Source organism: Cryptomeria japonica, chromosome 3 (assembly GCF_030272615.1).
Source record: "Cryptomeria japonica chromosome 3, Sugi_1.0, whole genome shotgun sequence".
In the NCBI taxonomy this organism is placed as follows: Eukaryota; Viridiplantae; Streptophyta; class Pinopsida; order Cupressales; family Cupressaceae; genus Cryptomeria; species Cryptomeria japonica.
In genome coordinates, this window is record NC_081407.1 from 150,766,745 (window position 1) to 150,910,923 (window position 144,179).

Below are 144,179 nucleotides of genomic sequence, written 5' to 3' on the forward strand. Positions count from 1 at the left end.
GATCCAAGCGCCAACAACTCCTTGATTTGTCTCAATCGCTTATTCTTCCTCGAGCCGCACTCTTCTGATCCGATCCATAAATCATGGGATCCATATTAAATGCACAACAGTAGAGACACTTATCTCTACACAACACTCCACCGACCTCTGCATGCTTGCCACTTCATCTCTTCGTAGCATCCACATCAACCAACTGCCATCTTGGATCTTCCTGTCGTTCCAGATAGGATCACCGATCAAACACTCTACCGTTACTTCTTTTCTGTCGGCTTACTAAACCTGTCGGTATCTCACATTCTACTGGTTAGCTTCTCATGTCTGCCCTTTGCTAAACTATCGGTGGAACACCTAAACCGGTCATCAAACATGTCTATCTAAGGCATGCACATTCCCACAAAGTGGAAAGTCTTTTGCATATGCACCTTGACCATATTACCAGTGGACTTACATATCGGTAAACACTCATGATGACACCATGTCATCAACCTTCAACGAACTCCATCTTCAATCCAACCTTTCTCCTCTGATTGCAACTGCTCAACCTTGCCTTCTTCTTGATCAACTCGGACCATCTCATAACTGGTTTGTCAAAGTGACAAACCCATCACTCTTCTTCTGCATCGGCATCCCAATCATGCCTTCTCTGTCGGTCAAGTGCATAACTCTGATTTCATGCACTTGAGGCATTCCTTTGTTTCATCGGTAGATCCGATGTGAGCCTTCAAACACCTGCCTTTACCTCTTCTTCCTTATCTCATAGAACTATAATGCACATTATGCATAATAGGAGATAAGTTCCACTTACCGGTGGGAGTGAGTCCTTATCATCTACATCCTGCAGTGCACTCATGTGGCTTCCCTATTTGTGCAACACATCTTCAAACAGGCACATGTAATCTGGTGCTGGCACTTTCACTGTCAGTCATCTCTTCCCATGGTGACTACATTTTCATCCTATGGAAGTCCTGCTATTCTACAACCTTACATCATACCTGGCGACCTGTTCATTCTTCTCCTCCAGTGTTGATGCAATTTAGGTAACATTTTGCCTCTTCATCACAAACAACATCTCAAGCACCTTGCACATGCTTCTTGTTCACTGGTCATAATCTTGTCGGTTGATAACCACTCACTTTATTGATCTATCTTCTCCATGTCAACACATCACTTAATAGTTGACATGCACTCCTTACTGGTGATACATTGTACTGGTAACCTTACCATTCCATCCACACAAGTCAGGCACTAGCTTGCGTACCGGTGACACCAGTGGTCATTCCTCTAAATGACATTCTCTTCTTTACCTTACCAGTGCTTTGCAACACAAGGTGATATCAAAGATATCTCATTCTGTACTCCTTCATGACAGTGTTGCACATACATCTCTCATATCGGTAGTCATCCCATACCGGTTGACATCAATGACAACACAATGCCAACAAGAAGAAGAAAAATGGACTTCATGTTACTGCCCCTAAGTATGTTAAATTGAAACAATACCACCACTAATGATAAAGAGCTCCCGTAAAATGGGCTAATTATGCCATAGGGTGAAGAGCACATGAAGGGAAAAGAAGTGCTAAGGCACGATGTTTTTACCAAGAAAGGCAACTAGATCTTCTGTGAGACAAATGTGTGCAAGATCATGTTGTAGTTGAACAAATTTCTTAAATGCATAACATTTTCCAATAGAATGTGAATATAATTCATGAAAATACAATATTCAATACCTTTCACTTGCTTAAGATTTTTGTTTTTATTTTGAGTAGGAAAGGAAATGTTCTTGTCATATTTCAATCTCCAATACATTCTTGCAGCTAATCTGTCAGGATTGTAAATATCATTTTCCCATGAAGAAGAATGTTTGTTAGAAGAAGGGGTTTCATTATCCACAATTCTAATTTTGCCACTTTCTATACCATCTTGAATAGATTTTTGAAAATCAGGGCAATCATCAGCATTATGGTCATGGTTTTGATGAAATGAACAAAAAGGATGCTTTGAAGAAGAAGCATTCTTGTGGGCTCTCTCGATTTGTTGTTTTTGAAGGTAATCTTTAAATTTTTGAGGCCTAAGGAATTCGTCCATAGAAAGAGGGGTACCACTTCCTAGGCCCCTTGTAGTAGTTTGTGTAGGAGTATTTATAGGGGCACGAATTCCATGCTCAAATTTCCCAATTCCTTGTCCTTTAAAACCTTGTTTTGTAATTATATGAAAGCCACGACTATAAGAATGTTGCAATTGACTAGATGGAGGAACAAGATCATGAATTTCTTTGAAATCTGATGTGTAAGGTGGTAGAAAAGGACTTGTAGATGAAGGAGGAGTATCATGTGGAATGAGAATCATTTTGCCTTTATCAAGCTTATCCTTTTTGGAAGATTGGGGAAGAACATCTTCATCATCTAAAAGCTTATTTTTAGTGATTTCTATGTGAGGAGAAGGTCATGAATAAAATGCATGACATCATCCTCTCTACATAGACTTTGATGTTGAAGATAGGTCTTAGGAGAATGAGGGGGATCTAAAGATGTAAGAATGTTGATGTTGTCATATGGCCCTCTTTGCTCAAGGGTGTGTGTAGAAGAAGAAGATGGATCCATATTACTTTCGAATATTTGCTCTCTTGTAGAAAGATCATTGGGTAAAGCTTTAGATCTCATTTGTTTCACACAAGATACCCTAGGAGAGGTACAAGGATTATGATCTCTAGGTTTAGGATCTACAAAAGCTTTAAGGTGATTAACATAGGAAATGCATTTTGTTAACAATATCACATTTATGGAACATAAATAATACATGAAAGCTTTGAGATCTAATAATTTGGAAATCCTAACAACACAATACGACCAAGTGCTATGAAGAAAGAGAAGCAATAGGAAATGGAAGAAACTCTTATCCGACACGTGATAAATATATGCAAAAACTAATGTAATCACATGTGAAAGAGCAAGTAAATCCAATTTATTAATCGTCATTAAAAGTCTCTTAATTGAAATCTGAATTTGTTGGAAAAATAGATCTAAAATTAGGACCTTTTTATGAAAATTAATTTTAAGATGTGAAATTGATGAATTTTGAACTTGTGTTTGACTTTAGAGAGTGTTAAAATTGATAAAGTACGCTGATTTTATGGATCTGAACAGAAAAATACAGTCAATTCCGTCTCCCAAAATTTCGGGAAAAAAGCCAAGGCCCATGGCAGGAACGCACACGGTCCGACCAATTTTTTTTTTAAATTTTCAGGGATGATAGAGATTATGATTTTAATGCGAAATCCAAAAAAAATAGCTGATTTGGAGATGTCTAGATTGGTCAAAATTGCAGTCAAAGGTCGAAAATGAAAAGATCTTTAAAAAATAGGGTTTTATGATTTAACCACTGAATTTTCAGAATAAAGAGACATATTTGAATTGCAATTTTGAAATAGAAATCAGATCTGAAACAAGCAATTAAAATTTTGCACCTCACAAGCTTAATTTTCACAAAATGAAAAATTAGGGTTTTCATGCAATTAATTAACCTCTAAAATTTGCAAATAGATCAAACATGAAAATGAAAATTTGAAATTCAAATTGCAATTAAGCAGATCTAAGAATATGAAATCAGAATTAATGTGTAAGACGTTGGGTTCACCAAAATGTAAAGTGGAAAATTGGATCCTAGTGACTCCCCACCTAGGAGAGAGAAAGGAAGCCACTAGGATGTGTTGACGACTGTTTTGACACACTTGCCAATAGTCAGGTAGTCAATGTGAACACTCACCACCTCTCGTGAAAAGCAATAAGTTCTGGGGAACTGATCACTCCAAGGTCTCTATAGTTGGTCTCGACGGTGATGGGCAACTCAATAGTTGATGCGGTTGTACCTATTAAGGAGCCCGCTGGTTGAAACTAAATCCCAATAATCTTTAATAACTTAACTTCCCTTTTTTTTGTATTTTATGATTTAAGATTCTTCTGGAAATAAATTGCAAGAAATAGGGAAACAAAATAAAATAATGAAACCAATTCAATAACAACTTAATGAATTACTTAATTAATACCCTGCGATCCAAAAATCATCAAATATTATCCAAATCATCATTCAATTATAGACCTCTAGTAAACCTGTAAAGTCGGCAACCTCACAAACTCATGGAAAGAATATCACCACAATATTGTCCATCCCAGTAATTCTCATACACCACTTACGTGTGCAATATGATTCATAAAGCAATAAACAGAAGATCAAAACAAGTTGTTGATTTCAAACAATAGACATTACCAGATTACAAAGAACAAACTTGTAGAACATATGCATAGATCAAACAATCTATAAGGTGCTTCTTGTATTGATTTTAAAGAATGTATCACAAAAAAAAATAACTCAAGTTCATAACAATCTGCAAAAATAATCTAAAATTTCTAAGTCGGCCTCAAATCATCAATTTATGGACCCTTACAAATGAATCAAACCCCTCAATTTATAGAGTTTTATGCCCTACTTTCTAGGAAATAAACCTAATCTAAATTAAGAACTCAAAAGCCAGGAGTCGCAGTTGACTTGCAAGCCTCTGCCTCTAAACTCTAATTAACTACTACGAAACAGAGGCTAGGTGAGCACTACGAAGACCGTGCTGCATGAGCCAGGCTTTCGTAGTCATGCAAAATTTTTCTCAAAAATGAAACATGAGTTGGAGGCATAGTTGAAGTCCCAGTGGGATGATCATGCAAAAACTCCTTTTAAAAGTCATGCTATCATTAGCAACTACACGTTTATCTTTCACTTCTTTTTATAGGATTTATAATTGTTGATGATACATGCAACCACATTGGCAGGATGATCAACAACATGCTTGATTCTGAATTTATACTTTTTTAAAACTTCCTCTGCATTCTTTCTTTCCCTTTCTAACTCCTCTATTGTCTCTGCAACTTGTTGACACTGGGTTATCAAATATGTATATTTGTCCATCAATGTAACACTAAACTGAGTCAGAGATGCAAAATGCTGGGCCTCATATGCATCCCACTAGCGGAGTACCCGATCTTTCTCCATAGCTCCCGCATTGGTTATTCCAAACCCCAAAACTCCCACTAAGTGTCCTACAAAATTCTCACACTTTTCCACTATCTTGAGGAGGGGAGATTGAATATTCGTTATATCCTTCACATCCTGTTGAAGCATTTCCATCTTCAACTCCAAAATGTATATGTAAGATTGCAAATGTTTACAATTGTCTCCACCCAAGAGGTCCTCCTTTATTATCTCTTCTTCTCCCAAACACAAAACTTTATTCAAGACTCAGAACTGCTTGCTAAAAGTGTTGAGCTTCCGCTCCCACTGTTGAGAGCAAGAAGCTAACACTCCTCCAACTTGCATAGCCTTCTTATATTCCCTCATGGTATTCTACAAAAATAGTCTAATTTTAGATGCATTTATTTGTGCCCATGACTTTGTCGTGGCAGCCACCTGTCTTACCTCAACCAATGCTTTTATCTCTCCCTCTAGGAGTGATGAGGTTGAAGGTAAATTATCACTTATACAAGTATCCAAAGGCTTGCCCATCTCTACCAACAACTGCTTGTATTGTTCTAGCTGTTCCTTGACCTCTGAATGAGAGGTGTATTCCTTTTCCATTCGCCCTTGATGACGCTAGTAGACAATTCCAAGGTATCTAATTCCCCCCACTTAGTCTGCTTACCTAGTTTCACCTGTGACACTTGGTACTTTGGAGAGCTTTGACCTTCTTCCTGCACAGGAACTGCTATATCTTCAATCACCTCACTAGAACCTATTCTTGACAAATGATGTACAGTCTTGGCCTTCTTAGTTCTCCTTGGTTCTTTAGCGTTTGCCTATTGTAATGTAACTTTTGGTAGCACTACTTTTCTTTTGTTTTTCTCGAAGGTGAAATTCAACCATCGCGTCACATCCTTATCTTTATCACCTTCATGAGGCATGATGTCAGCAGTCACTATGTGCACGTCTGACTGCTCTTCTGCTTCATCTTTCTATTCTTCTTCTGTATGCTTAGGTTCTTGAGGTGAAGCAATTTGATGGGCCAGGCTAGCTTGGAGAGCAATACCAACATTCAATTGTTGTTTCTTATGTAACTCTCCTAACTTATCATCGAGCTCTTCTTCAGATGTCCTGTCATCTTTATCCATTTCATCCATACCTTGCTCAGTGGCTATCTCTTTCAACAAATCTTCTTGGTCCTATGGAGTTAAGACAAACCTTCTGTCCTGTGAATCTTCAGCCTCATTTCGTTCCTTCTCTCCTCCGAGTGGTTGTTGTTCCATAGGTTGTTCATCCTCTTGGTCAGAGTCTATTTCGATGTTATGGACACTTACTATTTCTATGGTAGGTCTTAACACCTGTGTCATGGGAGGCAATGTTGTTGTATCAGTTGGTGGTGGCATAGGGGCAGTAGCAACTGATGTCAAAATTGGAGCTTGTGTTGTGGTGGTAGACGAAGGCTGAGTGGATGCACTTGTCGTATTAGGAGGAGGAGGTTGTGCACTTTCATCTGCTTTCCCTTTCTCATCTTCCTCCTGAGTGCCCTCTCTTGGTGTTTGTCCAATTGCCATCATCACAAGAAGTACTTATGCCAATGGCACGGCTCCCAACCCTTCTCTTACTCCAAAATCTGTAGCCTTTTTCAAAAGTTTAGATCTCCTCATTTGTTTTTTGACTTTCTTCAACAATTCCTTAGTACTCTCTTTGGGTTCAACAACTTCATATGGGTCAGTTGTTGTGTTCTTTCGAGAGCTAAACCTCGTCTTACGGGCGTATTCCTTATAACCCCTTGACTGGGGAACACCTGAAGAAGATTCCTTTTGCTTCCCTTTTGAAGCGCTTGGCCTACCCCTCAAGGTTAGCCATTGTCTAGTTCTATCTACAACAGTTTGAGTTATTCTGTCAATATCTGTATCGTCATGTGCTAACCACCTTATGGGAGAGAGAGGCTTCTTGTCAATTTCTTGCTCTTTGTATACAAAATCTAATAATTCACCATCATCCCTTAGTTCTTTGGGGAGATTGTTCTCTATTTCAAAACTTCTAATCTAAGGTACTGATAGCCTACAATAATTATTTTCTCTAACTTCAAAACTGTCTTGGAGGTTTGCCCAAAAATCCTCCAATCTAGACTTATGCCCCTCATATGCTTTTGGCATGATTTGCTTTAGCTTGCCATAGGGATCATAATACTCCCTTGCATAATTAAATTCCTTAAGATTTGGATCCTGAAGCTCCTGCTTTGTTGTCTTTGCTACCTGAATCTTTGAACAAGAGAAATAACCAATAGAAACTAAGAAATTTATACCCGCCTTGTGTTTTGAAGAAAAAAGGGATTGAAGGTCGAGCATCTATCTGACATATTCTAACAATATAATGTGATCATTACAACATCGCGACAACAACATAGGGTTCCCTGTGAACCCACTAACCCTGATATATGTAGAGTGTTGGTTCTGAATAAACCAACATGCCCATTCTTTGATGATTGCCATTTCTTCTAAGCTTATCCTATAAGTTGTATCAGCTGTGAGTTTAATGATAACAGGGAAAAGGAACGCATTGTTTATTCTTTTAAAATGTGCCTTTGTGTTGTTTAGAGGGAGTTGTGAGTAATACTCCCACACCTTTTTCTACCCTTCCTCATCACCTAGTTGGCCCTCTATCTACAATATCAGGAATTTAGCTTGTGCAGCCACCTAGATAACATAGGAGGTAAAGAAGAATTTCTACGTTTGATGCACCTCCTTCATCTGCTTATGTATGTTGTCAGAAAGAATTTGGGCCCAGTCAAAATATTGTTTCCCTATTAGTATAGTTGTCATGAAATGGGACATCCAGGGATGGAAGTACTGACAATCTGGCTTGCCGAAGGATTTTATCAACATGATGATTAAATCTTGTTGCAGCTCCTTGAAGTCTTCCCTCAAAATATATATGGCCTTTAGCCTTGTCTTCCTCTCCTCTTCCAACCAGTTCTCATTCATATGCTTTGTTTGAAGTAATATTGTTAGTCCATACTCCAGCGGCTTCTTCCTCTATTGTTAGTAGTACTTCATCCCTCGTAGGGATGCCAAACACAAATCCCAACATATCTGTTGATAAATCAGTTACAGTTCTACCCTAATCATCTATGCACTTTCTTGTATCTGCATTGTAGAACTATGCAACAGTCATAATGAATTCAGAGGCTTGGACTGATTGTGGGAAAATGGTTGCCTCCACCAGACCTGATCTCTTAATTCTCCTCAGTGGGGCCTCTGGCCTTGGTCGGTCCAATTGTGTTTTGATATCTTCTAACTCTATATACCCCACCTCTGTATCTATCACCCATTTGATTTGGTCCTCCAACTTTGAAACATAGACCTGTCCTTGATATTGATATTTCATGGTTACAGGGAGCTTGTCCAACTCCTTGCCTCTCTTGTTGGAGGTTGGGTCCATCTAAATGCTCTGATCTGCAAGAAAGAATCACAAATTAGTCCATTGCATAGTTAAAAATCAATAATATCATCCACCTCGGAACTCCGAGGTTCCGAGGTAAATAACTTCCTTTTAAGACAACTGACTTCGGAACTCCAGGATTCTGGGGTTCCAATGTTAGCATAGGCTTGAAAAATGAAGTCTGGAACTTTGAGGCTCCAGGGTGAATAGGAAAAGTTGACTTTGGGACTTCGGGGTTCTGGGGTTCCGAGGTTATTTCAATTGAGTTCCAGAAGGATGTTTTGGAACTCCGAGGCTCCAGGGTTCCAAGGTAGATAAAACAAATGGCCAAATAGGAAATAACTTTAGGACTCTAGAGTTCCGGGGTTTCGAGGTTCTAGGTAATTCACTCATAGGTTTTTTGAGATGATCCGGAACTCCGGGGATCCGGGATAAAAGCACAACCAAGCTCGGAACTCTGGGGGTCTGTGGTTCCAAGGTTATCAAGAACTACCAAGCCTGGAACTCCGGGGGTCCGAGGTTGGGAAAAACTAGGACACGCGAAAAGATAAGACACGCAAAACGAGGAAATCAAAAAGGAAAATCTAAGCTAAAAACTAAAAGATCTAAACACAAAAACACAACGAAGGAGAAAAATCTACCAACCTAGTGGGAGAAAACATGCAAAAACCTAGCAACACGGAGGCGCGAAGATGGGAGGTCACAACTGGAAGGTTTGAAAAACTTGAGTGCACAAATGAACTTAGAAAAGTTCATTCTTCCTATTTATACCCCCTAAAACTTCATCTGTACGGTTGCTTTAAACAAGACCTCGGAAGTCCAGGGTTCTGGACTTCCGAGGTGGCAAACAAAAAGGCAGGCAAGACAGTTCGGGACTCTGGGGTTCCGAGGTCAAAAGACAAAAGAAATAAGAACTCACCTCAAGACTCCAGGGTTCTAGGGTTCTGGAATGAAATCCAAAAAGAAAAGAAAGAAAAATAACTTCGGAACTCCAGGGGTCTGGGGTTTTGAAGTTGCTAACAAAGAAACATGAAGAACTTAGGATTTCGGGGTTCTGAAGTCCCGAGGCTTCAACGAAATAAGGACAAGGCACAACTTCGAGACTCCGGGGATCTGGGGTCGTGACAAACATAGCAAACAAAAACCTACCTCAGAACTTCGGGGTTCCAGGGTCAAAACATAACTAAAGCAAACACCTACTTCGGGACTCCGGGGTGTCTAGTCTGAAACTAAAGAAAAACAAAGCTACAGAAAGGAAAAAGAGGGACCCATATTTTCAAGACAAGGAAACTAGTGGGGTTAGGTATGCAGGGCCTAACAGGATGATTGTCACTTAGGAAGAAGGACTTTACATTCAAAAGAGGGGTTGAATCCACTAGATCCAAATCCAAGAGAGACTAGGATCTGAATACTAAGTGGATTGTAAGTGGTTGAAGTGTGATTTACCCTCTTTTGTAAATGAGAAAGTTGACTTGTTGATTATGTGGAAAAGAGAGAGGAAATGAGTGAAATGAGGTGTTACCAGTTCGGGATCATGCTGTAACTTTGGATCTGAGCTAATTAAACTGATGCGGATTTGCCCTACAAATTTGGAGAAAAGTCATCGGGACCATGGCGGGAATGTACATGGTCCGCCACAAAATCCGCAAAACGAAAAGGGTTCTTCTGTCTCTGCAAATGAAGCCCAAACCTGCAACCTGCACACATAAAAGAGAGAAAAGGGGGGTTGTGGATAAGGGTTTGCCTCGGTCAAACCTCGGTTGAGGAATCAACCTAGAAAGAAAGTAATTGCAAATGCTTTAATGTAAATAATGGAGATGTATACCTTGTAGATCTGCAACTTGTTGACGATGATTGCTTTGCTTCTTGAATGTAATCACAAATGTTGTGTGAAATAGCATGTAACATGACAAAACCCTAACACACACACATGGTTGCAAATGAATGTTGTAATGTTGCTCCAATGGATGAATGAAGAAGACTTGAATGCTTGATAATGACCTTGAAATCTTGTATCTTCTCCTTATGCTCTCTATTTGTCTAGCATTCGTGGTCCTCTCTTGAATGAGGCTATTGAATTCCCTTTTATACATGCCTCAAGGATTAAATTTCAACCCATTGAACGCCAACAAAATGGAATAACAAACCCTAAAGACAAGAAGTGCATAGGAGATCAGGCAACCCACAAATAGGACTACCCTATGAGATGGAGACAAGGGTGCCACGCCCTTGTCCTAGGGAGGACAAGGGTGCCACGCCCCTATCCTACCCTATTTTGGAGCCCAAACAGAGTCTGGAGCAAGTACAAGACATGAAGGAGGAAGGGAGAGGGGTTAGAAATATAGAAGTAGGTCTCGATTAAGGAAGTAGATGTTGTCGCCAAGGTGAGGACCCCAAATGTGGTTAAAATTATAGGGGTCGCAGTTTTATGACACTACAATAAGAGCAATTGATATGATCATTTTGGATATTGGTCATTGTGTGGAAAGTGTTTGTGCGTAGTTTCACATGCGTGAGTGAAGGATTTGTGCTCCGAAATATTGCAATATAGTGAAATAGAGCAGTAACAGACAAAGTGTGAAATCAATAGACATTGTGCTTAACCAAAACTATACCCAGGCATTTGTAGATGCTATTCAGTAGTTCAAATTCTCTTGTAATCATTTGTAACTCAATTTTAAGGCAATGATCCTTCCCAAGGTTGCAACCTTTATTGTTTTTGTTTTTTAGTAGTGAGCTCTAGGCAGTGTGCCTGAATGCATGTGCATTCCCTATTGTAGTATTTCACATACTTCTAACAGGGTATCTTCATATTGTGGGTAGGTTCCCGCCGTGGTTTTTCGCTTCACTGAGTTTTCCACATATAAAATCTTGGTTTTGTGGATATTTACTTTATGTGTTTGTATCTCTTTGTTATATTTCATTAAGTTCTTGAAGGATCAACTTAATAAGGTTAAAAATTGCAGAACACTGATTCACCCCCCATCTCAGTGTTTTTTTATTCCAACAAAAAATGTTCAATATTCATAGATTATCTTCAACATCTAGTGTCAATCATTATCAATACTATAGACAATATTTTGAGGCGAGGTTACATGGTTTATCTTCTCATATCAGTTGTGGGAGGAAATATTTCCTCACACGAAGTTCGTTACTTCACATATTTTGGGGGGATCACATACCTTCTCTTTTTTCTTTCCTACTAGGGGGACATTATTGTACTTGTGCTAAGAGTAGTCCTTTGGGGGTCATCACGAGTCCTCCTTCTATCATTTCTCCTCACTTGTACATTTTATTACATTTGTATCATCTCTTTTGGTGAAGAGTTTTTTTCCACTAGGTTTTCTATTTTAATCATCTTATGAGGCTTTCATTGTACATCCATGGTTACCTTATTAGGGTTTGTTCCCAGGCCCCATATTTACTTTGAGTATTATTACTACCTAAGTATATTTTAAGGGAGGGTGCTAGAGTGAAGGGTTTCCCTTGTTGAAATGATAATGAACCCATCATGAGGTTGCAGACTTCAAAGATAAACTGAGAAAGATGTCTTCCACGAGAGTATGTTGAATGAGAGCTTGCATGAACAAGATAAATGATATTGATCAAATGTAAATGAAAATGTGATATGTTACAGTGTACACACACCTTGTACATATAGGCAAGGTGTGATGATGTAGGGACAACTACCCTTGAGATAAACATTAAATGCATAATGGAAAATAATAAATAACTAAAGAAAATATTATATGACCTATGATTTAAAAGTAAATAATGAGACATGGTCCCATTATAAGATAACTTCTATAATGTCACCTAAGATAACTAACATGATCTTATGAACATTGTTAAATGATAAGTTACATAAAGTAACTTTATGACAACTAACCGAAATGCAAGATAGGTCCTAAGAAAACTTAACATGTGAATAGGTTAAAATATTATGCAAATGATGCAAGACTAATATGAAAATGCAATATAGGTCCCAACAACTAGACCATGTTAGGAAACCATGCACAACTAACCATCCAACTAATCTCTCACAAAAGGAGAAAAGGAGAAAATCCTATGGGACAAAACTACTCTCCAAAAAAATAAATAGTGCAAATCATGTACAAGTGATAGATCAAGTGATGTATGTAGTTCTCAACATCAATACCCCCCAAGAACAACATCCGTCACAAGAATACAATCACCCCTCCAATGAAGGGAAATATAAAGACCATAATGCCCATCATCATTTGCAAAAATGGTAAGTGTCTGAAGTCAAAACAAGATCCAACACTTACAAATAACTTGTCTCCGCTTAGGAAGAAATAAAACCATGTATAAATATACTAATGCTTCCCATTTAGGATATGATTGGAAAGATGGAAGCATGAATAATGATGATGATGTCTCTAAAATTTTCTCATGTGTCTCACTCTCCACGACAGATGATGATGCCATAATCTAATTAGGTACACGCTTAATCAAAGAAGAAGGTGATAAGTTGGAACCATGCATAAATTCATGTATAACAAGATCCAAATACAAATACGATGTGACAATAGGAGTGCAATGGTTATCATCGAGGAGGAGATATAACCACTCAAATGTGTCCTCCAACCTACACAAGAAGATGAAAAACCAAGTCTAAAATACCTAAAATGAAGCCATCTTGAAACCACAAATTTGAAAAACAATGATGATCATGTTGATCAAGAATTATGGAAGCTTCAATCAATGACTTTGGACAAGAAGTCAATGGAATTGAAGGAAAAACAACCATCTACGAAGAAGAATTAGGAACCTCTTAAGCAACCTCATCCTCACTTGAAGTCTCAAAATACCCCAAATTATCAAATTCCCCAACAATATCGCAATCATAGGGTATCCTTTTGAAGAGTGAAGAGGCACATTACAATATGAAAGAGGGTCATCTGGGAATGATTGGATGTCAAGATATCTATATAAATCCCAAATTTTAGTCCAAAGAGCATGGGGACACACAAAACTAGCAATAGACTGCAAAATGTCATTATCTACATGCATCCTTTTTGAAATTCCAAGCAAATCTCTTACTAGGAGTGATAGGTAGGTGGAATAAGATTATACAAATGTGGCAATAAATGAAGCCATCTAAGATGGATAATAATGCAATATCTCCATTGTTTATAGCTCCCCCTCTTCAAGATGATCAAATAAGGATGAACTAAAAAACCCAGTTTAGACTATGACAATTTATCAAAACCTCAAATATGAAAATATCACATGAATACATAAACCTCCAAATATGATAAGTAACTGAAAATGAATACCCATCATAAAAAGAACCTCTCCAAGCAATAAGATGTCTAAGTTATCAAACAAATGGCATAGATTCAAAAATTCACTAGATAATACTTGGGGCTAAATCTAGAAAAAGTGTGTAGATTGAAAGATAGAGCTCTTCAATACCTTTCAACATTACAAGAATCACATAAATCAGATATTGTGATATCCCCAATCAAGACCCCAAGGCAACAAGAATCGATATATGAATAAATAAGTTCTAATTAAAGATTTAAACTTATTATTATTAGCCACTAGCAATCATCGAATGAATGTCGGGAACTTGGTATTACATCAACATATCCTAATACATCGACTATGAGGAATGAAGCTCTAAGGAGGTTAACAAAAATAGGTTTGTTTTTAGACACCGTTGACACCTAGTCTCCCATAAATATTGAAGATCAAACAAGATACAAACCAAGGAACACCTTATCGATACATCACTAAGAATGATTGGGGGTAAGTATAGAAGTTAATGAATAATTAAAGTATGATGTGATATGAACCTAAAAAATGATAGAAAGAACTCATATAAGTAGTTGATTGATTAGTATTTAGAAGTAAGATATTCATCACAACATCTATAGACAACAATTGATGCATTCTGGGTGTGGCGATAATCATGTTGAATGATAATTAGTATCACCAAGAACTAATTATACTCAACAATTAACTAATCTATTGATTAGTTATTCAATAAATGGTTAATGATTAGAACATCAATCATACTTAGCAATGCAAAGGTAGTGAATATAAATAAAAGTACGTTTTGTATAAGTAACAATTGTTCATGGAAAGACGTGATTAAGAAACAATGCGTCTCTTAGACATTCAAGAGATGCAACTCTTTGATGTTACAAGATATATCTTAAGGTTCGACCCATCCAAATGGGGGGATGGAAAAAGTTAGTTTACAATCTTATTACATAAGACAACCCTCAAGGGACCTCTTGACATCTGAGTAAGAGGGGGTATCTATCCTCCCATTACAAGGTGTAAGGCGCATGAAATAAGAGTAGACATAGCATAGATGACATTTAGATTGCATAGTCACTAGGAGATACAAAAGGAAGCTCAATCAAAAATCCCAGTTCTCATTCTTAATACAGAAATATAGTCAATTAATCACATGTTATACAAGATCCAATTTAGGCACAACAATCTTATATTTTCAAAAGTTCAAGATATATCATTATATCCATCATTAAGGTAGTGAAGCACTGCAATCATAGTAAATTCTACATACATATAGATATTGTCAAAACATGTATTCATTGGACTTTATAGTTGATTTCTTTCAGAACAATACATTGAAATTTACAAGAGATTCAGGGTTATATATTGCCTAGTAAAGCATCTAAAATTCATATAAGACCCTTTGAGAGAATCTTGTCTAAAGACATTATACATTTCCAATCAAGTCCATAAGAAGCATAAGCATAGTTGTATCATTAAATAGAAAAGATAGGGAAAAGCCCGAATGAGGACATTACAATGGTATCAAAGCATAATCCTGCCAACTTGTGAAAGAATTAACACTCTAAAGATCAGCCAAAGTATCAACATCCGAAGAGAAAGATCATCTACCATCAACCTAGGAGAAGGCATCGTGATCTCAATTCTATACTGAAGAAAAGAAACTACTTGTACATAAGTCATACAAAATTATTAGCAAATCAAGAATGCCTACATCACTTTCATGATTTTACACATGATAACAACAACATCTTCGCACAAGACAACAAAAACATAAGCTTTCTGGCGGAGAGAATTCCTGTCATTTACAATGATCTAGCACACCATAATCTTCCATCAAATGAGAAAAAATTCCTATGAAGACAATATTAATAGTACCATATATTCAATTATAAAAAGAAGAAGATATTAAAAACATTTAAAGAAAAACAAAATTAGCTTGAACATGAATAAATAGTACCCTATACAGGTCAACATTATTCAAGATCATAAGTAGCATCAATGTAAGAATGTATAAATCATTAATTGAATTTGCCTAATAGTTAATGCATATGAGTAAAGGTTAGAATGATGAGGATGAATGACTCAGGAAAAGGTCCATCCTAGAACATTTAGAACCTTAAGGGCCCTACCTTAAGGAGTTAAGAAATTTGGTTACAACAACCAAGAAAGAGGGAAGTGAGAATGGTGGTCAAGTTAGCAAGGGCTGCGAAGTAGATACTTGGTGTAGGAATGACTCAATAAAGACCCCATTTCTTCCAAAGAATAAGTAGGGGAGTAAGGATGTGGACAATGATAAGAGCCGCCAAGTGGAGTAAGGAGGTTGTGGAGAACAACCTCTCTTAGACTTGGTGTAGAAATGACTCCAATAGGCTTGAATCCCTCCCTCCCAAGAAGAGAATGAGAATGGCATAAAAGCTGACTTGAACCCCCAAGCAAAGCAAGAAATTCTCTAAGGCTTGGTGTAGAAATGGTTCAAAGGAAGTCCCCATTCCTTTCTGGTATAAACAAAGACTAATATAAAGTCAAGTAGTGTAAGGGAATTATGGCTCAAGGAAGTCAGCCCCTCTCAAGTGGGCAAAATGGCTCAAGGAAGCTAGTCCCTCTCAAGTTTGGGAAAAATGGCTCAAGGAAGCCAGTCCCTCCAAGTTGCAATGTATGCAATAGAAACTAAGTAGTAATCTTTCTAACATTTATCATTACTTTGAATTATATGATTACATGTTTGGTACTACTAATCTATGTGTAGGTTTATCCAAGAAAGAAGACAAGGATGAGGAAAATTGCTTAAGGACAAGCAAATTCAAGAGGGGGAGATTGTGATATCCTCGATCAATACCTCAAGGCAACAAGAATAGATATATAAATAAATAAGTTTTAATTAAAGATTTAAACTTATTCTTATGAGCCACTATCAATCATCCAATAAATATTGAGAGCTTGGTATTACGCCAACATATCCTAATACGACAAATACAAGGAATGACATATCAAGCATTCTAAGGAGGTTAATATAAATAGGTTTGTTTTTAGACACCATCACCACCTAGTCTCCCATGAATATCGAAGATTAAAGAAGATACAAACCAAAGAAGACACATTATCGATACATCGTTAAGAATGATTGGGGACAAGTATAGAAGTTAATGAATAATTAAAGTATGATGCGATATGAACTTGAACATCGATAGAAAGAAGTCATATAAGTAGTTGATTGATTATTATTTAGGAATAAGATATTCATAGCAGCTTCTATAGACAACAATTGATGCATTTTGGGTGTGGCGATAATCATATTGAAGGAGAATTAGCATCACCAAGAACTAATTATACTCAATGATTAACTAATCTATTGATTAGTTATTCAGTGAATGGTTAATGATTAGAACAACGATCATACTGAGCAATGCAAAGGTAGTGAATAGAAATAAAAGTATGTTTTTTATACGTAGCAATTGCTCATGGAAGATGTGATTAAGAAACAACACGTCTCTTAGACATTCAAGAGATGCAACTCTTTGATGTTGCAATATATATATTAAGGTCCGACCCATCCAAATGTGGTGTAATCATGACGGGAGGGTCCTCAAAGAGAACAGTCCAGACTGTGCAACAAGAGTTACACGATAGAAACAACTCAAAGCGGTGGAGGCAACGTAGAAATAAACTATTTTAAATCATGATAATCAATTACAAATTGCCAGTAACATGCGGGCTCCAAGATTCGGCCTCAGATGCCTGAATACAAAACATACGTGTTATGCAACATTCGGGCTCTAGCAGAATACGAGCCAACTCTGAACCTCCTAACCTAGAGATCTTTTTCCTATCTTCTCAAACTTGATTCTAAATGCTTAATTACATTGATTTATATGATCAAGGCTGATCTGTGTTGGCCCAAGGTGGAACAATTGTAAATCAACAAGGTTAGCCTTCGCCAAAGAGATCCATCTAGAAAATCCAAAGGATGAAGTGCAGACCTAAGGGAAGGTCAGCCACACGCTACGGAACGTTGGAAACAATGAATTGAAGCTCCACAAGCTATGGAAATGATCCGTAAGATTTGCTAAGAGCAAAACAGGTCGAAGTGGTTTCTTGGCTCTAAGCCAAACAACTATCTTAGATTCTGGTAGTGATAACTTGTCGGGAAAATATCTAAACATCCCGTAGGCTTAGGATAAGGCAATTGGACATGTCCACAATCAAAATCTGCAAGATCCGGTGAGCAATTGCAAAGAAACACAAAACGAAATGTTGAAATTGTAAAATAGGAACAAACTGAAAAAGAAAAATGTTTTTGGTTGATCCAAGATTACCAAGAACTAGGGATGCTCTTGCATCAAAATGGGAGGGATGGAAAAAGTTAGTTTACAATCTTATTACATAAGACAACCTTCAAGGGACCTCTTGACATTTGAGTAAGAGGGGATATTTATCCACCCATTACGAGGTGTAAGGCACATGAAATAAGAGTAGACATAGAATAGATGCCATTTAGATTGCATAGTCACCAAGAGATACAAAAGGAAGGCCAATCAGAAATCTTCGTTCTGATTCTTATATCATAAATACAATCAGTTTATCACATGTTATAAAATATCCAATTCAAGCATGTAACAATCTTATACTTGAAATTTTAAGATATATCATTGTATCTATCATTAAGGTAGTGAAACACTACAATCACAATAAATTCTACATACATACAAATATAGTCAAACCACATATCCATTGGACTTTATAGTTGATTGCTCTCGGAACGATACATGGAAATTTACAACAAATTCAAAATTATATTATTGCCTGGTAAATCATCTAACATTCATATAAGACCCTTTGAGAGAATCTTGTTTGGAGACATTATACATTTTCAATCAAGTCCATAAAAAGCATAAGCGTAATTGTATCATTAAATAGACAAGATATGGAAAAGCTTGAACGGGGACATTGCAAAGATCATGACAAGACATTATGAGCTCGAGAGTCCAAAAAGAAGAGTGAACTTCAAGATACAAAAAAATTGACAATTAACAAAATTAGGCAGAATAACTTGCACCATGACGAAGTTGGTAGAACCAACTTTCCAACAACATAAGGATTGCGAAAATCTGATACTAGATGCCTAAGATATGCTCTATGGAAAAAAATTGCCTATATATAGCCCAATGAAAAATCAAGGGGGGCTAAAAAAAGGCCTTGGGCAACTAGGCCCTAGGTCACCAATCTGACCACATGCTTAGATAAGGCAATAAAATAAATTAACAGGCAAAAAGCCCTGATTGGGTGAGGTACTGACGGGCCCACAAGGGCACTTGACACAATCAACACTAGCATGTAAGTGGGGCTAGATAGGCCAAAAAAACTTGGGTTATGCAAATATAAAGGGGGCTCAGATAGGCCTTGACCCCAAAATCCATGGCCTTGAAAAAGTGTGCAGGTGTCGATAAAGTGCGTGATCTCCAAAGAAGTGTGTAGGGAGCTACGCAAATAGTGGGCCCCAAAAAGAACCCGCCACTTAGACTGTTGGCATTTGCAGAAGGCACTAATGGTAGTGTTTGTAAGCCGGTTGGGGAGGTTGAAAGCCTAGAGGAAAAATGAACACGATAGTATATGAAAAAAAACAAAACACAATGGCTTAGTCTATCTTAACCTTAACATTAAAGGTTAAGTTCACTTTTGAGGTCATTTTTTTGTTTCATCATATGTGCACACGTGAGGTTAGAGATTTCATCATCTCACCTCATTAGAGGTTGGAGATATTCTCTCTTCACCTTATGGTGAGTTTGGAGACTTTGTCCATCACCTTTTACGTGGTCTCATACATGGCTTAGTGAGGCACACACACCTTGCATTGTGTCCCAACACTTGTCGCATGTGTTCATTATTTGAAGGGTTAGTGAGTTAGTTCTCACCTTCTCATCTCACATCCATTTGTGTATATATATACATGTGTTGCATTATTTACTTCATCTAGTTTTATGTTAATGATGTGTTGATAGTTATTTGATTCATTTTTTTTTTATAATTTGTGAGTGATTATTTAGATGCAATTTAGTGTCATATATGTTTTTTAGGATGTAATTTGTGATGCCAACCTATAAGGTTTCTAGCTTTTTAGCTTCCCCAATAATTTTCACTATAAAATACCTTTATGTAATAGTTTATTTTCATTTAATTTGTAAAAAATAATACACAACTTCTATAAATTATTATCATTATTTATTTTTTAAAATTAATAAAAAACAAAATAAATAATATTTAAAATAAAAAAATAATAAATAATATCTCTCTTGTTTATCTATTTAATTATTTATGTATCAATATAAAAAATAAATAAAATGTTTTAATTAATTTAAATTTAACAACAGAATAGTAGACGGCTTGAGCATAAGTTCCAACAAACAAACTATATAATCATGAAACGGATTACGTCTATAGATTTTAAGAATAGCATACTAAGTTATGTAATTGCTACTGGGATAAATTCATTGAAGTTGCAGTCAAGGTAAACTTTTTAAACACCTACCCTGCTAAATTATTACAAATTTTTTCTGTAGTCTCACACAAATAGTTTGGCCTTGTCCATTTGAAAATGAAAAAGGTTTAAACGATGGCAAAGGTGAAGGTGGACAAAGTGGGTTGGAGGGTGGATGTTAATATTTCCACCTCTTCTGCTCACCATCTTCTCACACCGTCTGTACTGATGAACCTGGTTTTTCTCTTTCCCTTACTTTTCTGCTTCTGTTGAATGTTTCATCTGTATTTCCCCCCTTATCTCAAATAATTTATTTGATGTCAGGAATTAAGTGATGGGTCATCTCAGCTGTTAGATTTGGATGTTCGCAGGTAACTCACCTTTTTCGTCCGTTTAAATTTATACAATTTAATGGATGACATCATTTTATTTGTCTCTTGGAAGTTAAGATTTTTTATTTATTTTATTGCCATTTGATCTTATGAGGAATTGGTAGGACTTTGCCTAGAAGAGTGTTTTTTGGAGGACATATTCAACCAGTTAATTATTTTCTTAGTAAAACTTTTAGAAAATAGCTTTCCCATGTTGTGTGTCAGCCACCAGTAACAAATTATTTAAGACCCTCGTTCCAAATATCCTGTTAGATGGTGGTGAAATCAGGTTAAAGTATTGGGTATAATGGACAATGCAGATTGCAGATATACATTATAAAGTGGGCCACTTAGCCAATTGTCAGCCGTACACTTTTTCCACCAGTATTCCCCACCAGGCCGCCTCCCCTCCCTCAATTAACAGCTTGAAATGAAATTTACAACAGATTATTAGATTCTTTTATATTTGCGAGGGAGGGAGAGAATTCTATGTTCTTCAGTTTCTATCTATATTGCAGAGCTTAAGAGGCTTCTTTATAGAATGAAGCTAACACCAAGAACTATTTGCTATCATCCTGTAGTAAAGGGTTGCAATAAATTTTTTAAGATAAACATGGTGCCTTCCAATTGAAAATTGTCCACTTACGTCATAGGGCTTCTATTTGGGAAATTTGCATTCCTACATGACTTTTCCTTATTATTTCTCCACTGCAATTTTATTTGTATTTTTTGAGAAATGGATCTTAAATTACATTTGAGATCAATATATTTATGTCAGCTTGCAACAAGGTAATTGGAGGAATGTCTCCCTATGGAAATTAGAAATGCCAACATTTGGCTTGCCAGGAAGCATGGGTTCACCTGGGCTATTGGAGGAATGTCTCCTTGTAGAATTAGAAATGCTAACATTTTGCCTCTAAAGAATGATAGACTCAACTAGGGTGCTATTTCCCTTGACTAATCTGACCTCAAGTTGCTGATTAAACCCTCAAGGAATATTGTCGAACACTTTGCATACAACCTCTTTACTTGCTGTTTCTATGTTTCAGTCTGATAATGATTGTTTGAAATGATGTCAAATGTGATTTAAATGCTTTCAAATGGTTACTAAGATGTTTAGGCAAAGAACCATAATGCAAATGCAATTTTTTTTGTGTTTTTAAATGCATATAGATGACCCACACAATGTAAATATGCACCGACAACAGATAGACATTAATACAAACAGTTGGCTTGCAAACTAAATATGAGAGAGACAACTCTTGACATTCAAACTCCTTGTGACTACAATGATATTAGAATGCAATGAGATTGCTTACAAACTGAAATGACAAGCAAAAGGCCAAGACTCTTGGCTTACAATGATGTATCCAATGCAAGTACCAAACTGATATAAATGTGCATCTACAGCTGCTTAAGAACAGCGACTAATACAACTGAAAAATGATGCCAACTATGCTAGAAAAAAATGAAAGAACCTGATGTAAAGAAGCTCTTATGATTGATGAAGATGTGGCAGATCCTTGTGCAAAGAACGGAGTCTCTTTGAAGCCAAATCGTGCCTCTCATGCAGCTGCCCCTGTTCTAGCATGAACTTCTGATATTAAGTTGTAGCAGCAATAATGAAGATCTTCAACAATGTCTTCTTCCAATGTATTTAAATCTGCAAAAAGATATTTTTTGAAAACCCCTTGAAGATTCTGAAAGAAATGTAAATCTTGTGCGATGAAGCACCAACTGGACCTCTGTATGAAGCCCACAATCAAGCAATGATTCAGCTGGTCTTTCAGAGCCTCAAGGTTGCATAAACATTGAAGAGATTTCGTTCTCCAATGCTGAAGTTGCCTGAAACCCTAGGTCTCAATGCACAACACCCGAAAGCAAAGACAAATGATTATCAATAATGAGTTTGATTTGCTTTTTGAAACCTTTTATATCCTCTCAACTCTTAAATGCCTTTAATTCCGTTTTGAAATCCACTTTAGGTTTTAATAAAACTTTATAATAGCTTTTCAAAAGGGTTGATCCCTTCATTTGGTGCAAAAAATAATAATATAAAGTATATATATTAATAATCACTTATATCTCCCTTGAAATTGGTACTTTATATTATTCCTCATATGCACTTTATAATTTGACTTTATAACCATTAAATGTCTTTTTGTAATAAAGTCAAATAAAGTCATTAAATGCTCTCACTTTATAAATTGACTTTATGATATTAAATCCCCTTTAATTATAAAGTCACATGAAGTCAATATAATATTCCCTTAAAATAATTAATTATTATTAAAGTAACACTTTAATAATAATTAAATGTCATAACTCCATTAATAACCATTATTTAATGATTTTGACTTCATCATTGGCTAGCCCACTGCTCCCACTGTCAATCTTGATGCCTTAGTAAAAATAGTAATGGTCCCTCTCTAACATCCACTGACTTACTATAAATAGTAAGTCCCTCAAAACAGAACCAAAAACCTTTGAATATCAATGCCTCAGAACAACCGAAAGATTTGGTGAGATAAACACTTACAACGGCCACCTGGAGAGCTCCAAAACTCCCAAACTGGACCCTCTAACCCACCATACTAGCATATGAGGGTCAAAATAATAGGCTAATCCATTGAACTCTGATGCTCACGAAAATGGGGACATCACATAGGGTTATTGGAGGAATGTCTGGTATAAAAACTGGAAATGCTTAACATTTAACTCCCTAAGAAGCACACAATCAAGTTGGGTTACTGGAAGAACGAATCCTTATTAAAATTAGAAATGCAAACATTTAGCTTCCAAAGAAGCATGGACTCAACGTGGGTTATTTAAGGAATGTCACCCTACTAAACTATAAATGCTAGCATTTAGCTTCCCAAGAAGCTCAGGCTTAACCTTTACTGATAAGAGATGCACTCTTGGCTTTGAGAAGCCAAAGCAGCTCCTGCTTGACGAACATAATGTCAACTAAACTAAGTGGGATACAGACCCACAAAAAGTTCTCTTAGGTGTTGACATCCAGAGAAATAATGGTTGATGCTGAAAATGGAGGGTGTAAAATTTTTCAGCAATCGTGATCATTGAAGTGTTCTCTAGTAGAAGATGGTAAAGAGAAAAACGGATGGCAAAAACATAATTAAATCCAGCCCATGGCCATACCCAAATCTCTTGGCATAGGCACACCATCAAAAGACATGAGCATCAAAGCAACTAATTCCTCTCATCCACAACAATTGTGTAGAGAATCTATGACAAAAAACTTATGAACATGGCTTTGTGTTATTTTGTAGTTATTTTAGTTGTGAAACTGATCTCTCATGTTGCCTTGATTTAATTGCTAAACCTTGGAAAACACTAGCTTTTCCTTGAGCTTGAAAGCCCAACCTTGATTTCCAAATAGTGTAGCATAGTCTTTGTTGTCTCACTTCGGGTTTACTCACTCCCAATGTTTGTTCAGTTGTTAAGCAATTGCAAATTTGTGTCTTTTTGTCACAAAAGTTTTCTGTAACAACATTTTTTGCCCTATACAGCTGTCCACTTTTCATGAAAAGAGAATCCATGGATGTTATAGACTTTCTTACCTATAAGCCAAAAGTGGTGATTTCCAAGTGCCTTGGATGGTATCTATAAATCCAAAGCTTGGATCAAGAAGGCAAACCAATTGTTTGCCCTCTCGGGTGAATAACTTAAAGCACACAGATAAAGCACGTAATGTAGAATAATAATGCCATAGATATCGGATCAAATATAAGAGATGTTATTCCATTCATCCTTGTGTGTCACAAGTTACATTCGAAAGTATATAAAGATACCGAGGGGTGCAAGCGCCAACCGTCACACCGCAACTACCATCCCTCGGTTGCCACTAACCAAGATAGTTACAACTTACAACTTAATTAACTAGTTTTATTTGCTTACAATATTGCCGCTAACATCATCCCCCCCCAAAAAACAAGGTCGTCTCCGGATGACAAAACAACATGGAAGGATTACAACATAAAACTCAGGACTGAGAAGGGGGTGGAGGAAGCATCCCTGGTGGAGAGGGGGCGGCGCTCAGGCGAGCGCGTAACTCGTAGACCTGTTCAGTCCGCAACTTGAGGTCCCGCTCCGCCACCATCTGGCGTTCCATCGCTGTTTTCACCATCAATGCGGCCTCCAAAACTTCCTTATCTTTTTGATCCACCTGCTCCAAAGCGCTACTTAGTCGGTTCTCCAACAAAGTCTTGTCTTCCTGCACTTCCTCCAACCGTGCCTCCAAGGCACCCCTAGCCGTCCTCTCTCCGGTTAACCCTGTTTCCAAGGCTGCTCGTTCTTCATCCCATGCGGTCGTCGCCCGGGCCAACTGCTCTTTGTGGAGTTCCTCCATCTGCTGGAGCCTAGTAACCAACTCATCGCGTGCCAACACGGCCTCCCTGTGCTAGGTCTCTGTATTGTTGGCAATATATTGCGTCCTCCGCAACTCATAGTAAGTTTCTCGGAAGGACTACTCTATTTGCCTCAACAATGCCCCTCTGCTCGTTTCACCAACCTGCTCCCGGAGGCCCCAATTCTCCAACATCTGCAAGGTCTCTGTGGTAGGCCATCCACCAGACTCGAAGCACTGAGTAAAGTGGGTCCTGCACTTGTCCCTCATGAACTCAAGTAGTCGCGCCAACTCCTCGTCCGCTTGGGCCTCACCCTGAGACTGTACCGAGGCTACTACCCATCTGGCTTCCACAGCCATATCCGCCAAAAACTGCTCTAATTCCCTATCGCCATCCCTGCTTAGAGATGCTACTATATCTTGCTCCTCCATAGCCTCGTGGGAAGTCTGAGGGAAACTCGAGGTGAACTCCTGCGTAGGGCTCAACATCAACTCGCGGATGGGTGAGTGATCCCTCGGTACACTCCTCGTAGGCTCTGGCGAACCATCTCTGACGAGGTCCACAACCTCGTGAGGACTCTGCTCACGCCTTGGAGAAAGGACTACTGTTCCAACGGGGCGCTATTGGTGCCAACTTGAACCGGCTCAGCCATGCATTCATGTCCTGCTAAGAAGGGCGATCACTCCCTCCAGAAAGTTCCGGTAGTATCGCCATCTCCCCAGCTGCTGTCCCTCCCTCTACTACTGTCGTGGGATGACTCTTGCCCACCACTAGAGGCTCTACCAGTGTCGCGGCCGTAGGTGGGGGGGGGCCATAATCACGAGTGTCCGGCCTTGCCCAAAACCAGGAATGGGTACTGCCATCACTACCGCACCTGGAGGAAGCAACATGGTACCTGCGGAAGTTGTTTGCTCATCTAGAGGCTGCGTGGCCGCCGCTGATGTTGCCCCCATGTTAGTCTCTCCATGTTGCCCACCCTGACCTACCATTTTGAAACTAATCTCTGTGGCAGAATCACTGGAGTCCTTCGCCTCCTCACTCGGGTCACTACTGCCAGACTCAGACTCTCTTGCCGACACTAAAATCACTACCTTCCTCTTCCGTTTCGTGCCAGAGTGGATATCTCCGCTTGGCGCCATGGTGTCCAGGTGCATCCAATAAAATATGGGGGGCTGTCCAGGGTGTACACGACCTTGTGGTGCCAAGTACTGGTCTTGGTCCGGTGAGCCCCGAAGGCGTACTGCATCCAGAAAGAGCCCGATAGCGTGGTAGGACATGTAGAAAGTCCTGTGTTGGAGAGTCATGAATTCCTCCATTCTGTCTGCTAATGCAGATGCCCAGTCATATACTATACCGTTATGGATGCCATTCACGAGCACCATCTGTGCCATGGCAATATCTGAAGCCCGACTTGCTCCCATCAACCGACTCTTCACTACATCCACCAGGCACCGCCATATTCTTTCTCTTAAAAACAACTTCTTCAGACCGCGACTCTTGCTTGCGTGCTGAAGGCTAGCAAGTTCTACTTGTGTGAGGTCATCGCGACACATCAGTTTCAGAAGTTTGTCTTTGAAGTCAGGGGCTATTTTCTGTGCCTTATCCACTTTCTTTCTGTGCATCCCCGGAATACCGTAAACTCTGGTAAATTCGGTCGAAGCAAACGATACTGTAAGCTGGTGGTGGTCGTAATCAAATACTGATTGCCACCTGTGCGAGTCGTAAGTACCAATCATGGCGCACAACACCACCTCGAAGTCCCTGATGCAAAAAATTGGCATCTGGATGGCCCACTGTACTTGTGCAAGTCGCAGTTGCGTCTTCAGAGGGTCATCATTCGGGGTCTCATTCCACCATCTCCTGCAATCTGTGCCAGTCAAACCCTCAAAAGTAATTGTGTCCATCGTCACGTCACTCTTTGCTGGAGTCTGCTGCACTTTGGAGTGTACCTTCTACCCTTTCTTTTGGTTGTTGTCAGCCATGCCGCCTCTTACCTTTACACTCGAAGGCAGAATCTGAACCACACTCTTGTTCCCTGAGGTTGACGATACTGCACCAGGTAACTGTCATAACTGCTTTTGCCAATTTTTCCCACTGGCGTCCATTAAATAATGCTTCCTTTGTCGTTTGTGCCCTCTTTTTTTGAAAAAAGAATAGGGTTAAAACAATAAGCACGTGCCTCTGTTGTAGCCGTACGGTAATGCTGTGTCCTTTCGTTGCCGTACCGTTAATATTCTGCTCCTGCGTGATGTGGCCCTCGTGCGGTTTGCTGCTATGTTGGTGCGGGTTGCGTGTGTGGGCTGGGCTGGCTGCATGTTTGTTTATGCCGCTATGTTTTGCGGGGCTTTATGTTGTTTGTGCGGGTCTTCACCGGATGGTGGTGTCCACCGTACGGTGGTCCCACCGTACGGTGATTCCACCGTGGCTTCCTCTTTTTATATTATTTTTTATTTTTTATTTTTTTTTGGTTTTTGAAATTTTGACCGTACGGTTAACTGCCGTATGGACCTGTACAACCGTACGGTTTTTTAAAAAAATAAAATTATTTCTTCTATAGGGTCTGAGATCAGTCGCTCGTTCATGGTACTGTTTAAATTTCGACCCATTGACGGCGTCTGGTATCTCCTTCCCGTCGAGCGTCCACAACTCAATCGCCTTGTTGGTATTGACCTCGCGTACCTTAAAGGGCCCTAGCCATCGCACTTTAAATTTTCCTGGTTTGATTTCGTTCCTCCCATTGAATTTCAACACTAACTGCCCAGGAGTAAACTTCATTCGCCGAAGATGCTTGTCATGCTAGACCTTCCGTCTTTGCTGGGCTACCTCTGTGGCCCATTGTGCCATCATTCTTTTTTCGTCCAACTTGCTTAAGGCATACAGTCTTTCCCTCAGGCTCTCCATATCCCCGAGTCTGTTCTCTACTGCAATGCGAAGGCTTGGCACCATGAATTCTGCTGGCACCACAGCTTCTTGCCCGTACATGAGTTGGAACGGAGTCTGACCCGTGGTCACCTTGTAAGTCATTCTGTAGGCCCATAGTACAGAGGGTAACTTCTCTTCCCAATCTTCCTTTTCTACTCTGCAGGATTTGTAAATTACCGATACCAATATTTTGTTCGTGGCCTCGACCTGCCCATTGGCACGTGGGTAGTACGGGCTCGATAATGAGTGAAAAATCTTAAAATCTGAGGTCAACAGCTGTATGACATGGTTCACGAAGTGCCCCCCTCGATCACTGGTCAACTGAATAGGTATACCATATCGCGTAATGATTTGTTCATAGATAAATTTAGCCGTGCTTACTGTGGAGTTATCCGGGAGAGCCCTCGCCTCCACCCACTTAGTCAAGTATTCTGTCGCAACCACAATGTAATGGCACCGTCGTGTGCGGCTAGCCTTAAGAGGCCCTACAAAGTCGAGTCCCCATCGTTCGAAGAGTTCCTGTGCATGCGACGGGTTGAGGGGCATGAAGTCCCGCTTCAGAGGTTTGCCCGCCCTTTGGCAAGTGTCACACCCCACGACCCACTCCCTGGCGTCGTGATGTACGGTTGGCCATCACAGTCCTGCCAGAAGCACCTTGCGGGTTGTAGTGTCTGGGCCCATATGTCCACTTGCGGGTCCTTCGTGTGCCTCCCTTAATACACTTACGACTTCTTCCTCCATGACACAACGCCTTAATACTCGGTCTGGCCCCATTTTGTAGAGTAAACCGTTGATGAGCGAAAAAGTCCTGCTCCTTAATACGAGCTTTCTCCATTCCCCTGGGGGCATACCCTCCGGAAATCGGGACGTCGACAGGTACTCTCTAATCTTCTTGTACCACGAAGGAAGTACGGATATTTGGAACAAGTGCACATCGGGAAAATCATCATTTACTCCCTCTGGAGGTTCCCCTGACTTAATCCGAGACAGCTGATCGATTATGACATGGCTTCGCCCCGGTCTTACCACAATTGTAAATGTGAACTCCTGTAGTAGCAATAGCCAACGACTTATCCTCCCCTAGATAATTGGCTTGTTTACCAAGTACATGAGTGCTTGGTGGTCTACGTAAAATGTGAATGTTGTAGCCAGTAGGTAATGACGGAATTTCTGTACGGCATAGACCATGCCGAGGGCTTCGCGTTCTTTTGTACTGTAGTTCTTTTCAGCCTTCGAGAGCAACTTGCTCGCAAAATAAACGGGGTGGTCCAACCCGTGTCCTCCTACCTGGGCTAATGTAGCCCCGATGGCATAATTTGAGGCATCCATGTGAACGTGGAATTCCTTATCCCAATTCGGGTATGCCAGTATGGGTGCTCCCATCAACCTCGTCTTCAGCTCTTCAAAGGCCTTGCTCTGTGGCTCTGTCCAGATGTATGGTTCCCCTTTCCATGTCAACCTATCCAACGGGTGGGACACCTCAGCGAAGTTCTTGATGAACCTCCTGTAGTACCCCACATGACCTAGGAAGGACTTTATCCCAGTGACGTCCGTAGGAGGTTCCATTTCTACTATTACCCGAATCTTGTCCGGGTCCGTTTTCAATCCTTATTTACACACAATGTGTCCAAGCAATCTTCCATGTGGTACCATGAATCTACATTTCTTCGGATTGAGGGCCAACCGTGCCCTTCGACATCTCTCTAGGCACTCCCCGAGGGTTTTTAGGTGGATGTCCTGTCCGTTGTAAATAGACCAATCGTCCAAGAAGGCTTTGAAGTTCCCCACCGACATCTTGTCGAAGATGTGCAAGATGATGCCCTGAAAGGTGGCGGGTGCATTGCATAGACCGAAGGGCATTCGCTTGTATGCATACACACCGTCCTCCACCACGAAGGTTGTTTTCAACTTATCTTCCTCCGCGATGGATATTTGGTTGTACCTAGAGAACCCATCCATGAAGGAATAGATTTCATGTCCAGCTACTTCCTCCAAGATGCTGTCAGTGAAGGTTATGGGAAACGGGTCTTTAATAGTGACAGCGTTCAGACACCGGAAGTCTACACAAATCTGGATCTGATTGGCCTCTTTCTTGAGGGAAATCACAATGGGAGACGCCCATTCGCTTGTCTGTACTTTGAAGATTATGCCCGCTTCCAACATCCGCTCAATTTCGTCGTTCACCTGTGCAGCATAATTCTTGTTCATACGGTAAGGTCGCTTCCTTACCGGTTGGGCTCCCGGTACCAATGTTATTCGGTGTACACATAACTCTGGGGGCATGCCCTTCAGGTCCTTGTACGTCCATGCAACGACATCCTTGTATTCAAGGAAAACTTTGAAGGCTGCAGCCTTCAGCACTGGATTCCAGTCATCTCCGACAAGGATGATCTTGGGGTCACTCGTCCCCCAAGATTTGTCTCCTTTAAATTGGCTTCCTGATATTTAATGGGCTCCCCCTTCAGGAATTGGTGTGCCGGCGTCTCATTCACCGAGGCCTCCCCTTCCTTGTACTCTCCATACTCTGGGGGAAATATATCTGGTTCTTCCTCAATGCTCAATACATTGCATGAGGGTGTAAATAGTTCATAATCTCCCATTTGCCAATGGAAGAGGCCATTCAAGGAGTCCCCGTCGTCCCCTGAGCATGCCTCCAGTTCTAACACCCCTTCGTCACTAGGCTCCATGCGGCGTCCGTCTCCACCCTCCCCCAACTAGTCTCCCTCAAATTCCGAGTCAGAGGAGGATGCTAACTCCTCACTCAACATCTGCGTACGTAGATCGATCACATACTTCCTCCCCACGTTTTCTAAGGAAAAAGTATTCCGCTTCCAGTTATGGTTCGCTTTTGCTGCAATGAGCCACCCACGCCCGAGAATGGCGTCATACCCTTTTTGCTTCAGGGGAATTACTACAAAATCCAACACGAATGGTTGCGTGCCAATCATCACCTACTGGCCCATGAGGGTACCAAGGGGTTTAATCCCGTGTTGATCTGCCCCTAGTAGGTTGAACGTGGGGGGCCACTACGTAGGCTTTCCCAGTTTTTTCCATGTCGCTTCTGGGAGCACATTTACTCCTGACCCTCCGTCCACAATAGTGTCTGTCAAGGTAGTCCCGAGTATGCCCATTTCTACCACTGCCGGTTGGCATCCGCTGTTGACTACCAACAACATGGGGTCGACCGTGGGGCTTAGGACCTCCCTTAACACGGGGTCGGCTGTGGGGCTCACAACCTCCCTCATTTTCACTTGTGGGGGTACGGAGTTTAAGATAGCCGTTTTTAATTGCGGCATGGTCTCAAGGAGGTCTTGAATCCTCACTGGTACCTCCATCTGCAATATTTGCCGTAAGATTTTCTCTTCTCCCCTCGTCCGTGGCGGACTTGCGGCCTCGTGGCTGTTCTGTTCTTGTGCGGCCATTTCCTTTGTGATCTCGTCTCTTGCTTCCCGCACTCTCTCGGTCTCCGTGTGGGGATTTGGGTATGCAGCCTTTTTGGCCTGTGCCCTTGTGATTGCCAACACTTCAGCCTTCGTGGGTTCTATGTTTAGAAGGTTTACACTAGGCTTCGGGCAATTTGCCTTCTCATGGTCGCCTGGCCCACACCATCGGCAGAGGTGCTGAGGGGTGGCTTCCTTTGTGCAATCGTGGGCGAAGTGTCCCAATTGATTGCAGGCCCTACACTGGATCATTGGCCGGCCCTTGGCGTCATACTGGATCCGATTTCCTGTTATTGTTATTGTTGTTATTTCTTCCGCCACCGCGTCTGTTATCCTGGTATCCTCCAGATGATGCCGTTGTGTTAGTTTGTTGGCCCGTACCCACAAGTGCGGATGTTGTGGCCTGCTCCGTGAACAACACCTGGTTCATTTGCGTACTTTGGGTCTTCATGTTGTATGGGCACTCCTTGGTGGAGTGTCCCATCACTTGGCAAATCTTGCAGAATGCCTTCTTCGGGCAAGTACCCTTTGTATGTCCCTCTTCTTTGCACTCAGTGCACCATATGTCCCCTTCGGTCCGACCAGTGCTTCTCATTGTTTTGAATTCCCTCCTCATTCGCTCCATGTCTTTCTAGAGCGCTTGCACCTTTTTGCCAGCCTCGCCATCGCTGCTTTCCTCGAAAGAGTCATCATCCTCGCACGAGCTATCCTTCTTTTTTTTCTTCGATGTCTTGGTCTCGCTCTCGAGATCCATCACTCTATTGTATGCATCTTCGTACGATGTCGGTGGGACAATTTTCATCTTTCGGAGGGAGTGTTTCAGTCCCTCCACGAACCATCTCTTTTTCAACCCATCCGCTGGTTGACTCTCCATTTTCCTCAACAGTTCCTTCGGCCGTCGACTATAGGCTCGGACAGTCTCGTTCTCGTTCTGTTTTGTGTCATAGATTTCGGTGACTATTTCGTTGTCGTCTCTCATGAGGCGAAACTCTATCCCGAACTCCTTCTTCAAGTCGGGCCATGTGCCGACTTTGGCCTTATCCATATCTGAGTACCAGTCTATGGCCACTCCCCTTAAGGTTGCTGGGAATTGTGTTACCCATTCGTCTTGGTCGGTAACACCGTTCGCTGACCATATGGTTTCGCACATGCGACAATGGCGGATGGGATCTTCCTTCTCGTCGCCATTGAACTTCGCCAGTTTTTGTTTACTCACCATTGATGGGGGTCGTCTCCCCGGAGGTGGTTGTGGGTGTGTCTGAGCCCCTGCGCCACTCCCTCCGGCGCCGGTGGTGTGTCCTGCGTGGGTGATTGGGGGTATGGTGTTTTGCCTGCCGTGTGTCGCACCTATAGCCCTACGGTTGTCCTCCCCTTCGTTCTCACCCACGCCCACTCCTGGCTCCCTTTGGTGATCCTCACTTCGTGGTGTAAGGGATAAGTTTCTAAACTGATCCCGAGTCTCTTCGACTAGATTCCTCCGTAACCTTGTTTCCTCCAGAAACTCTTCGTGGCTTGTCACCCTACGGTGTTCTGGCGACGCGTAGAAATTTCCCTCGGCTTCTACACCCTCCGTGACACCTCCTTGGTTCCCTTCGGGCCACCCTTCGACAGGTCGTCCTTCGGCAAGTTGCCTCAGCCTCCATCTACGTTCTACTTGTTGCTTCAGAATCAAGGCCCTTTGTGCGGCCTCCCACTCGTCCGTTTCTGCTTTCTTATTTCTATCTTTGTTTAATAGGTTGGGCATTAATTGCCGTACATTTCCATAAATAACAACACATAAAACCAGAACACTCCTTTATTAATTCATTTCATCAGATACAACTTGTGTCAATATTATGACACCTTTATTTGAATATAGAATGTTCCTTTATCCCTATGGGATTCAGGGTTCAATTCCTTCCCGGCCTCGTGCCATCCCGCTCCGCTTCCCGACGGCTGCTTTCTTCATACTGTTGGAGGATTTGTTGGCATCGCTCTTCCCGGGCAATCTCCTCCAGGTGAGCTTGTTGTGCCAACGATGCCTGTGCAAGCAACCGGGGGAGGTGGTTCATCAACCGATTTACTGTCGGGCTAACTTCCAGTGCTGTCCACACGGCACTTGGTGGGATTTCAGCCTCCGTGGCCTCTCGTCGGACGTAGGTCTCGATGGCTACCTGGAGCAGGATTGAAAATTCCCTCGTCGCAGTGTCTTCTCCGTTGTAGAGCTCTGTTTGCACGTCGTCGGCCTCTGGGTTTATCTCACCAACGGGTAGGCCCATCGTGTCCGTGCGCCATCCGCTTCTTCCGTTCCCGAGTATGTCTAGGCAATGACGCCAAATGTTTGCCCTCTCGGGTGAATAACTTAAGTACACAGATAAAGCACATAATGCAGAATAATAATGCCATAGATATCAGATCAAATATAAGAGATGTTATTCCATTCATCCTTGTGTGTCACAAGTTACATTCGGAAGTATATAAAAATACCGAGGGGTGCGAGCGCCAACCGTCGCACCGCAACTACCATCCCTCGGTTGCCACTAACCAAGAATTTTACAACTTACAACTTAATTAACTAGTTTTATTTGCTTACAATATTGCCGCTAACACCAATTGCATAGATAAATTAAATTTTTCCTTGTTCTGCAAATCAAAATTTTGAAGCATGCCCGCTAATGTAACAAATGACCAATATCCATTTTCATCCCTGCAAATCACAAGACTTTCAAGCCAAGTCTTTGCCATTTGACTTGAAGGATTTGCACAGGATAGGACTTCAAAGGATGAAACCATTTAAATCAATTGTTTTAAATAAATGTCTACAATGATATCCTAAGGGGGATGTAGAAAGCTTTAAGCACTTAATGTAACAAGTCCTCCTATGCTTATGCTTGTACACATGGATGTTGTTTTCTTGACTATACTTATTTAATATACTTCTGTGACAAACTTGTTGGATTGGTTGAAGAGTCCGGAATACTGAGAGGGGGGGTGAATCAATATTCCCACAGATCAAATAAAAACTTTTACCAAACTTAAACCTTCTGCTGATAAGGATCATGTTCATCAATTATGCATTACACACATGAAATAGTAAATGCAAAGTAATCGTGAAAATCACAGTCACACAAGGAACACTGGATTTTATATGTGGAAAACCCAAATGGGAAAAACCACAGAGAGGGTTAACTCTCAAGAGAATATAACTAGTTATATAGAGTTTTATAGAGGGGTGGCTCACTACCTGAATACAAAAACAGTTCACTACTGGAATGCTCACTGTTACAACAACGGCTTACAACCAGAATGCTCACTGCAAAAGAAAAGATTGAACTGAAAGGGATTGCATCTCCAAATGCATGAGATCAGTTCCAAGATTAAGCTCAAATCACAATTTGCAATCTCTACAACAGATCCGGTTAAAGATCTCTATACAACTGTCCTGCAGCAGGTTTGGTGAAGGACTACTGCAACACTAGCTACACTCTGACTCTGTCTTCGCTGTCTACAACTCACACTTTACACTCTGCTTCTTTGCTATCTTCGCTGCCATGACTCTTTCGCATACATACCTCATATGTTTCCTTGATCTCTCTCACATTTATTACATCATATCACATCACACGCTGCCATATATATACCAGGATAATGTGTTGGCCTAGCTCAACATGTTATCCAATAAAACCTTGATCAAGTCGGCCTTCGCAAGATATCAACATGCTTCCTTCTGCATAATCCATTGACCAATGCATATACCATGATTACCGGAATGGGACATGGTCATCCGGACCCATAGATATTGACACATTATAAGCATAACGTCTCCAATCTCTAAAATACAAATTCCACACATACCAAGAGTACCTCAACAACTGACACGACCAAAATAGCTGATACCGGGACATGTAACTAATACCAGGACCAGAGCAAGCACAATGCAAAATTCCGGAGATGAGGATCTTCTAAATATCACTCTATTGTAACAACTACATCTTATTACAACCAGTAGCTATATCAGAAGGCACATCACCAGCTCATAACAAAAAAGGTTACACATACAACATGCATACAACATCTGTCCATAACAAAGAACTGCACATGGTATTCGAACCAATCGGGATAACACAGAATTGCACATACTGTCCGGTCCACACCGGATAGCTAGTTTGACATCAATGACAACAATGTTCACACAAGTCTAACAAAACTTTGTCCTTTAGGTTTTGTCACAAACTCGCATGCATACTTGGTGGAAAGTTGAATTGCAATTGTTAGTCAATTCCGTTTGACTTAATCAAAATCCTAGCTGTTTAGAAGAAATATTCAATTGCAGCCAGTCGTAGTTTGGATACCAGACTGTCAGAACCTGCAGAGATATTTTTAATATTTACCCTTCAATCATTTTAAAGCTAAAATCCAAGATATCAATACAAAGCTTGATGGGAAAACCTCTCCCGTTGTTATTTTTAGGTTCTAGCTTTAAGGAGTTTCCTTGTACAAGAATATCTTTGGTTAAAGCATTAGGTAGAGAATTGAGCCTAATTTAATCATTCAATTATAGCTTAATACCAATTGTTTGGGCAAGATCCAAGGAATATTGCTAGCCGTGGGATCATGAATCAACATGTCTTCAATTATTAAGTGTCTTTTTCATCATGAATCAACTTAAGAGCCCTTGTGTTGAAAATGTATCATATAATCTCTCGAATTGAAAATTTTACGCTGACAGGTTCTTCTGCAAATGTTGCAACATTCATTTTTCGTAAGAATTATAAGGCGTCATATCCACCAACGTATGCCTTTGGATGTTTGAAATTTGATGTCGAATTCATTTTTTTCCGAGGCTTGCTTCTCCTGTAATCACAGAGACACAAGTTTCATTATTCTGTTAGGACATCCACTAGAATCAGTGCACTATTAGAATCCATGTTGTTTCTAACAACCACTTTTTTTTATTATCTGCTTTCAAACAAGGATTTAGATACATTTACAAAGAAATTCATTCCGTTTTTTCATAAAATTAGATTACAAGGTTGCAGTATGATAGCAGTATATCTAATTGTCTGCATAAAATGGGCTTGTTGATACCACTCTTTTAGACGATTCATAGTCTGGTTTGCCCCAAGAAGAAAGCCCATTTCACAATATGCTTTATAATCTTTTATTTTTCAGTATTTTTTTTACCTGGGAAGTGAACCACCTCATCATAACCCCTGAAGATCAAGGATTCACTGTTGTGATAAATGCCCCAACATGCCACTAGACCTTAGGCTGATGCATGTTTCAATCTAATTCTGATACCATTGTTAGGACCTGCTACGCAGAAAGCAAATGCACAGAACATAACGGAAATATATTAAAGAGCCAATTTCTGTATTGATTCAACAGTCTATGTACATCAAGTGCTTATAACATTAAATCCAGATACGACTATCCTGATGATACTAGAAAGGAAAGGTACACAATATATAATACCCGAAGGGGTGCGACCAATCGTCGCATCCAACTGCCCTTCGGGACGACCAACTAATTGACTGCCGTAACTCATTATTACCGACGACAACATAAACATAATATGACAACATAACATAATGATTATTCCCAGCAACATCATCCCCCCCAAGAAAAGAAGTCCACTTCAAGCGACTTAATACAAAACCAGAGATGATGTGCATACACTAAACATAATCAAGGTATAGAAGAAGAAGGAGGCGGAGGGGGCGTCCCTGAAGTAGCAGGTGGTAGGGCTGATGATGATGCTGGTGTCAATCGTGCGCGCAGATCATACACCTGTTGTGTCCGCACCTGTAGGTCCCGCTTAGCCACCTTCCTGTGCTCAATTGCAGACTTAACCATCCGGGCAGCTTCCAGGAGTTTTCCCTCCTTGGCATCCACCGTCTCTCGTGCCTGTACTAGACTAGTGGTCAGGGTCGCCTGTTCTGCCCTTGCGTCCTCCAACTCTGCAGCTAACCGTGCCTTCTCGACAGCAAACTGAGCCCTCTCGGCTTCCCACGCCGCCTCCTGGCGGTCCAAGTCTCTCTGCACGACGTCAACCTAGGTGGCCAACTCCTCCCAAGCTCTCTCCGCGGCCACCCTCGCAGTCAGATGTCTTGCAGATGTGGACTCCGTCCGACGAAGAGTGTGATACACTTCCCTGAAGGTTTGCTCAATCTGCCTCCTGAGGGACTCCACTCTACTCTCCACTAGTGGCGTGCTCACTGCCCATGCGGCCAACATCTCTGCCGTCTCAGTTTCTGGCCATCCACCTCTCTCAAAACAGGTAGCAAATGCCTGGGGACAACCCTCCCGCATAAACCTGAGCAGCCACTCCAACTCCTGAACGGTGCTATCGAGGCCCTCTGACTGAAGGGAAGCAATCATCTCTCGCCCTCGGCGGACCTCCTCCTGCAGATAACTCTGTACTAGTTCCTGAAAGTAAGTCTGTCCTCTGCCTATCATATCTTGGAGGTACGCCTCCACGTCTACCCGGCCTGCCTGCCTGCTCTCCATGTGGCTCTCTACCCTGCTCGACTGGCTGTCCACGTGGACCTCTGCTGTCTACTCTAGTGCCAACTCCTTGCCATGTACCTCCGTCGAGTGTGTCACATCCTTGGGAGAACCTTAGCTATCTAAGTCCACAACCTCTGCGTCTAAGTCCTCCCGAGGGTCACCGCGCACAGGGGTATCCCGTGAGGGAGAAATGGTAGTAACCGTCCTAGGCGACATGGGTGTCATCTCGAACTCCCTGCTCAACCAACTGTCCTCCTCGAGGGCGTGTAGGATCCCCCCGCCTATTGCTCCTGTCACTGCCTGATCGTGCCCCTGCACTTTCCCTGTGGGCCTCGAATCACCTACTTCTTCTGACGAAACTATCTCTGTCCTCCCTTCCTCTGTCCCTGATGGCAGCCCCATTACTACTGGCGGCCTCCGCTCCCCAAAGGCCGGAATGGACGCAAAGCCACTCACAGATAGACTCAACTGTGTTGAGGCGGTCAACATGGGTGTGGCGAACAAGACTTGGGGTGGGGGTGTGGAGGCTGGTACGGCCTCGATTAAGCTTGCCCCACTATCTCCATCTGAGCCACTCGAGGCTTCTGAGGTGTCTTCCCGCCCGCTGTCAAAGTCGTCGGACTCGGACACATCCTGCGTTCGCCTCTTCTGCCTTGCCGTAGGTGTGAGCCCTACATCCATATGTCGCCAATAGAAGATGGGTGGCTCCCCTGGTGCCAGACTACCTTCCGGTTTGATGTCTACTTCGTCTTCCGGCAGCTGGGAACGCATAGCCTCCAAGAACAACCCAATGGCATAGTGCGGCATGTAGAAGGTGCGGTGGTGTAGAGTCATGAACTCACACATCCTGTCTGCAAGTACTGTAGCCCAATCGTACTGCACCCCATTCATAAGTCCATTCATCCAAATAATTTGAGGTAGGGCGATATCTGATGCTCGGCTGGACCCGGTGAGTCGGCTCTTCACTACATCCATGATACAGCGCCATGGCCCTTCGGCTACAAATGACTTCTTCATTCCCCTATTTTTTGTGGCGCTGGTCACAGAGGCCAGTTCAGCTGGTGTAAGGTTGCGGGAGACCATCTTCACCCAGTGTTCCTTCGTGTCCTTATTCATTTTCTTAGCCTTCAACTCTACTTCCCATTGCGGCCTGGTATGCCAAATACCCTCATAAAATCTGCTGCTGTGAAGGAAACCCTTAGCCTATGGTTGTCGTAGTCGAACGTGCTCGTTCTGGAGGTGGCGTCAAATACGTCGACCATCATTCGCAGCGGTACCTCAAATTTCTTTATGGGAAAAACTAGCATCTGGATAGCCCAATGAACTCCTGCTCGCTGTAAATGCTTTTTCACTTCGTGATCGATAGCATTCTCTTGCCACCACTTGCGGCACTCGGCTCCATTCACACCCTCGAACACAATCGTGTTGGTTGTAACCTTTCTCGTGGCTGTGGCTATCCTTGGCCTGTGTTTCTGTTTGCTGGCGCTGGTGCTTGTATTGGTGCCTCCTGCAACTTGAACGCCCGATGGTAAAACCCTCGTGGTCTTGTCCATGTCTGTCTGCAACTTTGCTCGCCAATGTCGTTTGCCCGCTGAATGCATTCCCTATAGGTTGCCTCCTTAATCTGCCAGCTGAGATATGGCTACCCGTAAAACTGTTACACCACTTCCCCTTCTCTACGGCAATGGTTGTGGGTAGTTTGTCTCCTTTCTCTTTGCTGAGGGCCTACAGCTATGTGTGGCTTTGTGTGCTGCTAGTGGGCGGCGTGTTTTGTGTTGCGTGCTGGTGGGCGTTGGTGTTTGTGCTGCATGCTAGTGGGTGTGTTTGTGCGGGCTTTGCTGGGTGGCGTCTCTTTATACTTTGCCACCGTTTTTTTTTTTCTTTTCTTTTTTTTCTTTAATATATATATATATATATATATTTTCTTTTTTCAATTATGTTTGTCCCTGAGGCCGCTGGTGCAGCTGTTATTCGCGGTACGGTTTCAATTTGGAGCCGTTCACAGCCTCGGGCACTTGTTTTCTGTCCAACGTTGTCAGCAAGATGGCCCCGACTTCGCGAATTCGGAAGGGTCCTAGCCATCTCACCTTAAACTTCCCTGGTTTGATCTCGTTTTTCCCGTTGTATTTCAAAACCAGCTGTCCCAAGGTGAATTTTACCCATTTTAAATGCTTGTCGTGCCATACTTTTCTTCTGGTTTGTGTGTCCTCCGTGGCCCATTGCGCCACCATTCGACGCTCGTCCAGTTTGTTCAAGTGGTAAAGCCTCTCTCGCAGGCTTTCTATGTCTTCGAGTCTATTTTCAATTGCTATTCGGAGACTCGGTACCATAAATTCGATGGGCACCATAGCTTCCTGACCGTACATCAGTTGAAATGGAGTTTGACCGGTGGTCACCTTGTAAGTCGTTCTATAGGCCCATAATACGGAGGGTAACTTCTCTTCCCAGTCTTCCTTTTCTACTCCGCAGGACTTGTAGATTACCGACACCAATATTTTATTCGTGGCCTCGGCCTGCCCATTCGCACGTGGGTAGTACGGGCTCGATAATGAGTGAAAAATCTTAAACTCTGTGGTCAACAGCCGTATGACATGGTTCACAAAGTGGTCCCCTCGGTCACTGGTCAACTGAATAGGTATGCCATATTGCGTAATTATTTGTTCATAGATAAATTTAGCCATGCTTACTGCGGAGTTATCCGGAAGAGCCCTCACCTCCACCCACTTCGTCAAGTATTCTGTCGCGACCACAATGTAACGACACCGTCGTGTGTGGCTAGCCTTAAGAGGCCCTACAAAGTCGAGTCCCCATCGTTCGAAGAGTTCCTGTGCGTGCAAAGGGTTGAGGGGCATGAAGTCCCGCTTCAAAGGTTTGCCCGCCCGTTGGCAAGTGTCGCACCCCACGACCCACTCCCTGGTGTCTTGATGTACTGTTGGCCACCACAGTTTTGTCGGAAGCACCTTGCGGGCCGTAGTGTCTGGGCCCATATGTCCACCTGCGGGTCCTTCGTGTGCCCCCCTTAATACACTCACCACTTCTTCCTCCATGACACAACGCCTTAGTACCTAGTTTGGGCCCATTTTGTAGAGTAAGCCATTGATCAGTGAAAAGGTCCTGCTCCTTAGTACTAGCTTTCTTCGTTCCTTTGGGGGCATATCCTCCGGAAATCGGGACGTTGACAGGTACTCTCCAATCTTCTTGTACCACGAAGGAGAGTACGACTATTTGGAAAAATTGCGCATCCGGGAAATCATCGTTTACTCCCTCCGGAGGTTCCCCCGACCTAATCCGGGATAGCTGATCAGCTATGACATGGCTTCGCCCCGGTTTTACCACAATTGTAAATGTGAACTCCTGTAGTAGCAACAACCAATGGCTTATCCTCCCTTGGATAATAGGCTTGTTTACCAAGTACATGAGTGCCTGGTGGTCTACGTAAAATGTGAATGGTGTAGCGAGTAGGTAATGACGAAATTTCTGTACGACATAGACCATGCCGAGGGCTTCGTGTTCTGTGGTACTGTAGTTCTTTTCAGCCTTCGAGAGCAACCTGCTCGCAAAATAAACGGGATGGTCCAACCCGTGTCCTCCTACCTTGGCTAATGTAGCCCCGATGGCATAATTTGAGGCATCCACGTGAACATGGAATTCCTTATCCCAGTTCGAGTATGCCAGTATGGGTGCTCCCATCAATCTCGTCTTCAGCTCTTCAAATGCATTGCTCTGTAGCTTTGTCCAGATGTATGGCTCCCCTTTCTGTGTCAAACTATCCAAAGGGTGGGACACCTCAGCGAAGTTCTTGATGAACCTCCTGTAGTACCCTATATGACCAAGGAAGGACTTTACCCTGGTGACGTTCGTAGGAGGTTCCATTTCTACTATGACTCGAATCTTGTCAGGGTCCGTTTTCAATCCTTCTTTACACACAATGTGCCCAAGCAATCTTCCCTGTGGTACCATGAATCTACATTTCTTCGGATTAAGGGCCAACCGTACCCTTCGACATCTCTCCAGGCACTCCTCGAGGGCTTTTAGGTGGATGTCATGTCCTTTGTAAATAGACCAATCGTCTTGGAAGGCTTTGAAGTTCCCTACGGACATCTTGTCGAAGATGTGCAAGATGATGCGTTGAAAGGTTGCGGGTGCATTACATAGACCGAAGGGCATTCGGTTGTATGCATACACACCGTCCTCCACCACAAAGGTCATTTTCAACTTATCCTCCTCGACAATGGATATCTGGTTGTACCCAGAGAACCCATCCATGAAAGAAGAGATTTCGTGCCCAGCCACTTCTTCGACGATGTTGTTGGTGAAGGGTATGGGAAACGGGTCTTTAATAGTGACAACGTTCAGACACCGGAAGTCTACACAGATCCGGATCTGATTGGCCTCTTTCTTGAGGGAAATCACAATGGGAGACACCCATTCGCTTGTTTGCACTTTGAAGATTATGCCTGCTTCCAACATCCGCTCAATTTCGTCATTCACCTGTGCAGCATAATTTTTGTTCATACGGTAAGGACGCTTCCTTACCGGTTGGGCTCCTGGTACCAACGTTATGCGGTGTACACATAGCTCTGGGGGCACGCCCTTTAGGTCCTTGTACGTCCATGCAAAATCATCCTTGTATTCAAGGAAATTTTTGAAGGCTGCGGCCTTCAGCACTGGATTCCAGTCATCTCCAACAAGGATGATCTTGGGGTCACTCGTCCCCCCAAGATTTGTCTCCTTCAAATTGGCTTCTTGATATTTAATAGGCTCCCCCTTCGGGAACTGGTGTGCCAACGTCTCATTCACCGAGGCCTCCCCTTCCTTGTACTCTCCATACTCTAGGGGAAATATATCTGGTTCTTCCTCGATGCTCAATAGATTGCATGAGGGTGTAAGTAATTCATAATCTCCCATTTGCCAGTGGAAGAGGCCATTCAAGGAGTCCTCGTCATCCCTCGAGCATGCTTCCAGTTCTAACACCCCTTCGTCACTGGGGTCCATGCCGCGTCCGTCTCCACCCTCCCCCAACTGGTCTCCCTCAGATTCCGAGTCGGAGGAGGACGCTAACTCCTCACTCACCATCTGCGTACGGAGATCAATCACGTACTTCCTCCCCACGTTTTCCAAGGAAAGAGTATTCTGCTTCCAGTTATGGTTTGCTTTTGCTGCAATGAGCCACCCACGCCCGAGAATGGCGTCATATCCTTTCTGCTTTAGTGGAAGCACTACAAAATCCAGCACGAATGGCTGCGTGCCAATCATCACCCGCTGGCCCATGAGGGTACTGAGGGGTTTAATCTCATGTTGATCTGCCCCTATGTCATGATCCCACATTTTTTGTAATAAAACATTTCCATTTTTCAATATTATTGTAACCTAATTAGTGATGACTCCTTATTTTTTTAATATATATATTGATCATATTTTTAATTAATTAATGTTAAATATTAAATGAGCTTTATCATAATATATTAACACATAATATAATACAACGCAAAACAAAATAAATTATCATATTAATATAACATTATATTTATCATATAATATATAATTAAACAAACATAAAACTACGATGTTAGATTTCAATCACCCAAGGAATACTTTATAAAGTATTATGGAAATAATCTCCTAAAGCACCATACGATATAAATGGAATTCTATCGCACATAATCTAAAAGTAATTATATTAACAAGTTTATGATTAAAACGTATACTAAAGAGGGGCGCATCATGGAAACGGCGGCATCTATTAACAAAGGCGTCCAGGAGGGTAGCGGCTGGAACAGGGAGCAGTCACCACCACTCACCACAAGCAGTCACGTCCCATGGAGGTATCCACTCCAAGCACCTCCCCCACGGGTATAAGGATGCGAGCCGAAAGGGAGGAAGGGCACGGAGAGACGGACGAGGAGTTAGCGCGGGATAATAGCAAAAGAACCAGGTAAGAACTATGACCCGCTAAATATTCATTCTGCAGTAGAATTTAATAAATAAAAGGAAACTCAGGCATAAAAGATAGGAAATTAAATACTAAACAAATGTATGAATACATATAGACATTAAATTAGGCATTTTGTATATATAGATGTAGTCAGATTACAACCATATATAAATTGAGGATAATACAATGGGAATTACTATGATTACATAATATTTATATATAAACCATAAGGGTATTCAAGTATATGAATGAACCTCTATATACAATCAATTAGCAAATAAACCTACAACTCCTAATTAAGGAATAAACAACATTATGCAATTAAGGGCTAATAGGTATGATATGAGTTACTACCAAGATTATGAATAAAGCAATTGCATATCCAAACCCAGTGAGGTAGATGAGGAATTAGGCAACAGGGATAGCAGGAACTAGGCCTCTGCCAGGTAGGCCACCCACTGCAGTTGACAAAGGGCTTCTGACAGTAGGGCCAAGGGGGAGTGTACCGCCCATGGGCCTGATAAGCGCTACGGGCATCCTATGGTAGCTAATCCTCTCAATCTCCTTAGGAATTAAATATGGGAATTGACTTATTGATAATAAGTGACTTTAAACGAATTTGGCTAATTACACTATAAGTAAATTATTCATACTCAAAATAAATTGTTGAAATCCACTGTTTATATGTCTCTTTAGATTGCGGAGTTGGGGACATTACACCCTAGTAGGTTGAACGTGGGGGGGCACAACATAGGCTTTCCCAGTTTTTTCCATGTCGCTTCTGGGAGCACATTTACTCCTGACCCTCCGTCCACAATATTGTCCGTCAAGGTAGTCCCGAGGATGCCCATTTCTACCACCGTCGGTTGGCGTCCGCTGTTGACTACCAACAACATGGGGTCGACCGTGGGGCTTACGACCTCCCTCAACACGGGGTCGACAGTGGGGCTTAGGACCTCTCTTGTTTTCACTTGTGTGGGTACGAAGTTTAAGATAGCTGTTTTCAACTACGACATGGTTTCAACGAGGTCTTGAATCTTCACGGGTACCTCCAATTGCAATATTTGCCGTAAGATTCTCTCTTCTCCCCTCGTCCATGATGGGCTTGCAGCCTCGTGGCTATTTTGTCCTTGTGCGGCCATTTCCTTTGTGATCTCGTCTCTTGCTTCCTACACTCTCTCGGTCTCCGTGCGAGGATCTGGGTATGCAGACTTTTTGGCCTGTGCTCTTGTGATTGCCAACACTTCTGCCTTCATAGGTTCTTGTGATTGCCAACACTTCTACCTTCGTAGGTTCTATGTTCAAAAGGTTTACTCTTGGCTTAGGGCAATTTGCGTCCTCATGGTCGCCTGGCCCACACCATCGGCAGAGGTGCTGAGGGGTGGCTTCCTTCGTGCAATCACAGGCGAAGTGCCCCCACTGATTGCAGGCCCTACATTGGATCATTGGCCGGCCCTTGGCGTCATACTGGACACAGCTTCAGTTATTGTTATTGTTGTTATTCCTTCCACTGCCGCGTCTGTTGTTTCAGTAACCTCGAGATGATGCCATTGTGTTGGTTTGTTGGGCCCTACCCACTGGTGCGGATGTTGTGGCGTGCTCAGTGAATAGCACTTGTGTACTTCGGGCCTTCATATCATATGGGCACTCCTTGATGGAGTGTCCCATTACTTGGCAAATTTCGCAAAAGGCCTTCTTCGAGCATGTACCCTTCGTATGTCCTTCCTCCTTGCACTCCGTGCACCACACTTCTCCTTCGGTCCGGCTAGTAGAGCCTTTCATCGCTTTAAATTCCCTCATCATGCGCTCCATGTCCCTCTACAAGGCCGTCACTTTCTTTTTCGACCCCTCGTTACCACTCTCATCAGAGGAAGAATCATTTTCCTTAGAGGACTTCCCCTTTTTCTTGGACGTTTTGTATTCACTTTCCAAGTCCATAGCCCTGTTGTATGCGTCATCGTATGATGAAGGAGGGACTATTTTCATTTTCCTCTTCAAACTGGGTTTTAGGCCTTCTACGAACCACCTCTTCTTGAGTCTGTCAGCCGGTTGACTCTCCATTTTCCCAATTAGCTCCTTCAGGAGCCTTCCGTAGGCACAAACTGATTCCTTTTGTCCTTGTTTAGTGTTGTATATCTCTGCCACTATTTCATTGTCATCCCGGAGTAGGCGGAACTCCTTCTCGAAGGCTTTCCGCAGCGTGTCCCATGTGGCCACTGTAGTTTTGTCAATATCCGAGTACCAGTCGATGGCAACTCCCCGTAATGTTGTTGGGAATTGCGTCGTCCATTTGTCCTGGTCCGTGACACCATTGGCCGCCCATATGGTTTCGCAGGTTCTGCAGTGCCTGACAGGATCCTCCTTCCCGTCGCCCGTGAATTTTGGCAGCTTCTGCCTATTGGCCATTAATGGGGGTCGTGTCCTCGGAGGTGGCTGTGTATGTCGTGCACCCACTCCACTCCCTCCTGCGTCGATGGTGTTTCTTGCTTGAGTGACTGAGGGTACAGTGTTTTGTCTGCCGTGTGTTTGCGGCTCCTCTGCACCTACGGTCGTACGGTTGCCCTCACCCCCGTTCTCACCTGCGTCCGCTGCTGGCTCCCTTTGGTGGTCCTCACTTCACGGCGTAAGGGATAAGTTCCTGAACTGATCTCGGGTCTCTTCGACCAGATTCCTTCGTAACCTTGTTTCCTCCAAAAACTCTTCGTGGCTTCTCACCCTACGGTGTTCTAGTGGTGCGTAGAAATTTTCCTCGGCTTCTGCACCCTCCGTGACACCTCCTTGGTTCCCTTCGGGCAAAACCCTTCAGCAGGTTGTCCTTCGGCAAGTTGCCTTAGCCTTCGTCTATGTTCTACTTGTTGTTCCAGAATCAAGGTCCTCTATGCGGCCTCCCACTCCTCCGTTTGTGCTTTCTTATTTCTATCTTTGTTTAATAGGTTGGGCATTAATTCCCGTACATCCCCATAAATAGCAACAACACATGAAAATAGAACACTTCTTTATTAATTCATCTCATCGGATACAATTTGTGTCAGTAGTACGACACCATTATTATAGTATAGAATATTCTTTATTCCTCCTGGAGGTTCAGTGTTCAATTTCCCCTTGGCCTCGTGCCATCACGCTTCGCTTCCCAGCGACGGCTGTTTTCTTCGTACTGTTGGAAGACTTGTTGGCGTCGCTTCTCACGGGCAATCTCCTCCAGGCGAGTTCGTTGTGCCAGTGATGCTTGTGCAAGCAACCGGGGGAGGTGGTTCATCAACCGATTCGCTGTGGGGCTAACTTCCAGTGCGGTCCACACTGCACTTGTTGGGACGTCAGCCTCTGTGGCCTCCCTTCGGACATAGGTCTCAATGGCCACCTGAAGCAGGATTGAGAATTCTCTCGTTGCAGTGTCTTCTCCATCGTAGAGCTTTGTTTGCGCATCGTCGGCCTCTGGGTTAATCTCACCAACGAGTAGGCCCATCGTGTCCGTGCGCCATCCGCTCCTTCCTTTCCCGATATGTCTAGGCAACAACGCCAAATGTTTGCCACTTACGATAAATGATTAAACGCAGAAAGCAAATGCACAGAACATAACGGAAATATATTAAAGAGCCAGTTTCTGTATTAATTCAACAGTCCATGTACATCAAGTGCTTATAACATTAAACCCAGATACGACTATCCTGATGATACTAGAAAGGAAAGGTACACAATATATAATACCCGAAGGGGTGCGACCAACCGTTGCGTCCAACTGCCCTTCGGGACGACTAACTAACTGACTGTCGTAACTCATTATTACCGACGACAACATAAACATAATATGACAACATAACATAATGATTATTCCCGGCAACACTGCTTCTCCTTACTCAAAATGCATTCAACGCATTCCAATTCAACTAAGGAAGTCCAATGGTTAAGTCTAGCATTTCTTGCAGAGATTATACTACCCTTTTTCATTGGAATTTGTATGGATAGTCAAGCATTACAAGGAGAGCCTCCTCTGATGGTGGCAACTAGCTATCCAACAGGTAACTCTTCTCTCTGTACTCACTACTTTCACTACATAAAGGGTTCTAGACATCTAAGCTTGGTGCATTATAGCCTGTTACCATGAAGGTCAAGTTGGTAGGGGTTATGTATTATGATAACGCTTCTTTTTATATCTGGACTTTTCAGCACGCAGGCATGCTGCAAATTGATGTAACAGTCAGTTATTCCTTCATTCATTTTCTAATCTGCATATAGAGTCTGTGCAGGCAGAGTTAATTATTCATGCATTCGTGTATGATGCATTTTCACAAGCTAGGTCTTCATGTGATTGACATGGATTACACTCTTGATAACTAGTCATGACCATGATGCAGCTGAACTTGATGCACAACCATAGATAAGTTTCTTTTTATGATTCTTTGCTAGGTTACCGGGTTCGCCGGACTTTTCAGCACGCAGGCATGCTGCAAATTGATGTAACGGTCAGTTATTCCTTCATTCATTTTCTAATCTGCATATAGAGTCTGTGCAGGCAGAGTTAATGATTCATGCATTCGTGTATGATGCATTTTCACAGGCTAGGTCTTCATGTGATTGACATGGATTACACTCTTGATAACTAGTTATGACCATGATGCAGCTGAACTTGATGCACAACCATAGATAAGATTCTTTTTATGATTCTTTGCTAGGTTACCGGGTTCGCCTCTAGGTCCCCCTGGTACGGGTTTGGGTTCGACCGAGTCCGTGGTACGGGTCCGGTTCGAACTAGGTTCGACTAGGGTTCGAAAAACCCAGAGTGGTCGAACCCAGTCGAACCCGCGCGGACCTAGTCGAACCCGGGCAGCTGGGCAGCCCGTAAAGTCAAAAACAATGCAATTTTTTTTTTTTTTCAATTCCGCCTTGTAAAAAGTGAAAGTTATAACCTAAAATTGGCTTCTAAAACATTTTATTGATTCATTTCACCTCATTTGTGTTGCAAACAAAAGTTTTATGAGAGCAGGTTGAAGAAAGGGTGAACAAAATTTGGCTTCCAAGATCAAAGAGGAGGAGTTGATGACTGATTTTTGAAGCTTCAACAAGTGTTGCAGCATCATTTCCATACATTTTCAAGCTTCCATTGGCTACAAGAGGTAGGTTTTTAAACATTTTTTTCCAACTATTTTTGTTTCACAAATTGTCAAACATGAAACTTGAATTTTTTTTCATTATTTAGTTTTTGTTTTTGAATATGTTTATATTATTTCTTGCCATCGGAACTAGAATGGCATCTACATCTTCCTCCATTGGCAATGAACAAATAATTGCAAAACAAAGAAATGATCCAAATTCTCCCTTATGGAAATATGTGGACATTATAAAACAATTTCCGGGAGGTGGGGGATTCCGTTGGAAATGCCATGGATGTGATATTGAACGTAATAGTTCATATTATCGGGTGGTAGGCCATTTGTGTGGAATAAAAGGAAGAGGCATCAAAAAATGCCCTAGAAAAAATGGTAAACCTATACCAGATGAGACAGTGATGAAATATATTAGGGAGCATGAAGCGGCAGAAGAGAGGGAAGCCCATCGATTGAACCAAACCGCATCAAAGAAAACAAAGGGAATGCAAGGCCCTTCTAATCCCAGTATTGTAGTAGAAGACCACCCCTTCTTTCCCACAAATGAACCTCAAAGTGAACCACCCTTGACACGTAAAAGAACAAAGGGGCCTTTAGAAACCACATTCCAAAATGAGAATAGAGACAATGCTGACCAAGATATAGTAAGGTGCATTTATGCAAATGGGTTGTCATTCAATGTTGTTCGCTCCCCATATTGGAAGCAAATGATAAAAAGTGTTAATGAGGCACCAAGAGGGTATAAGGGCCCCGGTTATGAGAAGGTACGTGGAACATTATTGGAGAAAGAGGTGAAGAGGGTTGAAGATGCATTGAAACCCATAAGGGATTCATGGGTTGAGACAGGTGTAACAATTTTTTCAGATGGGTGGAAAGATGCTAAAAACCGTCCCTTGATCAATGTCATAGCGGTGTCCCCTAAAGGGGCAATGTTTTTGAGAGCTGTGGATTGTGAGGGCCAAATAAAATATGGCCAATTTATTGCAGAAATTCTCATCTCTGCCATTGAGTCTGTGGGACCCCGCAATGTTGTCCAAGTCATAACGGACAATGCAAAAAATTGTAGAGCTGTTGGTTTGTTGGTTGAGCAACGCTATGATCACATCTTTTAGACACCTTGTGCGGTACATTCACTCAATCTTATGCTACAAAGGATTGGGCAAAAAATAAAATGGATTAGAGATGTGTATGCAGAGGCTGAGGACATCCAGATGTTCATCACAAACCACCACATGTCTCAAGGGATTTTTAGAACCTATTCGAATTTGGAGCTATTGAAGGTAAGTGAAATAGTAATTTAATTTTACATTTTCTGATTTTTTTAAATTTTCAATGTCCATAATATCATTGTGTAAGCTATATTGTGTATTCTTCTTTAAAGTTTGGCTTTATTTTTTAATCATTTGACATTAATTTGTGTTATAGGTTGCTGAGACCCGTTTTGCATCAAACACAATCGTCTTAAGACGACTTGTGAAAGTTAGAGTGGCACTATGCAATATGGTGATCAGCACCAATTGGGTTGTATGGAAGCAAAGTAGCATTGAGAGGGCAGAAAAAATTAGGGATAGAATATTGAATGAGAAATGGTGGGATCTTGTTACATATCTCCTAAGTATCACTGAGCCCATCATGAGCATGATTCGCTATACAGACATGGATAGGCCTTGCATAGGTGAGATTTATGATGGCATTGACTCAATGCTTGAAAAAATAAAGGTCACTATAAATGAAAAAGAGAATGATCCTCAGGAGAAATTCTTCAAAGAACTGGAAGTAATTATTGTAGAAAGGTGGAATAAGATGACCACTCCTTTGCACCTTCTTGCCTATGCCTTGACACCTAAGTACTATAGCAATCAGTTTTTTGATAAACCAGGAAGGATTCCACCATGGAGAGATCTAGAAGTATCTGATGGGTACAAGGCAGCATTTCTTAGACTATATCCCGATGATGATTTGCGAGATGTTGTTACAAATGAGTTCATAGAATTCGCAAATGGGAATGGTCTAAGTGTTGATGCACTTCGTCATAGATCCAAGAAGGATGCTCATAGCTGGTGGTACTTCCATGGCACATGCTTCCAACACCTACAACCCCTCGCTATAAAAGTTTTATCACAAGTAAGTTTAATTAATTAAAATTTTAAATTTACAAGTTTTAGTTTATTTATAGTTTACTTTGTCTTCATAGGTTGCTAGTAATTTTATTTTTATTAATGTATAACTTTAATTGTTTACTTTGTCTTCATAGGTTGCTAGTTCATCTGCTTCAGAAAGAAATTGGAGCACATACTGTTTCATCCACTCAGTAAAGCGCAATAGGCTGCTATCAAAAAGAGTGGAGAATTTAGTATATGTGCTTTCCAACCTACGTCTTCTTTCACACAAACAACATGACTACACACAAGGGGAAACAAAGATGTGGGATATAGAGCCAGAGCATACTGATTTGGATGCTCCTGCTTCTCAACTTCTTGCATTGACACTTGATGACTCGGAAATTGAGCCAACTTATAGTGCAAGTGCAAGTGGCATTGGCTCATCTAATGTCAATGTCAATGAGGAGGAGGAGGAGGAGGAGGAGGAGGAGGATGAATTAGATGATCCATTTGATGATTAAACTTTAAGTTTATATTGTTGAAAGTTGAAACAATGATACTTGAATATTTTGTCATTTTGATATTAAACTTGATGTATATGATGCTATTATGGTATGATCATGATGCTATAATTACAAGTTTATGTTTGTTTTGTTGTTTATATGATGCTATTTGACATGCAAATTTTAATTCATGCTTATAGGCTTCATAAATATATATATATATATATATATATATAAAAAATTTACATGTTTTTGTACTAACGAACCCAAATGAACCCAAACCCCTTTTCAAAATTTTGTCGTACCGGCGTACCGGGTTCTTCGAACTCGAACCGGTGCCCGAACCCGAACCGGTAACTTAGATTCTTTGTGTGCATGCTGGACCGTTTTTTCATCTTGGATTTATAGCCAGAAACATGTAATGGATTGGAAAACATGAATTTTATGACTAGTTAATGGGGTTCTAGGCAAGAAATTTCAATCCATCCATGTTAAGAAAGTTTACAGAATTAAAATGCACCTCATTCACTTTAAGTTTAGTTCTAACAGAATTAAATGGTACATTGTCCTTTTTAATTTTAACAGAATAAAAATGCACCGCATTCATAAGAGTCGCAATCTCTATACCTACTCTAACAGGTTTCTAGGTATGATTTTTTTCCCCAAAGAACAGGCATATTGTCAAGCTACAAAAAATTTTGCATCATGAAACTTGACCTATGTCACAATAAAAATCTACTGCTGTATCAAATTCAGCTTCTAATTTTTATGCTGAAAGATTGTTGCTCTATTGAATTCAATATTTGTTTAATCTTATAAGTATGTTAAAATCCTATCTGAGGTAGTAGCAACAGGTTAAAATTGGAACTCAAACATTTAACACAGGATGCCATCCTTTGATGCTCTTCTTTTGCCACTTTGTAATGTATCTTTTCCTGTCCATTTCAACATTCTTGGAAAGTTTCAATATTCTTGGAGAGCATCAGCTTTATCGAAATAGTTTTCTGACAATGGTAGAATGTTCCAAGAGTCAAGATGAATACGATGGTTTTTTTTTTAGTGCAAATCCAACTTTGAGGGAGCATTCCATACTTCTTGGAGATTGCCAACATCTTAGGAGAGCACCGACTTTTCTAAGACCTTGAGATGTGCGGATAAAAGTAATTAAATAAATAATTTAAGTTGTCTTAAGGTGACTTTATATTATAAAGACAACTTATTTATTTATTTTTAAAAAGGGTGGCCAACATAAAGTGTTTTTAAAAGAGGGTCAAAAGTAATAATACCAGGCATGGGGTACAAAGTGGTGATTATAAGGTTGTTTGAAAGGTCACTTTATTTTTATTATTGAGGGGAAAAGTAAAATAAAAGTGAAATTATTTTAGTTGCCCTAAAAGTGCCTATAAAAGGAGTTGTAGACACAAAAGAGTGATCGTTTTCTTATTTGTTATTTGCTCTGAGTGAGACCTGAGTTCTCATATTTCACAAGGACAAAAACCCTCTTGGAATACCAGTTTCAGAGACAAAAACCCTCCTAGTTGGATTTGGCAATTACATCCTAAAGTCACAACTGTGCTGCAAAGTTGAGTTTGATTTCTAGCTGCTGTTTCGATGGAGATTTTTGATGTGTTTTGACATGTTCTTTTTTGCCATGCAAGGATTTATGATGCAGATTTAAGAAGTTCGTGGGCTTGTCAAGTGATTGAATTTCTTCTTGAAACCAAGCAGAAATAAGGTGGACTTTGGTGATTTCTAAGAGTCATATGACATTTGTACCTATTGTATTAGCAGCATTAATACTGTCTTTCAAACCTGCAATTAATCTGAGTACTATCCCAGTCTAATATTCATTGATTTTCATGTTTCGGGGGTTAGTTTATGATTTTTTTTGAGGAGTGTAGATGCTCCCACTTGTTAGGGAGTTGGGGTTTGATGTTATTGGAGATTTTCTGTGGTGTAGTACTTTCTTTCCAGCTTTATATCAAACCTGTACATGTCTGAATTCCTTTCTGCAGCTTAATATTGTTCAGTTATACTGTGTTGGTGTGTTGGTTGAGGTAGTTTGGAGTGCCTTATTAGCTGTTATTTCAGTTTTTTGAGTTTCCTTCAATTTGGGGTTTTATTGGATCAACTTACAGTCGTGTTTGCAGATTGTTTTCAAATTATATCAGTCTCATTTTGGATAGTACATAGTTGTAACGACACTTTCTAGCCTCTTGCTTCAACTTCAATGTCATATTTTAGCAAGGTTGGTGGATACACATTTTGGGTATGATATTTTTTGTTCATTTTCAACCTTGCAGAATAATTTATGTTATTGCATCAGACTGATTTTATAATAAAAAAATTATATGAGATTTATATTAGTATATCTCATATAATGTTATTTTGTAATGCATTTCATGATAATCTTGTAAACCCCAAATGCTATCCTCTTATATGCATTTCATTTTGTGAATTGGACAGTATACCACCAATCATTATAGCTTATCATTCAGCCTGTTTTGGCATTGAACAAGCTAGTATTATCGATCATTTTGGTCTGAGTGAAGTTTAGACATTCTGCCAGTTGCTTGCATTGCATTCATGTTATCATATAGCTTGTTTTGGCATTGACCAAGCTAGCATGAGTGTTTGAGTTGTCAAAAGGAAGGTGCTGATTTTTTTAAAGAAACAACGAAGACAGAGGAAGGCATGAACTTCTCCAATGTTGAGGAGAATGTTGCTAAACAAGGAGATTGGCAGATTGCCGTTCCCAAATTTCCAGAAGAAGAGCATGATGATTTTCAACAAGATGAAATTTTCAAAACAACAATTAATGAAGAGCACATCAATCTCTCCAGTTCAGAACTTCAGAGTGTGAGTGGGAATTCCCCATGCCAATAGTGTAGCAGGTTGACTTTGGGATAGAATCCTTTGACGGGAGTGTTCTTGATAAAAGAGCTTATTTTGGTTTGTTATCGATACATGATTCTAATCAGCATGAAAATGAATGGGTGAAGAAATCACAATTAGGTGTGATTTCTAGACTAAAATCATCTATTCATAAGACCATGAAATCCAAGTGATTTGATACTAAAATTCAAAGAGGGAGCAAGCAATGGAGTCTCTTGATGATTTATTGGTTGAGCATATTGTTGACAAGCCTTCAATTCAAAAAATCTGCAAGAAAAATATTAAAGAGTTAGCTGATTTTGAAAATCATGCTACTCCTGCAATTGAAGATAAATCAGAAACTTTGCTATATGTTGAGCAAAGTTACTTTGAATTTGAGAAAGGACCTAAAGATTTACAAGTTTTGAAGAATCATTTATTGGTCCTGTTGTGACGTTTTCACACATCGCCCCATTGCAAATGGGGACCCCCACTTTTTGCTTGTTAGGGTGGATGTTTTGCCTAGTTTCCTATTTTTAGCCTTTGCTTATGAGAGGGTGACATGTCAAAATGTATAAGGGTGTTAAGAATGTTAAATGATCCTAAGTGTCAAGTTGCCTTGGATTGTCAGTTTATTCTTGCTAAGTGTCGAGCTTCAATTTTGCCTTGAAAAGTGAGCGTAAAATGTATTTAAGTGTTGCAAATTGGTGTGAATTTTATGTGCAGGTGCTAAAAGTCCCTATTAGAGTTATCTTTTATTAGCTAATAATTATTTATTTAATTATTAGTCTATTATACTCTATGCTTAAGCTAAACTTAGGAATCTTATAATTCTTTAGGGTTTTCACCTTTAGGGTTTCGAGTATCCTCTTATAAGGATTCTCTCTTTGTATTTTTCATAACAACTATAATTATTGAATTGCATTCTTGTTGCACAATCAATATGACTCCTCTTTTTTGGATCTCTGAATTCTGGCCTCCATAGCTTTTTTGCTTCTCTCTTTCTATGGCAGGTTTGCATGCAGGTGATTTTTGGGAGCTGTAGAGTTGATTTTTCCTCAACTCCAATAGTCCCTATAGGAGTCGTTTTTCCACTCCTAGGAGGTAAAACAGGCCAAAATTGCACAAAATCCCAATGAATCTTTGTTTTCCCCCACTCAAATCTAGTTAAAATGATGAAAGTCCTGATGTAGAGCGATAAAATTTGATAAGTTTGGGCATGTTTAGTGTGAAAATCATCACAGTCCCAATGGAAACGTTTTTTCCCCATGAAATTAAGGCCTAAAAATGAGTTGTCCCAAAGGAGTACATTTTTCCATTGAGTTTTGAAGGCATAAATGGACTTTGTCCTGACGAAGCATGATTTTCCATTGCATATTTTGGGGAAAAAGGTTGATTTTAATGATAAAATGGTTTCAGTCCCGATGAGGTGCGTTTTTCCCCTGATGGACTGACTTTTTGGGGAAAATCCCGATGCATCAAAATTTTCCACCACAATTGTCCTGATGGACCATGTTTTCCCACCAGAGGTAAAATGACTAAGTTGAGTGCTACAAGTTGTCCCGATGATGTTCGAATTTCCCAAAGGATGGAAAACAAAGGATGCGAAGCTAAGTGTGGACAAAATTGACTTGTCTCGATGAAGTGCATTTTTCCCTTGGATGAATTAATGAAGTTTTAATGTGAATTTGTTGTCTAGATGAAGTTCAAATTTCCCCTGGAGGCATGTTTGGTGAATTTTGACAAATGAGGGTCGTTTTTCCTTAGAGCTTGACTTATGGACAAAGTTGATGAAATGAATGAAATTTTTGTGTCCAGATGGGGATCGATTTTCCCCCAAATGAGATTTTTGACAAAGGCGAGAGAAATGATGAACTTTTATGTGTCCTGATGGCCTACATTTTTCCCCAATGGCCTTATGTGATGAGTTATCATAAAATTTAATGCAAATTTTTATCCCAATAAGGTTCGATTTTCCCCAAGTGGCCAAAATTTAATGCAAGTGAAAGATGTTAATGACAAGTGTGCTCAAATTAAATTATTTCTGCCTTGTTACAATTATGTAATAATCAACAACAATCATTTAATGACAAATCTGTTATTCCAAGGCAAATAGATTTTCCACTAGGGTGTTATAAAGCAAGTTTTTTTATCCCACATTGCTTGTGTGGTGAATTGTCAAGGCAAAAACATGAATAAGTATGCCCAACCAGCATCATAATATTATTATATTTGCCTTGATTGAAGGCAGATTGGAGGCCATTGCTAAGCGATTTTTGTTTTTGTGTCATTTGGCGCCATTCTTTTTGGAGAAGAACTCCAAGCTTATGTAGATTTGGGAGGGTGCCATTGTTGATTTGCAGCGATTTTATGCTTGGCGCCACCATTGGAGGAAGAACAGTGATCGCATTTGTGACGGATTGCACCACACTTAGGATGATTTTGGGCTCATTTATGTGTGACACCATTGCTGGAAGGGGTGCTACTTTGTTTGGATTCAGATTGGGCACCATGGCTGGAGGTATTTGTGGTATCATTGGAAGGGCGTAGATGCTGGTCTTGATCTGTAACTCCATTCCCAGCGGCATTCTCAGTCTGAAACTTCATTTCCAACCACCATTTGTGGATAGCGATTGAACATCATTTTGGTGAATTGAAGGCATTTTTGTTGGACACCATTGCTGGTGCAGGTCTGAAGTATCATTTGCAAAGTTGTCTTCAGACTGAAACAACGTTTCCAGTCGCATAATACTGCCCAGGCGTGGCCATTTTTGAGCTTTGGATGACAAAATAATTCAAGTGCAAATGTATGACATGGCTGTGACCGCTTCTAGCCACTGGTTTCCATCATTTCCAGAGTGTCTTCAGACTTTTGGAGGCCATTTTCAGACCTTGGAAGATGTATTCAGACCTAGGAATAAAAAAAATCAGACTTACATACACCCTTTTCCGAGTATATTCAGACCTCCTAACTCAGAATTCAGACCTAGAACATCATAGAGACTGAAATCATACATTTTCAGACCTACAGAGTGCATATTTAGACTTGGTGCTCAGAAAAGAAAATCTGAGACAATTTTCCAGCGCCTAAATCAACAATTTTCAGGGGTGTCCTTAGACTTTATACTCAAAAACCAGACTTGAGATTGGATCAAACACGCCATTTTCTGAGTTTACAAGGGTGTTTTCAAACTTATTTATTGCAATTAGACTTATCCGAAGTCTGAAAATCAGGTTTTTTAAGGACAAATTTTCCAGATTTTGATCAAATCTCTTGTATTTTCCAAAATTTGTGTTTACCTAATGTTCAATTTTTTATTTTTTATGAGCTTACAGGTCTGAAAACTATTTAAAATCAGAGCCTTAATTAATTTTGGAAAATTATTTGTGGGGACAGAGTGAGGAACATTGAAGTGTCCTGATGGGGTTCAAATTTCCACTCCATCAAATGGTGATCAGATCAACACAAAGTTTTCAAGGACAATGAGTCCCGATGAAGGTTAGATTTCCACTTGAGGCCAGAATTACAAAGGAAGGGACAAATCAATTCAAATGAAGATCAATGACAAAATAGTCCCTATTGGCATCAAATTTCCTTCAAGTGAAGGAATGGGCAAAGATAATGCAAATGTTTTGGGAATTGATTTGCCCCTATGATGATCGATTTTCCACCAAGATTGAAATAATGTTTATCCTATTGGTGTTTGATTCAATGATTGTTTGCTTTGCAAGTTTGCTAGAAGGAAGGGATGCATGATGATCGAGGCTTGATGTGAAAGAGGATTGCCCAAGGCAGGGAGGAGAGTTGACAAAGATATATTTCGATGAGGAAGATGAACATTTCAAGGATTGGAAGAGGATTTCAATACAAATATTTCAAAGGCAAGGATGTGGATTAGATCAAACACAGAGAAGACTTCACTGTGATGGTGAACAAATGTGAGGAAAGACAAATCCAAGATATGAGCGCAAGGGGATTCCACATTATGGAATTAGGGACTACATCAAGGGATCTCAAAGTCCGAGAACATTAAGGAGGAAATAGTTCAAGGAACTCCCTAAAATAAGGATGAAATGCAAAGTATCACAAGGAATTCCAAACATCATGAAGAATGTTCAAGGCAAATTTATTAAATCTATAATGCAAGTTGAGGTGACATCCTAGTCACCATTCGTTCAATCAAAGGGTACCAAGTCAGCATTCATTCAATTAGAGAATAGGTGGCATGTGGCGCTACATCAAATATTATTTATCTTACCTACCCTCATCTCTCATTGGCCAATGTAATGGTGGTTGGAACATTTCTGATTTAGGGTTTTGTCCTGTAATCTTGGCTATTGATCTTGAATCAATCTGAGCCATTCATTGTAATGAGAAGTCTATATAAGGCTCAATCAAAGGCAAATTGATTAAATCTATAATGCAAGTTGAGGTGACATCCTAGTCACCATTCGTTCAATCAAAGGGTACCAAGTCAGCATTCATTCAATGAAAGAATACGTGGCATGTGGCGCTACATCAAATATTATTTATCTTACCTACCCTCATCTCTCATTGGCCAATTTAATGGTGGTTGGAACATTTCCGAATTAGGGTTTTGTCCTGTAATCTTGGCCATTGATCTTGAATCAATCTGAGCCATTCATTGTAATGAGAAGTCTATATAAGGCTCAACTCTCTCATTTGAGGAGGTTAATAGTGAGCAGTAGGAGAGTAGAAGATAGTAGTTAGATCGTTAGAAGTTAGGACTAGAGTAGATTAGGAGAGGAAGAAATTGTTGTTAAGGCTTGTAAATGAATATACTCTTTTAATTGAAGATATGGGGAAATGTGTTGTTCAACAAGTTGCATGGTTTCTAATTCTTATTTTCTTTCATGTTGATTAGATGAATGAAAGGAATTGTGAATGATTAATGGTGAAATCGTTTATCCATACCATTAGCTTCTTGCTAATTGTAAGTTTGCCTTGTGTGGTCAACTGGAATTAGAATTGAACATAACTTAATTATTGCTCGTCCATTGGTATGCATTGCCTTGATGGTATTGATGTTGATGTTAGTAATTTGAACATACATGAATTTACCTTAGAATATTGCACTAGCTTTGTGGAGTTGTTTGTTGATGGCGAAGCAGAGCTTAGTTGAGTTTTACCCAATCATTCATTGTCCCTTACATTCCGAGGAGTAGATTAGTCTTCCTAAGCCCTTCTTCTTTTATCCTTTTTTTTCAATTCAAGTTAGCTTAGGAGAGAAAGCCTAAAAAGATTTTGCAATATCAGATGATCAAGTTCCAACATTATTCAAACATCCAAGTACTCAACGTAAGTACCCTTGTGATTCTAGCATTATCACATCAAACGATTGATGTAAAATTCCCTAACAGGAACTTGTTCAATATTAAACGGATTCTTACAGCACAACCAGTGATAATGAAAGTTTCATACAACTTTAATTTTGGGATCTTCCTTGTATATTAAACACACAATATCCTAACTCATATTGAGTATATAGCAGATGTGGGCAATTTTAATTCTCAGACATTAAACATTCCGTAAACAAAAGCAAGGAAGAGAAGTATTAATTGTGGTGCACCTGATGGCATAACTGTGATCGCTGTTGCAGAACTTCACGTACCACCAACACGAAATAGATAACTCCAAGAACATGCGGAACCTCCCTTGAGTTTACCTGAAAATGACTACTATCCAGTCGCATTTACTGAGTTTTACAGTATCCAAAATGCTATCTTCTCAGTCACGATGCCCCCTCCAATTTGCTCCAACTCCCGCGTGGTTCCATTGCCACGATACGACACTGCGGAGATTCCCGTGACATGGCGGCGATGTCAGTGCGACACCCCACTGTGGAACTTTTGTTTCAACCTTCAACCCGTTTCAGGTTGCTAGACATGGAGGCGATGTTGTGCGGAACCCTCTTACATGGAAGGGTAATACATTTACTGCGGTTCCAATCCCCTCGCGATAGCTTGGTTAACTCTGCGTGTATGCTCACTCATATCCGCTACGTATACCGAACCTTCCACGGACAACACTCTGCACCTGTTATGTTGTCACTTCTCCATACCACGAGACCAGTAAGCCAACCAATGGCTGACGAAAGGCTTAAGTGCTTTGCGGTGTGTAATCACCCCTACACCAGTTTCGATTCTTCTTCTCCAAGCATACCTCAAAAGCTTACGCCATGCCATTTTATTCACCGTCGAAGTAGTTTTATGAACTACCGTTATTCATAATGCGTTAACAAAATAAGTTAACAATATTAATTATTTATATTAATCCTCAAATTAGAATATTAATATAAAAAATAATTAATATTATGTCATTGTTATTTTCATGGTTTATTTATTTATTTGGGGAACATTACAGTCTCCCCTGCCCAATGTTGCTTGCCCACAAGCAACCGCAAACCAGGATATTGAAGAACCTGGTCATTTTCCCAAGTAGCATCATCCAATGGTAAATTCTACCATTTAATGAGGTATTCCCTAATTGTCCTATTCCGCAAATGCCGGTCTCGAGTTTCCAAAATCACTTCGGGTATCATCTCTAATTTCCCTTCTTCATTCAGTGGTGGTAGGTTCTCTGATATTGTCACCTGCTGACCCAAAGCTTTTTTGAGACAAGATACATGGAATACATTATGTATTCTGCTTCCTTCAGGTAAATCCAATTCATATGCCACTACGCCAACTTTCTGAATCACCTGGTATGGCCCATAAAACTGAGGCTTCAATTTCTCAGCCCCACTACGCTTGAGAGATGACTGCCTATAGGGTTGTAGTCTGAGATACACCAAATCTCCTATCTCAAAGTGATGCTCCACATGCTTTTTATCGGCATACATTTTATGTTGATTCTGTGCACATTGCAAAATTTCCTTAAGTGCTTTCATTGTATCTTGGCATTCCTGGAGTATATCACGAGATTTGGGCACATTACTCTGATCGAAAGCAAGGTCAATGAAAGATAGTGCATCATATCCATATAATGCTTTGAAAGGAGTCATGCCGATAGATATATGGTATGTAGTGTTATAGCAGTATTCACCCAAATATAGCCAACGAACCCATGCTTTCTGATGACCAGACACATAATTGGGAAGGTATCCCTCAATCCACTTGTTTACTATTTTTGTCTGTCCATCGGTTTGTGGGTGGTAACTTGTGCTGTGATTTAACTCGGTACTTGTCAATCTGAAAAGTTTCCCCCCAAAATATACTCAAAAATCTGCTATCACGGTCACTGATGATATTTTTTGGTAAACCATATAGACGGAACACCTCTCGAAAGAATAGTTCTGCAAGTTGGGCAACTGTGAATTTTGTAGTGATAGATAAGAAATGTGCAAATTTAGTTAATCTATCAACCACGACAAAAATGCAATCTTTACCTTGAGATCGTGGTAAGCTTGGAATGAAATCCATAGATATACTTTCCCACTTCTATTCCGGTATAGGCAAAGGCTGCAATAGACCCGCAGGATAAGTATGCTCTGCTTTATTTTGTTGACAAGTGATGCATTCTTTGACATAGCGAAGGACATCATTCTTTAGTCCTTTCCACGTGAATCTTTCTCTTATCTGCCGGTAACTTTTGAAGTAGCTCGGATGCCCTGCTAAAGGAACATCGTGCACTGATTGGAGGATTTTCTCTTTCAACTTCGATCCTGGAATCAAATAAATTTTGTCTTTGTAATAGATAATATCATTTACAACCTTATATTTATCATCTCGTGTATTACCATCCAACAAATCATAAGCAAAAGAATTCTTAGAATATTCCACCAGCAATAAAGATTTCCAATCAACTGTTATTACAAATAATGCATTTATTTCAGGTCTTCTGGATAGTGCATCTGCAACAACATTGTTTTTACCTTTTACATATTCAATTTTGAAATCATAAGCTTGGATCTTACTCATCCATTTTTGCTGCCTGTCATTCAAGTCTTTCTGTCCCAAGAAATATCTCAAACTGTTATGGTCAATTTTTACTACAAATTTGCCACCAACCAAATATTGCCTAAATTTTGCCAATGCGTGCATGATTGCCAACATTTCTTTGTCATAGATAGAATACAATCTCTCTAGATTATTAAGTTTCCTGCTTTCATATGCTATAGGATGTTTATTTTGCATTAAAACTGCTCCTATTCCCTCACCAGATGCATCACATTCCAAGACAAAAAGGTTATTAAAATCTGGGAGTGCAAGTACTGGACAAGAGCTCATTACCTCTTTCAGTTTCTCAAAAGCTTGTTGTGCCTCCTTTGTCCAATGGAATGCCCCCTTTTTGGTAAGATCTGTCAACTGTACCCCTAGCTGTGAAAAAACTCTGACAAACCTTCTGTAATAATTGCATAATCCAAAGAATCCCCTTAATTCTGCAAGATTCCGTGGTGGTGGCCAATCCAAAATGGCTCTTATCTTTTCTTGATGCACCTGTACCCCTGTTGCACTGATCATATGCCCTAAATAGAAGATTTCAATCATTCCAAATTCACATTTAGAAGCCTTTGCATACAGTGATTGCGATTCCATAATACCAAGAACTATATCAATATGTTTCAAATGCTCTTCCCAAGTTTTGCTATAAATCAATATATCATCAAAGAACACTAGGAAAAATTTCCTTAACTGTTTGTTAAAGATATGATTCATACAGGACTGAAATGTTGTCGGAGCATTTGTTAGACCAAACGGCATAACCAAGAATTCATAATGACCATAATGACAGCGAAAAGTAGTTTTATGAATATCTTGTTTTCTTAACTTAATTTGATGATATCCGGATCTCAAATCAATTTTAGAAAAATAAACAACACCATAATGACAGCGAAAAGCAGTTTTATGAATATCTTGTTCTCTTAACTTAATTTGATGATACCCAGATCTCAAATCAATTTTAGAAAAATAAACAACACCATGCAATTCATCTAACAATTCATCAATTCGAGGAATTGGATACCCGTTTTTGATTGTTTTCTTGTTAAGTGCTCTGTAATCAATACACATACGAAGAGTTCCATCCTTTTTTTTACCAACACTACAGATGATGCAAAAGGACTAGAACTAGGTCTGATATGCCCCATATTGAATAATTCCTTAATTGCTTTTTCTATTTCATCCCTGAATGTTTTAGGGTGTCTATAAGGAGTAGTGATAACTGGTTTAGCACCTACTTCTAATTCAATAGTATGTTCAAATCCTCTGTCAAGTGGGACTCCTGGAGGAATATCACTAAAAACCAAATGATGTGAATCTAATACTTTTAACAAATCATCTTGATAAGATTTAGATTCAAACCCTGATACCTTGTTGGAGATTAAACATTGTGCTGACCATGCCATATCTCCATGTCTGAAAATAGCTTCCATTCTTTTAGCACTAACGATCCTGGGACCACTGTTAGACATACCACGAAGGACTACCTTCTTATCATCAATTTTAAAAGAAAATTCCAATCTTTGAAAACTTTGGGTATATTCATCTAAAGTTTCCATCCACTGTATACCCAAGACAACATTAGTGTCAGCCAAATCAATCACATAAAAATCATCCGTAACAGTGTAATTGCCAAGAGTAATATTCAATTTAGGGACTTTATGAGTGCTAGATAAATTAGTTCCACCCTAACATCAAATCCCACATGTTTTTCAGTCTGTAAACCACGTCTTTCCACAAGTGCTGCATCTATAAAATTATGTGTAGAACCACTATCAAGCATAACAATCACACGCTGTCCATTCAAAACTCCTCTAACTCTGAAAATATTATAATGGGGAGTTCCTGTCATAGATGCTATTACTCCTCCTTGTTTAGTAACCGTTTCTGACTCTGTGTTCTGTGATGCTTGTTCTATGTTAGGATCAACATTCTCTTCATCCTCACTGTCAGACATAACCTCAATATAGTGAATTTTTCCCTTCCCTAAACATCTATGTCCAAGCTGTCATGCTTCCCTACAACTGAAACATAGTTTTTTCCTTCTGAGCTCTTCCCTTTCTTCTTTATCTAACCTGTTTTTAGGGAAATTATCTTTATTGAAAGGTTGTTTGTCTTTTTCTGGTTTAGGAGTGGTCCTTTATTAAAAATGTTTCCTTTTGAAGATGGTTCTAATTCTCTTGCTCTTCTGACAGCTGTTTGTAAGGTAAGAGGGTTTAAGGACTTAACCCAACCTTTGAGGGAATCAGACAATCCATCTATAAATATTACAATTTTGTGTCTTTCTGAAATTTCAGTAACTAAGACTGCCAATTTTTCAAATTCAAAAATATATTGCTCAACAGTTCCAGTTTGCTTAAGCTGAGTCAAATCCTTAAGATGTAATTCAGGATCTTTAGAATCAAACCTATCAATAAGTTTCTCAGTGAACTCAACATAAGTACCTATCAAATTATGACCCAAGGTTATTTGCCCATGATGCCACCATTCATGTGCTACATTGTCAAGATGTAATGCAGCATATTTAATTGCCTCCTCTTCCAACATAGGGTTTAATTGGAAGTATGTGTCTAATTTTTGCACCCATACCCAAGTAGTTGTTTTACCTGTTCCATCAAAATAAGGAATGGACATTTTCCCAATTTTCCTTTGTAATTCACTGTTGTTTCCTCGCTGTCCTCTTGGCCTATGTTTCATTCTGACATCTAAATATTCTCTAAAAGTCATTGTTGATCTGAATTCTTCTCCATAACCTAACCAATCCTGATGTATTTCTTCCTGTATTTCTCTTATTGTACGTTCATTTTCAGGCTGCCGGTTTCTAGCAGTAAATGTAGGCATAAAAGGTCTAGTTGTTCTTGTTCTTTCTGGCTGATTATTGACAGACTGTTCATCTCTACCCCCATTGTTTCCCCCATTATTTTGATGTTGATTATTCTGTCTTCCATTATTTTGGTGCTGATTTATATTATTAGCCATAAATTGGGTCATCAAGTTGGACATTCTGTTAACATTATCTTGCATATCTTGCTGACTTCTGATTAATGCAGCCAATAAGTCCCTATTGTTATCCAGGTCTCCCATGTTGGTTTCAAAAATAAATTCCTCGTCAGTTTCGGTGTGGCTATCCTCAATTTCAAACGGAATAGATGAACTACTTTGTGCTAAAGGAGAGTTTTGAAATCTGTTTTGACGGGCCCTAGTACTTCGGAAATTATGATTTTCCTAGTGCATACTCAACTGTGCATTAAGTTTTCATGAAGTTCCAATCACCCTACAGGCTGGCAGGATTCAAGAGCTTTGATACCACTGTAAAATTCTCTAACAGGAACTTGTTCAATATTAAACGGATTCTTACAGCACAACCAGTGATAATGAAAGTTTCATACAGCTTTAATTTTGGGATCTTACTTATATATTAAACACACAATATCCTAACTCATATTGAGTATATAGCCGATGTGGGCAATTTTAATTCTCAGACATTAAACATTCCCTAAACAAAAGCAAGGAAGATAAGTATTAATTGTGGTGCACCTGATGGCATAACTGTGATCGTTGTTGCAGAACTTCACGTACCACCAACGCGAAATAGATAACTCCAAGAACATGCAGAACCTCCCTCGAGTTTACTCGAAAACGACTACTATCCAGTCGCATTTACTGAGTTTTACGGTATCCAGAATGCTATCTTCTCAGTCACGATGCCCCCTCCTATTTGCTCCAACTCCCACGTGGTTCCATTGCCACGATACCACATTGCGGAGATTCCCGTGACACGGCGGCGATGTCAGTGCGACACCCCACTATGGAACTTTTGTTTCAACCTTCAACCCGTTTCGGGTTGCCAGACATGGAGGCGATGTTGTGCGGAACCCTCTTACACGGAAGGGTAATACATTTACTGCGGTTCCAATCCCCTCGCGATAGCTTGGTTAACTCTGCATGTATGCTCACTCCTATCCACTGCGTATACCACGAACCTTCCACGGACAACACTCTGCACCTGTTATGTTGTCACTTCTCCATACCACGAGACCAGTAGGCCAGCCAATGGCTGACAAAAGGCTTAAGTGCTTTGCGGTGTGTAATCACCCCTTCACCAGTTTCGATTCTTCTTCTCCAGGCATACCTCAAAAGCTTACGCCATGCCATTTTATTCACCGTCGAAGTAGTTTTATGAACTACCGTTATTCATAATGCGTTAACAAAATAAGTTAACAATATTAATTATTTATATTAATCCTCAAATTAGAATATTAATAGAAAAAATAATTAATATTATGTCATTGTTATTTTCATGGTTTATTTATTTATTTGGGGAACATTACAATTGAGCTTATCCACGAATCAAGACCTGACATTTCATAACATTGGAGTTGTCTCATTTGATCGCGAAGCATAGCATTTGAGATATTTTGTTCAAAAGAGGATAAGATACCTTGGTATTTTATTTTGTGTTCAATTGTGCATAAAACCTGCATCAAAAGGCCCCAAAAGAGAAAGTTGTGAAATCTTTAACAAGATTTGATAGCACACACAACTTCATTAAAGAGCTCTTTTGGAAGGATCAAATTGAAGATAGGCAGAAAGGAATTAATGATGGAGCTACTCTTATTAATATGAAAATTATCAAAGAAACATTGGTGATAATGAAATCAGATAATTTTCATTTGCTTTCTGCCAAAGATCATGCCATTAAGTTTTCAAAAGAAACCTTAGATGCATACCAAGAGAAGGAGAAAGAGGTTGATGAGCTCAACCTTAATTAAGCCTATCTCATTTTTCGCTATACAAAGCTGAAAACTAGTCAATTGTTGCAGCCATGCTAGGGGGCAAGAAGCTAACACAAGGACTATGGAGGTCAAGGAATTGATGAGCTCCAAAAGAAATCTGACTTGGAGTGAAAAAGAAGATTTCAAAAAAGATACAAATTTGCACTGTGACTTCAATATTCCTAGTACCATGGAGGTTGAGGATGTTGATTGCAGATGGAAATGACATCAAGAGTGCAATTGCAAGGAGCTAGAGGAGATAATTTCTCATGATTTTATGTTTTCAACTTGGAATTAGTTTAACATGGTTGTAGACATTGAATTTTTGGAATCACTATAGGGTGGTGAACAAAATCATGAGATAGAGATTGATTGTGTGGAGGATAACCGAACTAGTGAAAATGTCTTAAGCACCACCAGGAAGTCTCTAGGAGAAGTTCTCATGAATACCAAAGTAGTGTTGGTGGAGGTACTTCATTGAAGGTTATTTATGCAAGAAATCAGCAACAAAGTTCTTTGGAGATTAGTGATGACAGAAGGAATGTTTCATGGAGGATTATGAATCAAAATTCAAGAATTAATATTGCTGTCCTCTTTCCAATCACCCATCATATGGTTTCATTTGTATATTTACAGGTGGATTGGCAAGAAATTTTAGTCAAGTGATGGAGCATTTTTCAGCCTTTCTGAAGGGATTTTAGTCAATACTATGGAGACATGGACCAGCTAGGACTCGAACCTAGGACCTTCCATACGCTGCTGGAGTGCTCTACCATTGAGCTACTGGCCCCTCTTGGACCAGTCCATCATCGGTCCGGGTGTGGCTTATTTCCAACACCAACACCCCCCCTTAAGCCACACCTCTCGTGTGCTTGGGGCTCCTAGCCTGGACTTAGCTCTGATACCATGTTGATTTTCCCAAGTTTTATTGGATGTATTTTAATGTATATATCTGATTCAATCTGATACTTGCATTCTTGGAATTCTATGTGTTCTCAAATTGAATAACATTATACTATATATATTCCTTTGGAGAGGCATGTCCTTGAACGGACATGCCTCTCCTTTAATTATAATAATTTAATCAATATTATAATGTTTCATCAATCAATTATTAATTTAGAATAATATAATAGATTAATATTGAATATTAGATTTTATATGATTAATAATAATATAATAATATAACATAATAATATATTATTATTAATCAACATATATTATATGTATTCTAAATGATCATTTGACTGAAGCTACAAACATTAACACTCCCTCTTAGCTAGGGAAGATAAAATCAATGCAAATGCATTAAGTCTAGATTAATTATGGAATAGAGAAAATATTATCTCACTATGATATCAGGAAGTATGGTATAAACAAGAATATCAAAGCACATGATATTCACCATAACTAAAAAATATCATCTCATGATATTGGGAGTATTTGCATCAACCATATGATGCTCATCACAGGGGACCATAGTCTCAAGGTGTGAATTTGCCTCCGTCGGCAATTCTATTCATAAGATCTTTCGTGGATTGCCTCTGCCGGCAATTCCATCCATAAGCTCTTGTGTGGATTGCCTCAGTTGGTGATTCTATCCATGAGCTCTCATGTGAATTGCCTCAGTCGGCGATTCTATCCACAAGCTCTTATGTGGATTGCCTCAGTCGGCGATTCTATCCATGAGCTCTCTCGTGGATTGCCTCAGTCGGCGATTCTATCCACAGGCTCTTATCAATTTGCCTTTGTACATGCGAAGACCAAGCAATTATATCTTTTACGTTCACCACATGTATTTTTGGTAATTTTATTCAACAAGGGTGGCGGATATATATCATTTGTCTTCATTGGATCGTGCCTCCACAGGGGGTCACGATCCTATGTGGAACCACGTGGTTCCACATAGGGTCGTGACCCCTGTGTGGCGCCACGATCCTTCTACACTGGCAGGATTACTTAAACCAAACATAACAATAACAAACTAGTATGTTAGTTTAATACTAAATTAAATCGCAAGTATAAAATTGAATTTTCTGGGTGCTAAAACAAATTACGATTTTAGAGTTACGACTGAGACTAAATTTAACACTCCCTCTTAGTCTTAGGAGTATAGACCTAAAACTTAATTTAGCTCAACACTAATCTCATGATAATTACATCACCTAGGTGTGAAAAATCAGCCTGTGATTCTAAGGATATACTCACTTTGATATCCCTGTTTTAAGTGTTAGCCTGTGATACTAAGGATATACTCACTTTGATATCCCTGTTATAAGTATCAGCTTGTGATACTAAGGGTATACTCACTTTGATATCCCTGTTATAGTATGTGCACTGACATTAATCCACTTACATAATGTCTACTATAACTTATCATATTACTGATATTCAAATTGTCTGATTTTCAATTTATATGATCTTCCAAACATTTATAAGATCGTCACCTTACAATGTTAAAATACAAGTGTTCATTAACTAAAGAATCGTCATCCTTTAGGAATGAACACAGGGAAAGGTTACATAATTCATATACTCAAGTATATGACCAAGAAGTTTACATAATTTTAGACATCAATTACATTTTAACCATACCAAGATACCTCCTGAAGTGATCAATTTTCACTCTTGCTAGGGGTTTGGTGAGAATGTCAGCTGTCTGATCTCCTGTATTGACATATTCTAGTCTTATTACCTTTCTCTCTGTCATGTCTCTTACATAGTGATATGGGATCTCAATGTGCTTGGATCTATCATGGAAAACTGGATTCACTGAAAGTTTAATGCAACTCTGATTGTCACAATGAATGATAGTAGGCTTCAGACTTTCACCAAACAGTCCTACTATCAATTTCCTCAACCATACGGCTTCCTTAGCTGCCATGGATGCAGCTATATATTTAGCTTTTGTGGAGCTCTGAGCTATAGATGATTGTTTTCTGCAGATCCAAGATACCATAGCTGATCCCAAGCTGAAACAGCATCCTGAAGTGCTCTTCTTGTCTATCACGCTTCCAGACCAGTCTGAATCAGAGTATCCATGTAGGTTCAATGCAGTGTGTTCATAATGCAGTCCATAGTCCAAGGTACCTTGAAGATATCTCAATATATGCTTTATTGCAACCAAATGTATTTCTTTGGGTTCAACCATGTGTTGGCTGAGTGCATTTACTACATAACATATATCAGGTCTGGTATTGACTAGGTACATTAATGATCCAATAATCTGTCTGTATAATGTTGGATCTGCAAATTTGGAATCTGCTATAGCTTCTTTTAGTTTATGTAGGTTTGTTTCCATAGGAGATGACATTGGCTTACAATTCATTATTCCAAATCTCTTCAAAATGTCAATGGTGTATTTACCTTGATTTAGATAAATACCATCTGGTTTTTGCCATACTTCTAATCCAAGGAAATAATGGAGTAGACCTAAATCCTTCATCTCAAACTCTGAAGCTAGTTCTTGTTTGCATTTTGCAATGAGATGATCTTCGCCTGTAATTAATAAGTCATCTACATATAATATGAGTATCAACATTTCACCTTTGATTATTTTGAAATACAGATTTGGATCAGCAATGTTCTTAGAGAAACCTATCTCTAATAAGTAACTGTCAATTCTTTCGTACCATGCTCTGGGAGCTTGTTTTAATCCATACAGTGCTTTCTCTAACTTTCATACATGTGTTTTAGCATTATTTACCTCATAAGTGTTTCACCTTCAATAGTGAAAATCCCTCTCAATCACTATGATCGAAATTGTCACAAGTTGACTGAACCATCTTCTCCCTCTGAAGCTCAAGTTCTTGTATCAACCTCTTGTCCTCTTTTGAAATGTCAGACTCCCTCTGCATCTGGTCTCAATCATCAATTTGTTTATAAGCATCAATTTATTTCTCCCTTTAATTCAATTTTATTGTGCTTTCGTCCTTAAGTTTAAAACATTTCCTTTCATAAGGTGAGCCCATATAAGAAATATCACACATGAATCATCTCTCATCATAATTCCCTTTGAATGATGTAGAACATTTTCATAATTTTGATCAACACTTTTATTATGATCTGCCACACACGGTCGTTAATAACTTTTGCAATTTACCAAGTTTATCCAATCTCTTCGGTGAGATGTTAGAAAAGCTAATTACAAACATTTCCTCCAAGTTATAGCGAGATCCAACGGTTAAAACAAAAGTTATGACATTTTTCCCAAAACTGCTAACCCTGGGTAGGGTTTCAAGTGACCTGCACCAAAGTTGTCATATCTGGCACAAAACTGAATCAAATTTGATGAGATAAACATATTTGAAAACTAGAAACACAGATCTTTCCATCCATATATTATAGTCCTCATTTTGAGGCCAACCAAGGGCCGTACAATGGCATATTTCAGACTGAAAATTCTAAAAAAACTGAATTCTCCAACCCTCTCCAACCTCCAAATTAAACTTCACAAGCCTGAGCTCTGATACCATGTTGAGACATGGACCAGCTAGGACTCGAACCTAGGACCTTCCATACGCTGCTAGAGTGCTCTACCGCTGAGCTACTGGCCCCTCTTGGACCAGTCCATCGTCGCTCCGGGTGTGGCTTATTTCCAACACCAACAAATACAATACTCTCATTTCCTATTTTTGTAAGAAAGTTTCGAATTTGCAGCTGATGTCCCATTTTCAAGTTGCTGATTTTGGTGAAACTAAATTATAAGTTGTTATTTCTAGACTTGAACAGAAACAAGATTGATCATCTTGAGGTCATTGAATCACTAGAAAAAGTTGGAAAATAGTTTCGGTTGAAAAGAATGAATATTTCAACCAACATAGGTTCTTTTTGATTGGAAAACCAAGTGATTCATGGTTGTCATGATTTGTTTTCAGCTTGCACGCAAGTTGATTTGTGTCCTAGCTTGGAAGGTATAGTCTACAACATTGTTAATGAAGATCATCTTGCAAAGGTATTGTTGACGTGTATTTTGTACACGATCATACACAGAATAAAATACCATTAGGCATCTTATCCTCTCTTGAGAAAATAGTCTCTAACTGCTGAAGATCTGCAAAAAGGATCAGTTAGATAGACTCCAAGGTTCTTTTAGTGGGGTCTCCACGTGTGGACAAGCTTTTTTAGTGGTATGATGTGATTTGCTGTTTCCTTCAAGGCGTCTTACGGATTCAATAGCTCGAAGATTTCACTAATCTAAAAAGAACTTTCAAAAAAAATGGAAAAGATAGGGCTTAAGAGGTCTAATCTAGCCTAACCCTATGAACGACTTAGCATGAATGAGATTTGGCAAGACTCAACCAATTTCAATTTTGCCATGAGACAACAACTCAACTGAAATTAGTGCGATCTTCTAAGGTAATAATGATGTTCAATGCATCAAAGATCAAGGACACTACTACGAAGGTACATATCCTAGATACGAAAATGCTTGAAGGTTAAGGACTCAAGGTGTTTTCCAGTCGACCACGCAAGGCGTTCTTACAATCAGCAAGAAGCTAGTGGTTTGGATTGCGAATCCTACCAAATATCAAATCTCACACTTAGTCTTTCTAATTAACAAACTACTTTGATTGAGCGTGATTCAAGTACATCCAACAACCATGAAGATAACTCAAGGAACTTGCAACAAAACACCATAACTTCAATATTTTATTGATTTCCAAGTCATCATATACAACAATTGCTTGAACTTCTCTCTTCAAGACTCAATCTTGCTACAAAATAAAAATTGCTTACAATTCTAATCTCTCTATTTCGCTCTTAACTCTATTCTCTATTAACTGACTATTACAAATGAAATGAAAATGGGGGTATAAATAGCATCCCCAATTACAATGAAAGGTCCAGATCGAAAGCAAACCAACGGACAAGATCTTGACACCTAAACCCTAATTAGGGTTTATTACAAATGACCTCCTTTTTACTGAACAATATTAAATACATAGCCAAATATTAAATTTGGCACGAAAATCTAGGAGGTATCAACCAATGAGAAATAAGATGTCATGTCATCTGTAACAACCTTTCATCTAGAATCTTATTCCCTTTCCAATTTTCCTTCTTAGCATATGCAATGAATTTTGTCACAATTCCTTCGATTTCTGTGATTGGAATCTCGGGAAGATTCTTGATACTCTCTTCTAAGTGGATAACTTGATCAAATGCATCTAGAAGAGCCGTGTCCCAAGTAGGTTCAAGTTCCTTTGTTCTATCAATCAGGAGCATGGTGGCATACATCCGATCATACTGCTCATCTGTAACATCTGCGTCCTTGCGAAAGATGATAGTGATTCTATCCTCAAACTCTTGTAGATCCACATCTGTCTCGACCTCGATCCTCCTGCCAAGAATGGTACGAAGTACCTCAAATACTCTGTCCTGGATCGGATTGATCACCTCCTCAACTTGACCACATCTAACGCTGATGTCCTCAAAGAGAACACTCTTTATATGGAGTAAGGTTGACCACTGAAACAAACTGTGAGAATCACCTTCTAAGATCCTCTCTTGTGCTAAAATTTTTCTAGATGTATGTCTTATAACTCTCAAGACAGGGATGACAACGTCCTTGGTATGGGCAAATGCAGCTACTGTTGCCATCAATCTGTGGATTATCTCAAGAACTTGGATAGCCTGATGGGTGATCTTCGACATCCTTGTAATAAACTCAATGGCCACCGTGTGAGATCTATCCATCCAATTACATGTACGCTGAACCATATTCCTGAATCTTTCTGCTTCATTGATTGATTGAAGGGGCAATGCCTGCAATGGTGATCTAACTGGATCCTGACGTCCCAAAGGTTCATTGATGTGACTGAAATATGTTCTCCATGCACCGACCTCTCTCTCAAGCTTTCTATTCTTTTCTACTTCTTCTCTAAACTTATCCTTCAATGCCTCAAATGTGTCGGTGGCATCATCTAAAGTCTGCTCTGCTGTGGATGGTCCTAACTCAATAGTCTGTATATGATAGTCCTCTGCTAGGATCTCACCCTCATATTTGTCTGCTGCCGGTGTAGCTATCTGCAGTTTTCTAGATCCAGTCTCATCTCGAATCATCTTGGACATCTTTGTAGCCTTCTTCTTCTCTGTTGTCATATGTGAGCGTCCAACAAGGCTCTCTAGATCGATTGCACTGTCCTCGTCCTCAATTACGATCACCTTAGTCAATCTCTCCTTCAACCAGTCTGGGATATTTGATCTTGTCTCTTGAACTTGAATTTCTTTGTGTACTACTTCTTCTTGTCTGGGAGGAGATGTTACTTCATTATCATTATCTAAATCATAGTCTTGGAGAGATCCATCGGATGAAACATGCTGTGCCTGTTCTTCCTCCTGTCTATCATTCTGTACCATCGATTCCATGGATTCTTCCACTCGAACTGTTCTATCTTCTGGCCTGGAAGAAGTACCTGGTGTTTGATCTTTGTTAGCACCTTGCTTTTTCTTGGAAGGCTCTTTCTTTTCTGATCTTTCCTTTCTCTTTGAACCTCTCGGATGGAGATTGCCCTCACTGGCACATCGAAGGTTACCTTCACCTGAATTCCTAGGATTAGGATTGCCTTCACTAACACTGGCTCCACCTTCGGCTGGCTTTTCTTCCAAAGTAAAAGACATGGCTATGCCTTGTTCTCTCAACTTCTGATGTTGAATGTCTACCCATCTGCGAGTACAAGACAAGACTGGTGCCATCAAATCATCTAAATCCACGGCCTCGGGCTCATTCCAATTCAAACTAATTGTTTTACTTTCTCTATCATATGAAGATTGGATGTGCCTGCCGTTGTCCTGAGCTTGGTCGGCTACTCTGTAAATCTTACATTTCCTGATGAAATCCAAAGGCAATCTAGAATGTATCTTGCGTTTCACTTCAAGATCATCTAGGAGATTCATCATAAAATCTTCAATTTGGTATTCATGTCTAAATCTTCTACCGACTGTCTCTTCTAAATGTCCATGAGGATCAAAACTATTCCTCCAAGCAAAAGATGAAAAAGGATACAAGGCTAACTCCCTCTCTGCGTCATCCATGGCTGAGACATTGGGACATACCTCAACTGAATTACCCAAAATAATAGGTACCTGAACTCCATTCTGATGTCTGTGTCTGAATGCCTTCACATATGCTGCCAACTGCCTTGTTACTTCAAGTAACACAATTCTATCTGTCGGGTACCTCGGCAACATATATGGAGGTAAAGGACATCCATACACTCTAATGTAAGTGAACTTGGGAAACTGAATGAACCAAGCACCGTACCTCTTGATTGACTCCTGGGCATCCTGAGATAATCTGTTGTGAATCCCTCCTTGCAACGTCCTGGTGATGTTCATCGTGAAAGTATCATTGATTAACTTGTAGTTCTTCCCTGGTGGATGATGCAAGTAGGTATAGGATTCACAAACTCTGACCTCGCCGGGTCCTCTTCCAATCACTCCTCTGTGAGGTAGTCCTGCGTACTCAACGCTCCTGATTAAGGCATAAATGACGTATGAACTCATGTGGAAGGACTTAGTAGCCCTGAGTCTTCTCAACTGTACGTCTAAGCAATGGCTAATTATCCTAGCCCAATGTATTGTACCCTTCCCTTGAACAATCACCTGGATGAAATAAAACATCCATTTCTCAAAATAGAAGGCATGAGGTGCTCCTGTAACTCTGTTGAGCATGGTGATCAAATCTCTGTACTCCTCTTGGAAATCGATCCGGTGTGGTGTGTTCGGTACTTTGCTCAGACGGGGACGACTCTTGAGTAGCCAGTTCTTGTTGATGATGCTTAGACAAGCATCTGGATCGTCATCGTACACTGATCTAGCTCCTTCAATGCTCTTGTATATCATGTCCCTGTGCTCTGGAAGATGGAAGGCTTCACTTATGGCCTCCTCTGAAAGGTACGCCAAAGTGTTTCCCTCATTGGACACAATTGTCCTGGACTGTGGATTGTAATGACGGGCACACTCGATCATCAACTCGTGGCACTGAATAGCTGGAGGAAAACCGGCCGCCTTAATGATGCCACTCTCTATTATTCTCCGGGCGACAGGTGATGGCTTGCCGATGTAAGGGACCTCTCGGAACTTCTTCGTGCTAAAGTTTCCCAAGTTTGTATCTCCAATGTTGCTCCACTTGGACACGATCTTGGTCTCCACCTCTTCAGTCTTCTGATCTTCTTTCATGAGAGCCGAGCGACTGGTGGATGCTCCCGCCTTTGGGGTCGCCATACCTACACAACATTTCATTATAAGAAATAGATTTTGCAATAAATAACGTAGATAAGAGAGATAGGTTTTAGGAAACCTCATGATAAGTCCCTAGAGTTATCATTTCCTAAAAAAAAAAAACAACGATTGAGCTAAGAGATTCAAAATTTCAAAATTCAAAAATGAAATATGACGATGAATGAATAAAGCAATAACAATTAAATCGCCATACCTTGATAGAGAGCTAACTCTAGAATGCAAAAACAAAATTCGCCTAGGCAAAATTTGAGGTATAAGATAATCTTCAATATGATTCCCTCAAAATATACTTCGCCACCTCTGGAGAGAACGTGATCTTCAAGTAACGCCTTAGACGTGGTCTTAAATGATCTCCAAATTCGCCCTTGGTGTGGTCTTAGATGGATCTCCAAGTTCGCCCTTGGTGTGGTCTTCAAATTCGCACCACCTTTTGATAACTACGCGCCACCCTTGGATGAATGAAATTCGCACCACCTTTGGTCTTCAACGCAATTCGCACTCCACACAAGATGATACTAGCGCCACCTTTGGTTTGAAATCGCACCACCTTTGAACACACTTCACACTATATTCGCCTCTTCTTGATTCGCATGAAGAAAGGTAAAAATGATTATGTAAAAATGAACGTTTCACTCCCCTTATAAATAGCGCTCATACCCTTTCACCTCTTAGGCCGACTTGACAAATAAAACCATTTTTTAAATGATTTGCAATAAAATAACAAGGCCGACTTGCCTAATTGGGCGCTTCAAATCGATTTTTATATTAATTAAATAATTAATTATTAATGCCTTGCGCTTTTTTAAATGAGAATTTCGATTTTTAATAAAGGCAAAAAATAATTAATAAAAGATAACGCCATATTAAATGCTAAATAAAAATGGATTTTCAATTTTTTAATCGATTTAGCATTTAAGGAAATTTAAATTTGTTTGTTTGGCGCCAAAATTGGAAAACAAAGGGACGTACCTCATCGCTCTGGTCCCTTGGAGAGGGACAGGAGCGATTCACCATTTTGTCTTGACTTTTGCATTTCTTACGTCCAACTCCTTCATCTCCACGTTAAAAATCGATCACCTTGATGGTCCTTCGAATTTGATCGCCTTGTGTGCGCATATGGGTGTCCTTTAAGTGCACATCGCCCTGGTCCTTGTCCAAAGGACAGGAGCGATCCTCTTGTTTTCATGTCTATCTTGCATCTTTTAACTTCGATTTTTTATTGTGGGCGAATAGCATCCTTTGTTCGTGTCTTTTGCGCTTATTCCATTTGCTCGCATGAAGTTTTGAGTGTATTAAAGGGATCATCGCCCTTGTCCCTTGGAGAGGGACAGGAGCGATCCATGTCCTTTCCTTGACCTTGTCAACTTTGCACTTCGATCTTCATTGTAATGCCCTTCAAACGTCGTCCTTCACCTTACCTAACCTTGCTTCGCTTTGATCTTTGAAGGAACGTGCGTGCTTTTGATGATATCGCCCTGGTCCTTGTCCAAAGGACAGGAGCGATGTGAGGCTTTTACATTATTTGGCAATGTTTGGACGTTCAACACTTTTGCAAATTATCTTCAAACGATGCCTTGGACCATATGCTATCTTAAGACGTCTTGACTTAGCTTGATCTTGAAGCAAAACAAGGAATCCAAAGCAAATCGCCCTGGTCCCTTGGAGAGGGACAGGAGCGATATAGTCTCCATGCTCAAAATAATGATCATTTCACGTTCAAAACTCTTGTTTATCATCCTTTTACCATACCATGGACCCTCTAAAACATTGCAATGTCTTGTCCTTACGTAAATTTTGCATGAAATGGCCAATGCATCTAACATCGCCTTGGTCCCTTCCCAAGGGACAGGAGCGATCTATGTTATAGGGTGTCAATTTCTTCATTTTAACGTCCTTTGAGTGTTTGCGCATGATGAAGACGCCTTGAAATGTCCCTCGCCACCTTGTCTTGACTTGTGTCGACCTTGAACTTCGGAGGAACGACCTTGAACTTGCGTAGGGAGTATTATCATCAATGTATCGCCCTGGTCCCTTGGAGAGGGACAGGAGCGATCCTTCCCTTGTGGCCACTACCTCACTTTGCCAGGTTCCAAGTTTATATTCAACGGATTCGTCCCTCTTCACCCCATTCGTCCATGCCTTGACATTGTTTGGAATTTTGCAAAAAGAGGTAATTATATCAAAAATCGCTCTGGTCCCTTCCTGAGGGACAGGAGCGAACTAGGCATTTAGCACTGTTATGGGCGTCCCAAAAATCTTCAATTTATATTCAATGCGTTCATCTCATGTTTTCCCTTGTTTTTGAACGTAAACTTGCCTTGACCCTTGTCTGGATTTTGCAAAATGGAGGAAATCGCTCTGGTCCCTGGGAGAGGGACGAGAGCTACAAGGTACCTCGCCCTGGTCCCTTGGAGAGGGACAGGAGCGATTTAGTCAATATAGGTCATTTTCCTTCATTTTTTGCATCTCAAATTATATTCATTTGGCAAAGTATCTTCCTTCGGACGTCCTCCAATTGCTGAGTCATCAAAATCTTGCATGGACATGGCGAAATTTGAATTGTAGCTCCGGTCCTTCACTGAGGGACAGGAGCGATTTTCTTCCTGGAGGCCTTTCTGTGTTCATGAAAATCTTCAATTTATATTCAATGGAAAGATCTTGTCGTTCTCCATCACTTCAAACGTAAACTTCGTCTGGACTCTGCAAGGACAATGAGATATTTGAAATTGAGCTCCCGTCCTTCACTGAGGGACAGGAGCGATTTTGCTCCTACAGGCCAAAATAACAAGATTTTTCACATTTTAACACTTCACGAGGCGAAAACAAATCAATTCCAATGCCCAGGATCAAACTTCAAAAAAGTCAAAATTTGGTCAAAATATTCAATCAGACAAAAATTCACATTGACGGTCATCATTTAGACAAGTTTAAGCTTTGCATGAACATTCCAATTGAAAATTAGACCATTTTGGCGAATTTATTGCATTCAAAATTTGCATTCTAGAAAAGAAAGCTCAAAAGCTCTCAAAAAATGACTGGATTTTGGCTTGAAAAGGCAAGATTTAAAACCCTAAGGCTTAGCCCTAAATCCAGACAACTAATGGACTAACAAAACCCTAAAAACGAAAGCGAAAACAAGCGAAAAAGAGGGGGTCCCCATTTGCGATGGGGCGATGTGTGAAATGGTCACAACAGGTATGTGTTGTGGATTTTAGTAATATGTCTTTGAAAATAACATGGTACAATGGATTTTTGCACAAATGCGACCATCATGCAAAAGTTCTCATAGTGAAAACTGTTAGCATAGGTTTTTTATATTTATTTTTCCTACACATTATTAAGCATGCTTAGGTTAATCAGGGACATGGTTTATGTGAGGACATGAGGCGTAATCCATCAATTACATGTGTTGCTCTCACCCACACATGGGTGGTTGAGTCTCACACCCTCTTTTGGCCTCTTATGCCACCTCACATAACCACTTTGTTGTCTCTTTCTGAGTAGGTTATGCCACATGTTTAGCATTTTTCAAGTAGGTACAACTCCCACCTAATTTGGTTATTTGGAAGTTGTTATTCCTCTTGGAATTATTTGCCCACACTTTCCTATATAATCAACACTCACCTCTCCCTTATGAGTTAATCCAATTGAGCACATATCAGCTAAGTCAGTACAAGGAAGTGCTGATCCATATTGTATCATTTGGAGTGTGATAATTCCATTATTCTGTTATTGCACCATATTCGAGCATTTCATCCTCTCTGTTGCTCTCGTGTAGAAGGTTAATCTTGGTTTTGCAGGTGATCTTGGGAGATTGAGTCCATCAGTGACTCTGACATGGTATCAGAGCTTCCATATTTGCAAGCCCCTTCTCGAATTTCGGAGAAATTCAGCATTGAGTTTTCACTGGGTGCATTTTCAGCTAAAAATGACATTGACATCAAATCTAGAAGGTTGAACAAATGAATTTTGATATTAAATACTCTATGTTTTGGCTTCGGAAAAAATTCCCGCCATTTTTAACTGTTTGAAGAATCTTCATCAAAGAACATTCTGTATGCATTGTATGGATTCTACAAAGGGTATGATATAGATTTTTTTTTAAATAATATATATATTTGTGCTTTCCAAAAAAAAAAAAATTTAAAAATATATATACTATATAGTGCAATTTTTAATTGCATTTAAAAAAGTTTAAAAAAAATTAAAACAATATTTGAAGGTACCCGACAAGGTACTCTGTCCTTGTTGGGCCCTTTGTATCTGTAGGGTACCCAAGCGGGGCACCCTGCAGCCCTTGGACAGTCCATAGCCCGTGTGGGGGTTTCAAACCCTCATGGGACCTTGCATGGAAAGGGGTGAGGCTTTTAAACCCCCCAAAATAAAAATAAAAACATTCTTTTATTAAAAAATTCAAAGGGAAAAAAACCAAAAAATTTGTACTTCTACATACCTGCTCGCCTCAGCCTTTGAGCCAAGAATTTGGTAGTCCCACTGAAGCTCAGGTCATTTTGGCAATTTCGTAATTCTAAACTAAACTTGGTGGGCTGCCACATTTAGCAAAATTTCACCAAATTTGGCAGAGATTATTGTTTACATTTTGGACACCCCTCACCACCGAAGTTTTCAATTTTCCACCTCAACTTCGGAAGGCCAATCTTCCGAGCTCTATTTTGCAAGCAATTTTTTTTATTTGGGGTAGAATTACGTAGGCTTCGCAGTGGTGGAATCAATTTTTACTCAAGTGGTCCAAATTTTCCAGAAAATCAGTTTTCTCGGCAGATCTAAAGGATAATCTCAATTTTTTCAACTTCAAACGGACATAACTTTCACATACAACCTCAAATCGAGGTGCAGTTTTTTTGGAAGTTGATATTTTTTTTAGCACTACATTTTGGTGCTAGTTTGAGGTTCTTATATTGAGATTATATTATACTTTCAATATTTGAGTCCATATTTGGACATTGTAAAACTTTGGAAAACATCTCCAGTATTGTAACTTTTCTGGGGGGGATCATTGATTGAGTGAAAAAGGGGGGGTCTTGTTGATGTGTTTTTTATGACAACGTCAAACACAAAATAATCTTGCTTAACGGTCACTTTACTATCTCTTGAGCAAAGTACAATTGTATGCTAAGATTGCCATGAGTTCAAACAATTGACTCCAAGGTTCCTTTTCTCAATGGACGTGACTCAGTTGGCTGATGTGATTTGCCAGTAATCCAAGGGGACTTACGCACACTTTGTTGGTTAAAAATTTTGTACAGTTGGGGAAATATACAAAATTGTGGTTTCAACCACAGTGTGTGAGTAAAACTCTCCTAATTAAGGGAAGGCTCCCCCTATCTAACTACAACTTTAAAAATAAAATGGGATGGGACAGCAATCTTTCTTCTTCTTTCAAGAAAGCCAATATCCTTTTCTCTTCACAGAAAAGTGAAAGCAATTCAACATAAAACAGCAGTAACAACTTTTGAAATGAAATGAGAGAAAGGAAGTGAAGTTTTCTGAAAGCTCAAAGACTTCCGTCACTTCCTTCGGGATGGGACAGCAATATCAAGCTCAAAGTCTTGATTATATGAGGTCCTATCTACCATTTTCTATACTAACGCTATCAAGAACAAATTATAACAGCTCAAAGACTAGAATATCTTATTCTTTTCTACATAAAACAGTGGGAAGTAGTATAAGCTCAAAGACTCAGCTATTTCTCACAAAATCTGCTTCTAAACTCTCTTAAGAATAAGCGCAAGCACAAAGACTTACAACTCCTCTCAAAAGATTATTTATTCTAATTTATATTAACCTCAAATACTTGTGGCACAAAGACTGCAAATCAAATTTGATTAAGTTCTTTGAAGATACACTTGCAAGAAAGATAATATAGAACACAAACTCAAGAATGTAGCACAAAGACTCAAAGCTTGAGCAATTTCCTTCTATTTCTTTCAATTCTTGAATTCACACATGAAAGCTCAAAGACTTCTTTGTTGTAAATTTGGCAGAGTTTTTGCTTGCTTTCCAAAAGATAAAGATTACAATAGACCCCTCAAGTATTTATAGAAGAGGAGTCTTGAGAAAAAGGTGGGAGGATCCTAACTAACTTGAGAGATTCTCTCAACCACCAAGACTTATTCAATAACTAACTAAGACTTATTCCAACTATAGTCTTAACTGAACACAATTTGTAGTTGCCTTACATGTAATTACAAAAGTGCAAGTAAAGACTTAACTTGCAATTTACAAAAGGTTTTTTTTTTTACATGCAACTTGTCAAAAGAAAAACTACAACTAAGAGATTACAAATCTGGAAAAATACAACTAAGTGTTGAAAAAAACTTAAGCTGTAGCATGTGAAGACATGAATCCTTTGAACTTTTGGATGATCATTCGTAGCTCAGTGGGATTCGGTTTGTGGGTGTTCTTGGCGACAACCATGGTTTTCACAATGGTATCATGGCATCGAAGAAACATAGAGTCGTTCTTCTCCAAGATGGACTGGATTTTGTGCAAAAAGATTTGATGTTTCATTAGAACTTAAATTGAAGCAGCTAAGGAATTGTTCGCTCCTCCATTCATTATGAATCCTCATCTGTAGATTTGCGAGCACTTCTTCTTCTGATATCAGCTCTTCATTCTGACCCATTATGTTGCAAGAGGCTTTCTCACAATGGGAAACAATACCTTGGAATTCCTCCCCCCGCAATCTCATTGCATCATCAATCTCCTCAATGAGGGATTTGAGAACAAGGGCTTTATTCTCCAGAAGTTATTCAAATTCCAAGTACATGACCCTGGAAGGAATAATGACATGCTCCTGAAGAATACTCAACTGTTGTTGGGGCATGGTGCACCAAATTGTCAAACTACCTTTAACCCTTTCCAAATTCTGTTTGAAAGTGTCGGAGGTATGATTCAATTTTTCTTCAATTGTCTCCAACTTAGACATCATTTGGAAAATGTCTTTCAACACTTGTGCACATAGATCATGAAGTTGATCCACCCAAGAATCCAATGCTTGTACTTTTTGAGCAGCTCTTTCAACTCCCTGAATTGATTCTTGGGAACCGGAAGAACTTGTAGGATTACTCCCTTCACTAGCAGGTCTTGTAATTTAATGAACAGCTGCAACAAGTTGCCTATTCTCCTCTTCTAGCTTGTCTTTCTTTGCTAGAAGTTCATCATACTGTTGCACTAGTGAGGCTACAGATTGTTGGGCATCATGTTTGACTACTTCATGCGTTTGTTTGCTCAATTTTATCCTTGTAACCCTGTAATCAGCAGCTTGCATTTCCTCATGTGGCTTATTTGCAAGGGGCTCAATAATTTCTACCACTTTCATCTTATTGTTGTCAACAGTTGCTCTTGAGATTGTCTTGGCCTTTTTAGCAACCTTGGGCCTAGACTGCTTGAGTTGCCAATAGTCAAAGACATCAGGAGAGATTTCCTACTTCTTCCTCTTTGGGGTAAAAGAACTAAGCCATGGAGGTAAAATGACTAGTTCTCCTCTAGTAGCTGTTGAAGGTGAAGGAGAAGCAGTTTCTGTTTGAACAGCCGTGGTCACTCTAGGAGGAGTATCTGTTTGGATGGCGACCATGGTTTGCTCAATAACCAATGGGCATGAAGATTGCCTCATAAATTCTTCAAAGCCAGAAGTAGAGGTATCAATCTTTGACAAATGGATACATGCAGGAGTATCCCCAGGAATTTCCAGTGAACTCTCTTGTAGATGATCAGGAGGCGGCTCAACTGCTGAAATAGGAAAGACATTTTGAGGAGACTCTTCCACTTCTATGTCAGGAGGAGAAAGAGGCATCTCAATGGAAACTAAGGAAGGAATCTCATGAGGTGATTCTGAAGCTAGAGAATTAGGAGCATCATCTGATTGTTGTCCTTCTTCTGGATTATCAGGATCGATCACATGAACATGAAACCGGGACTTTTCCTTTCCACGAACTGTTGCCTCCTCAGGAGGAAGCACTATTGCCCGACTAACCCGCAATTTGATCTTCGTGCCCGAAGATGATGCACCTTCTTTGTTGTCAATCTGAATCTCAGACTTACGTCCAATAGGCCCCGTAGAGTCATCTTCTTTCCCAACCTTGATCTTGATGAGTCTAACACCATTACCTTTGAGCCAAGTGTTGGTGTAAGCCAAGATAGGCCGAAATCTTTCAAGAATGGACGTGCATTCTTTATGTGACCATTGGATCAAAGAAAGTGGGGCTTCCTCAACCCTTCGTGAGATGTACTCTAGATCAAGCACATGACCATCATCGATCATTCCTTGTGGAATGTCCACCAGGTTCAGATCAATAACCTGCTCAACAGTAAGCCTGTAGTAGTCCATTTTGAGAACCTCCATTTCTGTACGGAAATCTACCCAAATATCCTCAATACGATGCACATGCACGAAGGACTTTTTGATCTTTTCCTTCATACCCCGGTAATCAAAATCTGCCCTAGACTTAAACCTTTTGAGTTTAATTTCTTGCATCTCAGTCTCCATAGCTTTGGCTTTGACAGATGTGACAAGAGAATACCGGCCAATTTTCAATGGGTTTGTTGTAGAAATCCCCATTCCGACCTTATGTTTGACAGATTGATGAGCGTGCACAACCATGATCTATCTTCCCAACTCCATAAGAATGATCTTATTAGTCGGGTATCTAGGGAGCATATATGGTTGCCCGTTGTAGCATCCGACCCTCACATAAGTGAAAGTTGGGAATTGAAGAAACAAGCACCCATACTCATTGACTCTTTCCCATGCTTCATCTGACACCCTTTTGTTCTTTAGAGTCTTGTCAAACTGGCACATGAAGTAACCAAAGAATGCATCTTGAACTCTTCTGAAATGTAATCTGCTGGGTCTCAAAGGCAACTGATCATAATATTCCCACACAGGTATAAGCGAGCGGTCACCCTTGGTAGAAAGACCAGGGAAATGTTTGAGTGACGCTGCCAAATACACTAAGTATGAATTCATGTAGAAAGTCATGGTGGTAGGGACTGTTGCAAGTCGCTCGCACAAAGCATCACTGATAATCTTTCCCCATGATATATGATGGGATTGTCTTATGAACATGGTAAACTGATACATCCAGGGTTCAAAAACATTAGAGTGTTCAAGACCCATCATCCTGCTGAGGAGAGTTGTGATGTCTCCAATTTCCCACTTAAAGTCACAATGGTACAACTTAGCCCACCTTGAGAAGGCGGCTCGTGGCTCATGAATCCACCTATTAATATGACGTTTACAGTCATTTTCCCTCTTAACATAATACTCGGTTGCACTATCCTTTGAAATTTCCATGTAAACAGGTGCTGGTGGTATTCTGAAGACTTTCTCAATTGTATCTGCATAAAGGCGGATTATTGCCTCGCCATCATCATTTTTAATGGTTTAACTTTTCGTCTCCTTGTCAAAGCGATGGGCGCAAGCGAGAACAAATTCAGGTTCTAGGGCAGCCACTGGAAAAGAGGATGCGTGATGGATGTGGCTGTCCAACAGCCGCTGCATATTACTATCCTGCAGATCCTCCATTCTCTTGACGAATTTTGACATGTCCACATGCCCTATCTCCGTGTCTTTTATTTGATCCAAAGGAGAGGAAACTTGCGAAGGTGATACTTCATTCTGCTACTTGTCATATTTATACTTCATCTTCTTCGGAATAGGAGAGGATGGTAAATCTGACATTGAAGGATAAGCTAGTATACTGCGATGAAGACTTAAAAGTGTTAAGGCAACATCATAATCAGCTGCAACTAACATTTTCCTTCTTCAAATGGGAAGAACTCCAACCCTTGCACTTCACGACTTTGTGAGAGAAAGATGGGAAATAAATGGGAATGGTGGAAATTTGACTTTGATCAATTTCGGATCTTGGGGAAAGTTTTACAAGTATACAAGTTGGGAAGAATGAACATGCAATCGTATTTTTAAAACTTGAATGCAAGTATACTTGTAAAGCAGAAAATGGAGAAATGAGTGAAAAATGAGATTTAGACTTGTGGGAAGTGATGTGAACGGAAAGTACGGATATAAGCAATATGGATGGATAAAAATAGGAAGGTTTTGGGAATGTCATTTTCAAGAAAATGCGAAGAACTTTGGACATGCAATCCGGTTCTAAAAACCCGATTTTTGAAGGATGTGTATTTTTCATTTTTGCAACTTGAAATTTCACTAGAAGATGGTTAAATTCTTATAACCATAAGGGAAGATCAATTATTTTCATCCAACTTGTAATCGGGATTTAAAATCCCGAATACAACTAAAGAGGGACAATGGGGAAGAACAATGCAATTCACAAATTGCTTTGCAAAGGGGAAAATCTCTCTCACAAAACCGATTTTTGGGGCAAAATAAATATATACACAAATTTACAACTAGAATGGGAAAATAAGAAAATAAGAAAACAAGAAGAAAAGAAATCATACCTTGCTTCAATCCGAAATGCTTCTTCAAAAGATGATCAATATTTGAAAGAAGAGAGGAAAACTCTTAAATAGATAATAAACCACATTCCAAAACCCTAACCACGTTTTTGCCAAAACGCCATAAGCCGCAAAATTTGGCACAAGATGCAAGTTTATAGAGCCAAATCGCTAAGGAGGAACCACGCCTAAGAGTCCCAAAGCCAAACGCCTAAGGGAGAAGTGAAAACGTGGCACCAAAACCCCCCAAAATGCAGCTTGGAAGAATCACATAGAAAACGGTTTTTGCAGAAAATGAGGGTTAAACCGTTTACCAAAACAAATGCAACGTGTTCTTAAACTCACAAAAATCGCCTTGAAATAATATTGCCTCCTTACTCCACGAATCTCTCAACAAAAATCAGGAAGAATTTGTGGCAAAATTGTTTTAGGAGAGGAAAATTGGGTTCTTGGGAAAGAATGACAAGTTTCATTTTACATGCAATAGAGAAAATTGGGTTTTTATTCTCATATTACAAGTTTAAAATTTCACTTTTCTGTCAACAAGGTAAAATCGGGTTTTATAAATCCAATTGCAAGTTTAAAATGCCTCCATTTTCACTTTATGGAGCAAATCAGATTTTTAGACACAATAGCAAGTTTAAAATTTCACTTTATTCCATTTCTAAGCAAAATTGGGTTTTTGAGAGAGAAATACAAGTTATAATATCTTGTAAAGGGAAAATAAAATCCCTACAACAAGTGTTAATAACTCAATGCATGCAATAGGGGAATAAAATCCCCATTACAAGCAAAAAACACTAAAATAGAGGTTTTACAAAAGAATTACAAGTGACTTTTAAATATGCAATTTAAAATTAACTTGTAACTTATCCAAAAAAACCCTATTAAGACTTAAAAAGCCAAAAAGCATCAAGGGGAAAATAAAAAGTAAGTTACAAGTTCTTTTTTTCAAAAGTGCACTTGTAACTAGCCAAAAATTTCCCTACAAAGACTACAACAAAGGAAATCATTAAAACTTGCATTTCAAGGAAAATTTCCCACCTGCAGTCAAGGAGAAAAAACCCGAAATTGAAGGAAAGACATAGCAAACGAACTCAGAATGCGATGAAATTTGAAACGTGGTTCGAGGATGGACTGAGGACTAAGCCAATCCAAGGGCAAAGCAAAATTCTGCCTCGGGAAGCGTGTCGTAGAGTAAATTTTTCATTTTTTGACATTTTTTTAATGTAATGGTCGTTCATTTTCTAAAACAAAAATGAGGACAACACACTCAAAGAAGATTAAACAATTTCTCCACTTCAAGGAATTTACTCGCGAATGATTTTACAATGAAAGGCTCATTTTTAGGATTTTGGGTTTAAAATATGCAGAAAGTAAATAGGAAAGGGTTTAGAAAGCTATGCTGAACCTAATCTAAATCTAAGAACAAGGAGACAGGGATTGCTCAAGTAGAACCAACCACACTTTGCTTTGCCACTAGAAGACAACTACACGAAGACGGTGTAATCTTCAAAGGTTGTGCAGGAGTTTTTCATACCACCAATGGACTCCATCATAGAGCAATATCCACTTGATGATCGAAGTTAAGTTTACACATATAAAAGGCTCAGACTAACCTTACAAACTTAGTAACAATCAGCTACTAACAAAAGGTATGAGCAAGGGTTTGTACTATAAACAATCTCATCAATGCCGTTCATCTAACAATTTGAAAGCAAATATAATCTAAGTGAAGAGAGCAAGACCATGCAAGTCATAACACAACACAAGTAACATCATCAAATTGAACAATGTATTAAGTCAACTGCTTCAAAACTTATCGCAACAATCTCGAAAAGCAATCTCTCCTCCCTTTACAAATGAGGGGGGTCACCCCTTTATATAGGCTTCATGCCTTGGCTACATGCAAAACCCTAATTAGGGTTTTCCCTTAAAAGATTCCCCACACATGATGCAACAAGGTGAGAATCTACAATAAATATCCATGATGCCCATAAACAATTAATTCCAAAATGCATTAAATGCATCATTCTTCACTAAATTTGCCCAAAATGCATTGAATATTCCACCATGCAGAAATCACCCCACATGCCATAAATGCACCATCAAATCCACATGCGACAGCCGCATGCAAAATGAATCTTCCATAATGTTTTAAATGTGATGACTACATGCAAAAAGATGCTCCATTAATTCAGCATGCATTGACCCAGCTGCCATGTGGTCAAAATATTCCAGCAATAAATATGCCACCATGTCACTCATTCAAAAGATCTTTGTCCAAAAATGGACGGCCATTATCTCGCTCATTAATGGCATAAGCAATGAATTTGGCAATGATGGCCTCCAATTCTCCTATGGAGACACTTGACACACTTTCTATCCTGAATTCCATCAAGGTAATTTCTTCTTCAGTCTTTGAAAGAAACTCTTCCCATTCTACCACCATTTTCTATGTCCTCCGCATAGTGCGAGAAAATAAAGAAACATTTTCAAAGTGGGCCTTGGAAAATGATCCTACAAAGAAGAATTCGTGCAGCTGAGCCCATAGGAAATTTATTGTCACTGTGCTTTCATTCAGCTTCCTTACAAATAATGTCTCAACTATGTTGAGGATTTCTTCCTGTACCCCTTTGATTGAGTCTTTCAAAGTCAAAGACTCTATGCTGAATCTTTCAAATGCTTCCCTTCCAATATAGACAACACAAAACCACCATGGGAAATCATAAACCTCTTTTTCTTGGATCACCTTCCCGTCTATCAATGTCTGCTTTGGGACTTTCATCAAGGCTCTGAGTTGTGGAATGGTCAGGTCCTGATAAATGTGAACATCCTCCCATGCACCATCTGCAACTTCCAGCTAGTTCAAGAGGGCAACAAGTCTAGAATGAAAGCTAGCAAAGTGTTCAATGAACTTTTCGGCTGCAGTGAAAACATCTTCCACCCATTCCCTAGAGTACTGAGCAATTTTCTTAACCTTTTCAGCTTCATCAATGGACTCCTTAGGAAGAGAAGAGGGAGGGACAAAAAACAGATCCTCTTCTGTGAGTGGGTGTTTGAAACTCTTAACGTATTCGCACAAGGCCCTGTTTTCACTCTTCAGCCTTTTGCACTTTGCCTTCATCTTTTGCATCTTTTCTGTCATAGCCAAGGATGATCCTTCAAAGTCTTCCATTACCTGCATCGTGGAAGCACGCCCCAAACCAACTTCTCAGATTACATAGTCGTCTGCCGTGATCTCATTTCTATCCTTATCCACTGCAGGCTTAGCTATATGCAAAGTTCTAGATCTAGACTCATCTCTTGTGATTTTGGAAAACTTTCGGGTGGTCTTCTTTTCTGTTGGTTTATCCGTTCTTCTTAGAAGTTCTTCCAACTCGTGTGCTGGATCCACTTCCACTTCTAGTTCTTTTTTGATCTATCTCTCAGCCAATCTAGAGCAGTTGTCGGCTGAATTTCCATATGCACCTACTCCTATAAATCTTCCTCTATCTCTTCAAGGATTGTTTCTATGAAACTATCCTGGCGTGGCTCTTCTGGATGGGAGGGAATTTCCTGGCTTTGAGCTCGTCGCTGGGTTGGCCTATGTGTAGCGTTGACACTAAGTACATCCTGCGCAGGCGCATTGTCGGGAAAATTGTCCCATGGTGGATTTATTGGATTTTCCTGTGTGAACATTTCCACCTCTCGAACACTGGAAGAACTAGTTGGGGTTTGAACTTCTTCTATCCTTGCTCTCTTATGTTGTGGTTCTTCCTGGTGGACCTCTTGCTGTATTTCTGGTTGAACACTTAGCTAGGCTTCCTTCCTTCTCCTTGTCCTTCCTCAGCTTGGGCCTATGATGATCCTTCTGTGGCCTCACTATGAGAATCCAGATTTCTCATTAACTGGCAACTCAAGTGGACATTCTTTTCCTTTAGAATCCTGACATGCCAATCGATCCAATGCCTAGTGAACTTCAGAGTTGGTTTGGCTAAAATGTCTAGATCATCAACTTCAGGTTCTAACCAATCTAGGAGCTAAATAGGCTGATCCTTTACTTTCTCAAATTCTGGCTGCACTACGTTTGGATCCTCTTTCACTTGATTTGGCACTTGAACTATTTCACTAATCCTGATCATGTTAAGGGGTAGTTTGCAAAACATTTTCTTCTTGACCTCAAGGTCATCCTTGGCACTAGCCCAAAAATCTTCGAGGTGAAACTTATGCACAAACTTTATTCTAGCTACCTTCCGAATTTTATGATATGTATCAAAGTAGGATCTGGATGTGTAAAATGGTAATTGATAGAATGTCAATTACTCCATTGCCTTCTTAGCGGCTGCCAGGTTCGGGCACAATTCCATATAATCACCTAGGACAATTGGGAACTCAATGGATAATTTCTTTTTCTTTTTCTGAATCTGATCATATGCTATCAATTGTCTGATAAGCTCCAACAAGACCAATTTGTTTGACGGATATCTTGGCAATTTATGTGGTTGGGAGAAAATCCCCGTGTCCTGATATAAGTAAACTTTGGAAACTGCAAGAACACGACCCCAAATTTCTGCACTAGTGCCCTAGCCTCTGGTGACACTCTTGTATGAAGGTGATTTTGCACAACGTGGTTAAATACATAGTGAAAGTGTCATTCACCAACTTGAATGAAATGGTGTTGGATAAGTGCAGCTGGGAATAACATTCGTAGATCTTCAACTATGTTGGTCCACATCCCATGGGTCCATTTCCTTTCAAGCCATTCAAGTTACGCATCCTTGCGAGTGAATAAATCACGTATGAGCTCATGTAGAAGGACTAGGTCTTCTTATTCTTTAGATTTTTCAACTACTCGTGCACATAATGGCTAATCAATCTAGCCCAATCCACTAGTCCATTGGCATTCATAACTTCACCAATGAAGAAGAACATCCATGTTTCAAAATTGAAGGCATGTGGACACCCCATACTGAACATCATCAATAAGTCCACATACTCCTACTTGAATTCAAAATTAGTGAGATGCTTGGGCATCTTGGAAATGTGAGGTCTTGGTCTTTGCATTTAGCTCTTGTTGATCATTTCAGCACACCTATCGGGGCTTGCATCATATACTACCTTGGCTCCATCCTTAGTCTTGTAGGTCATGGAATGATGTGATGGAATTCTAAATGTTTCTACAATAGCTTCTAGAGTCAAGTTGGCAAGAAGCCTTCCGCCTGACGTCAAAATTGCCCTTCTTTCTAGATTGTAGTGCTTTGCCCATTCCTAGATTAATTCCAGACACTGGATAGATGGAGGGAAACCAGCTATTGTGACAATTCCACTCTTGACGATTTTGGTAGCAACGGGTGATGGAGCATGTCCAGCCGTTCCAAACATTCTGATCCGGAAAGTAGCCAAGTTGAAAGTTCCAAGATTCGTGTCGCTGATCTCCTTCCACTTGGACACAATTTTAGACTCCAGAAGGAATCCCTTCATCTCATTTTTAATCTGTGCTTGCTTGGAAATAGCCACTGCTTCGCTTGATTTTGCCATTTCTTCACGATCAAAACTTTTGAAAAGGAACAAGAAATTCTTCAAGTATGACTTTTCTACTTCTCTCCAACTTTAGCTCCCTCCAAATTTTCACATGAGAAATGAATTGTGTTTGCATGTTTAAATAGAATTCTCTCACCAACTTGCTAAGTTGGCAAAAGACCAACTTTGGCAGTTATCTTAATGATGCGTCATACTTTCCTCTTTAACATGCCATGCAAACGGAACCTGCCATTATCATTTAGTTTCAAAATAGAATATTTTATTAACTCCTTGAGTCATGTGTCATAATTTGGAATATTCTTCTTTTTGTGTTGCCAAGTTGCCAATCTTTCCATTTTTGAATTTTGGAGGGATATTTGAAAGATTTACTTGAGATTTTTACCATCCATCCACTTGGCGAGAAACCCTAGGAGAGAGAAAACTTCATTTGGGAAGAATTTTCTCAAAGTTTTGAATTTTCCTTGTTCCAGGGAAGCTTTTCCATCAATTTTCCATATCTCCTATTTGTTAGGAATTTTTTCAAATTAGGGTTCTAGGGTCTAGGAGAGAAAATTCTCTCACGAATCCAAATCTATCATTATTTTGAAATTCGGATGATTTTTGATGCTCGAAAATGGATTTTTTTAAATATTTCTCGAGGGGAAATTTCTTTTCCAATCTATCCTTGACTTCCATTTTCCTTGCCTTGGAATTTATTCTTCAAACTTGGGTGTGGAATTCACCTTGAGGCAGAATTTTCTTATTTTTCCTTGACCCCCCTTCTTAGCACCCCACATTCAACTTGGGCGCTATTGTGGCATGATGGAGGAAAATTTGGTGTGAAGGAAGATTCCTCCACACCCCAACTTGAGCACTCTAGCTTCTCCTTGGGCGTGGAAATCGTGTCTTGGAGGAATTTTGTCTTGTGGTTGACTTTCCATGACTCCTCTTGTCTAGCGCCCCAACTCCAACTTGGGCGCTATTTCCACTGCATTGAGGAATTTGACTTGTCTTTTGGTTTTCTGTGCATCTTCATTTTAGCGCCCAGTCCTGACCTTGGGTGCTATTTGCACTAGGTGGAGGAATTCTCAAGGTTTTAACTTTTCCATGACCTCCTTCCAGTGCCCTCAATTGCACTTGGGCGCTATTTTGGCTAAGTGGTGTAATTTTCAAATCCTTTGTTTCTTCCTTGTCACCCTTCATTTGGCACCCTTGCACAAACTAGGGCACTAATTTGGCATGATGGAGGAATTTACCTTCAAATGCATTTTTCAATGGCCCCCTTCATTTGGCACCCTAGCCTTTCCTTGGGTGCTAAAACACCATCATGGAGGATTATTGTGCCTTAGACCATTTTCCTTGCCCGCCTCCATTTTGCGCCCTAACTTTAACTTGGGCGCCAAAACACTGCAATAGAGGATTTGACTTGCTTTCTGGTTCTCCATGGCACCCTTCATTTGGTGCTTGACTTCTGACTTGGTCATCATTTCACCTATACCAAGGAAAATTTGCTTGGACTCAAACATACTTGCACACTTCCGGATTAGGATACCATGCTTGTGATGCAGGAGCATCCCCGGTCTATGAGCAATCTTGCATCAACCAAAAATATTTCCTTTTGTTTAGTTTCTTGTTCAGCTCAGTGTGCAATTTTGTGTGTTCCTGTCGGTATGTTCCGGTAGTTGCTTGCTTTTCATTGCAGGTCATATTTTTGGTTTCCAAGCTGGTTATTGTGCTTAATTCCAAATTCTCAGTTCATTTGTATTCTTTTCCGGCAAGATATTGCTTCCGGTTTGACTGATCTGAAGCAGTTTTGGGCTTACCAGTTGGAGATTTCTTCTTTTCCGGAGCGGTTTCTTGGTGTGTGGATCTATTTTGGGTCTTGCTAGATGTTCCTAAGTCCTTGGTCGACCTTCCTGTTGATCCACACTTCTTGGTGGTTTTTTTTCGGAGAATTTCCTTTCATTCTTGGGGCTGACCTATTACACGTTTCATTTTCCTGTCTTGGTAAATTTAATCTTTTGTGGCCTACTCGGATACGTTCCGGAGGGTATATATATGGTTTTATGTGATCATTTGTAGGGCAGTGGATCAGTATGAAATTCTAGATTCATGATTAGAGATCCGGAAGACTCTGAGAGTTCCGGATGGATTGTAATCTGGCATGTTAGCCTGCATGTAACCAGTTGATTACCAGATGTTCTATGATGAATGTATGATGATAACCGGTTGGTTACCAGAGGTTCTAAGATGATAATATGATCTGATTCTATAATCTTTCAATGCTTTACAGTTGCTTCCATTGTGTTTCTCTTGCTGCATGACCTGGTCAGTTCTCTTTGAGGACCCACCTGATCATGGCTGCACTAGCTTGGGATTGAAGCGGATTTCTCTGCCAAACTTAGGAGATTTTCTCAATGCTTTGCACTTCTGGAATGAGCATCCATACTTAGCCATTTTTTATCACTTTGCCTTCTTTTTTCGAATTTTCTGGATGTAGAAATGTTAAGGAATGCTCAGTCTTCAGTGTCTACACTTGTGCCTATGAAGAACTTGCCCAAAATAGACTTTCCTAAAATAGAAAGTGTTTCAAAATGTTAGGATTAGGGCAAAATAGGATGCAAAGACACTAAAAATAGAAACTTACTAAAATAGAAACTGCTAAAAATAGTAAGTGTGATTTTTGGCAAAATTAGACCAATCTAGGAGTCAGTGAAATCCCTAAAAAAATATGAACTTTCTAAAAGTAGAAAGTTACTCAGAATTTGCTCAAATTTCACGGGTAGGTTCCTTAAATGGTCCTGATTCCAATGCAATGCTCAGTTTTTCCAAAACCCTAAAGGAAAGGCCTCAAATCCAAGTTTGAAGGATGAAACCCTAAAACGAACAAAACAGACTCCAGACTTAGCCAAATTTGCTCAAACGAGCTGCAAACTTGATCAAATTGACCCCCAAACATTTGCAAACTAAGAGGACTGACGAGACTGCCGCGAAAAGACCCAACAAAAAAAACCAAAAGACGGAGAGGGCCTAAAAAGTAGGGGACCCATTTGCGATGGGGTGATGTGTGATTAGGTCACAATAGGTCTCTCTTTTTGTTTGTGTTTTTTATCTACTTACTTGTGCTCCTTCATTTTCAGTTATGGGTTCTCCTAATTTTCCACTCTTAACTCCACATAATTATGCAACTTGGAAAGTTAATGCATGGAGTAAACTAATGGAAAAAGGCCTAAATCATTATGTTGATGGCGCTATTTCAGAACCCACATATTTTAATGATCTTAATCTGAAAATGGAATGACTCATCAAAAGTTCTATGGCTGTTGGAACATTGAGAAAATATGTATCTCTTGATCTTATCTTTCACATTGATAAGTGTAAGACAATCAAGGAAGCTTGGGATAAACTTGACAAATTATATGATCAAGTTGATAAGTTAGAGGTTACACACTTGAAAGTAATCTTCTAAATTTGTAAGGAAAGCACAGTGTGGAAACGCCTTCCTAATGTCAATTAACAGGGAAGATCATGCAATAATGCAGTTTAAAACTTTTACAGAACGTTAAGAATAACATAGACAAAACACATAGAATCAACACAGAGACAGAACACCAAGAATTACGTGGGAAAACCCTTTTGGGAAAAAACCCACCACCAACAGTTGAAACACTTTATTTCCAGTAAATGAATTTACAATAAAGTTTCAGTCTGCAACTATAGGTATTCGTTCTCAGATTCTTACAAACTAGACACTACAATCGACTCACGCTATCTCTTTTACCATAGTTATCCAATGGCTACTTAAATCAGATTGCCGACAATTCATCTGAGCAACTGCACCAATGGTTTGAAGTCTAATCGTTTGTGTCGGTCTGCATTCATGAGAAACACAATATCCCACATGCACCAGGAAGTCGGGTCGGTTCGTATTCATATACATCGACAAGACCATCTTCAATGTCCAAGTGTTTATCTCTTGGACTCCGGTTTGAGCGCACACCCGTAGTCAGTCTCTACTCCATTGGCCATCAGAAAGACCACAAAAACATTGCTCCGATCTCCCGATGAACCATCAACTCCACTCGGCTCCAAATAGATCGGCTTATCGGGATAGCCTTAAACAAGTAGACTCGATCTCCGATATCAACTCGATTGTCGAAGGCGACCTCATCGGGTATCGGTGTAGCAAACAACCAGTTCACCCGATCTCCGATAATACCCTGATAATACCCCGATCACTGAAGGCAATTTCATCGGGCCATCGGCATGACAACCAAACAGCTATCCCAATCGTCCGATCTTCTTTGATCTCTTTCTGCGCTCCGCCACGTGGCACCCCTTGATTGGCTCCAGGGTCCCTACCCTGCCACCTTAGCATGGCCTCACTAACCGCCCGAAATGAAACTCTCTTGCCGGGCCCCACCTTGGTCGCCAAGTCTTGGAGGATAACCTTCGTGCATCTCGCCATAGCGGTATAGTGACAATCGTTCGATCATCCCGGACTTGCTCACTCGTTAACTCGTCTGAGTTTCTCTCTTGCCGGGTCCCACCATGGTCGCCAAGTCGCAGAGGATAAACTTCATGCATCTTGCCATAGCGGTATAGCGACAATCGTCCGATCATCCCGGACTTGCTCACCCGTTAACCTGTCTGAGTTGCTCTTTTGCCAAGCCCCACCACTTGGTCGCCAAGCCGCGATAGATAACGTTCGTGCATCTCCATCATGCGGTATAGCAACAGTCGTTGATTCACCTTCAACCTAATCACGTGTTAACTGATCACAGGAAGAAGATTCCACCGGCCCATCGGCAAAAGTTACACCAACAGTTGTTCCATCGGGATAGGTTACTCCAATCAGTCTGAACACAAGTCAAGTTAATTCGAGGCACATATTTCCAACAAATTTGGATCCTAAAAATTTTGATACAATCCAAGACTATGCCACTAGAGCAAATGAGCTGAGAGCACAATGTAAAGAATGTGGCATTGAGAAGGAGGATACACAGTTGGTTTTCAACTTGTTGGGGAAGCTTCCTTCTGAGTATGCATCCTTTGTTTCTAGCTTCCAAACCCATCTGTTGACAATGGGTAGTGCTTACACTACACCTTCATTTGATTCATTTACAGAATCATTGATGCTTGAGCAATCAAAGTTGATCAGCATGGGGATTCTTAAGCCATCTACGTCACATGCTTTGGTGGCTAAACAAGGGAATCTAGGAAAGGATTCTAACAAGAAACGGAAGCCAAAGCCAAATAAAGATCAAGCACATAATAATTCATCTACGAAGGACAAGCTTACTTGTGCATATTTCAAGAGGACTGGACATGAAGAACATTCTTGTTATAAGAAAAATATTGATGAACTAAAACATCATCTTAAGAAGAACAACTTGATCTTCCTTCTAGAATGTCTAAGTCAACTTCTTCTTCCAACTCAAAACAGTTAGGATCTACTAAGGTAAAAGATCATGCAAGACTTGCTTCTGAAGCAACAAAGAATAAAGGTAAAGCTCTTTGTGCTACTACAGGTTGTGGATCAGGGAGATGGCTCCTAGATTCTAGAGCTTCTCATCATATGGCTTCTACACAATCTATGTTCTCTTCTTTTGAGCCTTGTGTTATGTCACCTATTTTGATGGGCAACAACACTTATATGAGTGTGATTGGGAAAGGTTCTATTGATATTGAGGATGGCACTTTCAATGATGTCTTGTGTGTACCTCATTTGTCAAACAATCTTCTTTCCATCTATCAGATAGCCCATGGTGGAACAGGGAAGACTGTGGAGTTCACACCTGATTCATTCATCATTCGAGACTCGGAAAGCAAAGAGATAATTGCTAATGGGATAGTTTTTTACATTATTTTTGTTCTACGAACCCAAACCCCTTTTCAAAATTTTGCCGTATTGGTGAACCGGGTTATTGAACCCGAACTTGAACCTGTATCCAAACTGGCAACTTAGAGAGTGGGGCGTACCTATACATCCAAAATTCTTAAGGATTACACCTACCAATTTGAAAAGCAATGGAGGAAATGTTTCTTTGAAAGGTGTGAGAATATTTATTAGTTGTATCGATATAATTGTGTAAAAAAGAGATTGATTAAAAAAAGGAGGTTGGACTAGACCCCATATTTTGACAGACCTAAACCTAAAAGTATGGGAGTTTTCCATCTTTTAATAGAAGTGTGTTGACATGGATGAAATCGCATCGCTGCAAACTGCATACGGCCAACGCAGAATAGAATAAACTCACTGAGTATCCTACCCTCTCTTGAAATAAGGGAATCCCTAATGCTATTTTCTACGTTTTGATCAATGGGGATAACCTCAAGGTTTCTTTTGTCAGGTCTTGACTGTGGGATCTCTCAGTGGCTTTATGTGTTTATGCTGGAAACACAAGGGGACTTACGTTTGATTGGCAATTCCATGTATAAATTCCCGGGGACCTTTTACGGTTTTCTTTCAGGTGATGTTGGTTAATTTGAAGCTGATTTAGCAGGACTGCAGATTTCTAAAAAGGGGGGATAAAATTGGGAGGGAAGAAAGGAAGGATAGAGAGAAAGAGAACTGTAAATTCTAACTAGGACAGCAGATTCACTCAAGCAGACAGACACCTCCAGGAAACTAAATTAAGCCTCATCAGTCATTCAGACACAATGTTTGCATAAACTTAGTGCAATCTTCAAAGGAGAAACCAGATTTTCATATTACCAAATACGATATTAGAACTTCTACATTCATGATATATATATATTTGATAATCGAACTGAATCATAAAATAGCCCAGATTAACCATGCAGAAAGGAAAAAAAAGCAATCAGCTATCCTCTAATGGTATGGACTGTGAAGGTTCTATCAGATGCTTGGTAAGAACTGCTGTGCAAAATGAATAGACATAATTAAAAGCTTTCTAAATTAAATGAAGAAGGAGACCATGCACTCACAAGGAAACTTGAAGGTAATTTTAATCCATTGTATTAATTCCTGCAAAATTCCTTCAGAGCTTTCGCAACAATCCAAGAACTTCCTTTCAAATGAGGGAAAACCAGTCCCCTTAAATAGGTTTCCAAAAATGGATGAATGGCCAAGATCTAATCTAGACAAGTTGCCCAGATTCATCCTTACAAAAAAGGGGGACCCACACCCATAAATGGGGGGGTAAATATCAACAACTACCCCAAAGGGAGCGATAACTACCAAAAAAGGATAATTACAACAATTGGGATAATCCAAAAAAGGAGGTGTACAAAAAACTTTACAATATGTTGACCAGAAGTCAACTGTCACCTTTTTGGGACAAAAGTGCACCTTTTAAGACTTGGAGGGAAAAAGGCATTTTTGAGAAACTACTTTCTCTATTTTGGTTTCACATTCTTTCTGTAGAAACTGGTCTTCGCCATGCAGGTATTCTCGCCATAAATCACGACCTGCCGCTCGTTCCTTGCGGACATATTCCTGAAACTTGATACATAATTGGAAGAGGGGACTAAAAGGTGGCATGGGAGGGTGGCGAATTTTGTACTGCATGCCTTCGAGATACTGGTCCATGTGCCTTAAACCGTCCTTCCAGCTGGAGCGATTACGCTCGAAGCACAATATGTCTGAATGGAACTGACCAGCAAAACTCAAGTCTTCAATGGAATAAGAAACCTTATCTGCTCCCAACCTTTCCTCCCAATCCGGCCGGATTACACTGTCGGATAGGTCATTTATCCACCCCGAAACCATTGATCGGAGGATGGTCTTGCCTAGTTCTTGCATGTTCCCCAGAATTGCCTCACATGCGTCATTTTCTTTGTCAATAATTTCCTGGGCGTCGTTCTTCATGGTGACGGTCCAGTACCATTCCTTGAGAACACTGATGCCATGGGGATCTAGGATGTCAGGCAGTGTGGGAATCTGTGTATGTGTCCAGAAAAGAGCTCTTAGGAGGGGAAGGGTAGAGGCCGCTACTTCATGCATGTGAAGGGATTCCCTCTTTACTTCCAACAGCCTGACTAGGGTGAGCTCTCGATGGAGAGCCATTTCCTTTACTTCTCTGAGGATCTGTTCTCCCTTTTTCTTGATGTCCTGCACCCATTCCTTGACGGCCTTTGCGGTATCCCGAATTCCTTCAAATTCAGTTGTGGTCCTTTGCGCCAATGCTATTGGGGGAATATGGGATTCAGAGGGGTTGTGTAATGGCCGCAGGAGCTTATCGATGTATCCCTCGGCTTGTTCAGCACGGGCCCGATACATATCCTTTTCGGCAGTAATTTCCTCGAGCTGTCTGAGTATGTTCTGCACTGAGTCCTTAAATTCCTCCTTTTCTTGCTCTTTTGTAGCTCGTCCGATGGGGACAGTCGTAATGCTATAATCTGCCAGTGTTATTTGATCTGCTGGCTTGTCCACGGGCGGGGTGGCAATATGAAGAGTGCGGTTCCTTTGCTCATCCCTGGTTATCTTAGAGTATGTTCTTGGTTTCTTCTTCCCTTTCGCTTTTGCTTGATCCATTCGTGAGAAGATGTCCTCTAGATTGATGGGTGCCTTGGTGGCAGCCCTGCGCTGAGCTCTGGCGATCAGCCACTCTTGAGGCACCGTCTGGGTTGAGGATAGGGTTAAGTTAGCACCTTGTTCTCCCATGCCCTCAACCGGCTGATCACAAATTAGCAGTTGTCCCGCCATCGGAGGGGTGAAAGAAGGAGGAAGCTCCTTGTTTGCATCTGAGTTCTCCCCTATTTCACTGAACAATTGTCTGACATCTTCCTGTGACGGTGGCTTCTTGGTTCCCTCGAGCTCATGAATCTTGTCTGTTCTTTGTTCCCCTTCAACAGTCAAGTCGTCCTTGGCTGCATGGAGGATTAGCAATTCGTGACGGCTCTGCTGGGTAAGTTCATGCACTTCGATCTCCTGGGTGGATGGGATTTCTCCTTCCTTTATTTGGTCACCCGGCTTGGTCGAATTGGGGCCCTTTTGCTCGGTGTCCGGCATATCTGGAGCAGGAGGATCATTGGCTTGGAATGCCTCTATGTCGCTCTGGGAAGGCGGGGGAGGTATGCAATCCAAATCTATGGCGTCGTCGGACGAACTGGGGTCCTTTGAAGATGAAGTGGTCTCTGGCCTCCTTATGGGAATCTTCTCCCTTCTTGTTCTTTTGGACGTCCGAGTCCCTCTGCAAGCCTTAGCTTTCTTCCTTTTCTCTGGTTTTTCAGCTGATGACCTTTCGTCTTCGGAAGACTAAGAGTCGAAACTGCCCATCAGATGGTAAGTAAACTGGACCCCCTCATGGGCTAGCCTCTCGATCTGGTGATGTAACCATTGATCTGTGTATCTTGCCGGGGCTGCCATGACTGCTTCGAAATCCGTGATTGGGTCTTGAGACCAATCAACGCCTGGCAAGAGGTGCCTTACTGCTTCGAATTCTCGGACTTGGAGGCAGTTCCCCGAGTCTTTGAGCTGATCCGGGACCTGACGGTACTCAAAGAGTCGCATTTGTTGCACACTCAATCTAGAATATTCCCGTCGCCTGACTTCGTAGTCATCGGAGCAATTTTTCCAATAATCTTCAATTGACTCCTTTGCTCTGTAGCGCCTACCGTAAGCTCTCTTCGCCAAATTGTCATGATCAAACTTAGCTTTCTTCCTTTTCTCTGGTTTTTCAGCTGATGACCTTTCGTCTTCGGAAGACTAAGAGTCGAAACTGCCCATCAGATGGTAAGTAAACTGGACCCCCTCATGGGCTAGCCTCTCGATCTGGTGATGTAACCATTGATCTGTGTATCTTGCCGGGGCTGCCATGACTGCTTCGAAATCCGTGATTGGGTCTTGAGACCAATCAACGCCTGGCAAGAGGTGCCTTACTGCTTTGAATTCTCGGACTTGGAGGCAGTTCCCCGAGTCTTTGAGCTGATCCGGGACCTGACGGTACTCAAAGAGTCGCATTTGTTGCACACTCAATCTAGAATATTCCCGTCGCCTGACTTCGTAGTCATCGGAGCAATTTTTCCAATAATCTTCAATTGACTCCTTTGCTCTGTAGCGCCTACCGTAAGCTCTCTTCGCCAAATTGTCATGATCAAAACATTTCCTTGGGAAATGTTCCTGTAGGCCATAAGAGGCTAGCTCTGCAAGGGACTCCTCTGCTAGGGTGGGGGTTCTCAATTGGACATCATGGTTGCCTATGATCATTGGAAATGCGAATCCTGCCTGCTTGCTCTCTCGTAGTAATATGCCAGCAGGGCGTGATTGTCTTGCCACCTCCATGAGGACTACTTTATCGGTTGGATACCGCGGAAGTCGAAGGGGGGCACCTTCGAAGCCAGCTATTCGGATGTAGGAGAACCTTGGGAACTGAATGAACCAGGCCCCATACCTCTGCACTAAAATGGTAGCTTGCTCCGAGAGCCTTATGTGTAACCCTCCTTGCATTAGCCTGACTAGGCGCATTGTGAAGGCGTCGTTGACGCGTTCGTACTGTCCAACCGCGTAAGTCGGGCTGCTCTTTTCCCTTTGAGCTATATCCTGGTAATGCAGCTGCGGGTAGCAATCATAAACCTTTACCTGACCAGGCCCATTCCCGATCTCACCTTTCATTATTAATCCTGGCAGTGGCTGGTTCTTTGCGAACATATAGACCAAATAGGAGGTCATGGTGAAATACTTCTTTGTCTCGAGTTCAATTAGCTGAGCGTGGATGTTATCACTTATGATCTGGGCCCAGTCAAACTTAGACTTTCCGGCAAAGACCTGCTCTGTAAAATAGAACATCCACTCTTCAAAGTAGCTGGACTTAGGAAGTCCCATGACTCGGCTAAGTAAGGTGACCATGTCCCCATGTTCATTATGAAAGTCACTCCTGGGGGTCTTTTTCACAATCCTGGTGCTTGAAGGCCTTTTCTCCTTGAACCATTCTTCGTTAATCAATGCCCTGCATCGAGCCGGGTTCATATCATATGCCCCTTGTGCCTCGTCCATTGTTGTAGCTATGGGATTATTTGGAAAGGGGATATCAAATGCATCACCGATAGCCTCAGGGGAGAAGTCGGCGATAGTCATATCTTCCAGAAGCACCAATCTGGACTTTGGTTCGTAATGCCGAGCAGCCTCCACTACTAATTCATAGTTCTGGATTGCTGGAGGAAAACCTGCTGCTTGGGCGATGCCACTTTCCACCATTTGCCTAGGCCTGCCATATGCGTTGGGTGAGAAGACTCGATCCCTGAAATCCTGAATATCAATGTGGCCAAGGTCGGTGTCACCAATGTTATCCCAGACATTCTGGACCTTCGACTCTCATAATCCTCCCCTCTGATATTGATACTTCATTCTTTCAACTTTCCGCGGGATGTCTGATTTGGATGCTCGCGAGGTTTCGGCTGCAGCGGGTGTTTTTGATGATTCTGCCACCGATTTAGGCATTTATCCTGCACAGCTAGACACGGATTACAAGGTGATACAAGAACGATAATGCGGGTTAGATAATAACAGAAGTGCTTCAACAGACCGGGATTAGTTTAAATATCATTTTGGCTAACAATTTGATTAACTTTAACAGCATCATATTCCTGAAGATTTATGACTATGCATTCTTACTTTCGAATTTTTTGGATTAATTTTCAATAGAGGCAAAATATGAGAAGTTTGAATTTGAAAAGAGATGCAGTTTCTGGCTAAACCTCGGGAATGAATCCTAAATTTCGGATGTTCGAATAACGGAGATGCAGACTCCAAGCATTTTAAATTCCGCGCATTTGCCTTTTTGATTTACACATTTTAAATGACCATACGCGTTAAAGCGTACTTACCTGATGGGAGTGAATGACGAGAGATTGCCCAACCTCGTTGCGCGAAGCGAACGGACGATCCTGCAAAATTTGAATCCCAACGGTTATCCTTCCTATTTAAATTTTCGCGGTTTGGAGGATGAAAGAAGATTTATCAATTTCACATGGTTCTATCCCTAGCAATCTGAATTTTAAATGGTTGACGGGAGGGTAATGCGGCGTCTTACCTCCTTGTTTTCCGGATTTGAGAGCTCTTTCAAATTTTGAATTGCATTCTTTCTAACTTTGGATTTTGACAAATTTGGAGGCTTCGGATTTAACCTGGCCTCGCGATACGACCTTCGGCCCCATGGTTTAAAACTGCGTTTTGTGCTGAAGGCTGGGTTTTGCGTTAAAACTGTGCCTTCGTTGAAGCTTTGGCTTTTGCGTTATAAACTGTGCCTTCGTTGAAGCTTTGGCTCTTGCGTTACAAATTGTGCCTTCGTCGAAGCTTTGGCTCTTGCGTTAAAACTTCGCTTTCTGCGTTTTTGTTCGCCCTGGCCTCCGCGTTTTTGTTTTAACTTGCCAAAGTCTGTGTTTTAACTTGCCAAAGTTCGGATCTAAAGTCCGAAAAGGAGATGCGTTAGGTTTTTAAAACTCGACTTTCGCCGAAATTCGGAGCTTAAGCCCAAAAATGAGATCGCTTTATGTTTTTTAAAACTCGACTTTCGCCGAAGTTCGGAGCTTTAAGCCCGAAAATGAGATCGCGTTATGTTTTTTTGAACTTTCACTTTCGTGAAATTTCGGCCCTGGGGTCCGAAAAGGGGCGCATTTGGTTTTTGAACTTCCACTTGACTTTCGCCAAGTTCGGACCTAGAGTCCGAAAAGGAGCGCATTCGGTTTTTGAACTTTCACTTTCGTGAAATTTCGGCCCTGGGGTCCGAAAAGTGTTTACGTTATGTTCAAACTTTCACTTTCGTGAAAGTTCGGAGCTTAATGCGTTAAAAAAAAAACACCGCAACCCCGGACCTAAGCGCCTTTTTGGGCTTTCGGACCCTATGCATCCTTTCAGAACATTCCGCCTTTATTTAAAAATTTCGGACCTGAGGTCCGAAAATCGTTCTCCTATATTGGCGATCTCGGGGGGGGAAATCTGCTCCTTAGAGAATTTTGGAAACTTACACAGAATGTCGGACCTCCCAGCAACTTCGCCAAACCCCACAAATTTGGACTTGGGAGGCATCAAAATATCCAGGCGCTGGGTCGAGCAATTTGATCCTTTAGGAGGCGAAAATCATCTTTTGCCCGTTCCTCGCAAGGGTCGGGTAGCAAACTTTATGCAATTGGCCTTATAGCTCTGGGTTGGCGGGGTCCGTTGGTTCTTACCATCTTACGCCTATCCAAGGCAATCTTTTAAAATTTTGGAACAAAGCTTTCAGCATTCACGCCCGAAAGCCAGATCAGTCAGGAGGACTCATTGGTTCATTACTCCAACGTCGATCAGCTTATGGACTGATCACGAACTCGCTCGATGAGACACGAGAAACTCTGTTTGGATCCTCGGGATAACGATCAAAAAACTCAAAACAGGAAAGGGGGACCCTGTCGGCGACAGGGAGCGTGTGCAACGCACAACAAAGTGGTATGCACCTACTAGGCTACTATTAGTAACTAAAAAATTCTAAGGGGACGCTTGCTTTACAAGCTACTAAACTACAACTAGATGTATTGAGCCCAATATCCACTAGAGTAAAGTGTCTCTATCATACATTTGTTGTGGAATTATAAAGTAGGACCCTATTACAATTAATTCTATTAAGGTATTTATAGGTTCTCTATGCATGGGTTTCAGTAAATAAAAGCTGGCCTACTAGTGCCTTCTTAGGGTTGAAGATGCGGAGATAGGCTTTCGAGGAATTTCTAATGCCATTGAACTCATGCTAGTAATTGTCATGGCAATCTTGATTGAAAAAAGAACTCTCATGAACACCACACATAAGCATAGAATATATTATTGGAAAGATCGAAATTGCTGGTTTCACGTTATTATAATGTTTGATCTTTTTTATGGTCAATAATAATAAATATAGCCTTTAATCATGTTTAGGCATCTTCACCCTTCAGTAATGCTCATCAATGATTCAAATGCCTTTAACGTTTGAAGCCTGAGGGCATTTTATTCACCATTTATGCATTTATTGGGGGCATTATGGCTTGTCTGTGTTGACTAGAAATTCGGTAACTTCCTTAATGCACAAAACCCTTAGATTATAAAATCAAATGTCTTGTTCTTCATATGTATTCTTTAATTTTGGTCTAGGTGATGATATCCTCTGTCTAGTAACACTGCATCTTTTAAATAGTCCACTTTAATTGTTGTGATAATAAATTTAAAATTTTCTGACTGACAATTCAACATCACCATATGGACATTGTCCACATGCATTAAGGGACTGCCAAGTCTACATAGTTACACAAGAATGTACTTCATTTATTCAGTTTCTATTGCTCATTGGAATATCTAGTTTCGTCTCATGTACTACTTTTCTGTAATTTGCATGTTTTGCATTTTGATTTTACATGGAAAAATAAACTAGCTTTGCACATATGCTTAACATATGAAGCTTTTGGAATTTGGAAATTTAGTGTAACCATGCAACCTTTTTAGAAGTGAATAATCAAGCAAATGCCTCTTCAAACCTAGGCACATGATTAAGGGACTGCCAAGTTTATACGGTCACACAAGAATGTACTTCATTTATTCAGTTTCTATTTCTCATCAGAATATCTAGTTTCGTCTCATGTACTGCTTTTTTGTAATTTGCATGTTTTGCATTTTGATTTTACATGGAAAAATAAACTAGCTTTGCACATATGCTTAACATATGAAGCTTTTGGAATTTGGAAATTTAGTATAACCATGCAACCTTTTTAGAAGTGAATAATCAAGCAAATGCCTCTTCAACAAGCTTATCTATTTTTCTGGTTGTTATTCTAAATGTTCTATCTTGTATAACCTTGGGCATTAATAACTCTTCGCCACAAAACATTGTTGGCAAGAGACATTGCATTGATGATCAGATATTGTCATTGATGGCAACTTGAGTCAGATATTCAATCCACAATTCATGATTCATTCATACCAGAAGATTGATTGATGTTCGGTGAGGTCTGGTGAGAAGAATAGGTCATCTAGCAGAGTGTATAGTGTTGTGATTGGCGATTCAGTTGTGTTAAGTATTTGATGTTGTGGATCCCAGAGATGCATTGTGGTCATGTAATATGCCTTATTCCAGGTTTATGACCTCCGGTGATTGAGCCTTGTGTAAATTGGAAGATCCGGCAGATGGTTTTCTGGTAGCACAATGTTCATCAGCAGTAACGTGTGAAGATTTGTTGTGCGGATCATGCAAAGTGATTTTGGTAATTGTTTGTGTGTTCGAGGTTGGTGAGTCGACATTTGCGAAGTGTGTGGACAATTTGTTTTGGTCCGCATGATGTTTTTGATTGGATTGAGCTGATTTGGGTAACACGTTTCATTTGCATGTTATGCATTTTTGGCTGACATGAAATAGACCTAAATTGTTGATGCGGATATATTAGACCAATTGATTTGATCATTTGACGTATCAATGGTGGTGTGGAAAGTGTGTATGAGCGATTGTGCGCAGTTTCATGTGTGTGGTTGAAGGATTTGTGCTCCAGAATACACAAAATATCATAACAGAGCAGTGGTGCAAAACACAGTATTTTGTGCTTAATCGGAACTGTTTCAGGCATTTGTAGATGTTGTTTATCAGTTCAGACATTCCAATTATTATCTGTAATTCTTTTGTAAGGCGGTGAGCCTTCCAGGCATGTAGCCTTTAATGTAATTTGAGCAATGAGCTCTAGGCAGTGTGCCTGAATGCATGTGCATTCCCCTCACGTAATATTTTTATACTTCTAACAGAGTATATTAATATTGTGGGTTTGAATTCCACCGTGGTTTTTCCCTTAACCAGGTTTTCACGTAAAAAAAATCTTGGTATTAAGGTGTTGCTGATCTTTGATTTGTGTTTATGCACTTTACATTTCTTCATGTGCATTAAGTAGTTGAAAGAACAAGTTAATAAAGTTAAAAATTGCAGAACACTAATTCACCCCCCCTCTCAATGTTCCTTGATTCCAACAATTGGTATTAGAGCCTAGTTCCTCAAAAGAAGCCTAACAACTTGAGGGGGATCCGGGAAAGTGAATCAATGGATTCAGGTAGTCTTAGACAGCAGTTGGTTGTTGCTCTTGAAGATCTTGATCATGCAGGGGATCTGAGAAAGTGAATCATTGGATTCTGGTAGTCTTAGACAACAGCTGGTTGTTGCTCTTGAAGATCTTGATCATGCACAAGCCGAGGTCCGGCAAGTGAAAGTAAACCTTAAGGATGTTGAGAACTTCATTGAATCATTGAAGGATCAGTTGAACAAGTCAAGGGAGAAGAGAAAGAAGCTTGCTGATCAACTTAAGCAGAAAGAAAGTCAAAGCATTGATGAAGAGGCCTTGAAGGAAAAGACTGAAAAATGAGATGGAAGCCATTGTGATGAGACTGACAAAAGAGATTGAGGAAAGGAAGAAGAATGAGGAGAAGCTTGCTCAATCCCTAAAAGACAAATCTGAAGAATGTTGCAGACTTGAGAGTGAGAATGGACAACTAAAGCTTAACCTACAAGACTCTAAACAACATGAAGATCTTGAAAGGCAGATTATTCTTATTAGATATGATCTTTATGTTGCAAACGAGTATAAGGAGAAGTTTTGGGTCAGTTCAGCCAAGTTTGATGAGACGCTTGCCAATCAGAAGAATCCTAATGACACAAGGTCTTGGATTTGAGAAAGGTGAAAGCTCCAAATCAGCACGGCAGAAGAACAACTCAAGAAAGCCTTCGGTTTGGCAACCTAATATTCATAAGTTCAATGGTAATTGTTTTGTTTGCAATAAATTTGGTCATATGGCTAGTGAATGCAAAAATAGGATGATCAATAATGGTCCATCTTTTACCGGTCAATGCTTCAAATGCAAAGTATGGTCACAAGGCAAATGTACGCAGAAGTGTGATGAATAACTTTCAGAATAGGAGAAATGTCAAATGTTATGCATGTGGTATGTTTGGACATGTTGCTAATCAATATAGATCAAGAAGAAATCAGATGAATTTTAGACCTATGCAAGGAAATGTTGTTTGCTATGCTTGCAACAAATCTGGTCACATTGCTAAGTATGGCGAAAGCAGAAATGTGAATAGGAGAGGTCCGGAAGACAAAAACAAGAATGTGAAAGCAGATGAAAAAGGAAAAGCGAAAGTTGATGAGATCAGAGATCAGATGAAGAAGACTTGGGTGAAGAAGAGTGATGATAATGCTGTAAATGGGTCTGCACCTGATTTCGGTGTTGGAACCTCATCCGGTAACTAAGCTAAGGCATCCGGCCTTAGGGGAAGGTTTTCATGAAAAACTTACAAACCCCCTGTTTGAGATTTCTGCCTGATTCCGACAGGTTGTAGAAATATGTGTGATGGTCACAGATGGATTTTCGAAAGTTTCTAATCAGACTTGATGATCCACAAATCATCTTTTAGGAGAACTCTGTGAATGTAGGGTATCTAGAAGAATTAGGGCAAAGTGCATTTATTGCAATGAAAAGTTAGGTTTGCGGTTAATAAAAGGTGACTTAATCTCTTTATTTGTCACTTTGCATTCAAAGCGAGAGAGCTGAAGAGCACAGTAAAGTAGAATTTGCAAAGATTTCGATCGATATCCAGATTTGGTGTGCAATCTTGCATCCAGTTGAAAGGTATTTAATAGTGAAACTCTTTTCGGTTGAAGTTTGCAATTTGAATTTGATAAGATGGCTGCATTTGGTACTACAACTCCTGTGGTTGTTGAAATCATTGAGCCGACCTAATTTCAAGAATCATCCATTCATTTTGATGGAAGATGATCCTAAGAGTGCGTTCTCATTGGTGCCCTATGCAGTACTGCATATTGAAGACATTAGGGTATATATGCACTGTCCCATTGAAGAATTGGGAAGCTCGCAAATGTTGAATTTATACAATAATCAGCTAATAAGGAAGATGAGAGACTGAAGGAATATCTATTGGTCAACTTATGTTCAATTATCACTAAGGAGATATATAGATTACTCCAGTTAGCAAAGAATGAGTTCAAAAGTAAGCACAAAGTAAATAAAATCATGTTAGGGAAAATTGATTAAGTTTCAAAGGAAACTGAGAAAATTTTGGAGAAAAGTTTTGCTAGAGAACAAGTATGAAGTCAATCAAGAATTTCATCTGGAAGAGCAAAACATGCCAACTCAAGCCGAGCAGACAATGGATGATACTTGTATCTCGAAAGTCTAGACAGTTGAGCATGCAGAGGTTAATGTGCCAGAAGAAGTCAAAACTGAAGATGCAGTTGACAAGGGTGATGCAAGTGCAGGAAAAGCAGATGATGGAAAAGACAAGGTTGAGAATCCTTCGGTTGTTGCAATTGACCCTCCGGTTCTTGAGAAGAATGCAAAAAAGGAAAAGGTGGAGGTCAAGGTTGAAATCAAGATTGAGGCAAAAACACTGCAGGAACAGTAAAGGGAAAGAAAGTCATTGACGATCCGGAATTTATTCAAGGTCCGATTAACCTTGCTTCTTTGTCTCCAATTCAGAAGCTTCAACCTGCATCATTTGCACAAGCAAAAGCCAGTGAGGATCTTTTGAAATCTCATACAGAGGATAGTATGTTGCTAACCCTAGCAACCGGTGTTTTTGAAAAGTTGATGCCATCGTTTCAAAAGGATACTTCAAATACTCCATCCTGGCAATTAAAGAGTTTGATTAATTCTGTAAATACACATTTTGAGTCCTTTGAGAAGTGTGCTGAGGAGAAAGTCCAAAATGAATTCAACACAAAGAGGCTCCGAAATCTAAAAAGGATGATTGCCAAGGACAGAGTCACTTTAGGTGAATGTGTGAACAGCATGAAAGATGCGTTGTCCGTAGGTGGGAACTTATATAAATCATGCTTATCTCTGACAAAGTTCACTGCAGACATTGAGAAGTCTAAGGCACATGAGGATGAGCTTGAACGTATATCTCAATCAGTTGATCCCCTGTTAGTATTATTGACCAGTCATGAAAATCAAATCATATCATTACTTGAGAAAGTAAGAAGCCCGAGCCATGACCTGGAGAGGATAATTAGCAGAGTTGGAGAAATTAGGAGTCTCGTTACTCCTAAGCTGGACATTATGTTGAGTGCTCTTAAGGATACTCAAGATGCTTTGGCCAGCAGTGATTCGACAAATCTAAAGACAGCAGAAGCCCAAGCTTATTTGTTTAGTGGATTCCTAATTGTGTCGGAGAATCTACAGAAGGGCTAGGATAGCCACTTGGACATATTGAAGAATTCCTATGCAGACATCTTCAAATTTTTGTGAGCATGTGAGGACTGTGTGTACATATGTATATAGCAAATTTTTGGTTACCGGAACTCTACCATTGCCATTGATGTCAAAGGGGGAGAGTAGATGAGTGAAAAATGTTGATCTTAGGGGGAGTCATTGATTTTTGGAGTCCAGTAGTCAGATTTTTTGGTTGCAGTGTATATATCTTGGTTTTGGTTTGACACTTAGTCATTTTTCACCAAGTGTTGCCATCAATGCCAAAGGGGGAGATTGTTGGCAAGAGACACTACATTGATGATTAGATGTTGTCATTGATGGCAATTTGAGTCAAATATTTAATCCGTATTTCATGCTTCATTCATACCGAAAGATTGATTGAGGTCCGATGAGGTTCGGTTAGAAGAATAGGTTATCCGACAGAGTGTACAGTGTTGTGATTGGCGATTTAGTTGTGTTGAATATTTGATGTTGTGGATCCTAGAGATGCATTGTGGTTGTTTAATATGCCGTATTCTAGGTTTATGACTTCTGGTAATTGAGTCTTGTGTAAATTGGAAGATCCGGTAGACGGTTTTCTGGTAGCACAGTGTTCATCAGTAGTAACGTGTGAAGATTCGTTGTGCGGATCGTGTAGAGTGATTTTGGTAATTGTTTGTGTGTTCGAGGTTGGTGAGTTGATATATGGGAAGCGTGTGGACAATTGTTTTGGTCCGCATGATGTTTTTGATCGGATTGAGCCGACTTGGGTAACACGTTTCATTTGCGTGTTATGCGTTTTGGGCCGACATGAAATAGACCTAAATTGGTGATGTAAATATATTAGACCGATTGATTTGATCATTTGGTGTATCAATGGTGGTGTAACATGTTTCATTTGCGTGTTATGCGTTTTGGGCCGACATGAAATAGACCTAAATTGGTGATGCAAATATATTAGACCGATTGATTTGATCATTTGGTGTATCAATGGTGGTGTGGAAAGTGTGTATGAGCGATTGTGCGCAATTTCACATGCGCGGTTGAAGGATTTGTGCTCCGAAATACAGCAAAATATCAAAACAGAGCAATGGTGCAGAACGGAGTATTTTGTGCTTAACCGGAACTATTTCAGACATTTGTAGATGTTGTTTATCAGTTCAGACATTCCAATTATTATCCGTAATTCTTTTGTAAGGCAGTGAACCTTCCGGGGTTGTCGCCCTTAATGTAATTTGAGCAGTGAGCTCTAGCAGTGTGCCTGAATGCATGTGCATTCCCTTAACGTAATATTTTTATACTTCTAACAGAGTATATTAATATTGTGGGTTTAAATCGCACCGTGGTTTTTCCCTTAACCGGGTTTCCACATAAAAATAATCTTGGTGTTATGGTGTTGCTGATCTTTGCTTTGTGTTTCTGCACTTTACTTTTCTTCATTTGCATTAAGTGGTTGAAAGAACAGGTTAATAAAGTTAAAAATTGCAGAACACTGATTCACCCCCCCCCTCTCAGTGTTCCTTGATTCCAACAAATATCTCTAATGAGGTTTGCCTTGACATTGAGAGTGATAAAGAACAGTTTCAGTTTTGATTCAATTAGGTTTTTGTTGAGTTAGAGCAACAATTTCCACTTGACTAGCTTGCCTATAGACTTTGTCTTGTGGACCCTAAGTGTGAGCTCATTTTATATTTAGGTGTTTTCTCTATCATGACATCTATGGATGATTCCACTGCCCATTTAGATATTCACAGGCCTCTTTGAAGATTAAACATTATTCATCTGGTAGATGTTTCGATTCAGACAGAACAGTTCATCCTGTATCAGAATCTTTATAAATTAAATTCCTACTTCCAGATGTCAATTGTCCATTCTGCAAGCTATGTTTAATTTATTTTAAGTATGAAATCAATCTGATTATGCAGGAGACAAAGATTTCAACTAGACATCTGCTCTAGCCTCATTGTCAATGTTCTTCTGGCATCAAATTTTAGGACTGTTGCTAATATAACCTTAATATATCTGCATGGGTGTCGATGCCTTGGGAAAAGATATCTACACTAGCCTCATTCTCAATGTTTTTCTGGCATCAAATGTTTAGGACTGTTGCTAATATAACCTTAGCATATCTTCATGTGTGTTGATGTCTTGTAAAAATGTCTCGATGCCTTTTATCGTCACTGTGTTCTTTCCACTCTCTGTGGTCTCTCTTTACTACATTGAAGATACATTAGGTACTTTTGACCGTTACATGCATTTTTCAGTTCCTGTTTATCCATCCTTGTCCACTATTGTACATTAATGCTTATTTCAAAATCAGTTAAATTAAATATGATATCCTGTACTGATTAGTAGTATCAAATTGGATATAGTAAGCATCCTCCTTCAATGTGTGATCAAATCCTTGAATTTGCTTCTCCCTTGATCATAAGGTCATATTTGACCTTGACCTTATTGGTCCTTAGTTCACACTTTCTCACCGCTGTTATTCTAATGAATTACAAAATTGGTCTGGCTTACATGTCCCAATGGTCACTAGCAACTGAAGGTTCAAGTATTAAAATAAAGATTTCAATGGTTGATTTGCATGCTTCTTCTCTTTGTTTTCTATAATTGAAATCTGTTCTATGGTCTCTTTAAATATCATGTTGTTGCTTCATCTAATTTCATCTCCAACTCCAAGGCATCTCAACCATTAAAGCAAAACCTGGCAAAATAGAGGAAAACATTAATGTTTAAACTTAATTTAAAATGTTTGTATTTAATTTTAACTTGATCAGATCTTTCATTATAAGCATAAACTATTTACAATGAACTCGGATTAGATCACATCATGGAACATAAACCATAGAAGAAACCTTGTAAAGTGAGCAAAAACTATTTTACCAAACTGTTTAAATGTTCACTTATTCGAGGAATATGATATAATCTTTTCGAATGGACTTGAATATTTAGAAATAGTTACATATAAAAAATTAAAGTCTAGATGAGATTAATTCATATTTGAATAGCTTTTGGTTCAATAATTCTCCCCCTTGTTCAGAGCATGCTTCTATGTATTTAAATTGAGTTTGTGCAAGTGATTTGGACTTAACCTTGAAATATTATACATTAAGGGTTCAATTAATAATTTAATAGGCATTTGAAATATGTGTGGTTGTTTAAGAAATGTGGGGTAGTTATACATAAAAAATTGAAGTTAAGATGAGAGTTTTATTCATAGTTGAATAGTTTTTGGTTCCATGATTTTCCCCTTTTTGGCTGAGCATGCTATGCATATTTAAATTGAATGTGCTCGAGTGATTTTGACTTCACCCTAGGATATCATACATCAAGAGTTCAATTAGTAGGCATTTGAAATACATGTGCTACAACTGTTTAAGAAATGTTGGTTAACATTTTGCTATTATTTTCTTCAACTGCATATGATAATCCGAATCAATATGGGACATTAATATTTATTGTTGTTTTTGCAGTTTTAGCCAGTTAAGATGTAAAGTTGCAGAACTTCTTGCCCAATTAAATTTTGTGCAAGAGAAGATGCAAGCAAAAACGTTACCACAAATGAGGAAAATAGATTCATGAGACAACATGGGTGCCAATGTTCTTTATTTTGAACTTTGTTGAACAGCAATAACATCAATGCATCTATTGGCTCATCTTCTTGGTGTTTTTGTGAACTTGAGTATAATCATAAAACAAAATGTATTCTTATGTGGGTGTCGTGGTTTTATTTTGTTTAGTTGTTTATTAATAATATAATTTTATTTGCATCACTCTTTAGCTCTTTGGAGCACTGAAATATGCTATATTCTATAGCTTTGTAGTATGTTATTAGTATATTTTAAGGGCCGAGAATGTGTTTCTGAGTTTTGAAATAAGAATAATTGTTTTCTACAAATTGCATTTCGTGTATTGGTATAATTGCGGTGGGTGAAATTGAAATTACAAAGTTAGAAAAAAAAAAACATGTTTAATATAGAGCAAATTAGACTTGTGGACATTTTTTCTTTTTGTCTAATTAGCTGTATGGTGTCAATCCCAAATTTGAGCTTTTCAGAAATTTGGTTTATGTCTGTCCATTTTTACATGGACATTGTTGATTATTTTGTAATAGCCATATCATTTTTGCATGTCACCTATTTGTTGATATTTGTTTAAGGCAACTCAACAAATATAACCTTGGATTGAATATTTACTGTACTCCGCTTGACGTTTGGTACATTATGATGCTGCAAACTTAATAGACCGTTACATTAAGGATCAAACATCTACTTTATCTATTTCAAAATTACTTTGAGTCAACTAAAATTATTTCTTCCCAAAATTGTATAAGTAATAATAAAATGTAGTGTGTGGAAAGTGCTTCTTTATTTCACGCTCAATGTAGTGTGTGGAAAGCTTGATGTCCTATCTAACAAGACAAACCACTTCGAAGATTAGTAAGAAAGGCATTTTGTAAAACTCATTTCCGTGTGGACAGTTGTCATCAAAATCAAAATGTTTATCAAGTTAAAAATAATGGTATGACTATTGTCAGCATTGAACTGTATCAACTTCAATAAAACTGGTAGATTTATGGATAAGGAAAATTCATTTTAAATTTAAACCCGTTTTGCATTTGGGTTTCACCGACTACAAGTGTATGAGCAGGGGAAAAAAGTTATGCATTGTAATACTTTATTATTCTCATCCAATTCCAAACCCAAACTTTAATTAGATTTTTTTAATTTAATCTTTATAAAGAATTCATTTTTATATCATATTATTTTATTTATCGTCTTCGACTTTTATGCACAGAATTTTTCTTTTATAGAAATCCATTGGCTTTTCTATTTTGATTCTTATTACATTACTTTTAAATACAAATGCTTCTATATTATAATTAATATTTATTAATTAATTGTATTCGTCAAAATTAGTGAAAGAGCTCGTTATCAAGTGGTAGGATCACAGAGTTCTTATATTGGAGATCAAAGTTCAAGCATCTCCAAGTGATATCTTAGCATAGGTTGGTGAGCTGGAGTGGTAGCCCCACTTTAATTGATTGATAGAGCATTAGCCCCGCTGGTGATGTGTACGTTGGAGGAATGGAAGAAGAGGGGAAGAGATGCCTTTTGAGAGGAGACTGACAGTGAAGCATTCAAGTTGGAGGCAGTGCATGCTAGAGGTTCCTCTTTCAAGAGGAGATAGGAGGGAAGTTAAGCTAAAGGAGCATGCCAAAGGTTTGGAGGTAGACACTCGAGCTGGAATAGTGTAGGAAGGCGATGGAAACTAGAGGATAGTGAAATGGTTGCCCTATAGGAGGAGATTATTGATAGGTAATTATAGCAATATCCTCTTTAGTAAAGTGGTTTTTAAAGCGATGTTATTATAAATGAATTGGATGGGATGTGGGTCTTGCGAACAAACATGTAGTAAATGATTTTAAAAAAAATTATAAATAGAGTTAACTTATCTATTTATCTCTTCTTTGTTTCTTCTGCATTTACATTATCTTTATTTTAAACCTAATAACTAAAATATTCAAACTCTTAAAATAATTTAATTTAATTTAATTTAGTTAGGGATTGCATTTTCATGAACAAAGACTATATGTTTGACACTAAATAATCCAAGCTTACTTTAACTATTGTGGATAACATGTACTTAATACATCACACACTCTAATCTAAGACAATCTTGTAAATTATCTAGTAATTGAATAAGATCATAGAATGGATAAAGGAAATCATATATGTAAACCAAGATACATTTGCATACAAAAGACTTTTGGTAGATATGCCACTTATCTTTAGATTGAACAAGAGAAATGTACAAAGAGATAAGATGAGAATCAATGTATACTTCTTTTACTTTATAAGATACATGTCAAGTATTTATATAAGTAGGTCATTAACAAAGTTCTACATAGATGCTAATAAATTTATAATGCATATAACACATTACTCATGTGAATGAAATGATAAGTGTCAAACTTGTATGTTGTCGATTATATAATCATGTTTTATGGTGTAGAGGACCCAAAGTGGTGTGCATGTATGGAAACATAACATGTGGTTGTTGATTTCCTATAGGTTGTGCATGCATGGTTTGATTAGGCACTAACATTTGTAGCCACAAGTAGGACCACATTATCTATGTAAGTAGTGTTGTGTGGTTGTGTGAGAAATGTATGCAAATATGTGAGGATAGTATTGCATGTAGGTGAGAAACTGTTGTGTTATGCACATTTGGTGATGGTAAGTGCATTAATGAAGAGGAAGCATAAGGTTGTGCTCAAATCATTTGTTCCCTTTAAGAAATAGTTGTCCCCATTGCATTAGCAACAAGCTAAGAAAATTGTGTATGCAATTGCTAAAGATTATACCACTAAACCTAATATGCACAATAACTATTATAGCTACTCAAAAGAGTTGATGGGCATCATGGAAAGACTAGTGATAGTAGTGTCCATAACAACATCTCGAATTGCTAGTTGTGAGCATGTTGAGTCTAATTTTGTAGGATGGGTCAATCATTAGCTCCAATTGAGGGATAAATAATGCTTAAGAAGTTTTAAGGTATAAGCCCAAGTATTGTGGAAAGTAATATGAAAGCATTCTCACCAAGCACATGGGAGATGGTGGAAGGACCATAACATAGAGGCTTTATCTTTTGATGTGGACCCTCCAATAATTCATTATAAAGATGCAACCAAAATGTCATTGAGTTAAAATGTGTGAAATGTGTAACGAGCATTGAAACATTTTTTTGTTTCTATTATTGGTGTGTAAGTATATGTTAAACTTGTTGGTGCACATGTTGGATGTGTTGCAAAAACTTTTGTGACTTGTCAACTTTGTGTTCCTATGTGTTTGATGCTAATGTGGATGTTGTACTATAGGATAAGTTGAGGGATGTCATAGGTTGGAAACCAAGACATGTTTGGAAAACATTACACCTGATAGAATTGAGCATAACTCTATTGTAGGCATGTTGAATCTAGAGAATGTCATCTCAAGTGTTAGGTGTATGTTGTTATAGAGGTGTAGTAGATACATTAGTATAGTTTGCCACCATTTTTTACCATTATTTTTGGATGGAAAGTTTTTAACCCATCCAATTATGTATCTGACATGGTCCACAAAGTACATCAAATGTGACTAAAAAATTATGGTTCATGGTAAAAAAAATGGATGTAGGCAAGCCAAAGTGAACCCAAATAAAAGTGAAGAAAATTGCTTGGTGGCTAGTGAAGTGAGGGTTTTCTATAATCATAGTCATCTTGGAGAATCTATCAATCACAAAAATTGAGTCATTTTCGTACATTGTCATAGGTAGTCTGCTCATGAAGTCCATGTTGATGAGTTCCTAAAACCTTGTCAAAACTATGATAGAGGTGTAGAGTCCAAGCTACATTTTTAAAAGCTTGATAATGTTGCAAGGAATGTGGGACTTGATGCAATGCTCAATGCTTGTGGGCATGTGGGCTAGTAGAATTGTTTTTGTAGCATTGCTAGAGTTATGGAATACTAAAATGTTCAATTGTTTTTGCATAATATGCTTTCTAGATGAATCTTTGATGTGATATGTTTGTTTAGAACATAAAAACATCCAAGCTTGTTGGATAGGTAGAGTTTACCAACCCATTTGGCTTGCAAGAGCTCAATGCAAGTCTGTGTGAAGTCTGACCAATCAAAAAAGTTATGACAACATGATTCTAGTACTAGAATGAGTGTGTGCACTAGTGGTTGGATGAGATAATTAACTTGTTATCATTCCCCTTCTTGTGTTTGTTATCAAATGAAATTGTTGTAGATACGTCATCCACTTCATGTGGCATGTATTGTCCAATTGTCTTTGAGTGTGTAATAACTTGAGTGGCTTATGATCATAGTGAATGACTGTATCCTTTTCTAGAATGTTGTGTTGTCATTGCTTGATACCTTACATAATTAAATGACATGTAGCGTAGAAATTAGGAATCATCACAAGATAAGTAGATCAATCAAAACACAAGACATGATAACTTAATCATGAGAGCACTCATTGCAAATGAACCTAATCCTAAGCACACTCAATAGAGATATGAAAACAAAGCATTCAAAATGAAAGATTATGCAAACCAAATGCAGAATTGAATGCTCCTTCCATGCGGCTCCATTGTTGTTCTTTCCTCTTCAATGGGTTTGTGGATCTCACCTACAAGTGCTCACACAATTGAAAGCAAGATTGATGAAAAGCTCAAGAGTACTAGAAGCGTAAGTTTGGTAGTTTGATAGAAAATTCGGATTCAAGATTCAAGATTAAGGGATTTGATTGAAGAAATTCATCCAATTTATAGAAGAATTGGAGAGATGACAAGATTAGCATGATAGTGATTCGAATGGAAATTCAAATCAAGAATAGCAAAATTATGACATGTTGCTATGCAAAGATTTATGACAATTTTATGACAAAATCTATGACAAATTGCTATGTCAAGACAAATTCTATGACAAATTGCTATGTCAAGAGTATGACGCATGAAGCACAAAAATAGGGAGAACTAGAGACAAGTTAATTAGGTGGAAATTACAATTAGGAAATTAGAACATAGGTGGAAATTAGGAATTAGTGAATTAATCAATAATTTTTCATTTATTAATTAATTCATTCACAAAGAGGAATAATTAGCCAATTAAATGAATATTTAATTGTAATGAGAAGACTTAGGATTAATAAATAATTTAGTAATCCTAGAGGAAGAAATGACAAATTAGGTTAAATGAATAAATCATAAAACCTTAGAAGGCGAATTAGAAATGCAAGGATGACAATTAGGTCCTGATTGAAGATAATTAATGTCGATCATGATTTTAAATTGATAAATGACCAATGTGATAGACAATTTGATTGAGAAATGCGCCAATTGACAAGGAACAATGACAAATTGATCCAAATTGACATAATTGAGACAGACAACGATTGATGACAAATCGGTCGCAAAATGACAAGATTGACAAAAGGACAAGAATCGATGACAAAATAGATTGCAAGACGACAAGATTGAAAATGACCACGATCGATGACAAATCGATCGCAAAATGACAAGATTGCACATGACAGCGATTGATGACAAGATTGAAGGATTGATGATAAATCGACAAGATTGATAAGAGGACAATGATCGATGACAAATCGATCTCAAGATTGACAGGATTGAAGGATTGATGACAAATGAATACACACATTGATGCGACAGGATAAAATTGATCAAAATCATGACTAGATAATGTTGTCGAGAAGACCAAATTTGAGGACGAGATGATTGAAGAATGTAGAAGAATGACTCGATGTTCGTAAATGATAAAGACCAAGTGCGTGACATAGGAGAAATGTTAATGCGACACAAAAACCTAAAATGAGGCAATGCGCAATTGTTAAAGTATGACTTCGCAAGCGTTTGACCATTTTTGGGTGTCTACAGTATCCTTTTCTAGAATGTTGTGTTGTCATTGCTTGATACCTTACATAATTAAATGACATGTCCCTTTTTCAAAAACTAGATACAAAAATTGCTTGCCCGGGATGATGTTAAGGTTTAGGGATCAAGGTTATTGCTTGACTCATTCCAGATAGTTGTTAGAGATTAGGGATCAAAGATTATGTCCAAAGGATACTAAAGAGTTATTAGAGGTCACAAGTCAGGCATGCCACTTGACTCATGTCAAAAAGTTGTTGAGTGTCAGTGATCGAAGATACTGCCCAACCCGTGGTAAGAGTCATCAGAGATCAAGGATTGGGGTTGCAACCTGATGCATGCCAAGTCAAAAGGAAGGAGAAACTTCGAACCTACGATAAGAAAGGTCTGTAAGGACTATAAAGATGACCTATATTGCAATATATAAAATTCAAATTTGGGCCTTTATGTCATTTTGGGTCTAGGCAGACAAGTTTGGTCTATATGGGAAGCATATAAAACTATAAAGCATCCATATTATGTTATTTTATCTTTTGGCCACTTTGTGTTTAAGAGTTCTTTTGTGGACAAAAACCTATAGGAGGCTATGATCAGTGAAAGAAAACTTGTTGATTGTTGAAATCAGAGGATGGAAACTCATTGGTTCTTGAGGACATTCTCACTCAAAGAGTGCATTGGAGCTTCAAGTTCACAATACAGTTCAATCTTTGTGAGTCCATTGTTTGTGAAAATTCTGTAACTGTGCTTTGTTACTATTGTAATGATTGTCATAACAATCCTTTAGTTGTAGAGATCTTATCATAATCCATATTAATTGTTGTTAATTTTATTCATTTTGTGCAAGTTCATGGGTTGCTTAACTAGTTGATAAATTGTTGTTGCTTGGAAGAATTAGGTTAAGGTTGTTTATGATTCACATCTAGTGAAGATTAATGTTTTGTTGCGATTCTATTAATTTCATTTAAATTTATTGGAGGGGAAATTATAATGGCATCAGAACCCCATTCTACCATCCTATGAGTTTGTGGTGATGCAAGTTCATGCAAGCAAATGATAGGAAAAGTAGATGCTTGCAAAGGGATAATAAAAAAGAAACAACTATAGTTGATAAAAATGAGAAGCCCACTTTAAGGAGGTCCTTGGGACTAAAAATAAAGTGATAGCTAGAGAATTGCAATCTACCCTAAGGGAGAGTATGGTAGAGATGGTAAGGAATTTGAAAGAGATTAATCAATAATGGGCTATTCGGAAATCTACTCTAAATGGGGTGGAAGAAAGTCATCTAAAAAATTCAATTAACCCAACTTCGAAGATATTTAAAGCCATGTTTCTAGAAAGAAATGAGATATACCCTTGGAAGAAGAGCAACTTATACACCCACTAGAAGGAATGATGAAGTATCATGCAAAATAAAATGCCCTAGATTTTGCAATCTATTGTGACATGTCATTTGAGGAGTATTATGGTATGAAAATAAGAAATGTGCAAAGAAGGAGAAGGTGCAAGGAAAAAGAACCAATAGAATCATTCTTGAAAAAAGGGAGATTTGAAGGAAGAGGAACCTAAAACAATGAAGAGTGCACCAAAGCCAAAATCACTAGAGGAGGTCAAAAAAGAATTTGTGATAGTAGGAAAAATCAATTACAAGATGTCATAGAGGAAGAACAAGATGACACCTTGATGATAGAAGGTAGTGAGGTCCAAAATCAATGTAACATCATCCTTGACAACAAGTCGATATTGTATAATGAAGATGTGTCAATAATTGCAAATGATGTCCAAAAAATATTTGTACAATTTCATTGAAATATTCCAAGGAAAAATTCTATTGTATGATAGGATAGTACAACATGAGCAAGGTGGGATGACTAATCTCCAAGAAAGCATGAGGTGATTGAGTTATGGTGCATTAGTATCCACATATTGTAATGAAGACATCTCTAGGACAGTGATGGACTTGATTTCCTAATATCGTTGTCATCATTGTTAACAACCACTTTGTTACTTCATTAGCATTCACACAAGTGGTTAGCAAGGATTCCTAACTATAGTGGAGAAATTTATAGTCGGTGTTTTTTAATCAAGAGTTCTCAATCTATGTATAGTTGTTTGCCACCACTATAGTAATCACATGGCTAAAATTTGCACAAGTCTATCATACTTGCAACTATTAGATTATTTAATAGTATTGGTTTTGAGGTTTCAAGTTATATATAGTACTAGAGTAATACCTTTTGAGAGGATTTCCTTGCATGGTAATATTAGTGGGAAGGTTCTATTATGTGGGGCAATTAGTTCATCCATCTTAGCACTAATGGGAATAAGGTGTCAAGTGAATTGTAATGATTTATTTATAGCTCAAGGGTACAGTCATAAATCTCATCTAGATATTTATGATCCTCCATTGCATAAAAAGAACAAGTGGGCACAACAACATGCCAATATAGTAGATGGATACATGGAATGAAACAAATTGTATGTCATATGAGATCTGAACATAATATGGGGCATGCCAAGGATACATCCTATGGGAGAGTCCACTATAAAGTTGAAACCCAAGGGAGAAGAGGTGAAAATTCTAGGCATTAAAGGGGGAGATCTTATAGAGGTCATGGTGGAAGACCTTTGGATGACAAACACAACTTCTTCTAAAAGTGAGATACTCGATCCACATGGTGTTTGGTCTAATGTGGATGAGTTCAACTTTACACTCCTAGGGTGACCAACAAATGAAACAAGTGTAAGATGGAACCTTCTTGTTGAGAACCACCAACTTGATATAATGATGAGGAGTCTTGGTTGCAATAGACATGATCCAAGGGCCACTTTGAGTATAATTCTTGATGTTCAATCCATTACCCTTAATAAATCTAGAATTCTACAAACTTCCCTTGCAGCCAAATAGAAAATTTTAGTCATATGGTGGAGTTTACAACCCATTATAATTGTTGAGGAGTTTGTAACTAGAACAAGGTAGTTCCTGACTATTATATTCCTAACTCATAGCAAAGAAACACAATGTCTCAATTATGGTATGATGCTACTACTTGTTCCTTGGATATTGATAGACCAAATAGTGTGGGCCATCATAGTCAATATTTTTAGATTCCAAGGTAAACCTTATACAACAATTTAGAAGAAGAGAACATCATAGTTGACTACATTGGTCACATTTCTTTGAAAGGTACTATGTAGAGATAAATTTCTAGGGAAAGGGATCCATACAAGTGTATTCAAGCATGGGATTGAGTTATCTTCATTTTGATGTTGTTGAAATATTCTCAAGCATTGTGTGGTTGTTCCCAACTTGTATGTTGTTGATTTTTGCAAGGGATTTCCAATATTACAACTATTATATCATTTTAATACTGCCAATTTCTAGGGTCTTTTATTTTGGACTATTGTTATCAGTCATATTCAACTACCAATTTACATATTTTTTAAAAATATCATGAATCATGTTATTGGTGTAAGGCTTCAACTATTTGATCTAACAAAATAATTGTTTTAACTATTGCAATATGTTTTCGCTGAGATTTGGAATAAATTTTATTGATTGCAACTTCTTTTCAACATGTATAAAAGTTGATTGGTCTGAAATCATGAGGGTAACAACCTACAACATAGTAGGAAAGACCCCCATAACTCCAAGGAGTTATAATCATAATGAGATCAAAGTGATGGAGGAAAAATGTGAAGGCAAATTCATATTCTATCCCTTCATCATTCATCATTATTTCAAAAAGGATTGTATGAGTTGGATGCCTTCACTTCTTAATCTAGGTCGAATATGAAAAGCTATAGGATCCAAATTACATATGCATTATACTTGGATTCATGCCATTGATATGGAGACACTTGAACATTTGGGTTTGTATCATGCCCTTTGGTAGGAGTTGCATCATATAACTAATTTAGGAATGGAGATACTTGAATATTCCAATATGCATTATTTGAGGGCAAGAAATTTTGGGGAGGGACTTGTTGTGTCCCTTTTTCCAAAAACTAAATAAAATAATGCTCGCTCAAGATGATTTGGGGTTCAAGGACTGAGGTTGTTACCTGAAACATGCTAGAGAGTTTTTAGAGATTGAGGATCAATAATTTTTCCTAAAGCATACAAAGGACTCATTAGCTCGATCGGTGATCTGTCATGTCGCTTGATAATGTCAAAATTTGGTTGGATGTTAGAGATTGAAGATACCACAAACCCATGCCAAGTGCCATCATAGGTCAAGGATCGAAGCTACAACCTAATGTATGCTAAGTATGAAGGAAGGAGAAACTTTGAACCTCTGATGGGAAAAGTTTACCAGGCCTATAAAGAGGACCTATTATGTAGCATGTAGAATTAAAATTCGGGCCTTGGCAAGCCATTTTAGGTCTAGGCCGACTAGTTTGGTCTTTGTGTGGGAAACATATAAAAATATGAAAACATTTCAATTGTGAGCATCCATATTGTTATTATATCTTCTAGGCACTTTGTGTTCAAGAGTTCTTATTTGGATGAAAATATATTGATTTCTCAAATTAAAGGACAAAAACCCTTTGGTTCTTTAGGGAATTCTTAATCAATTAGTGCACTAGACCTTCAATTTTATTGTATGATTCAGTCTTTGTGAGTCTATCATTTGAGAAAATTTTGTAAGTGCTATTTGTTATTATTTTAAATAATTTTGTAGCATTCCTTTGGTTGTAGAGATCTAATTATAATCAATATCAACTTTTGTTGGAGTTTAATTCATTATGTGCAAGTTCATGGACTGATTAGCTAATCGACAAATTATTGTTTCATGAAAGAATTAGGTTAGCATTGTTGTTTATGATTCAAATCCAGTGAAGATTATTGTTTGTTTGCAAAAAATTTATTTTCATTTAAATTTTTGGGAAGGGATATTACATGGCACACTCCTCTTTACAAGGTGGAGTAGCATTGAACAATGGTATTGAAAGTTTGAGTGATACACAACTAGATATCCATGCTAGAAGAGTACAAATATATTGGTCTGTATTTCAAAGGGGTGTGTTATGTTTGGAAATATGAGTACAAATACATTGGTTTGTATTTCAAAGAGGTGTGCTATGTTTAGCAATGTAAGAATAGGAACTACACAATATTGTCATTGTAAGAATAGGCTTTATATAAAGGATTCTCTTGAGCTCCTCAAAATTATTGTTGTGCAAATGTTTGTGAGATTGATGTCTTGATACATATGATCCAATTGAGTGATCACCTAATATGAGAGAAGTTGATTATAAAATTGCAATAGAAGTCGGTGATTCTAAAGAAGTTGTGTAATATTGGCTAATATTATATTGAATTTATTTTGTCGAGATATACATGTATAGAAGATTGGTCAATTATATATATCCCAAGTATTGGATCTGAGGTACTAAAATACCTCTAATGAGTCAGGTTTTAGCTTGTGTTGGTACAACATATGCAATATATGTGATACTTTCTCCATGTACTCTTTCTTGAGTCTTATTGTAAATGAGGATTCCATCCAAGTAGATAATGGTGGTGGAATTAGTGAAATGATGAAGGTTCTAGTGAAGGGTCAATCTAGACTAGAGTATTGGTAAACCAAAAAATCTTCTTGGGTTTCGAAAGAGATTTTACCAATACTAGAGTATTGATAAACCAAAAAATCTTCTTGGTTTTCGAAAGAGATTTTTCAAATATATTCAATCTAGACTAGATTACCTAATGATATCCTAATTTAGCTTTGATCTTGGTGAAGTATTGTTTGCCTTAAATTTGGTCGAACGAGTCATAAGTGTGTGATAGACGATATTTGTTTTGCATCACAATCTTGTTGAGAGCATGATAGTTAATGCATGGGAACTTGGTGTATTCCCTCTTAGGAATAACAAGTATCAAACTAAATGCATGTTGAAGAGATAGGTTGGTCTTACCTTGATCAATTAGCTCTTGAATTTAGCATTGAACCTCATTATTGTCCCAAGAAGACCTATGATACTATGGTCGTTTAGAAGAGGGCATCCAATAATCAAATTTATTTAGTGTACTACATAAATTGTTAGAAGACCCTCACATTCTTTGAAAACTTCTTCATACACTACAATATCTTGTTAAGCATGTGTTGTATTAATGTTGGCACAATAATGCAAATTGCTTATTCTTGTGATATTTCCTATGCAAGTGTCTAGGTAGACCATAAAAAGTAAAAATTTATGCATGTGGGAATGATCTCAAGGTTCTATTTAGTAGAGATCAAAATTAGTTTGGCTTAGATTTGTGGGAATGAAATATTGTCTATGAACATTTACCTCCCATCGTTGTGGTTTGGACTATTACATAGCATTGTGATTGTTCACAGATGGTTTTCAAAGTTATGCATGTGGGAAATGATCTCAAGGTTCTATTTAGTAGAGATCAAAATTAGTTTGGCTTGTAATTTAGATTTGTGGGAATGAAATATTTTCTATGAACATTTACCTCCCATCGTTGTGGTTTGGAATGTCATGTAGCATTGTGATTGTTCACATATGGTTTTCAAAGTTGTATTCCACAAACTTATAAATATGTGATGTGGCAAGAGATAGCGTCATGCATAAGCTTGAATACATACTTAAGAGAATATTATTATGTTATTTGAAATTTCTTCCCATGCTACAATCATATTAGAGAACAAGGGGTTGCATGCATAGAGACCTAAGTTCCCAGCTACTTCATGTAGGATGATGTTCTTTTGATTATCATTGTTGATGATGAATGAAAAACTTGTGTTGACTCAACATTTCACATGGGAGAGAATTTCTAGTGCAGAGGCACCTAAGCACACAAGCATACCAGGAGGTCAAAAGTCATAATATGAGCAATTTTATTGTATTTGAGTCATTCATAATGTATTAAGGTTATTTGAGTCTATTGAATCATAATATGTAAGGATAAATGATCCATTTTGTCCAAAGATGTCATATTTGGTCCATCTTGAAGTATTAAAAGTGTCCATGTAAGGGTTAGAGTCATTTATGTCAAAAATGCAAAAATTACAAAAATTGCAAAGTTGCAACATTGCCAAAAAGTGCAACAAAAATGTAAAAATGCAATCCATTGGTCATGAGGTGGTTGGAGTAGTTAGGAAGGATTTGGAAATGGTTTATAAAACCATTTTTGGTCGAAATCAAGGGGGTAGATCATTTTGGAGGGGATTTGACAAAGATTATCCATCAAACTCTCAAACTGTCATGAGGTTTTAAGGAATCTATGGCTGTCATAGATCCATGGAGGATCACATTTGGTGTAATTTTTATATGTATATGATATTGAATGATATATTAATGAAATAGATTTCAGATCAATCCTTTCTTATTCATTTTTGTGGAGTATTTGGCAAGATATGTTTGTTTTTACAAAAATTGTCAAAACCCTGCCAAGGGTTACCTGTTTTGGGAAAAATGCTCATAACGTTTGATTTAACCGTTGGATCGGGATGAAATTTGGAGAAAAATTGTGTAACTCAGTAATATAGAGTTTGACTGAAGGGATTTTATTTAGGATCAATATTTCAAAATTTATTTATGACTATTTGTTACAGTTCATGGTGAAAGACAGACTGGTGAAGGCAGTAGTAGTCCGGTTGCAGCATTCGATGTGGTCACATGAGGGATCTAGTTTCCATGAAGGGAAGAGGTTTAAATATGTTTGTTATGATCCAAAATGAAGAGGTAGAGGGTCATATTTGCTTGGCATTGTAAGAATTTATGGTTTGGCAATAAAAATACAAGGTTTTCCTTACAATTTTGGTCTAAAATCTGCACTTTATTGGTCTGAAACTCTTCTTCTTTGCTTCATTTTTTATTGGAAATAGATTTGAAAATGTAGAGGAGTATTTTTAATATCATTTGATACTGTTATTGGAGGTCTTACATTCAAATCTGATACACTTCTATTTGTTGTCCTAAAATATGTTGTAGGTGATTGTTTTTGGGAAGTTTTGGGAGTCACAATGCAAATGCGACCCATTCCACTTTATGTGGTTGTTGTTTCTTGTGGAATGGGTCAGGAGTATTGTATTATATGTATCTATAACCTTACATGTGCAGGGAATAATGTGGAGATGAAGTGTTGATACCCTAGGGTAAGAGATTGAGTGAGGAAAAGCATGAAAATCGAGGCATGAGTATAGCAGCAAAAGATCTACCTTAAGGAGGTAGTGTTTTTATGTGAAATAGTGTTAGGGGATGGTAAATTAATGGTGATTACCAATTTTAAAGATATGGAAGTGATTTTTGGGGTTTGAACAAGGAGGCCCTAGTTTTTTTGGCCTAAAAAGGGGGGTTTAGTATCTAACCTATCAAATGATTGTGTATTGTCTTGAAACATAGAAAATATATGGTTTTGGAATATTTTTAAAGAAGTTTTTTTTGTGTGTGTGTTATGTTCGTACCGTTTGTTGGTACATGCTTTGGAAAAGAGGGCTAATTGGGCCTAGTTGGTGTGTAGCAGGGTGCTAGTCTGACTATTTCGTCCAAAACACCCATAGTTTATTTTTACATATGTTAGGTAACTTCCAAAAGGGTATCCAAATATGAAATTTATTTTTCAATTATTTTAAAATTATTTTGATTAAATGTCAGAATACCCGCTGAACAGGGCTACTAGGGAATTGGCCTATTTAGGGACCCGGGTAAGGGTTTGTGAGATAACCAATTGATAGGGTGAGTGAAGACTTTTGGGTAAAGTGTAATAGGGTGTTTAGATACCCTAGGAAGTGTTGGAACAAGTTGGTGAGGTTGAGAGTTCTATTTGGGCATCTTGGTGAAGCCTAGTGAAGGAAGGTGAAACAAGAAGAGTTGAGTTTTTGAAGAAGAAAGAATGATAAGTTGCAATGTAATTGTGGGAGGTTCCATGATGCTCTGCATCATAGTGGTATCAGAGCAAGTCAGTAGGTCCTTGCATATTACAGATTGAAGACTGAGAGATAAAAGAGGAAACCACCATGGAAGAAGATGAAGAAATGTGGGCAAGGGATGCTCAGGGGCACTCTATATTCCGGACACAATGCAAATGCAGGGGTAAGGTTGTTGTTAGTAGTGGTTCTTTTGAAAATATAGTCTCAGTAGAGATGGTTGAGAAGTTGAACTTGCCAAGGACACCTCTTGAGTCACCTTACAGAGCATATGGGGTAAGCAATGATCAATGGGTTGATGTTAAAGAGCAAGCATTTGTTTCTTTCAGCATTGGTTCATATTATGATACTATTCTATGTGATATTATGCCTTTGAGTGATTGTCATGTGATCTTGGGTAGAGTATGGCAATTTGATGTTAAAGCCCTACATGATGGTAGAGAAAATGCATATGTTATTAACAAGGATGGGAAAAAGTTTGTGATGACATCATTGCATGATGACAAGGTAGCGTGGGGAATGTCAAGGATAATGTTGATTGCAAGAAGAGAGTTCCTAAGGCATGAGGAACATAAGGATAAGAAAAGACAAAGATAGAAGCCACTTCTTGGTTTGAAGAAGACGAGGTAGAGTCTAAGTTACAGGAAGAAGATGCAAAGAGCAGGTATGAGGTGAAGGAGAACAAGGAAGCAATCCTTGAGAAAGAGCAGCAGTTAGCTTGTGAAGAGGAAGATGAACCTAATGGAAAAGAGGTTCAAAGAGTTGAGACAGAGGTAGATGACAGAGATGTTGGTGATGACAGCAAGGGTTCAAGTCTTGAAGGGCTTGAGTATGCAAAAGTGATTTTGATTGGGACAATGGAATGTCCTTTGGATGGAGTAAAGGGTATAGTGCAACAAAGTACCCCTATGATAGTGAATTGTGAGGCTAATGATATAGTCTTTAATTTGGATAGAGAGTTGGTATGCCAAGAGGAATGGCATGAGATGAGGAATGAGTTGGTAAAGGAAGTTGAGTTAGTTGATAAGATGATGATGGGCCATGAGAAGGCTAGAGAAGGTGTGAGTTCTCCTAGCATGGAGATGAAATATGTTAATGATAAGACTGTGAGTTATCTTTGGGTGGTAAGTCTGATTGTTTTGTAGATGTATGCTATTGTGACAAAGATTCCAAACATGGTGAAGATGATGGATGTTGGTAGAAGTCAGATGGTGGAAGGGGCATGCTATTGCTTCTTGATTTTGTTGATATTGGTAATGAATAGGAAACCAAGAGTGAAGATGAAGGGAAAGAGTCAGAGTATCAGATGTTTTGGAATATGTGAAGATGTAGGTCAGATAGAGACCAGATAGGAGCAGCCTAATCAGAGCATGGAGGAGAAGATTCAAGAGGAAAAAGTAGCAATGAGGGGTACAAGAGATAAAGCATGGATGGGAAGTCAAGAGAATGACAAATACAAACCCAAGGTGAAGATGAGAAGACTAAAAGGGAAAGATGGTGCAGATTTTATGTTTGTTTATTTTTGTAGGTACACCATTTCCAAGAGACTTGGAAATTTTTGGGGCGGGGAGTATGGTGCAAGAGCACCCAAGACAAGATTGGCCACCATGAGGCCTTAATGAAGATTTATGAGATATTAAGTCTATAAGGTTAAAATGACCATTTGATATTTTAAAAATGGATAATAATGCCATTTGGAGTCATCAAACTCATGTAATGAGTCATTTTGTAATAAGTTGTCAAAATTGCCATGTTGGGCAAATAATGTCAAAATGAGTAATGTAATAGGGTTCAATGGGTAGAATAGGTTTTTAATGAGCATTTTAAGTTTCATAAGGTCTTGTGTGACCATATTAATGTATTAAAGCTGATTAGAAAGTGTCAAGATGCAAAAAGATCAAAAACTTGTCAATTGACAACTAAAAGTGTCAATTTGACAATAAATTAAAGTTGTAAACACCCAAAAGTGGTTGTATGGGTGGTTAAGAGTTGGTTTTCAGTTTCCATGAAGGGAAGAGGTTTAAATATGTCTGTTATGATCCAAAATGAAGAGGTAGAGGGTCGGATTTGCTTGACATTGTAAGAATTTATGGTTTGGCAATAAAAATACAAGATTTTCCTTGCAATTTTGGTCTAAAATCTGCACTTTATTGGTCTGAAACTCTTCTTCTTTACTTCATTTTTTATTGGAAATGGATTTGGCAATGTAGAGGAGTGTTTTTAATATCATTTGATACTATTATTGGAGGTCTTACATTCAAATCTGATACACTTCTATTTGTTGTCCTAAAATCTATTGTAGGTGATTGTTTTTGGGAAGTTTTGAGAGTCACAATGCAAATGTGACCCATTCCACTTTATGTGGTTGTTGTTTCATGTGGAATGGGTCGGGAATATTATATTATATGTATCTCTAACCTTACATGTGCAGGGAGTAGTATGGAGATGAAGTGTTGATACCCTAGGGTAAGAGATTGAGTGAGGAAAAGCATGAAAATGGAGGCATGAGTATAGCAGCAAAAGATCTACCTTAAGGAGGTAGTGTTTTTATGTGAAACAGTGTTAGGGGATGGTAAATTAATGGTGAATACCAAGTTTAAAGATCTGGAAGTGAGTTTTGGGGTTTGAACAAGGAGGCCCTAGTTTTTTTGGCCTAAAAGGGGGGGTTTAGTATCTAACCTATCAAATGATTATGTATTGTATTGAAACCTAGAAAATCTATGGTTTTGGAACATTTGTCAAGACTGTTTTTTTGGTTTGGTGTTATGGTCGTACCATTTGTTGGTACATGCTTTGGAAAAGAGGGCTAATTGGGCCTTGTTGGTGTGTAGCAGGGTGTTGGTCTAACTATTTCGTCCAAAAGACCCATAGTTTATTTTCACATATGTTAGGTAACTTCCAAAAGGGTATCCAGATATGAAAATTGCAAAGTTGCAACAATGCCAAAAAGCGCAACAAAAATGTAAAAATGCAATCCATTGGTCATGAGGTGGTTAGAGTAGTTAGGAAGGAGTTGGAAATGGTTTATAAAACCATTTTTGGTTGAAATCAATGGGGTAGATCAGTTTGGAGGGGATTTGACAAAGATTATCCATCAAACCCTCAAACTGTCATGAGGTTTTAAGGAATCTATGGTTGTCATAGATCCATGGAGGATCACATTTGGTGTAATTTTTATATGTATATGATATTGAATGATATATTAATGAAATATATTTCAGATCAATCCTTTCTTATGCATTTTTGTGGAGTATTTGGCAAGATATGTTTGTTTTTACAAAAATTGTCAAAACCCTGCCAAGGGTTACCTGTTTTGGGAAAAATGCTCATAACATTTGATTTAACCATTGGATCGGGATGAAATTTGGAGAAAACTTGTGTAACTCAGTAATATAGAGTTTGATCGAAGGGATTTTATTTAGGATCAATATTTCAAAATTTATTTATGACTGTTTGTTACAATTCATGATGAAAGGCAGACTGGTGAAGGCAGTAGCAATCCGGTTGCAACATTCGGTGTGGTCACATGAGGGATCATAATGACAAAAGGCTATATGTTTTGGAAAGATTCTCTACATCACTTTCACATTCCTTTGAGGAAATAATGGTCATGGCACTAGTGTTGAGGTTGTAATCCTCCCAATTAGTATCCTTGGTAAAGTCATAATTGTATGTGGCTTGCTCAATTAGGGACTATTGAACATAGATTTTAATGTTGCTATGAGAGTTGGTTTCATGATGATGGAACCACATATCACCATGTTACTACTTCTTACTCTTGTCTCATCCTAAAGAAGTTGGTTGAGATATCTTAGGGCTTTATGCAATTAATTTGGTGTACTGCAATTTCATATGTGCAAGAGAATGTTATCTCGCATATTATTTACTATTTCTATGAGAGGATGTAATTATGATGACATCACATATCACCTTTTAACAATTTCTTACCCATGTCTCAACCTAAAGAAGCTGGTGGAGATGTCTTAAGGATTTGTGCAATTGATTTGGAGTATCACACTTGTTTTTGTGTAATAGAGTGTTCTCTCTACACAAAAATCTTGTGGCCAGACTCCTTCACAAAATTGTATTTACATGGAGAGAGCTTTCACTTAAGCCTCACCTTGGCATCAACTTTATATTCATTTGTATTACTAGATGCTTGTCCTTAAGTGTTTAGGGTTGATAATTCTTGCCACTATGTTTCTAAGATAATTTTGAGCTTCATCGAATTTGTTTATTGTGACCTTTGGTATGTTTTCATTGACCATTTTTCTTTGATGTTTGTCTAAAATTTCAAAAATTAAACCAAATGTATTGGGCTCCCTTAGTTATTATGTGTATGTTTTCACTAGCATGAAAGAAGAGCTTTAGCTCTAATATTAACGATATCATTACTAGGGTCAACTAGTGGATAGTGATGCAGGAGCTTCCCCGATTCATAGCAATCTTGCATCAACCAAAAATATTTTCCTTTCTGTTTTGCTTTTTGTTTGTAGTTTCAGCTTTTCTTTCTATGTGTCCCAGTTTTGGCTCACCAGATCCTGTGGAGTTGGATTCTACTTGAAGACTTGATCATCTTTCTTATTTCTAGATCGCATCGCATTTGGATCATTTTTTGACAAGTTATCGCTATCGGTTTCCTTGACAGTTTCCTATTATCGGTTGACATGTTCTTGTTATCGGTTGCCTAGACCTATTTTAGTGATCTACCTAAACCCCTTCCAAAGCTTGCGGAGCCTTGGGCATTGATCTCAATATTCCTTGGTGTGTGGTCAACCTTTTCCCGCAATCTACATTTCTTTCTTTGGATTTTCCGGAGGAATCTCTTGGCGGAGGCTGACCTTGTTAGTTTTACACGTTAGGTCTTGTTCTTCGGGTTTTTATCCCTTTTTGGGCCGACCAGATCCCTTGGATCGTATATATAATTGTAATTATGCATTAGAATGTATCAATCTAAGAATCAAGTAGCTAGACTAAGCATAGAAGATAGATCTTAAGATTGAAGGTCTCGGTTGTGACCTATTATGTACTTTGAGCATGTTTTAGCAAGTCTGTGAGCCGATTTCTGTAACCCGATTGTTACCGGTTGGTTGTAATCAGTTTCCATGTTATAATACAATCTATTCTGCATTGCCTCCATCATATCTTTGTGTTTTCGTTGTGTTTTCTCGCTTTGAGGTCCCTCCTAACCGATGACTACTTCAGATAGTCCTATAGAGTAGCTAATAATGCAACAAGATCGTGACAAGATCATAGAATACATGAAGGTTAATGCATATGTAGAGAAAAATAAATTTGGATGTAAGAGGCTTTTAGCAAATATAACACTTCTACGTAGATTGAACATGGGAAATATACATAGAGGTAAGATGAGAATCTATGTATACCTCTTCCACTTGACAAAATGTAGAAAGTATTGTCCAAGTAGGTCATTAGTGGGAATCCATATAGATGTTGGAAAATGTCAAACAAATATGGTGTGTTTCTTATATGGATAGGATGAGAACATATGCCAAACCCATATCATGCTAGTTGGATCATTGTGACATGTAGCGTAAATGCCATCATGTATCAAATCTCACGATGTTGTTTGTACAATCATATTTTGTGGCATGAATGTCACCAAGTAGTGAATGTGTATGGAAGCACATAACATGTGGTTATTCATGTTTTAAGTCATACACATATGGTCTAAGCAACAAAAATTGTCATGTTTAGGGCCACACAATGCATGTAAGTAGTGTTGCACAATTGTGTGGGAGAATTATATATAAATGTATGATGATAGTATTACATGTAAGTGTGTGAGTATTGTGTTAAGAAAATTAAACAATGGTGAGTGCATTAATGTAGAGGACATCCAAGGTTATGCTCATATCGCACTTCCAAGATATTTTTAGGAGTGGGTGTCACATGATAAACTTAAATAATAAAAATAATAAATAATTTGATTAAATATTTTACCACATAAGAAACTCACGCACTCAATAAATATAAAATAAAATTACATAAGCAATACACACGATATCTTCATCATGAAATGTTAATCATCCAACAATAAAATACCCATGTCTAAATTAGAACAAGATGGTCAAAATAATAAATAAAAGTGGTTAATTATTTAAACTTAAAATAAATTAAACATGATATTAGCTTGACAACTAATGATGGAAAAGCGATGTCCTAGATGTTAGGATAATTCTAGATTTTTAGGGTTGACTTAAATGAAGATCTTTAATTTTGCAAATTGATTGTTCATTTTTATTCACCTGAACAAGTGTAAATATAATATCCACATGCACATAGCTAAATTGTTTCACATGTAATTGAGTTGAGGTGGGGGGCATGAAATAATTTGCTCACCATAAATTCTATGTTTTTTGTAAGGATGGATGATGTTTGTAAACACCTTTGGAGAATTTGTTAGATTATGAGAGTTATGTTCTCCTTGATCATGCCCGTAGTGGATAAACCTTACAAATTTAAATGAAAGGTTCAAAGATTATAAAAAAAAATGCATAGTGGACTTAGGATGACATGCTATGATGATTCTTTGATAAATGTTGCAAAAATGTTCTCATAATTGCTTAATTTTTATAAAATCCTAGCATGCTCCTTTGTATATCCTCAATCTCACCTCCTTGTAAAATGAAAAGATTGAATGCCCTTAAATGCAATAATCAAGCACACAAATCAACATTATGTGCACTAAATCAACTCATAAAGATTAGTGAAAGGGATGTCAAGATGAGATTGAATTTTGATTTTTAAAAGGGTTCATATCCTCACCTACAAAATCCCCTAGTTCAAATTTAATCCCATAGATCTTATCCAATATGACACATAATAGGTCTAGGGACTAGGAATATAAATTTCAAGATTAATAATGAGAAAAATAAGAGTATGGGATGTTATGAGCTAATTTCATGCATAAATGTCGTAAACTAATTTTAGACATAATTATGTTATTTATAAATTAATTATTATATTTACTATAGTCTTAATCAAAATAGACCTAATATACAATTTTCACCATTACAATTATAAATAAAATAGCCGTTCAATTGAGAAGAAATTCGTCCTAAAAGAAAAGAAAAAATTCATTCACAAGAAATAGAGGAAAGGACCCAACAATTGCCCATGTTGCATTAATTGCTCACCCCTTGCCCACATAACCCCCCAATTACTATCTTTAGAAAAAAAGAATGCATGATAATTAAAATCTCACTAAAATATTTCACATGTACCAATAGTCACCTACTTGTACACCTAGTAGTTAAAATTTAAATATTTAATTAGAGGAGTTGTGCAACTTTTTTTGGTACTCGTAGTGCACAGGTACTAGAGCATTTGTGCACAGGTAATGGTCAAAACATATATTAGAGAAATATATTGAGCAGGTTGATTGTTCAAAAATTTGGGTGGTTGTAGCACACAGTTATTGCGGTGTTTATAAATAGGTATTAAGCATCACTTCTAAATGATTGTTTTTTTACTTTTATGCACATAATGAATCGTCTCATGTTCATTGTAACTACGAGAAACTAAAATAATAGCTTTAAGCTCTTAAGTCACATATGAAAAAACCCAAAAAAACCGTCAAAATCTGAAGTACCATTTAAAAACTTAAGATATGCAAAATTAAGATAAGTGACTACTCGATCCTTTCCCTTGATCCTCTAACCATCCACCACCAAAATAGAATATCTAAAAAAATCTAGTTATTTTAGAAATTCTATTAGGAGTCTCTCAAGCATTATAACTTCTAAGGATGCATTTTAAAACTAGAAACTTGTCTACCTTCCCTTTTGAAAAGCGAAGTCTTTACATATAATTACATGTCGTACAAAGTCCATTTTATATCATACATCCTTTTGCCCTTGGGGTTTGGTTGGTCTACAAAGAATGTCACTTATCCGAATTTCAACCATACATCCTCACACAATCTTATCCATACAAAACTTTCCAACATATTACGCTCTCTGCACTGGCTGCAAATCATCAACAATAGAGGCCTCTCTGCACCAAGCTTCTTACAAGGTGAGTATTCGTTCATTGATGTGCCCTTCTTTCTTTCACAGCTATAATTGGGTTTTCTTGCATTCAATGGGTTTTGATAGTTTAGTACTTAAAGAGGACATCCAAACTGGTTTGCATTAATTTCACATTTCAAGGTCCTAATTGCATTCAAGATAAAAATTTCTTTTCCACGAGTGCGATTTCTTCATATGTTTCGAGTAGAAGAAAATGTACATCTTTACACAAACGATTAAATTTGCTTTCTTCTTCTGTTTAATCCAAAACATTTGGACGCCCAAGATCAATTTTCTTCATTGCTGTCCCAAAAAAATTATATATTTTTTACCCATTTTTGGATGGAAGCTATACTTGTAAGGTTAAACTATTGTCCAATTTGTGCAGACAATTCAAGATGGCAGCAACAGCAGCTGCAACCTCAGCAATAGGTTTTGTTCCATTAGGGGCCGCCCCTTTGAAGTCTCGTTGCTCCAGGCTAAACTGTAGCAAGGTGCAATGTTTGCGAACCTCCATGGCGTATGCAGGCTTTGAACCAGACAACAAATTGATGAAGATGGGATTAGCTTCCACCGCTAATGAGAAATTTGCTTACAATGCTTTTAAAGGCAGTAACTGTGATAATAGAAGACCAAGAACTCTTGGAATAAGCTATGGTGTGGGGGCAGAAATAGCAAGAATAGTACCCATCATGAGTGGTTTGGTTCTCATGGGAATTGCTATTGGCTTTGTGCTTCTGAGGATAGAAGCATCTGTTGAGGAGTCACAAGAGTAGAAACCCAACTTTGTTTTGAATCTAGGTTTCTTTCTTGTTGTGTAATGAATTCTCAAAATTCAGTGTAAGATTGGATTAAATAGAAATTCTAAAATGAAAAACTGTGTCCCGTGACTTCCTCATCAGTCTCTTTAACTAATATTTTTTCATTCATGAAAACAAAAGGCTAATGCAATTGGTTGTTAGGATGCTTTATCTTTGTCAATTGGGTTTTAGATATTTCTGGTTTTTTAATATAACTGGATGATATAGGTATGGGTATTTTGGGCATTTCTGTTCTTTTTTATCAAAGGGACTATTAAAGAAAATATACATCTAAACCAAAAGTTCTGTCTTGCAGCAATGCTATCCAACGAATTAGATTGCTTGGATTTGGTCTGTTTTGTAGGAATTGCTCCAGTGAATGGTAAAAACCCTCTAGCTCACCTTTTGAAAGAGGGTTTGTCTTCCTAATGTGGATAGCACAGTGTTCACCAATTGGATGCAATAGGACAACCACTTAATACTTCCAGATTGACCGGACAATAGTAGTCTTAATTTTCCTTGGCTAAACCCTCCATTTCGTAATTTTCCTTGGCTAAACCCTCCATTTCTGTTTCTCACAGTCCCAGCTGTTGATTTGCCTACCCAATGTGGGAAGCAAAGTGATAACCAATTTGATCACTCTAGATTTGTCACTTAATTTTGAAGTTGACACCATAATTAACCAGGCAAGGTAACAGAAGTCAGAATAGCAATGGGTTTAACTCTTTATTTCTGCTTCGAGGCTGTTAATTCATTCTCATATTGATTTATTTTTTAAGTAAGGGATGATGTTTCACCTTTACAAAACTGGTGTTGAGGAGAAATGTTATGTAAAGGAGAAATTTTAATTTTTTTAAAGAAATTAATTATATAATCATATATTGAATAACATTAATAATAGGATTATTTTCATAGTGTATTGATTAAGTGGTGGCGGTGTTGTTGTGACAACCAAGGTTCAAACCCCTATTGGGCCATCATGATTGTCACCACAAATGTTCATTTTATTCATTAAGGGCTTTGACTATTTTTCCTTCTCTATTGCAAACTCTTATTGTTCTCCTTCATAATTAAAATTTGTTACATATTCCTTCAATGGAGAGTGATAGTAGTATGCTTAATTCTAGTTGTATTTGACCATTGACAACCTTTCCTTCATGTGATTCACATCATGCTACAACTATTGTGCAGGGTTCGCGAATGTGGAGCATCTCTCGAAACGAGCTAGGATTTCATATGGTATTGTTGGTTACAAAAGATACTCACACGGGTTTCTCAAAAACAAAATACAAAAGATTCAAGGGTAAGAGGGAAAAAAAAAACCATACAAACTTGTTATATGGGATTTTCATCCACATATGAGGTCTACAATCTCACATGGAGGCGGAGCTAGTTAAACAAGTTCATGCATATACAATGAAACATAGTATTTAGAACATTCATGCTATCCAAAATGAGACAACTTCATGCGTATACAATGAAACATAGTATTTAGAACATTCATGCTATCCAAAATGAGAGAAAATATCGGATGACAGAAATACTAACTCAATTCACCATAAATCATGGAATGTGCGATCCACAATAGCAGCTTGCTTTGATTATTTATGAAAATAGTGGTACCAGCGAGCACTGATACTAAAAGAGTTTAACAAAGTTTGAAACTAAAATGTTGAAAATGAAAGAATTACAAGTAAAATCCTAAACTAGGGTTCAAACCCCTACCGGGCCATTGTGATTGCAGGCTTATGCCTTCTCTGATCCAATGTGCTTATGGATTTGTGACCGAGTTGTGCATAAATAAATACATAATAATCATAGCATTACATTATTGTGATGGTATGATTTTTCTCATGACCCTCAAAAGGTTATAATTCCCATGACCTCCATGTACTACTAAACTTTTTGGGTAGCCATCCATGTTTAGTTTCACCTACAATAGACCCTTTCTTGTCTTCAAAGTGAGGACTTCCAAAAAAGAATATTCATTGCCACTATTAACATCTATTGGATCTTCTATAATAACATCTAATAAATCCTCAACAAATGCTATATTAACTTCATTTGGTTTGTCTTTGAAATTTCCCTTGAGAACATCATTGTCTTGAGTTCTAAATTCTAGGGTGTGTGACTTCTTTTCTTGCAATAATAACATTCAAACTCCCCTCTATATTTATCTAATCTTCAATACTTGTTTCATGAGTAAAATGCACTCTCACATTGAGAACCGTCTTATGTATCTCTTGCATTTGTTCTTTTTTATTTAGTTAAGAGAGCTGAAATGACATCTTCTAGAATTTGAGCATGTATCCAACTAAGAGTAGAAATGACATTGTTGACTTTAGAAGGTGGTTGGTTTAATAAAATGGTTTTAGCATCTTCATCGTCTATTAAAACTAGCTATCTATAAAGACCTCAAAACGTTTGCATGGTTTGACATGTGAAAACCTCCTCCAAAAAGTTTATTCGTATTATTTGAGATTTCCTTGGATAATTTTTCTAGATCTAAGTTATATAATTTAGAATTAAAAAGAGCAAGACAAATAGTAGCTTTGACTTTCTTATCTATATTTTGCCAATCTAATTACCTATCTACATTTATAGGTGGTTTCTCATTCCCATTCACTGTTCCCCACAAGTTCTTGTTTATCAATTGCATCTAAATATTTACTTTCTAGATGTGAAAGTTGAGCCCTAAATATTTGTCTAATAGAATTCACTCTATTAAAAACACCCCAAGAACTATACTAACTTAGAAACATTAAATATTACCTTGGAAAATATAAAATATATAGAAAACTCTTTAACTAAAAATACTTTGAATGTAAAATATAAAATATATTAAAAACCCTTGAACTAAAAATATTTTGAATATAGTCGGAAGTGCTTGCAACTATATTTTGAAGCATATACTAGAAAAATAGAAAATAGTGTGCCCTAAAGTGTGACTTTTAACTTGTTGCATGACAAGCTCCTATTCTTGCATATTTTGAGCATGATTTGTCACTGTCTATAGTCACCATTAACAATCAAATAGAAATTGTGACTATAAACTATGCAATGTCATGCTTAGAACATGTCTTAGTTGTGGTATGTGACACTATATGCCCTTAGAGGTTCTATGACCTTGTTTAGCCTTTAGTTTGACCTTTATTGTTACAACGACCTTTACAAAAATCTACCCTTTCTATGTTAATAAATGTCATTTTTTAATAATACAACAATTTTAGTTTAAGCATTTGTTCGATCCTTCGTGGACTTTTGTATAATGTTTAACTCTCCTTGACAACTTATTTGCATATTGCATCCCACTACCTTGAGATTTTCCCATGCTCTGCAACTCACCTAAATGGATTCCCCACTTATAGGAATAAAATCAGGACACGTTCTGATAAAAAATTTAAAATGGTAGAATTTTTTTTGGAAGTATTAAACCATTATAGCACAATGAATAACACCAAATAATCATCATAAGATTAATTTACTTAGAATGGTTGCCCATACATCACTACATGGCTTTTACAAAGCATAATCAAAAAATAACTACTCAAACTGCCCAAAAACTAACATGAAACTAACTAAACATTTTAATTGCTAACATCACTAAGTTACTAAGGTGACTTTGTTACAAAATACAAACCTTATTTTCTATCAACGTTTTCTATCTTATTTTTATTTGAAGATGTAGGTAAACTAAGCCAAGAATCACACACCAAAAGATGAAGACCACCTTGAAATTGGTGGATTGCACATCACTTGAACTACTTACCTTCTTTTTTTTTGTGGTTCAAGAGTGTGGATTATTGTTGTAATGGTTCATTCCTCAAGCCGCATTATTTTGACATCTCTTACTAGATTCCTTTTAAACATTGTCCTTGATACCTTGCCAAACATGGTCTGGTTAGTGATATAAATAAGGAAGGTATCATTATAGATATTGCTACATGAATTATAGAAATCATATCTTTTATGGAGGTTATCCCTCACACACTTTTCTTCAACACCAAAAATTCACTAAAGTCATAAAAAATATTTAATGCAAACTAACAATTACCTTTAATGCTTATCAAAATGAGATGAATGACACATATATCAAGGAATAATGCATGTGATCTTAACAAATCAACCAAAGCATAAGATCAACATGCCCAACAAAACTAAAATGCATTTTCCCTTATAAAACCTAGTTGGGTAAAAAACACAAGCTCTAAAGAGTAAATACTCCCAGTTCCACAATCAAAAAAGGTGATTGTAGATGTTAATAGATTGCTTCCAGGATCATGGTGGGTCAAACAGGCCCTTAAGTAGCAATGAAAATTAAAAAAACAGAGCTAGGCAACTTGACGTAAAAATTTGAATAAGTTACCAACATTATTTCAAAAATATGTAAGAATAGAATCTGTAGAAAATTGAATGTAGTTTCTAAGCTACTAGTTGTTTTCCGAAGAAAAAATATATATATTTGACAAAAATTTAAAATTTCAATGCAGTAGTACTAAAATTTCAGGAAAATGATAAGAAATAGGAGTCTGTCTAACCACCCTAACCACAATCAAATCATTATAATTTTTTATAAGATTTTAGATATAAGTAGAAGACTCATGTCCAGATGTGACACATATTTTTTTGTATTTTTTTTAATAAATAATTAATTATGATTTTTTTACTACAGCTTTTTTAAAATATAAAAACTCTAATGTCTAACCACCATAACTTGGTCAAAACTTTATGAAATTCAATTCTTTTTTTTTAATCCTATAGTATATGAAGCATAGAATGTGACGCATATTTAGGATTCAAAAATTGTGATATTGTTTGAAGGTTATAGATTTTTTCAATTGTCCTATTAATCAAGACTTTAGTCAGAATATTGCCACTTCTTGGCCCCTCATGATCCTGCACATACACAACACAATTGTGACAATACTCTCACCATGAAAGACATGTAAATACACTTGCAAAAGTAAAAAGGATTGTAATAAACTATCCTTCATTAAATAATAATTCTACGAAATTTATGCAAAAGAAATAAAATTTCATGAGTATATGAATATAGACATTTTCAAATCTAATAACTTAATAACAAATAAACACATTAACAAGTATGCATCATTAAAAACTCGATAAGAAATACTTCCCTTTCAATGATATAATCTCATGTTTAGAATCAAATACACATTTAAAACACATAAAATTTACATCCTTTCATGTTTGCATGGTAATATAAAAAGTTTTTTCATGATAATTTTTTGGTGATTCAAATACAAGAGGGAGAGTACCATCAAAGTGTTTTTCCTACAACCACAAATTGATGCCTCCCCCCCCAACAAATTCCAACCTAGAAGAGGCCCTACCCTTCACGAGGGTAGAAAATAAAAAAAATTTGCATGCACCATATCATGACATCCAAGAACTAGCATAGTGTACTAGTTGTTGTATGCGATATAACATCTAACCCTAGATAACCTTTGGCTAAGTATGACAACTCTAACTGAAATACAAATTATCAAACACATTGAACTAACAATGCAAATAGTGATTTACATTAATTTGGCTAAAGTTTTGTAATGTATAATCACATTCCTATACAAATATGTGCATCATTATTCGCACACACC

At 38.9% G+C, this 144,179-nt stretch overlaps 2 protein-coding genes and 1 long non-coding RNA gene across 3 annotated transcripts; all 3 read left to right on the top strand.

The window, feature by feature from the left end:
- Positions 1-20,147: 20,147 nt before the first annotated feature.
- Positions 20,148-115,305, top strand: LOC131874583 (uncharacterized). Its single transcript, XM_059218117.1, has 4 exons — positions 20,148-20,245; positions 20,342-20,452; positions 20,540-20,586; positions 114,881-115,305. Exons 2-4 carry the CDS (start codon positions 20,351-20,353, stop codon positions 114,987-114,989), a joined length of 258 nt encoding a protein of 85 aa, XP_059074100.1. The 5' UTR covers positions 20,148-20,245; positions 20,342-20,350; the 3' UTR covers positions 114,990-115,305.
- On the top strand, positions 50,271-51,536 carry LOC131067791 (uncharacterized). Its single transcript, XM_058002947.2, has 2 exons — positions 50,271-50,965; positions 51,096-51,536. The coding sequence occupies exons 1-2, from the start codon at positions 50,342-50,344 to the stop codon at positions 51,462-51,464; spliced, it is 993 nt and encodes a 330-aa protein (XP_057858930.2). The 5' UTR covers positions 50,271-50,341; the 3' UTR covers positions 51,465-51,536.
- Positions 115,306-137,510: 22,205 nt separating the features above from the next.
- LOC131067792 (uncharacterized) lies at positions 137,511-138,662 on the top strand. Its single transcript, XR_009111872.2, has 2 exons — positions 137,511-137,768; positions 138,150-138,662. It is a non-coding gene; the product is annotated as an uncharacterized LOC131067792 (long non-coding RNA).
- The last annotated feature ends 5,517 nt before the right edge of the window (positions 138,663-144,179 follow it).

What these genes read in the sequence shown, in the direction of transcription:
- LOC131067791 (XM_058002947.2), top strand. Translation starts at nt 50,342, where the DNA reads ATGGTGATCAGCACCAATTGGGTTGTATGGAAGCAAAGTAGCATTGAG. An exon ending in CTATAAAAGTTTTATCACAA is followed by an intron (nt 50,966 to 51,095) that starts GTAAGTTTAATT and finishes TTGTCTTCATAG; the next exon opens with GTTGCTAGTTCATCTGCTTC.
- LOC131874583 (XM_059218117.1), top strand. Translation starts at nt 20,351, where the DNA reads ATGGCAAAGGTGAAGGTGGACAAAGTGGGTTGGAGGGTGGATGTTAAT. An exon ending in CGTCTGTACTGATGAACCTG is followed by an intron (nt 20,453 to 20,539) that starts GTTTTTCTCTTT and finishes ATTTGATGTCAG; the next exon opens with GAATTAAGTGATGGGTCATC. An exon ending in TTAGATTTGGATGTTCGCAG is followed by an intron (nt 20,587 to 114,880) that starts GTAACTCACCTT and finishes TTGTTTTTGCAG; the next exon opens with TTTTAGCCAGTTAAGATGTA.